We start from the raw sequence: 144,179 nt of genomic DNA, 5'->3' as shown, positions 1-144,179 counted from the left end.
GAGATGAGGTTTATTTTAGGAAATGTGTATGATAGTCCTAGGTATCACATTCAAAGACCGCGTCACAAACCAAGAGATTAGAGACAGGGTTACTGCAGCGATTGAGACCCAATGATGACCTGCTAACTATCGTAAAAAAAAAACAACCGCAAGCTAAAAATCAATGGCCATATTACGAGGTCTTCGGGCTAGCAAAGACCTTCCTTCAGGGAACAGTACCAGGAAAAAGAAGAAGAGGCAGACAGAGAAAGCGATGGAAAGACAACATCAAAGAATAAACGGGTCTGACATTTAAAAGCGTTCTAATGCAAAAGACAGAGAGGAATGGAGAAAGACGGTCGACAAATCTTGCATGGTGCCCTAACAGTCCAACAGACTAAGGGAGAGGTTATTCCTAAAACACAGATTTTAGAAAAAAAAGGGCTGATTGGTCGTGTAATTAAAACTTCGGACTGACTTCACGATGCCTCCGAGTTTGAACCCCACCCTCTGCCTTCCTGCAGTATGTTATTACTGGTGCCTTAGCCAGCCAGGAAAAACACCGGCTTAGCATAGTTAAAGTCAAAGATTAACATGCATGACTATTACTCACTGACTAGATTGACACATGAAATACATAGGGCATAATGATCTTTATTTTTGAAGCAACGTCTGCAATATACAAGATACAATAAGATAATAATCTTAAAACCTGAAGAAATGTTTAAAACGTGCGAAACCAAAAATAAAACAAAAAAAAAAACTAGATTAAATTCAAGTGTAAATTTTTTAAAATACAAACACAGAATGTACTGTTGAGTAGATGCTACAGAAAGATCCTAGGTATCACATTTAAAAAGACTGCATCAGACACGAAAAGATCAAGTGACAGAATTAGTACAGCGACGCCCTGCTAACTACAGTCAAGTAACGCAAATTTAAACTCTATGGCCATATTACAAGGTCCTCAGACCCTCTTACAGGGAACAGTACCAGGAAAAAGAAGAAGAGGCAGACAGAGAAAGCCATGGGATACAACATTAAGCAATGGGCGGGCCTGCCATTAAATGGGATTCTATCCAAGGCAAAAGACATAGAGAAATAGACCCTGCAGATCCAAATTGTACGTAAATGAATCACTTTTGTATTCTAATGGTATGTATTAAAATTATGCATAACCTACGTCAAACTTATCATATAAATTGCCCAAAAAAAAATATGTTTATATCTGTCAAGACAAAAAAAATATGGAAATCACATAATTGAGCTGATCAAAGTTAAAGTATATATATAGTGTGCATAAAGCTTACAGAGCTTAACTTTGAGATAGAAGGAGTATCATCGACACGGCCTGACAACTCACAAATCAGGTAAATTCTTCCACCTTATCTTAAATAATTCTTTTAATATCTTCAAACTTGTGTATATCTTCCAGCTTTTCTATTTACTGTCACGCTTTATTGCATATGTCATGACTATTTCGTAAGCATTCTGTTCAAATATATCACACCAACATGTCAGGCTTAGTTAATTGGAGGCCATTGGCTACGTGAATTGGGATACCCAAAATGAAATTGAACTATATTAAGGCCGAAAATACGCAATTACTTAAAATATATATTCTTCCTGTGTCTATACATAAATCAACAGATAATTTGAAGTCATAAAGCGCCGTCTAGAAATAAAGTTTCGACATTTTAACAAAAGGAAGAAAATGGTCTTCAAACATATTGTGGTTTTGCCTATCAGTCTTGTAGTTCATTGTTGCCTTTCTGATTACGACAGATTACTCTGCAGATGTCTGGGTTTCTTGTGCGGGTGTATTTCAATGCGATTAGCTCACAGGCAAACAAGCACATCAGTTTTAACTAGTTAAAAGACGAGTCCAAACACCGTTGAACATTTTCAATAAAGGTTTAATCCAACAAGAAGGCCACAGTCGATGTCTCTGTTAATATAAACATCTTACCCTTATGATATCCTATCACCAACTGATTTTCTGTCTCCGTGTAGCCTCTAACCCAGGGGTTCTCAACCTGTGGGTCGCGACCCCCTTAGGGGTCGATTGACGATTTGCCAGGGGTCGCCTAAGACCATCGAAAATATGGATTGTTATTATCTACTCTTCTATTTCTGTGTGTGTGTGTGTGTGTGGGGGGGGTCGCGCCAAAGTAGGGGATTGTAAAAAGGGGTCGCCGAGCTTAAAAGGTTGAGAACCGCTGCTCTAACCCAACTAAGTCCTAGCGTCACTAGTCACGTTCAAAATGAGTCAATTATGGTGTGTCTCTACATAAACTAAAAATACTAAGTTTCTAACAATATGTAGTCGAATAAGTAGACCTAACCATTTGTGAATAAAACCTTGAACTCTAGTAGAGACTTCAAGAGAGGCTAGCAGACATACACAGATACAGTTCTGCTATGCTTAAGATTTGATCCAGATGGAACACATCAATCGAAGACCCTCGGATGCGGCTGCCTAGTTTGCCTATATCTTGACACCAAACCTTTGCCATCATTCTAATAAAAATGGTGGGCATACTATTTAAATTGTTTTATTTTTTTGATTATCTTAACCTTGAGACTTGTATTGGTTACCATAGCAGCACATCCCAAAGATGAAGGTTCTGGTTCTGATGCTATGTCTGGCCTTGACCTATGGTGTTCTGGCACAGCTTCCGGTGGCTGGAGATGTAAGTATAGACTTATTGAGTAAATAATGACACATTGTTGAAAAAAAAAACACAAAATGGTGATAAAACGAAGTATGTCAGACATATTAATAAAATTTGGCTATGCAAATGTTTTTATTTTTTTTTATTTTAAAATCAAAAGAAATGTATTTCTACCACTTGGTTATGTCACTTTCTCTTCCCAATATACTACGAAGAAAAAGTCTGTGGTCTTTGAGTGGTAAAGAGCTTGGCTTCCGAGACCTCTTGGGTTCGAATCTCGTTGAAGAATGAGATTTTAAATTTCGGGATTTCGTTGTGCTGGACCTATGACCACCTCGTTAACTTGAGTGGTTAAGCTCTTGGCTTCCTGGGTTCGAATCTGGGTGAAGACTGGCATTTTGTGCTTCGGGATTTTTTAAGGCGCCCCTGAGTTTACCCAAATCGAATGGGTACTTTATTTTAGTTTGGGAAAGTTAAGGCGGTTAGTCATTGTGATGGCCACATGCCACACTGCTAGTTAACCGCTGGCCAAACTTAAAACCGTCATTCTTATAGATCGAAAGGTCTGAAAGGAGGAACTGAGCCAGTAATCATCTTGTAAATACTACACTTCTCATTTAGTCTATCTTTTAGTGTCAGTGTAGAAGTATATAGCTTTTTATATAGCGCTACTTTCATGCTTATAGCATGCTCAGAGCGCTTTTGGTCCAATCTCATTTGTGGACCAGTGTGGAGGGAAGGGGTATCTAGGAGCTGCCTTTAGGCGCTCAGTAAACACAACTCTGCCCGAGTCGGGATTCGAACCTCGAGCCCACTTCTAGTTAGCCAAGCCAAGCCAAGTTCAAGCGCACTTGGCCCCTCGACCACGCTTCCCACATTTATAAGTATAAAGATGTCTAATAATTTAAATAATTTAAATAATATCTCTCACTTCAATAACATTCTAATGCTTCCACCAACAAAAGTTAAAAATATTCCTGGGTCTGCCTTAGTCTTCACATTCTCGTTTGTCTATCTGTCAGGACCTTTTGCAAGAGAGGCCTTCAACCTTTCCAGCCCTCACACAGATGGAGCATGGTGATGGTGATGACCCTTCTATCCGCTTATCTCTATCCATTCTGCTAAAGGCTACATCAAACAATAGACAAACATATTCTTTATAACAAACGGATTTATATATTTCATAGCAAAGATAAGGGAAAGGATGAATGTGTTAATTACGTATTATTTTAGGTTAGCCTGGAATCTGCCAGTTCTGATGAATCGATTGAGACGGAGGATTTTGACTTGAAGCGGGACGCACCTTGGAAGAGACAAAAAAAGAGGATGATATGATTGGTACATAAATACAACATGTTCTGGACTCTGTGCAACTTTTACGTATGGAAAAAAAATTGTTTTGAATAGCGAAAGATTTCAAATAGCCACTTGTTTTGTTAATTATTAAACGTACACAAATATATGTTACAGAGACAAATAAAACTAATTGATGACACCAGAAGAAGTGTAGCTTGTTGTTTTTTTTTAATCGGTATTAAGATTTGTATTACAATAAGAACTAAGGTACCTAGCACACGATTTTATTTTTTTTTTTAATGTTATGAAGCTAATCTTATATAATATAATATAAACGTGCCTTCAAAAAAGAAGATGATTACGTCCTACGCGTCATGCATTTAGTCATGCATATTAACCAATGACTTAAATTCTGCCAAGTCACTGGTTTTCCTGGTTGGCTCAGGATACCCATTCCATGCTCTAATAGCACTAGGGAAGAAGGAGTATTTGTACAAATTTGTCCTAGCATATGGGACGATGAATGTGCCTTTAATTACAGTATTTATGATGGTGATTTTAAAAAAGCGCTTCCGAAACAAATTAATAACACATTAGTCACGTAGGTGTGACTGGCAACACAATTGCAGACTCTTTGGCCCACCACAGAGGGCAAATTCCACCCACTGATCAGGCTGTAAGCTTTCATCAAGCCCTGGCTATAATACAAAAAACAGAAATGGAAAAGTGGTTTGAGTGCTGGGACAAGTCCCAAAAGCCCGTGGAGGCGTGAGGCGCCCTGACAGCACTTCCCCGTGGTGGAGGCTGTCCAGGCCTGAGCAAGCTATTAGAGCACAGTGCTTATATTTCTCGCGGCTATGGCCAAATTTTGATTCACGGTGCCCTCGCTGCGGGGAAGAAGAGGAAACCGTGCCTCATGTTCTGTTTGACTGCCCCAGACTTGCTGATCTCCGTCTCAACAGGTCTGGGAAACCCAAAATTCTCGACCTGTATGGCGACATTTATGCACTACGCAAGACAGCAGGGTTTCTGTCCAGGACTTTTGCAAGAGAGGATTTGAGCCTCTCAAGCCCTCACTCTAATGGAGTTTGATGATGATGATGATGACCCGTAGACAAGATTTACGTTGTCTGATAGGAAAAGCTTGGCTTAAGAAACGAGGTGTTGGGGCTCAAATCCTGTACTGCGATTTTCATTTCGGGATCCACCCAGCTCTAATGTGTACCTGAAAATAATTAGGGGAAAAGGAGGTGGTCATTGTGCTGGCCACATAACACCCTCGTAAACAGTGGGCCACAAAAAAAAAACAGATGAACTTTTTAGAAACAGATGACTCTTACATCATCTGCCCTATAGATCGTAAGGTCTGAAAGGGTTACTTTATCAAACGTAACATAATAATTTAGAGGACAGGTTGAATTAGATACCTAGTATATACAAAAATAAGGGCCGGATAGTACAGAAATGCCCGGGCCTATTTTGACGCACATTCCACTGCTGTTTGGTATCCTTGACAAAATATTGAAGCACCACTGCGCAGGGCTTGTATTAATCGGAAGCCCTAAGCTTAGTTCAGAAATGTCATCTTTGTATAGATTGATTTTATACCTTTATAACGATGAATAGTTCTTTCTTAAGTGAGATAATTATTATCTTTCAAATGTCAATTTCATGCCACTTTCTTTTTTGACGGGTGTTAATTTAAGAAAATGTATCACTGACCGCTTTAAAATGACGCGAGATCAAGAAAAGGGAGATAATGCTATCTATGAAGAAAAAAAAATCTTTACAAAAAAAAAAAATTCGATTAAAAAATTAAAACGATTGCATTTATAGCGTAACAAGAAAAATTATTACTTTTTAAATCTGTTAATTATATAATATATAATAAATATAATTCAAATTCGCGTCCATTACATTGTCAACATCTTTGATTTCAACAAATTTCTCAAAGCTTCTATTTTATTCTAATATACTTAATTCCAAAACTCTCCCTGTAACATAGACAATCGTCTGATGCATTTCCATCTTCAGTTGGGTATTTAATTCAATAATTTAATAATTTAAAGAATGTAAACCAAATATATAATTAGGAAAATATTTTAAAAATCTTTCTGATTTCAATGAAAGGGCAAGGACGCCGTATTTACCACCAGATAAGATAGATTAGATCAGGGGTTCTCAACCTGTGGGTCGCGACCCCCTTGGAGGTCGATTGACGATTTGCCAGGGGTCGCCTAAGACCATCGAAAATATGGATTGTTATTGTCTATTCTTCTATTGCTGTGTGTGTGGGAGGAGGGGGGGTCGCGACAGAATGGGGGATTGTAAAAAGGGGTCGCCGAGCTTAAAAGGTTGAGAACCGCGAGATTAGATACTCTTTATCGGTCCAATTAAATAGAAATTCAGTTTGACTACAATTGACCACCTCAGCGTTAACTACTGGAGCAATAACACGCTCACAATAATGTAGAAGTTATTTCCCTTGTTAGATATAAAAAAAATATTTAATTACCAACCAAATTAATTAAATAATTGTACAAAGTTTGAACCCGAACTGAGAATGGGTGTGGGAGAAATAACATGTACAAACTTTGTACCAGACAGACGGGCAGACTGTAAAACTAAATATGTTTCTACTAGTTTTATTTATTTATTTATTTATTTTAGACGCAATCTTACTATACAATACGCCTATCGTTGTCCAATTTAAGCTTGAAACATTTGGCAATACTTGCTATTGAGCGTGATCTATGTAAGAAACAGAATTTATATGATATACTGTTTGACTTTGCTACACGCAAGGCTCGTAAAGTAATTCTGTATGTAGCAAAGAATGAATAAAATGCAATTTTTTTTTCTAATACAAACTCTTATTTTTTAATTATCATCCGTATCTCTACCCAAACTGGGCCCTGCGCAATTCGTTGCGCACAGGGCCCCGCAATGGTTAAGTTCAGCCCTGCTATTTAGTGACGGGTGAATACAGAGAAGATTACTTGTTCTCCCCCCCCCCCTTTTTTTTTTCGCCACAAACGTTACGTGAGATAACTCTAGTCCAACTTGAAGAAATAAAAGAGTTATCTTTCCATGTCTTTTGGTGGTGTTACTGTCAGGCATGGTTGGGCCATGAAGAGAATTATATATAAAGATTGTTATAACACCGCCATCTAAGCTAGTGCACTAAAGATTGTTATAACACCGCCATCTAAGCTAGTGCAATAAAGATTGTTATAACACCGCCATCCAAGCTAGTGCACTAAAGATTGTTATAACACCGCCATCTAAGCTAGTGCACTAAAGATTGTTATAACACCGCCATCCAAGCTAGTGCACTAAAGATTGTTATAACACTGCCATCTAAGCTAGTGCAATAAAGATTGTTATAACACTGCCATCCAAGCTAGTGCACTAAAGATTGTTATAACACTGCCATCTAAGCTAGTGCAATAAAGATTGTTATAACACCGCCATCTAAGCTAGTGCACTAAAGATTGTTATAACACCGCCATCCAAGCTAGTGCACTAAAGATTGTTATAACACTGCCATCTAAGCTAGTGCAATAAAGATTGTTATAACACTGCCATCCAAGCTAGTGCACTAAAGATTGTTATAACACTGCCATCTAAGCTAGTGCAATAAAGATTGTTATAACACTGCCATCCAAGCTAGTGCAATAAAGATTGTTATAACACCGCCATCCAAGCTAGTGCTATAAAGATTGTTATAACCTGCCATCCAAGCTAGTGCAATAAAGATTGTTATAACCTGCCATCTAAGCTAGTGCACTAAAGATTGTTATAACACCGCCATCTAAGCTAGTGCACTAAAGATTGTTATAACACCGCCATCTAAGCTAGTGCACTAAAGATTGTTATAACACCGCCATCCAAGCTTGTGCAATAAAGATTGTTATAACACCGCCATCCAAGCTAGTGCTATAAAGATTGTTATAACCTGCCATCCAAGCTAGTGCAATAAAGATTGTTATAACCTGCCATCCAAGCTTGTGCAATAAAGATTGTTATAACACCGCCATCCAAGCTAGTGCTATAAAGATTGTTATAACACCGCCATCCAAGCTAGTGCACTAAAGATTGTTATAACCTGCCATCCAAGCTAGTGCAATAAAGATTGTTATAACCTGCCATCCAAGCTAGTGCACTAAAGATTGTTATAACACTGCCATCCAAGCTAGTGCAATAAAGATTGTTATAACACCGCCATCTAAGCTAGTGCACTAAAGATTGTTATAACACCGCCATCCAAGCTAGTGCAATAAAGATTGTTATAACACCGCCATCTAAGCTAGTGCACTAAAGATTGTTATAACACCGCCATCTAAGCTAGTGCAATAAAGATTGTTATAACACCGCCATCTAAGCTAGTGCACTAAAGATTGTTATAACACCGCCATCTAAGCTAGTGCAATAAAGATTGTTATAACACCGCCATCTAAGCTAGTGCAATAAAGATTGTTATAACACCGCCATCCAAGCTAGTGCACTAAAGATTGTTATAACACCGCCATCTAAGCTAGTGCACTAAAGATTGTTATAACACCGCCATCTAAGCTAGTGCACTAAAGATTGTTATAACACCGCCATCTAAGCTAGTGCACTAAAGATTGTCATAACACCGCCATCTAAGCTAGTGCACTAAAGATTGTTATAACACCGCCATCTAAGCTAGTGCACTAAAGATTGTTATAACACTGCCATCCAAGCTAGTGCACTAAAGATTGTTATAACACTGCCATCCAAGCTAGTGCAATAAAGAATTGTTATAACACCGCCATCCAAGCTAGTGCACTAAAGATTGTTATAACCTGCCATCCAAGCTAGTGCACTAAAGATTGTTATAACACTGCCATCCAAGCTAGTGCACTAAAGATTGTTATAACACTGCCATCCAAGCTAGTGCACTAAAGATTGTTATAACACTGCCATCCAAGCTAGTGCACTAAAGATTGTTATAACACTGCCATCCAAGCTAGTGCAATAAAGAATTGTTATAACACCGCCATCCAAGCTAGTGCACTAAAGATTGTTATAACCTGCCATCCAAGCTAGTGCACTAAAGATTGTTATAACACTGCCATCCAAGCTAGTGCACTAAAGATTGTTATAACACTGCCATCCAAGCTAGTGCACTAAAGATTGTTATAACACTGCCATCCAAGCTAGTGCAATAAAGATTGTTATAACACCGCCATCCAAGCTAGTGCACTAAAGATTGTTATAACACCGCCATCCAAGCTAGTGCAATAAAGATTGTTATAACCTGCCATTCAAGCTAGTGCAATAAAGATTGTTATAACACCGCCATCCAAGCTAGTGCACTAAAGATTGTTATAACACCGCCATCCAAGCTAGTGCAATAAAGATTGTTATAACCTGCCATTCAAGCTAGTGCAATAAAGATTGTTATAACACCGCCATCCAAGCTAGTGCACTAAAGATTGTTATAACACCGCCATCCAAGCTAGTGCACTAAAGATTGTTATAACCTGCCATCCAAGCTAGTGCAATAAAGATTGTTATAACACTGCCATCCAAGCTAGTGCACTAAAGATTGTTATAACCTGCCATCCAAGCTAGTGCACTAAAGATTGTTATAACCTGCCATCCAAGCTAGTGCACTAAAGATTGTTATAACCTGCCATCCAAGCTAGTGCAATAAAGATTGTTATAACCTGCCATCCAAGCTAGTGCAATAAAGATTGTTATAACACCGCCATCCAAGCTAGTGCAATAAAGATTGTTATAACCTGCCATCCAAGCTAGTGCACTAAAGATTGTTATAACCTGCCATCCAAGCTAGTGCAATAAAGATTGTTATAACCTGCCATCCAAGCTAGTGCAATAAAGATTGTTATAACACCGCCATCCAAGCTAGTGCAATAAAGAATTGTTATAACACTGCCATCCAAGATAGTGCTATAAAGAATTGTTATAACACTGCTATCCAAGATAGTGCAATAAAGAATTGTTATAACACTGCCATCCAAGCTAGTGCAATAAAGATTGTTATAACACCGCCATCCAAGCTAGTGCAATAAAGATTGTTATAACACCGCCATCCAAGCTAGTGCAATAAAGATTGTTATAACACTGCCATCCAAGCTAGTGCAATAAAGATTGTTATAACACTGCCATCCAAGCTAGTGCAATAAAGAATTGTTATAACACCGCCATCCAAGCTAGTGCAATAAAGAATTGTTATAACACCGCCATCCAAGCTAGTGCAATAAAGATTGTTATAACACTGCCATCCAAGCTAGTGCAATAAAGAATTGTTATAACACCGCCATCCAAGCTAGTGCAATAAAGAATTGTTATAACACCGCCATCCAAGCTAGTGCAATAAAGAATTGTTATAACACCGCCATCCAAGCTAGTGCAATAAAGATTGTTATAACACTGCCATCCAAGCTAGTGCAATAAAGAATTGTTATAACACCGCCATCCAAGCTAGTGCAATAAAGAATCCTATACTCTTAAGCGAGCAATTCTTGTATGTATGTATGTATGTATATATATTTATATGTATATATATATATATATAAATTTTATTTCGAAAACGGCTCTAACGATTTTCTATTTTCTTTAAAATTTCAAGGTATGTGCATAATAGTGAGAAAAAAATTCTCAACTCATTGGCCACATCGGGAAAACTCGAGGTCGATCGTTATATCGGTTTGAAAATGCCTCATTATCGAAAAATTAATTTTGGCTGCAATGTTTTATGAATGAAAATTTTCCATGACGTAAACGGGAAAAATGCTGCTTACGTCACTAGGCTTACCGTAGTACACTAAAATATTTCTTTGCAAACAAGAACGAGTTTTAAAGAATCAATAGACCTAATTAAACATTTGCGCACCATCTTACTGTAGATTGATTTATTATAGAACTATGAAAGAAAAGTAATGAAATTAAATGTGCCGATATATGATTAGTTATTACGTTTTAAGTGCTTAATAAATTGTTTCACTTTCATTGCGTAGAGCGGTGTAGCTACCTTTTACTTTGTTGTTTATTTTGCTGGTGACCTCCAGCTGTCTCGTTCTGAGGTTGCATGCAACCATTTGCTCTCTTCTATGTCAGCTAAGTAAAGTTTGCGCCATAAGCTGGTCTTTTAAGGGTTTCGGTGTTACGTCGACCACTTTTTAGCTCACCAAAAAAGACTGCCTTTGGCATGCGTTCGTCTGAGATTCGTCTCCCATACAGGATACTGCTCTGTCCAGCGTAACTGTCGGACTTAAAGAATTCCCTCTATACAAAGGCCGCGGATACACATTTAAGACAAAAAAAAAATCTGCTGCCGAGGACAGACGAAGACGCTAAAAGAAAATCTTAATCGAACACCGCGGACAATGGTTATGCTTGCCCTGGATGTGGCAAGATATGTAGGTCACAGCTGCAATCCTCATTAATTTTCGGACTCTAAGACAAGCCTTATTATTATTATTATTTTGCTGGTGAATTATTACCATGTGTTCATGCTTCAGTGTCTACCTCTTCTGTACCAAAACAAAGGAAATGGTCATAACACAGCTTCTCTACGCCTTACTTGCTCACACTAAACATGATATCCATCTTGCGGTCAACGAGTTTGCGTACACTGCAGCCTCTTTTGATTTAACTATAAACCTCGGTAAAAAGCTTGGAGTTAGGGCCAGGAGAGATCTGAATGGATGGATGTGTAAAAGCAGGCCATAGCACCACAAGGATGGATGGATGGCAAAAGCCGGTATAAACTTCCTATAGTCCGACAGTCAGGCTGGGCAGGGCACGTATCCCGTATGGGTAACGAGCATATTGTTTGGCGTAACAGAGGTGCCCCACGGAAACGTTTCTTTAGAAAACTAATGCCATGATTTAAGTCTAATAAGAAAAAATGAGCCATTTTACTTTGTCACTAAGTGCATGTTTTACCCTATAACGTAGAGAAGTTACACTGCAAAGACTTCTTCCAAGCCAATAATAGTAAGCCTACAATAGTTTTACGCAAAAGATGGATTGCAAAACTTTAAGACGGACTTGAACTGTAGTTTGTCTAGAATGTAGGAGGACTTAAAAGACTTTAAATTTAATCGACATGTTCAATTAGGCCTACAATTAGAACTAACAGAACACTAAAACAACTCTTCAGATTAGTAGTCTTTATCCGATCGTTCATTTTCGTAATTACGAGAATATTCTCAAAATGACTTCGGGTATATATCCTTCCGAAATTATTTAACAGAGCGAGGTTCGGCCACCTGGTACAAAAATATTCTCAAAATGACTTTGGGTATATATCCTTCCTTAACAAATTATTAATCCGAGCGAGGCTCGGTCACCTGATATTTGTTATAACACCGCCATCCAAGCTAGTGCAATAAAGATTGTTATAACACTGCCATCCAAGCTAGTGCAATAAAGAATTGTTATAACACCGCCATCCAAGCTAGTGCAATAAAGAATTGTTATAACACCGCCATCCAAGCTAGTGCAATAAAGAATTGTTATAACACCGCCATCCAAGCTAGTGCAATAAAGAATTGTTATAACACCGCCATCCAAGCTAGTGCAATAAAGAATTGTTATAACACTGCCATCCAAGCTAGTGCAGAAGCAGCGGACTGTTTGAGACCAGACTAGGGAGGGTGTTGACATAAGGAAAGAGATAACAAAGTACCACCAAGTCAAGAGAACTTATGAGGAGACTGTGCTAAAGACGAACGCTGTGTTATGTATTTGACACGAACCGACTACATACAGGTGTCACTTAAGGGAGGTAACTCAAGGAAAGAAGAAGGCTAGTGAACTTTTGTTTACTTCAAAGCTTATTAATAACTTACTCTGTCGATCTGGTACAAACTTCAAAAACTCTATTTCTCATATTCTCGTTCTCGGATCAAGTAAAACATTTGCAAATTATTTATTGTCGAAGACAAAACATGAATGTATAAAAAATTTTCAAAATTGTCAAATAGTAGAAACTAAGTATTGCAGTTTGATATCAATATTAGGAGAATATTTTACAGTGATGAGATATATAGAGGTACAGGGGCTGAGTGGTAAAACGCTTGTGTCTTGGGTTCGAATACTGGTGAAGACTGGAATTTTCTGCTTTGTGGATCTTAAGGGCGCCTCTGAGTCCACCCAGCTCTAATAGGTACCTGACTCTAGTCTCTTTCTCTCTCTCTCTCTCTTTCTTTCTCTCAAACGCTCTCTTTGTTATATTTCTATTTTCTTTCTCTCGCGTATTTATTTGTTTCGGAACCGCTTTTTCCATTTTTAATATCTTTCATAAATGCTGTAAATAGTTTCATAACATAAAAAAAAAAAAATAAAAGCGTTTGCTAGCTTAGTTCTTATTGTAATACAAATCTTAATATCTATAAACAAAAAGTTACACTTGTTCTTGTGTCACCAATAAGTTTTATTTGTCTCTGTAACATAAATTTGTGTAGATTTAATAATTGACCAAACAAATAGAGATTCGAACTAACCAAAACCACATTTTCCTTTCCATACATAAAAGTGACCAGAGTCCAGAACATGTTTTTGTATCTCTCTACTAGACTATTATCTTCCTCTATTTCTCTCTTCCATGGTTTGTTCCGCTTCAAGTCAAAAACTTCCGACTCCATCGCTACATCAGAACAGCTAAGGCAAATAGAAAAGAAAACCATTACCAGCTTTTTTGTCATAGGCTAATCTTTTTTCTCCCTTCCGTGATTTGTCCCGCTTCAAGTCAAAGTCTTTAGTCTCAGTCGATACATCAGAACTGGCAGATTGCAGGCTAACCTAAAATAATATGTAATAGAGACACATAGACATCATTTTTTTCCCTTAACTTTACTATGAAATAAATCAATCCGTTTGTTATAAATGGTGTGTTTGTCTAGTGTTTGATGTAGCTTTTTAGCAGTGTTGAGACAGATGAGTGGATAGAAGGGGTCATCATAATCGAGAGGCCAAATGCGCTTGAACTTGGCTTGGCTACCTAGAAGGGGTCTCGAGGTTCGACACCCGACTCTGGTAGAGTTGTGTTTACTGAGCGCCTAAAGGCAGCACAGAAAACCAACTCCTAGATACCCCCTCCTCCCCCACTGGTCCACAAATGAGATAGGACCAAAAGTGCTCTGAGCATATGCTATAAGCATGAAAGTAGCGCTATATAAAAGCTATAATAATAATAATAATAATAATAATAAACTCCTTTTGAGAGAGCCATGATTGGTTGAAATCATCTCTTGCTAAAGGTCCTGACAGATAAATGACTGAGAAAGTCAAGACTATGGCTGTTTTTATATTTTGTTGGTGAAAGCATTACAATATTATTGACCTGAGAGATATTATGTAAATCAACTGACATCGTGAAATTTCTGGTGGAGTGGGTTCTTCTTCTTCTTCTTCTTCTTCTTAAACTGTCAGGTAGAGTTGAGCCCTCGGCTCTTGGAACTCTAGGCCAGCAAAAGTGAACAAGAGCTCCCTCTCACCGGCGTGAATGAGTAAAAATGTACACTGTTCTGTCTGACGGGTGGGTCAGACTTGCGGCAAGAGACTGCGTACACTAAGACCCCCGCCATTTTCCTTTTCTATACCAGGCCCACCTTGCGGGACACGCCATTTGTGTAACGGCCCCTATAGGAACAGCGCCTGGATTGTGACAAGGTTGTGGGAGCTTTTTTTACAACTCCGCGCAGTGCAATGAGGATGCTTTCGCACCCCTTTAGGCACCCCCACGGGAGTCTTGTTTTGCTACCGTTTACCTAATCGTTTCCTCTTACGATCGTTTCCACCCGGGCGCCACTATGAGGCAGGGTAGCATGCCCGTGGTGGAGGGAGTATACTACTACATTCAGACTAAAAGATAGACTTGTTTATTAATGATAAGTTTTGTATTTACAAGAAGATTTCTGGCTCACGTCGTCCTCGGATCGGAAGCTAATTGCTTTACAATTCAACTGCCAAGCCCCTTTATATTCTTGGTATACTGGGGAAAAAATGGGACAGTGACCTAGTGGTAGAAATGAATATCTTCCATTTGTAAGAGAAGAAGCAGATCTATCTGCAACTGACCGAAATCTACCCATGCCACGTATGCGGCCGGCTTTTTAAAGCGAGGATTGGACTTTACAGTCATCTTCGAGTCCATAGGAAATGAGAAATGTGATAATCTTCGACCACAAAGGAAGAGCTATATATATATAGAGATTTTTTTTTAATTTGCCTAACCAATGTTTATGAATAGGTCTGAAATACTTCGTTTTGTCATCATTTTGTAACTTTTTTCCCCATCAATTTGTCATTATTTGGTCAATATGTCTGTACTTACATCTCCAACCCCTGGAAGCTGTGCCAGAACACCATAGGTCAAGGCCAGACATAGCATCAGAACCAGAACCTTCATCTTTGGGATGTGCTGCTATGGTAACCATTTCAAAACTCAACAATAAAAGAATCAAGAATAAAACAATGCAGGGGCGTAACTAGGGTTTTGGGGGCCCGGGGGGATTGACCTCTTTGGGGGCCCCTTGCATTTTGACATTCGACATATGACATGAGATAATGTACGCAAAAATATATAAGCCCCAAATCAAATTGGTTCAGTATATGAGTAAACGTAACAAAAATTAATCATCAAGACTCTTTTAATAAATAATACCGTTGTTTATTAGTTAAATAATGCACAAGTGAAAAATCTAAATTAATATCGCTTCACGTCGTGCATTCTGTGCAGCAAAGACATCTATAACATTAACTACATCGATACTTTGAGCACACGTAATTCCCATATGAAGCCTGTTTCCTCAATATGTCTATTGGTGATTGTATTACTCGTTTGTTGATGAAAAGTGCTCGTGCATCAATGACATCATTGAAAAAGCGATTTTCCATTTATTTCATCATACAAACAGGAAAAATAGCACAGTTTGTCATAAGCGTGTCTTCATCTAACAGGTGTCTTGGTTCAAGAAGAAACCCAAAGGTATCCATTTTCTTTCCAGCCTTTGGAATCTGCCCTTCATCTCCATATGAAATCTGTTTAGCACTTCTGTCGCAACACGTTTGAATTGCAGTTCTATTGACAGTCCTACATTAGAACTCAACTTCCCATCAAGTCTTTTCTTTCTTCTGATTGTTTTGATTACAGGGAATCCATAGTATTCACTACCTTCTTTTGCTTTTTCGATGGATTGGGTTTTTGTCAGTTTCTCATCATTTTGCAGAAAGCATGAAAGGGTACTAATTTCTTAGCAGCTTCCCGTATATGCAGTCCAGACTTTTGTAGTTTCTTCTGAACTATATTAATTGGGCGCAGGAGCTTTGACCAGAATTTCAGATAGGCAAAACATTCTTAATTTTCCACTGCATGAAGAAGATTCTGTGCTAATATTATAATGGTATTACGTCATTGTTGGTTGTTTATGTTTTGTGCGAAAGCAAAAGTATTCAAAGCATACAAAAGTGGGAAAGATCCATATCTCGTTATGCTCGAGTATAGAAATACTCCGATAAGTGGACTGCCGTATTCACCATCACAACTGCTGACGAGTAGAAGACACAGGGAATCATTCCAACTGATCCCAAACTATTGAAACCATCGGTAGCTGAAAATGCAGAGACAGTACTCAACGAACGACAGATGAAAAGCAAAGTGAAATACGATGCAAAAGCAAGACCACCTAAAGATTATTCTGTCGGAGAGTTCGTCTAGGTCAAACATGGCAGAAAGCAGTTGTCATCTTACATCATAAAGACAAACGATGGAAAAACATACAGAAGAAATCAACGCTTTTTACATAAGAGTTTCGATGAAGTCATCTCTGGGTACTATGATACCGATGAAGACAATGAACTACAAACTGTTGGAGCAAACGAAACAGACAGTTATAGACCAACGTCTAGAGAACTTGTTGTGCCAGTCAAGACAACCAGAAGTGGACGAATTAAAGTTCCTAGTAGACAGGGCCGGCCTTAGGCCATGCAGCCTATGCGGTCTCAGTGGGCCCCGCGCTTTCATAGGCCCCGCGCTAATTCTAAGTGTACATTATTAAATTAAACCATTATAACGTATATAAAATAACAGGGTTTTCGCGACCTCCTGATTTTCCAGGGCCTCCAGGAAATCTCATGAAAAGCAAATTATACGATAACGTCCTGAACTTTTTTTGAATTTATTCAACTCTCCTAAAGAATAGACGAAATTGACATTTTGGGGTGCCAATAAATAAAAAGTAGCATTGCGAGCTTTCATTTGATAAAAATGTATTGCAAAGACAAAAGTAGGCCTATTTTCTAATTTAAAAAAATAATAATTTTGACATTATGCTTATCCCTACTCAGAATAGGCCCCGCGCGATCCGTTTCGCATAGGGCTCCGCAAATGCTAGGGCCGGCCCTGCTAGTAGATATCACTCTTAAGAACTTTAAAAGGAAGGGTGTGATAATAGCTTCAAAAGGAAGGATGTGTTAATATTATATGATATTACGTCATTGTTTTTTGTTTATGTTTTGTGCGAAAGCAAAAGGATTAGATGGAAATAAAAAGAGTTTCCATTGGATTGAGGAAAGATGAATAGAAGGGTAATAACTCGAGTGTGAAGTTTAATTCTGAAGTTATAGACGCCACACCCTATTAATGGACTATTCTAGCATTATTAAGAATAACTTTTAGATCTGTTATACTAGATTCTGTAAATTTTGCTTCAAGGTTAATTAGTGTAGCCATAAAATAGGCCCTACTCGCCATTTAGATCTATTATTAGTAAAGGTAACAAGATACCTGGAATTCGCTGTATATCATGCAGTTTTATTCGTGGCAACAAAGTTTAACTGTAAAACTAACTTTAAAAATAAATTTGATCTCTTTGGGAAAAAATATTTTTAAAATGTCAACAAAGTCAACGTACTGATAGATCTAGATTTAGGTTTAGTCTTTGTGATAAATTTAATCCATAAATGTTGAAAACAAAAAAATACACCCGTTGACACTATTTGTCAATCAAACATATTAATTTATGTATTTACAAATAAATTTCGGAAACCCATTAGGGGGCCCCCCCCAGGTGGGGGCCCGGGGGGATTTAAAAATTCTCCCCCCCCCCTTAGTTACGCCACTGAAACAATGGATACAGTTTCCAGTTACAGTTATTTATTAGAGTGAAAGCTAGCTTTTGGTGTCAGGACATAGGCAAACTTAGGCAGCCGTCTTGGGGCTTCGATTGGTGGGGTCTCGTAATGGACTCTAAAAGAATTTTTTTTAGATAAAAGTAACAAAATATGGATCAAATCTTAAACAGAGCCAAACTCTATAGCTCTGTGTCTACTAGCCCAGCTGTCCGTCTATACTAATATTTAAAGTTAATTCAGAAGTGTTTACATCTACTTGTTAGACTACATATGTTTCAAGGCCATTGTTTCTTTCTTTTGACGAAAGATAGAAACGTTATTTCTAGTCGACGTTTTATGAATTCAAATTATTTGTTGATCTGCGTATAGATAGAGGAAGAATTTAAATTCATTGTGTAGTTTTCGGCCTTAATGTTTTGTTATATTCTATTTCTTTGGGGCCTCCCCATTCACTATGCCTGCGGCCTTCAATTACCTCAGCCAGGCCCTTTGGTGCGAAATGTAGATTATAAGATTATACAATAGTCCTGACACACGATTTAATAAAATGTAACAGTAAATAGAAAAGCTGGACGCTATACACAAGCTTGAAGATATTAAAACAATTTCAAAATTTAATATAAGGTGGACAAATTTACCTGAATTTATCAGACCGTGGATGATACGTCTAGTATCTCAAAGTTAAAGCTCAGTAAGCTGGGTAGACTATATATAAATAAATAAATAAATAAATAATATATATATATATATATATATATATATATATATATATATATATATATATATATATATATATATATATATATATATATTTACTTTAACTTGATCTGCTCAATTAAGTTATTTCCATACTCACCGTCTTGACATATATAATTATGTTAATTGCACAAAGTATATGATATGTTTGACTTAGATATTCATAGTCTTATTACCAACCATTAGAATAGAAATGTGATTCACTTACCTACATTTTAATCTGCAGGTTAGAAGGAGAAGAATTTGACATGTAGGTGAAAGGTGAAAGTTCAGAGTTGGTCAATATTTCCATTGGTTCTCTAGAGGGAATTAGTTCAAAATTAAAGTTCGGGAGTAGGTGCCTCTGAAGACATACTTTAGCGTCTCCTTCAACTTCACCTATCACTTAGGCTGTTTGACCTTTGGGGCACCACACAAGATCTGTTTTTTGTGTTTATCCATTCCTCTCTGTCTTTTGCTTGGATAGAATCTTATTCAATGGCAGAACCATCTATTCATTTTTGTTGTCTTCCTATTGCTTTATCTGTTTGACGTTTCTTCTTTTTTCCAGTACTGAAGGAAGGTCTTTGTGAGCCCTGAGTTTCTTGTAATCAGAGGCGTAGTGAGAAAAACGTGCGCCCTGGGCAAGGTACATTATTGGCGCCCCCCCCCCACCCCATTTTTAGGACCATCACATAAAAATGTAAGCTTTGTGTGGCGCCCTCCTGAGGGTGGCGCCCATGACATTGTGCCCACAAGCCTCCCTGATTACGCCTCTGCTTGTAATATGGCCATAAAACTTTAGTTAGCCTTTTTTTTTCCAAGTAGTTAGCAGGTCATCGCTCTACTAAGTCTGTCTCTATATATCTTCGTTTTGACGTGGTCATCGTATGTGATTTCTAAGATATTTCCTAACCAGTATATATTTAGTATCTATTTGAAAAATATACCATTGTTTGTAATCCAGTTAGTTAGTTGTTTTTTTTAAACTGTCCTCAGATTTTCAGCTGTGTTCATATAGTTCGTCCATCATGGTTCGATGATGACCACTTTGTCATCCACGGGGCTGAGGGCTTTGCTTTGCACTGGGGCTCTATGTCTCCTAATGTGGCTGGTGAGACCTCTTTGAGTCCTGAAATGTTTCTGAGGCATAGAGCAATGTAGGGAGGATGACGGCTCGATGGATCCCTAGCTTTGTATTTGTGGTGATACCTCGTCTGTTCCAGACGTTTTTAGACAGTCTACCATAGGATGCACTGGCCTTGGCGATACGCAGGTCATTTTCATTATCTTTTCGTTTCTGGAGAGTGTTCTGCCACGATATTATTATCACTTCTTTTATATAGCGCTACTTTCATGCTTATAGCATGCTCAGAGCGCTTTGGTCCAATCTCATTTGTGGGCCAGTGGGGGGGAGGGGGTATCTAGGAGTTGGTTTACCTTTAGGCGCTCAGTAATCATAACTCTGCCCGAGTCGGGTGTCGAACCTCAGGACAAGCCAAGTTCAAGCGCACTTAGCCTCTCGACCACGCTTCCCACCACGATAGGTGAATCTTTCCACTCATGCGTTTATAGAGCACTCACATAGTACAGGAGGGAGGCAGTAAGCTGCGGGAAGAGTTTGAACTCACATCGTAAAGTCTTTCCGAAGCGCATATCACCCGATAGAGAGAGATGTTTCTTTTCTCTTTTCTTAGGCTTTCAAATAAATAAAAAAAAAAAACAGAAACAAGAAAATTATGAAAATACTTAAAAAATAAACAAGAAAAACAAACAGAAAACCTATCCAAGGAGAAGAACTCCATATTTATAGCAATATCTAGTCTCTCTGTCTCTCAATCTCTGTGTCTCTCTCTGTCTCTCTGTCTCTCAACATTGAAGAAGTTATTTCCCTTTTTGTATCAAATATTATACTGAGTCGCCAATAGTTGTTTGACTAATTGGTTAATTTTGTTTTCTTGATTCATGTTTTGTAAGGGACAATACATAATTAAAGTTTCAACAAGTTCCGAGAATGGATGTCGGATAAACAACGTGTTCTATTATCTAAGGGGACAGAACTTATAATATTTTGCCATATATCTGAATACTGAAGAATTAATTTACATTGTAGTATTAAAATTAATTAACTGGTCAAAGTGTGTACTTTTTTAAATTGATTTATGTAGTGCAGTGATTCCCAAAGCGGTCTATATAGACCCCAGGGGTCTACGAAAGTGAAAAAATAAATTAGGTTAGGGGTCTATGAGATGTCCACGGGGGTCTACAATAATGGATTACATTTAAGCAGGTCGTAACTTTAATTTTCACACCTCATTAATGTAATTATTTCATTTGTCAATATATGATTTGTACTTTAGTTAATCCTTTAAATATCCCAGGCAATCAAATGAAAAATTGGTGTATTTAATTACAGTACAGATTTAAATAGCTTAATTTTGTCTACATTTAAAACAAAACAAAAAAATAAAATTTATTGAAAATGGGGATGCATTCCTTCCTTGTCAAACAAGCGGTTGCCTAGGTGACTAAATAATTACGCTGGAGAATAATTTGAGACGTTGCCACCCTGATAAAAAGATAAAAAGATAAAGGTTTGAACAACTTTCGAGCTCTGAAAGATAAAGTTCACATTAAAAGCATATACAGTTTGGGATCAGCGAGGTCGCAGGCTCTGACAAGGCATAGCGCTGTGTGCTGCAAACTGCATAATGGTCGCCGTGTTTGAGTACAGTTGCAAGGCAGCTGAGGTTCGAATTCAGTTTTTCTTTTGCTTGGTGGGTTGCAAGCGAAGGCTAATGAGTCCCTTCTGCCCAAAGTTTAGTTATTTAGCCGCCAGTTACTCGCCTTCGCCCCTTCTCCTGTTAATGTGAACAGTTCCGTGGACCCAATATTTGAGCCAGACGTGAAAGATCAAGAAATGCACGAGAAACTGTTCTTTGCGAAAAAGTTTACAATGTTACTTAAGGCAAATTTTTCAATTAATTAATCATTTCACCTATCCCTAAGACCGTTGGGGCACCACGCAAGATTTGGTGAAGGTCGTTCTTCATTCCTCTCTGTCTTTTGGCTTGGATCTTGGATAGAACCTCCATCACAGGCAGGCCTGTCCATTCTTTTATGTTATCTTCCCATTGCTTTCTCTGTCTGCCTCTTCTTCTTTTTCCTGGTACTGTTCCCTGAAGGATGGTCTTTGCGAGCCCCGAAGACCTTGAAATATGGCCATAGAGCTTTTGTTTGCATTTTCGTTACAACAGCTAGCAGGTCAGTGTGGGTATCAATTGGTGGGGCCTTGCACAGGAGTATAACAATTTCTCAGCCATATTCATCAACTGTTAAATTTCTAGGAAAATCGTTAGAGCCCATTTTGAGTTCAGCATCCAGGTTCCACCCTCTATGAAGTTCTGACTTGAATTGAGATATTTAGACATAAAAAAAGCGAGTAGAAAATTATCAGCTCAGTAACAGACCAAGCCAACCCCGTTCCTTGTGTGTAGTCGGCTTTTGAAAGCACAATTTTGGACTTCATAGCCATCTTAGAGCCCATGGGAAATTAGAGTGTACTCATCTTCGAACGCGAAGGGGGAATAACTCATAAACTAAAAGGAAAATACAGGTTAGTTCCCCTTTTCTCCAACATGTCGCTATTGTAAGGTAATTCATACAGTTACCGCCCCCCCCCTTCCTTTTCATCTTCATATGACTTTTACATTTCATTTTCATTTTTACTGCCGACATGATCTCAAGTTATCAAATACAAAGCGATGTTACCCCTCTTGAGAGTTACTTCATTATACAGACGTGGTGACTCAAGTATCAGCACGAGAGACATTCGTCTTAATTCTATGCATCTATTACATACTGTGAATTCCCCCCCCCCCCCCAATTCTTATGCTGCTTAAAGCTTGCATTGGGAATTTTTAATTTAATTTTTTTTTAAATTAATTTCTAAAATACGAATTAATGAAATTCATTTCATTATATAATAATAATACAATTTAAATAGCAACACAGAGTTCATTATTTCTCCCTATCTCTTCTTCTTCCTTTCTCTCTCTCTCTCTTTCTCTCTCTCTCTCTCTCTCTTTCTCTCTCTCTCTCTCTCTCTGCATCTTTATATGTACATTAGGGAGTAGATGTAATATGACAACCTGGCCGCATTGAGCTTCGGGCTGTAGTCAAGATGTCTGCCATTTGTTACCACCACCGATAAAACCTACTGCAGCCCTGCATGAGATTTGCTCTGTGACGTAAAATTCTTCATTTAGAAATCTTAAGTCAGTTACTTTCTAAGACTTCGAGTTGTGCATTGAAGTTGTGGCACCTTCATGTAACGCCAACTTTATTTCTCTTTTCTAGAATGGTAAACAGCAAAATGAATCTTAATCTTCTGATACTATGTTTGAACTTGACATATTGTTTACTGGCGGAACCTTCAGACATGGACAAAGATGATGTAAGTATTTTAATTATTTTAATGTAGGCAACTCAACGAGGTCATCGGGAAAATATGAATATGCTAATAACATTAAGAGAGATGTGAGGGTCTTACAATAAACATAAGCAGCGTCCATCAAGCCGTGAGTTCACATACAGGCTGTTTCTAAGTCGCATCTTCCTGCCAGTGAACTCTTCAGGGAACCTCTTCCGTGGAGCGCCAACTCCAAACTCCTTCTTGTAGCTTCAGGCGGATGTAAACTCTATCTCTCTCAACAGCCATGTCTTCGGCCCGTGTTAAATAGTGCGCAGGTGCGTACCAATAGATCAGGTGCAGGGGCGTGGTTACACCATTATTAAAATGTCTATAGGAATAAATAAGCTACTTTTTTGTCAAATAGACTAGAGAAAATAAACTATGAAGTCAAACATTATACGCATCGTTACTTTGGATCACACCTTCGAGGTTTGAGATAGTGACTATGGCACATTGAAAACTCAAAATATCTTTATTTATTCCCAGTGTTGTATCGGGGTGTGATGGCTGAGAGTTGAAGCGCTTAACTTCAAAACAAAAGACTGGGATTTTGAATGTTGGGGTTTTAAGAACAGGTCTATGTTGTGCTGGCTACATGAAACCCTCGTTAGAAACAGCTGTCATTATTTTTATTATAGCTTTTATATAGAGCCACTTTCATGCTTATAGCATGCTCAGAGCGCTTTGGTCCAATCTCATTTGTGGACCAGTTGGGGGGGGGGGGGGTATCTAGGAGTTGGTTTTCCGTTCTGCCTTTAGGCGCTCAGTAAACACAACTCTGCCCGGGAGTCGAGCCTCGAGCCCCCTTCTAGGTAGCCAAGCCAAGTCCAAGCGCACTTGGCCTCTCGACCACGCATCAACCCTCTAGATATTTTTTAGTAACCCCACCACTCTCGAGTTCGTGGAAAGAAAACATATGATAGAAGTGACACGGTGTCTAAGTCGAGTCTATTACATTTTAGTGCTAGTAAACTTAATCACATTATACTGTAAGAAAAAAACAAAGCATTAACTAAAATTACATACGTCCATCGTTAAACTTTCAAAACTATAGCCTAGATTGACTGACCACGAAACCCACGAGGACTACTGAATTTTAATTATTAATCCACCACATCACAATTATATTTCCTATGAACTCGAAGATGGCAATTAAGTTCTATCTTTGCTTTGAAGAGTTGCCTGCACAAAAGGCATGGGACGTTGTAGAGTTGTCCCGCTTTGATTCTCAACTTATTTTTGTGGTCTTCGTTCTTTGCTGATGGCTGATCGCCCTTGCCTCTTACGAAAAGCTAACCTTTCCCTCTCTTTCTTTACAAAGCTTATAGTAGCTCACTCCGTCTGTCTGTCTGTCTGTCTGGGTAGAATCTTCTACACATTTTTCTTCTTCCACTTCCCATTCTCGAATTATTTTTTTTAACGTCGCAAAATTATTCATCGTCGATGACAATATATAAATCACTCAAACAATTAACCAATTAGTTAATGAATTAGTTGTAGTTTAATAACTTTAATACTATAGAGAAAGAGAGTTAAACCTTGCTGTATTGAGAAATGTGGCGGTGTTTTTGTGGACTGAAACATTTCCTAATTATGGTCCTAGAAATTAGATAGTACATGTATGTCACAGCTATGATATTTATAAGTTAAATAGTAAAAATAATTATATCTTTTACATAGCGCTTCTATCATGCTTATAGCATGCTCAGAGTGTTATGGTCCAATCTCTTGTGTGGACCAGTGGGGGAGGGGGTATCTGGGAGGTTTTCCGTGCTGACTTTAGGCGTTCAGTAAACACAACTCTGCTCCAGCCATTTGTCGAACCTCGAGCACCCTTCATAGATAGCCAAGCCAAGCCATCGACCACGCTTACGAGCAATCTTCTAGCTGACCCTCGGTTCTTGGTATAACTATAAAACTATCAAATAAATGGGTCATATCGCTAAACACAAACTTTAGTGTTCCTTAGTTTCATTAAACACTGTCAAGTGTTCCTCGAGGTAAACTTACACACTTCCGGTCATTCATTCAAACATTTTTTATGAATGGTACAAATATAACTTGATATATAAATAGACATAAATGAACATTAAGAAAAAAAGCTGAATATCTTCCACCTCCGATACTTCAGGCGGATTCTTTCGTTGTAGGAGTGCAGCGACAGTTCGTGCAGTCGAATCACACCACTCTTCGAATTCAGGAGTTATTCTTAACAGCATATCAAGAGAGATTATCTCCTTATCTTATCTTATCTTATCTTATACAATACATGCGTTTCCTCATGCTCCCTCCACTGCACCTTGAAGAATGAGTTTTGATAGTGAGTCATGACCAAACCAGCTCAGATAGTGAGTCATGACCAAACCAGCTCAGATAGTGAGTCATGACCAAACCAGCTCAGATAGTGAGTCATGACCAAACCAGCTCAGATAGTGAGTCATGACCAAACCAGCTCAGATAGTGAGTCATGACCAAACCAGCTCAGATAGTGAGTCATGACCAAACCAGCTCAGATAGTGAGTCATGACCAAACCAGCTCAGATAGTGAGTCATGACCAAACCAGCTCAGATAGTGAGTCATGACCAAACCAGCTCAGATAGTGAGTCATGACCAAACCAGCTCAGATAGTGAGTCATGACCAAACCAGCTCAGATAGTGAGTCATGACCAAACCAGCTCAGATAGTGAGTCATGACCAAACCAGCTCAACTTTTGTCTCTACATTGTATGTATAATTGATATTTTTTTTGCCAAGCAGATTGCACAGATTGGTGTGTCTTCTCTTCCAGTTAACCTATCTGGACATTCAACATTTTTATGTTGCATTGACTCTCAAAGAATTGAATTTTTAAAATAAGCACCGCAAGGCATACAATTATAGCAAATGTTTTTCAATGCAAAGATTTAAGTCATTTTGCTATTAATAGAAAAGAAATATAGAATTACTACATGCGTCATTATAAATGGCAATGTTAGCTATTTCTTTATAGTAAAAAGAAGGAAGATAACTCAGCACCCGCATGATTTTTTCTCTCACATATAAAACAGAATTTAGAAGTTCACTTTATCAGAAAGTATATCGAAATATCATAAACCATTTTTGGGAAAAAAGTAAACACATACATGTTATTGCGACATATTTTTATTTATTCAATTAGTTTCATACCTGAATAATGTCATAATTCATTCTGTAGATATGTTTATCTTTCTTCGCCTTTTTTTATTTGCAGTGCTGGAAGTACTATTAATGTTGTATCCCTTTTTTTAATGATCCACACACCAAGCCTATCTTATAGGTTTCATACGTTATTTCAAAAAGAAGATAATTGCGTCCTACGCATTTCATGTGTCAATCTAGTCATGCATGTCAATCAATGACTTAAACTCTGCTAAGTCCTTGGTTTTCCTGGCTGATTCAGGCAACCCATTCCATACTCTAATGTCACTAGGGAAGAAGGAGCATTTGTATGAATTCGTTCTAGTGTATGGAATAAGAAATGCGCCTCAATCTTTGTATCTTTTTGAGTATTTCATTGGGTTTGGTTTTTCTATTTGTAAATTTTGGTTCAATGTTTTATGTATTATAGCTACTTTACTTTTTATTATTCTGTCCTGAAGTGTCTGTAAGTTTAGTGATTTTACTAAAGGTGTTACTCTAATCAAATTTAAATATTTGTTTGTTATAAATCTCAATGCTCTATTTTGTATTTGTTCTAGTTTCTTTATGTTTCCCTGAGTCGAAGGTCCCAAACAGAGGATACATATTCTAATATTGGACTAACTAAAGTTAAACTTGTATATTTAAACAAAATATTACATTGACATTTTTTGCTTTCGTAAATGTTTAAAAGCATTAGGAATTCTAGCTGATTAAAAAGTTTGACCTTATAAAAATTAAACACACACACACAAACAATAAAAGCATTTAAAAAACACAATTATACAAAGACATTTAACAACTTAAAATAAAATAAAGTATCAAAAAATAAATTTAAAAAATATTTTTTGCTTAAACGGGTATCAAATTCAGCCTTTGAGATCAATGTCCCAACGACTCAAGTTACTGAACCAAAGCTACAATTGTGTAAATGTGTATTTATTGTTACTTTCCTTGTATAAAACAAGATCTAGATCTACCTTAACTTCTAATTTAGATTTTGAGATCCGTGTTCTGGCCTCATCATTCACCAAGGTTCCACGAGGTTGTGACATGAATAGAGGTATTGTAAAAAGGAAAAAGAAAAAAAAACTTGTTAAAGTTCACCCTAGCTACAAAACTGTTAAAAATCTAGTTTTATATTAATACCTTTGAATTTTAAAAGCAGAATGATAAATAAACATCTAAGATAAGAACTATCCTCAATGTCCCTCCCACTTTGAATTATCACGATGTGTCACTGCGAAAAAACAAATAGATGCCACTCTAATAACAATTCGTGATGCCTCAATCAGAAGAGTATTCTAGATGCCTCACTATTATGTATCCTAGATGTCAAAATATGATGTATCCTAGATGTCACAATATGATGTATCCTAGATTTCACAATATGATGTATCCTAGATGCCTCATTATGATGTATCCTAGATGTCACAGTATGATGTATCCTAAATGACTCACTTTGATGTATCCTAAATGACTCACTTTGATGTATCCTAGATGTCACAATATTATGTATCCTAAATGACTCACTATGATGTATCCTAGATGCCTCACTATGATGTATCCTAAATGACTCACTATGATGTATCCTAGATCCCTCACTATGATGTATCCTAGATGCCTCACTACGATGTATCCTAGATCCCTCACTATGATGTATCCTAGATGCCTCACTATGATGTATCCTAGATCCCTCACTACGATGTATCCTAGATCCCTCACTACGATGTATCCTAGATCCCTCACTACGATGTATCCTAGATTCCTCACTACAATGTATCCTAGATCCCTCACTACGATGTATCCTAGATCCCTCACTACGATGTATCCTAGATCCCTCACTACGATGTATCCTAGATCCCTCACTACGATGTATCCTAGATCCCTCACTACGATGTATCCTAGATCCCTCACTATGATGTATCCTAGATCCCTCACTATGATGTATCCTAGATCCCTCACTACGATGTATCCTAGATCCCTCACTATGATGTATCCTAGATCCCTCAATATGATGTATCCTAGATCCCTCACAATGATGTATCCTAGATCCCTCACAATGATGTATCCTAGATGCCTCACTACGATGTATCCTAGATCCCTCACTACGATGTATCCTAGATCCCTCACTGTGATGTATCCTAGATGCCTCACTGTGATGTATCCTAGATGCCTCATTGTGATGTATCCTAGATCCCTCACTACGATGTATCCTAGATCCCTCACTACGATGTATCCTAGATCCCTCACTACGATGTATCCTAGATCCCTCACTACGATGTATCCTAGATCCCTCACTACGATGTATCCTAGATCCCTCACTACGATGTATCCTAGATCCCTCACTATGATGTATCCTTTATGCCTTACTGAGAAATATTATCAAATCCCACTCAGTAATAGTCTCGTTACTACTCTTGAAGACAAAATGGTTCGACTGTAAAACATGAGTTATCTTCCACTTTCTTATCATACAGTTAATCAGGAAAGCGATAAATACCTACTAAGTTTCTATGGCCAACAGCGAGGTCTAGTGGAAATAATTTTCAGTATAAAAGTTCAGGCAATATAGTCATGTGGTGTAAAGTAAAGTTTCCTTTCAGACCTTGTGGTCTAATGGGCAGATGATGTAAAGGTCATCTGTTTCATCTGTGGCCTTTACTTTTTCCCCAAGTAATTTCAGGTACGCATTATAGCTCAGACTCAGAGACGCCCGAGGATCCCGAAATTAGAAATCCCAGTCTTCACCAGAATTCGAACCCGGGACCCCGCGCCTCCGGTCATGTGGTATGCACTTATAAAATATATTTTATGAACTAGTCTGCCGCCATCTCAAAACAAAGTTTACTTGTTTTGCAGTAGGAAACATAAAAAATGAAACATTTTATTATAAATAGTATCATTGTCTTTAAAACGACCAAATTATTCCATTTATCAAACTAAAAGCTAGATAACTTACTTACTTACTTACTTAGGTCCTCCCGCGCCGTTCGGCGCATTGGGCGGCAAGCTGTTTCCATAATGATCTGTCACTGGCAATGTCTGAAGCCTCCTCCCACCTGATGTCCACTGTTCTGAGGTCCTCCATGAAGGTGTGTCTCCAGGTAATACGAGGACGTCCCTGTTTGCGCTTTCCTCGTTTTGGCTTCCATGTTATCGCAACTCTTGGTGTGCGTAATTCATTTTGACGTAGAACATGTCCCGCAAACCTCATGCGACGCTCAGTCACAACCTCACCAAGTGTTCGACTCCCACCAGTTCGGCAAAGGATTTCCTTGTTTGAGATACATCATAGTGAAGGATCTAGGATACATCATAATGAAGGATCTAGGATACATCATAGTGAAGGATCTAGGATACATCGTAGTGAGGGATCTAGGATACATCGTAGTGAGGGATCTAGGATACATCGTAGTGAGGGATCTAGGATACATCGTAGTGAAAGCTAGATAAGTGATTGTAAAAAGAATATCGAATTCCAATAAAGATACTACAATCACTTGACCTAAAGCTGAAAAACGGGACTTGTGAAATAAGACCTTGAGGAGTGTCACCATAGAATACCGACCATATCCTCCTGAATACTCGAAAAACCCGAACAAGAGACTAGCCCCAAAATACATACTGAAGTAGAATAACTATACAGAGAGCTGCTTGATCTGGCAAACCACTTTGCAGATATGTCTGAAACATTGTACTAGTCGTCTAAATGATAATGATGAAGCATATGAAGAGGGTACAGTAATATGGTGGTATCCGCCTACAGAAGTCCTAAATCAATTAGCCATTGACATGCTGTTTCAAAATTATAGCCACGCCCGCATATAAGTAAAGCTTGTATATTACTCAGCTGTCCATGTCACTTCCTGTTACTGTCTCACCAAATCTACGATCTGATTGAAAAAGTAAAATAATAACTTATCTCCTACTTCGTCAGTGGGCAGATATAAATAGGTCAAGAAGGAAAACAGATTGCCACTTAATTTCTTTACGGAGAAAAATGTTTTCTTCAGTTTTGTTTTGTTGTACTGTGTTGGTCTTAGCCAATGAGGCTACACAAGAAAAGGAGGTGAGTAGGAAAGGTTTCATAACTCTGCAGAGCTTATAACAATAGTCTCTTACTTCCCTTTGATTGCTGCCTTGGGATGACTTTCTGCTACGCGAATCTGTCCGCAGTATTTTATGTAATTTTCTGTGTTCAATAATTAATAATTAATAATCGTTCTAATTATGGTAATTTCGAAGAGATGAATGTAGGGCAATGTAGGCTATTAGATGGAGGCTTGAGTTTTAGGAGACAACTCTTCTACTATCTCCGGTATCGTTAAAATTTTATATACAGAAAGATAGTGTGTAGCTAGGTTTACCAGACGTCCGGCATAAGGGAGGACATGTCTACATTTTTTTTCTCTCTGTCAATGTTTACGTCTCTCTTCCTCGCGTTTCTCTTTTTTTCTCTTCTGTCACAGGAAATCAAGACTAAAATCAGCTACTTCTCTTTTGCCCTACCATGCTATGTCATCAGTGCATTAACGAAAAAGAGAGAAGCCCTGGTACCTTACTGAACTGGTCACTTCCTATGTCACTGTACTTCATGAGCCCAAATATAATAATAGAAAACAGGGCCGCCCTTAGGCATAGGCAAGCTAGGCAACCACCCCTGGGCCTCCGATTGGTACTTAAGGAAACATTTTAAAGAGAAAAAAATGTGAAAGATAGATCAAATCTCAAACATAGCAGAACTATATAGCTCCTCCATCGTAGATGAAGATGAGCACATTTCTCATTTCCTATGGACTCGAAGATAACTGTAAAGTCCAATCCTTGCCTTAAAAAGACGTCCGCTCACGTGGCATGGGTAGGTTTGGTCCGTTGCAGATAGATTTTTTTTAGCCATAGCTAGCTGGTCATCGAGGCGTCTAATCGCTGTAGTAACCCTGTCTTTAATCTTTTCGTTTCTGATGCAGTCACTAAATGTGATACCTAGGATCCTTCTGCAAAAATCTCAAATCCATTTCTAGAATCCTCATTTCTAGCTCTGCAGCGTCATCTTTGCGAGACCTTGATTAAAAATACAGTAAATCTATATAAATTTTAAATCTGTATTCATATTACACTCTGTGAACTTCGGTCTTGTAGAGATTAAATAAAATAAAAGCCAACTATTATTCTCACATTTCATTTCAGATAATCTGTAACTTTAGATGAGATTATTATATTATATATATCACTAAGAGATCATAGTTGAAAAAGTATTGTTATTTTTGGAAAAAGTAATATTTCTACGTCTATCTATCTATCTATCTATCTATCTATCTATCATCTATCTATCTCTCTATCTATCTATCTATCTATCTATCTATCTATCTATCTATCTATATATCTATCTATCTATCTATCTATCTATCTATCTATCTGTCTGTCTATCTATCTATCTATCTATCTATACATATATTTATATTTATATTTTATTTCTAATCTCGTGAAGGCTGAACAGAGATACTGGGACGTTATTAAAAAAGACGTAAGTTTTCTTTCATTATTCATTTAATCATTACCTAACTCTAAACTTAAACTATAGACATAACTATCTAAGAACATTCAGCAAAAATAAGATGAAACCAGTACGAATTACTAGAATACTGAAAAAAATAGGCTAGTAGTTTCGTGAAAGAAATGGCTTAACATTTGTAACAGGCATATTTAATAAAAAAAATATCTAAAATATGAAGTATATCGTAAGGAGTATATATGTAATAATATGTATGTATGTATGCCCCGCATAGAAATTAAAAACGTTTGAAAAATCAGACCTTGCGATTTCTAGGGCAGATGATTTTAAGTTCATCTGTTTCTGTGGCCAACGGTTAACGAGGGTGTCATGTGTCCAGCACAACAACCGCCTTTACTTTTCCCAACAAAGTCAGGCAAACACAAGAGCTGGAAGGACTCAAAGGCGCCCAAAGATCCAGAGATTATAAATCCAAGCTTGCAAGAAGATATATATATATATATATATATATATATATAAGACGACCTTTTTGAGGCAATAATTGATATATGTCTTTAAAAATGTAAACATTTTTACACCCATTTATTATTACTGTCATAAAAGGATGTATTAGAAAGGGGCCATAAAGCATACTCCATTTATTGTATCTTAAGCTTTCTTGCAAATGGGAAAAGTGTTGGTACTATTCCAAAACGTAACAATTTCTTTAGAATATGAAAGTTTTGTCACTTGAGTAGTCTATATCTTTGTAAACCAATTTAGTTTGAATTTCTTTTACATAAAAGATTGATAAAAGCAATGCCTCCGATTCCGAAGAGTAAGGATGAGTGCAGTGTTTCACATGACCACGGTAAGCCCAGTGTGATATGCATATTTGTCGACACCCGATACAGGCCCTTAACCATCCTTTGTTTTCTGTCTTTCGTGGCCCGCTACAAAACAGTCCTAACGATGTTAACAAAAATATCCACTAATTAAATAAATGGTGGACACAATGGCTAAGTGATTAAGCCTGGGATCGAATGAGGGTGAAGACTGCGATTTTGAACTTCGGGATTTTATGGGCTCCCGTGAGTCCACCCAACTCTAATGAATACTTGAAAGAAGTGAGAGTTGGCCGTTGTGCTGACCACATGACATTATCCTGATTAACTTAACCGTTGGCCAAAGAAAAGATGAACTTAACATATATTGTAGTAACATAGTTTAGTTTAGAGATTATGTTGGTCTGTTTATAAATGTATTGTGTATTGTTTTTAGCGACGATAAAATGTAGATCTAGTGGCCAGACTGATTAATGACATTGGAGATTTTTTTGGGGTAGGCCTACATGATAAAAAAAGAAGAATATTTCTAGGGGTTGTTGCTATAGGCATGGGGAATAGACTACTAATTATTATTGACAAATTTATTTACCAAGACGACATCCCCATCTGTAAAATAAACATCAGTTGAAGTCTTTCAAGTTTTATTAAGTATATATATATAGTTAAGTGTTGTGCACAATTGGATGTGTTTGGAATCGCGTTTGATGCATGCTATATTCTCGTAGTGGAACTGTAGTATATATTTTTTTTTGAATTAATACCCACGTAAAACGTTTACTTTTTAGGTCGAAAGAGATCTGAATACAGAAAAAGTAAGTAAATGTAACTTGTAAAAAATAAAAAATATTATTACTAAAGTTTACTACAATTATTTCATTTTTGACAAATTGATTATGTTTATATTATAAATAAACTTCCATCTACCTATACGTACAAAAGGAAGTTATTCAAGTTATTTGAAATTTTATTAGTTAAAATATATTACGCCTACAAAGGTTTAGTTGTCTCCCCAGCAGTTTGGTGCTACAAGTCAACGACCGGTAACACCATCTTGTATGTTATTTAGAAACATAAACTCTGCTAAGTAGTTGTTTTTTTTCTGACTGATTCAGGCAACCCGTTTCTTGCTCTATAGCGTTAGGGAAAAAGAATCATATGATCTGATAAAGAAAAATACTCGTTATAACTAGTACCTCAAAACATTATTATGTGCAAATGTTCTCATTAAACATTAAAGAACTTTTTCAAAGAAATAAAACATCAATAATATAAATAACATACACAAAATATGCATATACTGAAAATATGTTTTTAGAACTCTTTTTTTCTTATAAGAACTTAACACTCAAATTAAGGTAAAACCGCAGGACTTGGCCATGGTTTCTCTTGGCTTGCTCTTTGCAAATGTCGATGTGACACCTACGCAGTGTGGTGGAGGTAAAGTAAATGAAGATGATTTCATGCACAGGTTAAATGTGGGAGCTACAGCTCCTCAGACGACGTTTCATTGTCAAGTGCTAGGGGCGCTGGATCGTTCCGGCAATCCTGGGATAGAGCTGAGGTAGCCGCAGTAGGCGTGCGTAGAGGCAGCTAAAGGAGCTTCTGCTGATCATTTTAGGCGTACGAAGAACAGTATTGTGCCTAGGAATTAGTATACACTACATTTGTTTATATACCGTTTAATAGTTATATATGTGTGTAAATATATATATATATATATATTTCATCTTTTGTAGGCTGAAAGGAATTTCTGGGACATAGTTAAAGAGCGGGTAAGTTTCATTATATCATATTAGCTGTACACACGGGCTACGCCAAATCAGCATAATATTTTCTTTTCTTAATGTTATTGTTTTTTGTGTTCGATTAATTTCCATGGGTACTTCCATGATGAAAATATTTCATTTTGAATAACATTTCAACGAGAACCTATTATTAACCCTTAAAACGCGTGTGGTAGTTTAGCCTCCAAACATCAGAATTGTAATTCCATTTTGTATTGTATGCACTCTTTTTAAAACAGCTCAGCGCTTTAAGGGTTAAATATAATCTCTTTTCACTTTTGTCATGGCGTCATCATAAAATAATAACTACGTCATATTAGCAGTGCCTACCTGCAACACCCGCTGACTTGTTTATCGCCTATATTGTTTATTATGGCCGGAGCACCCCCTTCTGTTCTTTTTTTAAATTCAAATACGCGGGCCACATTTTAAGGATCAACCTACCATACTTTTTTAGCCCCTGACTTAGTGTGTCTCTCACAATGAAATTGTACGTCTGGCTCTCTCTTTTCTGAACATTCTCTTTCTTGTCCAATCCTCGCTTATAAAAGCCGGCTCACACATAGGTAAGTTGGGTCTACTGCAGATAGGCCTGCTTCTTCTCTCAGCCTTTTGTTAGTTCTGCATTTTTTTTCATGCTGGCCTCTCTCCTTGCCTCGTATCTTAAAACTCCGACATTCACAACTTCATGATATGAGGAGTGATCGAGAGCTGGTGTTTCCCAGGCGTGAATGTCAATATCACACTCCTGGAGAGAGCTCTTCAAGTGTGCCTTTGTAACGCTTGTGTTGCTCCCCCTGAAAGAGCTTTCCTGCTCACTTCTATCCATAAAGAAGTCGTTTGGATTTTCTAACAAACAGACTCCATGCCCCAGCTATCGAAATTGCATGAGTGTCTCACTATCAGATCATGATTCAATATTATAGCTATGAATTGGTATATTCTACATTCATTTATATACAGTTTTATTGTTATCTCTATCTCTATGTATGTATGTATGTATGTATGTATGTACATATGTATGTATGTATGTATGTATGTATGTATGTATGTATGTATGTATGTATGTATGTATGTATGTATGTATGTATATATGTATGTATGTATGTATGTATGTATCTATCTATCTATCTATCTATCTATCTCTCTATCTATCTATCTATCTATCTATCTACCTATATCTATCTATCTATCAATCTATCTTATCTTATCTTATCTTATCTTATATAATACAGACGTTACTTCAAAAAGAAGATGATTACGTCCTACGCGTCATGCATTTAGTCATGCATATTAACCAATGACTTAAATTCTGCCAAGTCACTGGTTTTCCTGGCTAGCTCAGGCAACCCAGTCCATGCTCTAATAGCACTAGGGAAGAAGGAGTATTTGTACAAATTTGTCCTAGCAAATAGGACCAGGAATCTGCCTTTATCTTTGTGTCTTTCAGAGTATTTTATTAAACTTTGTTTTTGTATTTGAAGATCTATCTATCTAACTATCCATCTTTATCTATCTATCTATCTCTATCTATATATCTATCTATCTATATATATATATATTTTTATCTTTTGTAGGCTGAAAGAAATTTCTGGGACATCGTAAAAGAACGAGTAAGTTTCACTATATCAAATTAGAAATGAGCTGTACACACCGTGAATTAGTTTATCTCCACTACATTGATTCATGAACAGTTTTAAAGTTACGTAGATATATATATATATATATATATATATATATATATATATATATTTCTTATCTCTTGTAGACTGCGAGGAATTTTTGTAGGTTATCACCAGAAGAATTAAGTTTTGTTTATTAATACTTTCAATCCTATTGTGAACAGTTATTAGAAGACTTGACTATGTTAACTATTAAAAGATACATTATGTAACGTGACTCTTTATTCTTACTCCTTCCCATTGTTTTACTAGTAAGATACAATTGACGATAGTTAAGGCCGCATTTTTTTTCTTCTTTTTTTTTTCGACTAAAAACATGAACAAAAGTTATAAACAGATATGTTGTGTATGTTGCCTAACCTATGACCTATGACACTTTAGAAGGAATAGCTTTTACAAACTTTATGTGTTCTTTAAATAGCCTGGGATTTCAAATCCGTGTCATTGTTTATAAATCAAATTTTATTTATGCGTAAAAGAGATTTTGAAAACGATGCAAGTGCTAAAGTGACTTGTTTAGGACCTTTTAGACATACCTTTTGAATTGTAAATGTTTATTAATTAATCTTCATTCCTTAATTTATTTTACTAATATAATGTGTAGTTCACCTTTGAAATCACATTTCAATCTGTTATATTCCTCCCGAATGAGTTAACTATAATGTATATCAGTCAATACCTATTTTATTTCTAACAAACTCGATTTTAATGACTGTTACAACTATGAGTAAATTGACCATCCCGGCTTCGCACAATCAAACACTACTCTTAGTGATGCATCATCCAAGCCAAACAGGGGACACTATGATTGTTGAAACAGCAACACTTTACGTAGTAACGAAATCAAACTCATAGGACATAACCTCCAAAAGGCCTAAGTTAATCTCTAAACCAAATATGCAGAAATAATAATGCAGTATTCAACTGAAAGCTCTGCTTTATTTAGGTCAGTAAGATCTAGTCAATATTGAAATCTTCGAACGTCAGCGCGCGCGAAAAAACAACATCCGATGTCTCGCAGTAGATCTAATAAGAATAATCCATTTCCAGGCATTGACCCACTGATATATATATATATATATATATATATATATATATATATATATATATATATATATATATATATATATATATATACATATATATATATATATGATTAGCAAGAGCTACTTTATTTATTTAATTTTGTATTTATTTATTTTTGGCTTTCGATGGGGAAATGCGTATTTTTAGATGATAAATGTATTTTCGTATGCATTTGCGTACAAAATACGCAAGATGCGAACTTGTAGGCAACTCTGTAATTACGTACAAATTTTACCTTTTAGGTTGAAAGAGATCTGAATACAGAAAAAGTAAGTACTTAAAATACTTTTTCATGTTTCTTGTGCCAAAAAAAAAGTAAAAATTTATTTCTTCCATAAGCTAACCTGTTGTTTTTTTTTTAAATCTTTATTTGATAAATTGCAGAGGTTCTTTTCAACGAGAAGACGGTTACACATACATGTTTCCATGTGTTTATCTAGTCGTGTGTTGTAGAGTGTGTGTAGAGGTGACTGATTGGTTGTAAATCGGTTGTGAATGATGCAACATACTTGGCATTGTCGTCACTTGGTCTTAGGAGAGACGACTCCAGAACGTGAGACTGTTAGGTCGTGTTGTTGTAGTGACTTGAACTTATCAAAAAAAAATATTACTAAAGTTTATTACAATTATTTCATCTTTTACAAATTGATTATGTGTATATGATTAAAAAAAAATCCATCCGGATATATGCACAAAAGAAAGTTAAGATATATTACGCCTACAATGGTTTCATTGTCTCCCAGAAGTTAGGTGCTACAAGTCAACGACCGGTAACAACATCTTGTATGTTTATTAAAGACATAAACTCTGCTAAGTAGTTCCTTTTCCTGGCTGATTCAGGCAACCCGTTTCTCGCTTATATAGGGAAGAAGGATCATATGATCTGATGAAGAACCCTAACCCTAACCCTTACAAATTGTACCTTAAGACATTCTTAAGACATTAGAACATTAAAGAACTTGTTCAAGCATGTACATACAACATTAATAGTTTAAATAACATTCAAAAAATATGCATATACTGTAAATATATGTTTAGAACTCTTTTTCTTATAAGAACTTCACACTCGCATATAAGGTGCGATCGCCGTCTGTAGCATTTGTTTCTCTTGGCTTGCTCTCTGCAAATGCTGATGTGACACCTACGCAGTGAATGAAGATGATTTTATGCGCAGGTTAATGAGGAAGCTACAGCTCCTCAGACGACTTTGTCAAATGCTAGGGGCGCTGGGTCGTTCCGGCAATCTTGGGATAGAGATGAGGTAGCCGCAGTTGGCGTGCGTAGAGGCAGCTAAAGGAGCTTCTGCTGAACATTTGAAGCGCACGAAGAACAGTATTGTTCATTAGTATACACTACATTTATTTATATACAGTTGAATAGTTATATATATATCTATATATATGCACTAGCGGATCCAGAACTTTGGAGTGGGAGGGGCGATTTTTTTCCAAACCCTAACCCTAACGCCCAGTAAACCCTAACCCTATACATAAACGTGCGTACAGCATATATATATATATATATATATATATATATATATATATAAGAATAAATAAGCAGTATTTCTCAGTATTTTCATGCATTCTTCACTGCAGAAACGCATTCTCCTGACATCTACAGCTCTTTATCCATCAGTGGAGTACGGGGCGAAGCCCCGACGCCAAAAAGCGTTTTCTTGCATTTTTCACTGCGGAAACGCCTGCTCCTGACATCTACAGCTCACTATTCATCAGTGAGTTTCGGGGCGTAGCCCCGACGCATAGAGCGTTTTCATGCATTCTTCACTGAAGAAACGCATTCTCCTAACATCTACAGCTCATTATTAATCAGAATAAATAAGCAGTATTTCTCAGTATTTTCATGCATTCTTCACTGCAGAAACGCATTCTCCTGACATCTACAGCTCTTTATCCATCAGTGGAGTACGGGGCGAAGCCCCGACGCCAAAAAGCGTTTTCTTGCATTTTTCACTGCGGAAACGCCTGCTCCTGACATCTACAGCTCACTATTCATCAGTGAGTTTCGGGGCGTAGCCCCGACGCATAAAGCGTTTTCATGCATTCTTCACTGAAGAAACGCATTCTCCTAACATCTACAGCTCATTATTAATCAGAATAAATAAGCAGTATTTCTCAGTATTTTCATGCATTCTTCACTGCAGAAACGCATTCTCCTGACATCTACAGCTCTTTATCCATCAGTGGAGTACGGGGCGAAGCCCCGACGCCAAAAAGCGTTTTCTTGCATTTTTCACTGCGGAAACGCCTGCTCCTGACATCTACAGCTCACTATTCATCAGTGAGTTTCGGGGCGTAGCCCCGACGCATAAAGCGTTTTCATGCATTCTTCACTGAAGAAACGCATTCTCCTAACATCTACAGCTCATTATTAATCAGACGTCAAAAAGCGTTTTTCTTGCATTTTTCACTGCAGAAACGCCTGCTCCTGACATCTACAGCTCACTATTCATCAGTGAGTTTCGGGGCGAAGCCCCGACGCATAAAACGTTTTCATGCATTCTTCACTGAAGAAATGCGTTCTCCTGACATCTACAGCTCATTATTAATCAGTGGACTTCGGGGCGAACCCCGACGCCAAAAAGCGTTTTCTTGCATTTTTCACTGCAGAAACGCCTGCTTCTGACATCTACAGCTCTTTATCTATCATTGGAGTTCGGGGCGAAGCCCCGGCGCCAAAAAGCGTTTTCTTGCATTTTTCACAGCAGAAACGCCTGCTTCTGACATCTACAGCTCACTATTCATCAGTGAGTTTCGGGGCGAAGCCCCAACGCTTAAAGCGTTTTCATGCATTCTTCACTGAAGAAACGCATTCTCTTGACATCTATAGCTCATTATTAATCAGTTGAGTTCGGGACGCCAAAAGCGTTTTTCTTGCATTCTTCACTGCAGAAACGCATTCTCCTGACATCTACAGCTCTTTATCCATCAGTGGAGTTCGGGGCGAAGCCCCGACGCCAAAAGCGTTTTCTTGCATTTTTCACTGCAGAAACGCCTGCTTCTGACATCTACAGCTCACTATTCATCAGTGAGTTTCGGGGCGAAGCCCCAACGCTTAAAGCGTTTTCATGCATTCTTCACTGAAGAAACGCATTCTCCTGACATCTATAGCTCTTTATCCATCAGTGGAGTTCGGGACGCCAAAAGCGTTTTTCTTGCATTCTTCACTGCAGAAACGCATTCTCCTGACATCTACAGCTCTTTATCCATCAGTGGAGTTCGGGGCGAAGCCCCGACGCTAAAAGCGTTTTCTTGCATTCTTCGCTGAAGAAACGCATTCTCCTTACCTAAAGCTCATTATTCATCCTATTAAAAAAAGGAATGTTTAAATAATATTCTAATTTGAATTTATACGCCCTTAATACATTGCAAATAAAACCGATTTGTTCCTTGAAAAGATCAGATACCCCACATATTTAGATTAAGGCTTTGAGGATCGCCGCCGAAAAAAATTTTTTTATAAATAATATTCAATAAAATTCAAGCATAAATTGTGAGTTATAGTCCCAAATTTAACTAGAAAAAATATTAGATTAAGTAAAGGTTGGAAAAAAGGCTACTCATCTCAATCGTGACTCTTATACTGAAAATTTTTGTTTGAATTCTAACTTTTCCAAAGCAAAGTCTTTCTTAAAATAATTATGATAAATTCATGTGAAATTACATAAACTCTGTCTGGAAATGGGAGGGGCGGTAGAATGAAAACGATTTATCCTCGCTCCTTTTTATAATTTCTGCTAATGATTGCATTTGGCATTAAAGAATAAGGGTAGGGCCACTCGATGTGAGAATTTAATTTATAGCATATATAAATTATATTAGTGGCTAATTAATATTTTTACATTTTGTAATTTCTTAACTATAATACAAAAGAAAAATTATTGCTTTGTCCGATGAGGGAAAGGAGATGGCATGTATCGCCCCTCCCACCTTTTTCCTTTTATATTTACTAATAATAAAATTTGAGATTAGAGTGTGGTGCGACATAATATACAAATGGTTTCACATATCAATTATATAGAAATTCAACTATTTTTGTTCACAAACTATGATTCCTCCATAAAAATAGGACCACTCCCCACTCAGAGGGCTAGAGCGGGGAGGGCAGTACATGCAATCGCCCCCCCCCCGTACCCCACCGAATCGGCCAAGATACCAGAAGGGGAGCGACATAATATCAAATTTATATATCAATTCAACTAATCTTGCTCACAAACTACGATTTCTCCATAAAAGTAGGACCGCCCCCCCCCAACTCAAATGGTTTAGGTGGGAAGGGCAGTAGAGGTTTCGCCCCCCCCCCCACCAATCGGACAACAGGGGAACGACATAATATAAAGATCGGTTAAAATATCAATAACAAGTTTTAATCATATAGATATTTAATTGATTTTTTTGGCAAGCTGTGATTTCTTCAAATAAATTGGACCGCCCCCCCCCACTCAAAAGTTTATGGTTGGGGGGGGGGGGCGGATTGATGCTTTCGCCCCCTCCCGACCCCACCTAATCGGCCAACATACTAGAGAGGGGGGGCGAAATAATCTAAAAATAGTTTGAAATATAAATAATTTGTATATATTATTAACATAAGTAATAAATTCGTATACAAATTGTGTGACTTCTATACTAAAATTCGTCCGCCCCCCCCCCCCCCTGGGGGGGGGGGTCGGCCGAGTGGGGGGGGGCGATCGCCCCTACCGCCCCCCCCCTGGATCCGCCAGTGTATATATGTATATATCTCATCTTTTGTAGGCTGAAAGGAATTTCTGGGACATAGTGAAAGAACGGGTAAGTTTCTTTATATCATATTAGCTGTACACACGGGCTACTCCCATTGATTTGTTCCTAGGCTTTATATTGTTTATTATGGCCGGAACACACTTATTTTCTTTTAAAAAATTTAACACACGAGCCACAATTGAATGATCAACACAACATTCTTTCTATAGCCCCTGACTAACACCCGCTTTCTTGTCTTTTTCTAGCGGCTCCGGAAAGGGAAAAGACGCTGTTAGTTTTGTGTGGTCTGTCTGTCCGTCCGTGCGTCTGTCGCGTCTAGATTTAGTAAACTAGAAAAGATAGTGAAAATCCAACATCATATTATTTTAGACTTTAGACCATTGAAAGTTCTGATGGAACGGCTACGTTTTTCTTTTCTGAAAGCGATAAGTCCAATTTTTTAAATCAATTATGCAAGCAATTTCTTTCCAATAAAATTACACCATTTTTACACCTATTCACTATTAATAGTAACAAATACAGGAAGCTTTATAGTAAGGAAGACTACTATGTACAATTTTTTAAACACATTTATAAAATACAGTTGTAATGCATATCTAAATATATTCTGTTATACTAAATACTATATTTACAAAAAAAAATGTTTACTTTTTTTTTAAAGAAAAAAAATCTATATAGTGGAAGATAATTTAAAACAGCAATTACATAGTAGTTTTTCATTTTATTGCTTGACCATAGCCCAGGCGAAATGAAAATATGACACACTCAACGGATTTTTTTTTGTTGAGGCTTTGAATAAGAAAATAACCCTTTACAAAACAGTTAGATAAATTAGATACTCATTATAAGACATCAGTTAGGCCAGGTTCACATCTAACTTCACATTGACTTTCAAATATCCCTCTGTCTGCTGGACCGTTGGGGCACCACATAAGATCTGTCAACATTCTTTTTCCATTCTTTTCTGTCATTTATATTTTATAGAATTTCTTTCTGATATTCTTTCTAAAAATATCGAAACCTTCTTTTGTAGACTGCAAGGAATTTTTGGAGATTATCACCAGAAGAAGTAAGTTTTGTTTATTCACGCTATCAACCATACTGTAAACCTTTAATAGTACACTTGACTATATTAGCTATCAAAAGATACAAGATGCTAGATTACAACTTCTCTCTGTCGCTTCGAAAGTTACATGGGGTAACTCTAGTCCGAGCTGCAGAAATAAAAGAGTTATTTTTCCATGAGTTTTTCATCGAGGGCTAGAGAGTCGTCGTGCTTGCATCGTATCCTGCATGTTTGGGCGACGTAGAGAATTATACATAATTATTATAATACATAAATATATTCAAGGCCGGATTTAGTTTTTTTTAGAAACTGAAAAATTTATTTTTTTCTTGTTTTATTTATTTATTTTTTTTTTTGGACAAAGTGCTATAAACCAAAATTTTTTATATGTTGCTTGAACTATGGCCTGTGACACTTTAGAATGAATATCTTTTGCAAACTAAGGCGCACTTTAAATAGCCTGGGATTTTAATATGTACCATTGCTTATAAATATAATTTTATTTCAGCGTAAAAGGGATCTGGAAAACGAGGTGAGTACCAAAGTGTAACTAAAGTGACTTATTTAGGACCCTTTAATGCATACCTTTTATATTGTAAATGTTTATTAATTAATTTACCTGCATCCCTTAAATTAACAATGTAGGACCATATCTTTCAACACTACATTTAGTGATGTAACATTCAAGCCAAACCTGAGATCCTATGATTGCTGAAATAGCAACAAATGACCTACTTAAAATATATAGTAACAAAATCAAACTGAGAGAACAAATAAAGACAGAATCTGTCAAATGCACAAGTTAATTTCAAAACCAAATATGCAGAAATAACTCTTTCAATAATACGCGATGAGTATGAAGCGCTCAGATGTTTCTAGTTTTAGTCAGATAAACCAAAAATAAATACACAATTCTACGAGAAACAAAAAAATCTATATTTATTTCATTTTGATTTTTTGTTAATAATAAAATTCACTCATATTTTACTGTTTTCGACATAATAATAATTGGCCTCATTCGCCAATCGTAAACAAACAACATTTTGCCGCGTGGTTCTCTATATCTTCTATACAAATTACGCCATCCATAAAGGCTGTCACGTGATGCGTAATTTTCATTGTTTTATCAATATTATCACGTGGCTAAATGTTGTTTGTTTACGATTGGTGAATGGGGTCCATTAGTTCTGCAAACCTAAGTCCAGGTCTAATGAACTAAGCTAAATATTGATCTTTACATAAACTTCGACTGAGCTCAAACACTCATACAAAACATGTACAATTCTTTTCAAAAGGAAAAATAAGGATACACATTGTAACTTGTAACACCAGTAATTGTTTGTTGTACCTCTGTTGTCAAACTGAATTTCCATTTGATTGGATCAATAAAAATTATCTTATCTTATCTCATAATTAGATCACTATATGTTTCATATTTTATGTATGAGTGATGTAATAAATTCGTTTACTGCTTAAGCTTATACTCTTAAATATGTTATTTAAACACAGGACAACTTAGATCTAGAGGGATGGATTGTAGTCCCATATAGCGTCAGGGTATGTTAATCTTTATTTTCACACTAAAATCAACTTGGTTTAAATTTTGGTTTTTAATAATGGACCCTGGATGATATAATGGAGCCTGGATGACATAATGGAGCCTGGATGACATAATGGACCCTGGATGATATAATGGAGCCTGGATGATATAATGGAGCCTGGATAATATAATGGTACCTGGCCGATATAATGGAGCCTGGATGATATAATGGAGCCTGAACGTTATAATGGAGCCTGGACGATAAAATGAAACCTAATGTAACAATATGAAAAGAGAAGGAATAGAAGAGAATTATAAATTGATAAAACAAAAAGTTATTAGGACGCCATAATGAGCGAGCTCTTGAGAACTAATGAATATTTGTGTATGTGTGTGTGTGTGTGTGTGTTATAAAAAAAAAGAAATTAGAAACTGAAAAAAAGTTAAAATCAAAATATGTTATGTTTGGTTACATTAGATTTATTAATTCCATTCATTTATCAAAGCTTCCATCTTCTGTACCCCGTATACACGGAATGAGTATATGGTATATCTATTATATAGTGTATGTATTATCTAATCTTTTGTAGACTGAAAGGAATTTCTGGAGATTATCACCACAAGAAGTAAGTTCTGTTTGTTTATTATATCAACTGAAACTATCTGTCTGTCTCTCTGTCTGTCTGGTAAAATAATAGTACTCATTATTTTTCGCACAACAATTCTCCAAATTATCTATTGGTATAGACACTTTAAAAGAATAACTTTTACAAAGCGATGTGTTCTTTAAATAGACTGAGATCATAGTCTGTACCATTTTTAATAAATAACATTTTTCTTTCAGCGTAAAAGAGATCTCGAAAGGGAGGTAAATTGACTTACTTAGGACATTTTATTTACACACATTACACTGTAGCCAAATATTTAGTTTATTTTTACTATAGACAATAAGAAAATGTATGTTATGTGTTTCTTTGTCTAAATCGATCACCGCGCACAATGATGATGTCTGGGCTGGATGTGGCAATAAATGTAGATTGCAGCTGGAACTGGGTACCCACAGGAAATACTGCATTCCTAATTAACCTTTGGACTGGGAGGCCAAAAGTCCCGAACAAGACACTGGCCCGAAAACACCCCAATAGAAAGAAAACCATACGGAGAGCTCCCTGATTTGGAAACCACTGTGCAGTTCATCTCATGTATCGGTCTATCATCTGAACGCCCCAACAGTTCATCTCATATATTAGTCTAATCATCTGAACGTTCCAACAGTTCATCTCATATATTAGTCTAATCATCTGAACGCCCCACCAATTCATCTCATATATTGTTCTAGTCATCTTAACGCCCCAACAGTTCATCTCATATATTGTTCTAGTCATCTGAACGCCCCAACAGTTCATCTCATATATTAGTCTAATCATCTGAACGCCCCAAACGTTCATCTCATATATTAGTCTAATCATCTGAACGCCCCAACAGTTCATCTCATATATTAGTCTAATCATCTGAACGCCCCAACAGTTCATCTCATATATTAGTCTAATCATCTGAACGCCCCAACAGTTCATCTCATATATTGTTCTAGTCATCTGAACGCCCCAACAGTTCATCTCATATATTGTTCTAGTCATCTGAACGCCCCAACAGTTCATCTCATATATTGTTCTAGTCATCTGAACGCCCCAACAGTTCATCTCATATATTAGTCTAATCATCTGAACGCCCCAACAGTTCATCTCATATATTAGTCTAATCATCTGAACGCCCCAACAGTTCATCTCATATATTAGTCTAATCATCTGAACGCCCCAACAGTTCATCTCATATATTGTTCTAGTCATCTGAACGCCCCAACAGTTCATCTCATATATTAGTCTAATCATCTTAACGCCCCAACAGTTCATCTCATATATTAGTCTAATCATCTGAACGCCCCAACAGTTCATCTCATATATTAGTCTAATCATCTGAGCGCCCCAACAGTTCATCTCATATATTAGTCTAATCATCTGAACGCCCCAACAGTTCATCTCATATATTAGTCTAATCATCTGAACGCCCCAACAGTTCATCTCATATATTAGTCTAATCATCTGAGCGCCCCAACAGTTCATCTCATATATTAGTCTAATCATCTGAACGCCCCAACAGTTCATCTCATATATTGTTCTAGTCATCTGAACGCCCCAACAGTTCATCTCATATATTGTTCTAGTCATCTGAACGCCCTAACAGTTCATCTCATTTATTGTTCTAGTCATCTGAACGCCCCAACAGTTCATATCATTTATTGTTCTAGTCATCTGAACGCTCCAACAGTTCATCTCATATATTAGTCTAATCATCTGAACGCCCCAACAGTTCATCTCATACATTGGTCTAGTCATCTGAACGCTCCGACATAATACTGAGAACGAGGAAGAAGACAATCCATATTATTATAACCTTTTCAAAGAAAATTTATTTTCTCTCTGCTTGTCCAAATATGAATGAAACAATTGACATCTTTAAATAATTACAATAAAGTTACCAGATGTCCGGCAAAAGATGCCATGTCCTCCTTTTTTATTGGTCTTGTCCTCCTGCCGGCCGACATTAGCCAAAAGAGTAAAAATGTCCTGCTGACTTAGTGGAATTCATATTTTCTGGTTTAAATACTAAAATTCCAGTAAAATAGGAATATCAAATTAGTCAAGATGTTTGTTCATGGGTGTTGATTTGTATAACCTTTCTATAGAGTGGAATGATAAATGCACTTGATAGTAACCCATAATACATAGCATCAACCGATAAACTTTACGTTCTTGCTGTTGAAGAAATCCTCAAAATTTTTGAACTTTTCTTTTGTATTTCCGGGCATAATTCCATAATTACTGCACACAGGACACTAGAGAGAAATACTAACTTGGCATTGACTCAAGGGGAGCTATTCTGTACATCAAGTAAAATGAGAAGAAAATATCCTGAGAAAATGGCTATGTAGTAAAGCTACATTACAGCTTAGGATAAACTATGTGTTTTACATAGATGTCCGGCTTATAAAGTTTACTTGGTTGTTTTTCTTTTATCCTCCTTTGTAAGGCTTTGACCTTATTTTGTCCTCCTTTAGGCTGTACGTATGTAGGTGTCTGGAAACCCTATATAGATGATAATTGCGCACTACAATATTAAAAATAATGGGGGCAAGTTTATTTTTGTAGTTGAATTATTTTAAGTTCTTCACCGAAACGGCAAATTAGAAATCACCAACTCGCACTCACGTATACACTATTTGACCCTTGAATTATAGAAACTCTTAGGAATGAAATGTTTCAACTTTGTCTTTGTAGGAACCTTTCTCAAAGGGACTTACCTCTATCCGCGTTCAGAAGGAGTTATTCATTTTTCTCATTTATATTTCACTACCCTGCTAGGGTTAAATGTCAGTAACGTTTTTCTTTTAATTAGACAATGTTATAATTGGTAGAGATGAATGTATGCCCTTTATATATAACACCAATTAAAGTTTATGAAACCAAAAATTAACTTAATTTAATGGAGTCAAAGCAACGATGGTATTGTTAACCAGGACACTATTCTTTCGTTAACGAAAGTTAAATGCCCCTCCTTAATGTATTATGGTCCGTCATTTGCGATATCTATGTTGTTGCTATTCAAATTATAATTGTAATAATCAAAAGAGTTTGGTAACCTACTCTGTGTTTGTGGCAGCTGCGAGTGTCAAGTATGTGTGTGAGAGGTACATGCAATTGTCAAGTGTAAATGTTTTACATGTTTCGGATGTTCCTTTAGAGTTGAAGATAATTACTTCCTAGTCCAAACCTCCCGCAGGTCGACGGCGGATGGGAGCCGGCAGGGTTTGAACCCGGGACCATCGATAAATCTGAATGACAGTCCAACGTGCAAACCGCACGACCAGGCAGCCATCCGTATTGCATTACTTGTTACGTGTGTGTATGTGTCAGTCATGTGTAAGTGTCAATGGCTATGCACCATCTGTGCTTGAGTACCATGCGAATGTTATGTGTGTGTGTGTGTAACTGTGTAATATGTGACTTTCACGTCTACGTGGGTGTTACATGTGTGTGTCGTGCATCTGTAATTGCAACATCCAACTGTCACGTGAGGGTTCATTATGACTGTCACGTGTGTGTGATTTCTACTTTTGAGAGTCACGTTAGTTTCAGTGCTTCTAAAAATAGTAGAGTTCTTTAATTGTATCTCTTGTAGACCAGACTAAGATACATTTATTTTGTATATTAATATTTAACATTACCCTTCCCAGTGGCGCTACAGCCCATCGAGTGCTCTGGTCTGCTTTAACACACATCTCACCATTCTGATCTATTCTATGCTTTAAGACTCCCATGCCCGGACATTTAGCTGTTATAGATCTGCGTCTACGCCATCAAGCCACCGTACTCGTGGTCTGCCTTTGGGGCGCCTGCCTTTTGGTTTTTGCTGGGGGACATTCGTTGCTGCTCTCTTCTGTGGCATTCTTTCGAGGTGACCTGCCCAACGTCATCTGTTTCCTTTTATTTCCGCCGTTATGAAGAACTGTGTAATATTTCACTTTTGTGGTAGTGTTGCATTTAGGTGAGTCTCACACCTTTGACTGTGGGGTACTATGAAAGGGTTACAACGCATGTATTATGTATCTTAATCAATCTGTGGCATTTTATGTCTCGAGAGACGATCTTCTCCCTTTACAACTTCTTGTGTGACTAAAAAGGCCAATCCTTGATACAAAGCTGCGGTCAGCAGGCGCCGTTGCATATTCACCCTTCAATCTGTTGTGTATGCAATTCGGGACCCTTCCTTTAATCAATAATGTTAACATATCTTTGTATAATTGTATTTTCTTATCTTCTGCAGACTGAATGATCACCCTTCGACATAATGAACAGTAAGTATTGCCGTATCACCAAGATGTGTTCCGTAACACTTAAATAGTTTCGTACTACAAACATTATACCTACGATCACAATGTATCAATAAGAAGCTTTTGTTCAAGGCAGTAATGCCCAACCTTATTTGCTCAGCGGGCCATGCCTATTCTCCAACACTCGTTTGGCGGGCCATACCAACGAAAAGTTACACAAATGAAATGACATCGACCTGTAACTAGTTGATTGGAAACTTGCAGATATACCAATTACACTAATTGATTGGTTACATTATCAGAACTTATTACCAGTTATTAATTATTTTGTTAGATAAAAACAAGGGAAATAAATCCTTAAGTATTCACTGATATGGTTTAATATGACGAGTTGTGTCCTCTTAAATAATTTATTGCACTCGTCATTTCTCCCACAACCATTCTTAAATCTGGCTGAAACTTTGCACAATTATTTATTGACATAGACAAGACACGAATCAATAAAAAAGTAACCAATTAGTCAATGAGTAGTAATTTTTTTTCGCGTTTGATACCAACAAGGCAAACCATCTGTTCATTATTCACAGATTTACCTAAATTTGTTGGGTTCGATCCCCTTAAATAATTGTTCACTTAATTACGCCTTCTCCGATCAAGTTGATACTTTAAACAATTATTTATTGAACCCAAGAAAACTCATTTAAAGATTAAGTAATTAGTCAAATAATTATTCGTAACGAATTAATGTATTTGATATGGACTAAAGGAAATAACGTCTACAATATTGATACGGCTGTACGTGTGGAGTTGTTTCCCCCTTATATAATCTTTGTTGTTTTTTTACCTTTTTTAAAGTTTATTTAAATTTAAGCTGTTTTTACTGAAACAGTTTTGTTTTTATGCATCCCATAACGTGACAATTGACATGCAACGATTGTGACTTCCTCTATACTTCATGGCGTAGGAACAAGTCATGTATCTGTATACGTGGGGCGGACAGTGGGCTTCATAGGCAGCTGAGTAGACTAGACCGAACGGGTGCGTGGTAGCAACCTAATCGTGCGGAGCTGGCCGTCCTAGCCCAGGTCCGAGTCGGTCATTGTCTAAGTGGTACTTACTTTGGACGGTTTGGAGAATACGACGACACACGATGTCGCTACTTCTTAGAGGACGAAGAAACAGTTGATCACATTCTTTATGAATGTCGCGTTCTTCATGAAGGTCTATCGGGACAAGGATTTGATAGAGAAATACCTTTGTTCTTTGTACAGGGGCCAGGGGACTTTATAACTAACACTTCGCTTCCTTTCACGTGCTCTAAGGGAGTTATCTCATCATGGTTCGTTACTAATCAGGTTTCTGATTCGGTCAATGGGGAGACAACTATTTGCCAAATATCATAGAGACTGAAAGGGTAGGGGAGCATGAAGAGAGATGTCAAGGAGAGGTCAGTCAAAAGGCAAGCTGGGGTCAGGGAAAATAGAACTACGGGTGGCTTGTACAGTCCTTTTTCATTCTCGTTAACGAAAGTAGGGCAAGGTGTGTAATATATCTGTACAATTGGGCAAGGAGTGTAATATATCTGTACAATTGGGCAAGGAGTGTAATATATCTGTACGATTGGGCAAGGAGTGTAATATAGCTGTACAATTGGGCAAGGAGTGTAATATAGCTGTACAATTGGGCAAGGAGTGTAATATAGCTGTACAATTGGGCAAGGAGTGTAGTATATCTGTACAATTGGGCAAGGAGTGTAATATAGCTGTACAATTGGGCAAGGAGTGTAATATAGCTGTACTATTGGGCAAGGAGTGTAATATAGCTGTACAATTGGGCAAGGAGTGTAATATAGCTGTACAATTGGGCAAGGAGTGTAATATAGCTGTACAATTGGGCAAGGAGTGTAATATAGCTGTACAATTGGGCAAGGAGTGTAATATAGCTGTACAATTGGGCAAGGAGTGTAATATAGCTGTACTATTGGGCAAGGAGTGTAATATTGTCGTGCGCATCTGGTAGGGTATTTTTGTTTGAGCACCATAAGGTCTTATTAGTTCTGTTTCTAAGGATGCGCTATATTGGTGTCATTGTTCTCTTGTTGTGCCTTGAGATGAGTCTCTTTGTGTTCTCTTGGTGTGCCTTGAGATTGAGTGATCTGTGTGGTGTTATTCCCCAGTATTGGGTAAGTTAGTTTATTTTACTATCTTCTACATGTCCTAGCTTTACAATCGTTTCTTTAATAATCGTGAGAATGGCGGTATCAAAGGAGTGTGTATTTTTCTTATCTAGGGACGCAGGCTTGGGACTCCGCTGGAGTCAAGTCTGAGTTGTAGGCTTGGTAGTTGACTATTGCCCGTGGCGTTGGGTTGGCGTTGTGAGGCCGGATTGACCATGGCACCATGATTAAGGTGTGCTATAGCCCGTTGAATGTAATCTGTAATTGCCATTGATATTTATTCATAATGTATGCCTCATAATATCATATATATCATTAACTCATTAAACCTTTGTTGTTATATGCAATATTGTTATTCACTAGTATACGTTAATATTTTGGTTTATTCGTTCCTAGATATGTATTGCATAAATTGATTACTAGACTGTTAGGGGTGCCCAGGCAGACGAGCCAAGGCTAAATTATAACCCCGGCATAAAGCTAATAAACACTGCTCAGGTGGAGAGCCCGGCGGAGTACATCATACCCTAGATGAGCGCGAGGACAAAACCCACCTGACAGAAATGGGGGCTCTGGGAAACAATATGTAAATGTCAACTTTGTGACCTCTGTGTCCTTGATTTGACCGCTAGGGCCAGTATAAAATGCAGATACATAATGGATATGTTTTGTATATTTTAAAGTGATCAGTAAATACATTTATGATGTTAAAGCGGTCTGCTGTTGTGCAGCACTAAATAGATTAGACGGGCATCCCTTGTATTTTGTCTAATGGGATTAGTTCACAATATGTATCGAGAAACTTAGAGTGTAGTTACTCTTTGAAACTATTGTAACCTGTTCTTTTATTTATTGTCACCAACGCCTGAATCCTCTGACTCTGAGCGGCAACGTGTGAGTGGATCGAGTGCCTGTCGACGGGATCGACCTGAAACTGTGTGTCTTGCTGGCTGGTGTACCGGAACCGTCCTGAAGTTAGAACCGTTGGTCTGCTCCAGTGGCTTTGGTTGTCTGTGGCTTTTCTCTTCTGCGGAGCCTGGAGTGAGGCGATTTTCTTCCGACGCGGGATACTGAGCAGATAAGTCCTTGGCCCTGTTTTTGTCGATGCGCCCGTGATTTCAGTTAGCCCGTTGTAATTAAGAAATACTATATATATATTTTTCCTTTTTATCTCTATGATCTAACTTTGGTTTTTGTTAGCGCTAGTTAGCCTGTAATTAGAATTAAATAATCTGTGTGATGGAGACAAGGTTGACTCTAACCGCCCAGTTCATCAGTGACGGCCGTGCTCTCGGGTATGATGGTGAGAGGTTGGAGAGGTATGTGACAGAGCAGAAGGCTGACTATGAGAGAGCTAAGAAGGAGGAGTTTGAGCGAGAGGAGAGATTGAAGAAAGAGGCGAAGGCAGATGAGGCCGCCAGACATGAACGAGAGGAGAGGGCCAGGCGTGAGGAACACGAGAGGTGGAAGGAGAGAGATGCTAGAGAGGAGCTCAAGAGAAAAGATGAACTGGAGTTGGCACGGCTTAAAGAGAAGTCGGCGCCAGAGGCAGGTGCAGTGATAGGTCAGGCAGTTGAGGTGCGACAAAAGAGTGTCTTGGACAGGCTAGACAAGAACTTCCAAGGCATGAAGGAAGAGGACGATCTTCTGGCGTACCTGACGCACTTCGAGGCCGTGGCAGCAAGGTGTAAGATTGAGAGTAAAGAGTGGGCCCTACTGTTGTCCTACAAACTGACGACACCTCTCAAAAACTTTATGTTGAGGGACAGTCTGTTCCTTAGCGACAAGTATGAGGATGTCAAAACGGCACTTCTACGCCATGCAGACATCAATGCAGAGACATGCCGCAAAAGGTTCCACCGGGTCAAACCACGGCAGAATGACTTCCGTGGGTATGTGACTGAGCGGAGGACCGCGCTGGACAACTGGTGCAAAATGGCCGAGGTAGGAAAGACAGTAGATGAGATCAAAGATCTCTTGATTAAAGACGGGATACTTGAAAATGTTTCAGGGGAGGTCTATCGACAACTTGTTCTAAACAAGCAAAACACTGTGGAGAACATGTTAGACATTATAGAGGGGTTTAAAGTCGCGAATTCGGGGGCGTCGCTTGCTAAAGAAGAAAGTGTTTATGTGGCGGCGGCGTGTGGCGAAGCAGTGAATCGTGGCCCGGCCGTTGAAAGAAAAGTGATTGTTTGCTTCGGGTGTGGCATGAAGGGCCACAAGTCAGTTGAATGCCCTCAACGTTCGCCAGTAGCTAACTCCACCCCTGTTGCGGATGGAAGGTCTAAGAAAGCACCCGCAAACCCTGCAAACTCTCACCCAAATAGAAATGTTTCATTGGGGCGCTATCGGAGACAGTTTGACGGTAGTGGGCGCAGAATCCGCGGCACGAGCACGAGACGCCAAAGTTATGACGTGGAGGGGCGTCCTCCTGATAACGGATACGGAAGGTCAGGTGGTACAGGGGCATACGCACCAAGACCCAACTATAACAACAGAACCTTTGGCCCACCGATTAGATACAGGTGACTGAGTGGTCCACATGATGTGCAAAATTGTTGCAATTGTTCCCTAGGAAAGGGTCTTGATTGTTTTTCCCCTTGTAAAAAAGAAACATTATCTTATGTGGATAAATCGTTGCGTGACAGATCGGTAGGCAAGTTGAAGTTTGAAAGTGGTAGAGTAAATGGTAAAGTTGTGTCTGTGCTGAAAGATTCTGGTTCAAGCGTGATAGGTATTAGGAGGTCGTTAGTTGGAAAGAATGATATGATTCCTGGAACTTATAGGTTGAAACTTGTTGATGGGACAGTGAGAGATTACCCGTTGGCGTGCGTTTACATTGAGACTGAATATATTGTTGGTAAGTTTGTGGTAGCATGTTTTAGGGATCCAGTGGCAGACTTAATTATTGGGAATATAGATTTGAACGGTGGCAGTCAGCTTGGTTGTGCTGCTGTAACTAGGGCGATGAAAGAGAGAGAAAATGATGACAGTGTTATGAATGACAGTGGAGTGCTGGAAGATTGTCGTGATGTTCTAGGTACAAGTGATGACTTTTTACGTGAGCAATTGAGTGATCCGTCGTTGAAAGATCTCTGGGAGCGGCAGGTAGATAACTGTATGGATAATAAGAAGAATGGATGTGTAGAATTTAAAGTATTTGATAGATTGTTGTATAGAGTATTTAAGGGAGAATGTGGTGAGGAAGAGAGACAGTTAGTTGTACCGTCGTCCAAGAGGGAGCTTGTGTTAAGAACGGCGCATGAGAGTATGCTAGCGGGTCACTTTTCAATAAGGAAAACGAAAGGCAAAATTTATAAATATTTTTTTTGGCAAGGTTTAGACAGGGATGTGAAAGAGTTTGTGAAATCGTGTGATGTGTGTCAGAAAGCTAGAACACCACGTCGTTGTGACAGAGTGGAACTGGGTCGTATGAATGTGATATCCACCCCATTTTTTAAGGTGGCCATTGACATTGTTGGCCCATTGGAGCTATCAGAAAATAAAAACAGGTTTATTTTAACCTTGGTGGATATTGCTACAAGATGGCCGGAGGCTATTCCACTACGTAATATAAATACAGAGACGGTAATCGAGGCACTAACCACCATATTCAGCCGAATCGGACTGCCTTGTGAAATATTGTCGGATCAGGGGGGTCAGTTTACCTCCGAACTGTATAACCAGGTGTGTGAGTTCTTCTCAATTAAACCGGTGCACTCTACTGTGTTTCACCCTTCCTCGAATGGTCAAATTGAGAGGCTAAATGGGACTTTGAAGTCGTTCCTTAGGAAGGTCACCCAACATAGCCCACGGGACTGGGATAGAAAGATAACTGCCGCATTGTTTGCATTTAGGGAAGTTCCTAATGAGACAGCTGGTGTGTCTCCGTTTCAACTTGTCTATGGTAGACAAATGAGGGGTCCGTTGTCTATTTTAAAACGAGTTTTTACAAATAGGGAAGAAGAAACGGAGTATAAAAATGTATTTAGCTATCTATTGGACTTGAAAGAAAGGTTGTCTGTCGTTACCGCTATTGCTAGTGAAAATGACCAAGTAAATAAAAGAAAATATAAAGTCCAGTACGACAAGTATTCATCCAATCGGGACATAGAAGCGGGAGATTGTGTGTTGGTTTTAAAACCACAAAGAGAAAATAAGTTGTCTGTATTTTGGCAGGGCCCGTATAAGGTTGTCAAAAAAATGTCAAAGTTTAACTTTATTGTACAGAAGGACGAGAAGCTGAAAATGTACCATATTAATAGGCTTATGAAGTATCATTGTCGGGTAGGGAAAGTAGATGATGTAGTTAGTATTAATACTATTGGTGATGAAAATAAGTTTCTATCAGCCAATATGGTGTCTGTCGTGAGCGACGAAGACGCAGATACTGAAGGGTTGTCTAAGGAAGATGCGCTGCCTAACATTCCAACGTTGGAAGTTAGCCAGAAGTCAGACGGGAATATCTTGGCGCAGGTCAAAATAAACCCCGATCTTAGTTCTGTGCAGAGAAATCAGGTTGATGATGTTCTAAATGAGTTTAGGGATATCATTTCAGATTCGCCTGGTAGAGCAAAGGTAGAGAAATTCTCTATTACGTTAACAGATACAAAGCCTATTGCACTAAAGCCATACGCGGTTCCCATACATATGAGGGATAAAGTTAAGCAAGAAGTTGACAGTATGCTTGAGTTGGGAATAATTGGTCCCACGAACTCGCCATATGCAGCCCCGGTAGTCATTATTAAAAAGAAAGATGGGTCGTTAAGACCATGTATAGATTTTAGAAAACTTAATAATGTAACTCAAATCCCGGCTGAAGTGATACCTGAGCAGGAGGAGTTGTTTAACAAATTGTATAAGGCCAAATATTTTACTTTAGTTGATCTTACTAAAGGTTACTGGCAGATTCCCATTAGTGAGGAAAGTAAACCATACACAGCTTTTCGTGTATTGGGGGAACATTATATGTTTCACTATTTACCTTTTGGGTTAAGTGGGGCCCCAAATCATTTTAATAGGGTCGTTAAACGTATGCTGCAAGGTTTGCAAAACGTTTTATTTTACTTCGATGATATATGTATCTTCAGTGAAGATTGGGATACACATTTGAAAAGTGTCCGTAATGTTTTCGGCGCTCTTAGGGAAAATGGTTTTACGTTAAAGCCAGCCAAATTAGAAGTGGGGTTTACTAATGTTAAGTTTCTTGGACATAATGTAGGGCAGGGGGTTGTTAAGCCTGATCCTAGTAATGTTAAGAAAATTCTAGAGTTTAAAACGCCCACAACAAAAAAGGAGATTCGTAGCCTCATTGGGTTGGTGAATTATTACGGCAGGTTCATACCGAGATTCTCTGATCTAGTGTACCCTTTTACTGATCTATTGTGTCGGGGTCGGTCTGTTAAGGTGCACTGGAATCATGAGTGCGCGGAGGCTTTGAGCAGGGTGCAGGCGTATCTGTGTAGGTACCCCATTCTTCGTTTGCCTGATCCTTCATTGCCATTTTTTCTTCAGACCGATGCTTCGGACAAAGGAATCTCCGGTATACTGAGTCAGTGCGTGAAAGGTGTTCTGCATCCCGTCAAGTATGTGAGTCGCAAGTTGTTGCCTCGGGAGCAGAGGTATTCCATCATCGAGAGAGAAGGCTTGGCTATTGTATTTGCCATTAGAAAACTGGACAGATACCTTAGGGGAACGACGTTTCACCTTCAGACAGACCACAAGGCCTTGGCTTACCTCCGGAGCACGAACTTTACGAACCACCGTGTTACGAGGTGGGCGCTGATGCTCCAGGACTACAATTTCGACGTGTGTCACATAAAAGGAGAGGACAATATACTTGCAGACTTGTGCTCAAGACTGGTGTGATTCGCACAAGAAGACTATTTTATTATAGCTATTGCTTGATATGTATGAATATGTATGTAATATGTACTGCTTGCTTTTATTATGCATTGTAATGTTATAATAGTTTTATGATGGATGTTGTTCTTTGCGACATCATCTATGTGAATAATTATGTAATTTTGACTTTATGAAGGTTGTATTCTTCGGCTTCAATGTTGGGCAATGTTTCCTAATTCCTTTTGCTGTCTATATACTTCAGTTTTCAATTTCTTTTTTGAAGACTGGACTTGTTTTCGCAAGATCCAGTTAGAGGGAGAGGGGGGATGTCGTGCGCATCTGGTAGGGTATTTTTGTTTGAGCACCATAAGGTCTTATTAGTTCTGTTTCTAAGGATGCGCTATATTGGTGTCATTGTTCTCTTGTTGTGCCTTGAGATGAGTCTCTTTGTGTTCTCTTGGTGTGCCTTGAGATTGAGTGATCTGTGTGGTGTTATTCCCCAGTATTGGGTAAGTTAGTTTATTTTACTATCTTCTACATGTCCTAGCTTTACAATCGTTTCTTTAATAATCGTGAGAATGGCGGTATCAAAGGAGTGTGTATTTTTCTTATCTAGGGACGCAGGCTTGGGACTCCGCTGGAGTCAAGTCTGAGTTGTAGGCTTGGTAGTTGACTATTGCCCGTGGCGTTGGGTTGGCGTTGTGAGGCCGGATTGACCATGGCACCATGATTAAGGTGTGCTATAGCCCGTTGAATGTAATCTGTAATTGCCATTGATATTTATTCATAATGTATGCCTCATAATATCATATATATCATTAACTCATTAAACCTTTGTTGTTATATGCAATATTGTTATTCACTAGTATACGTTAATATTTTGGTTTATTCGTTCCTAGATATGTATTGCATAAATTGATTACTAGACTGTTAGGGGTGCCCAGGCAGACGAGCCAAGGCTAAATTATAACCCCGGCATAAAGCTAATAAACACTGCTCAGGTGGAGAGCCCGGCGGAGTACATCATACCCTAGATGAGCGCGAGGACAAAACCCACCTGACAAATATAGCTGTACAATTGGGCAAGGAGTGTAGTATATCTGTACAATTGGGCAAGGAGTGTAATATAGCTGTACAATTGGGCAAGGAGTGTAATATAGCTGTACTATTGGGCAAGGAGTGTAATATAGCTGTACAATTGGGCAAGGAGTGTAATATAGCTGTACAATTGGGCAAGGAGTGTAATATAGCTGTACTATTGGGCAAGGAGTGTAATATATCTGTACAATTGGGCAAGGAGTGTAATATAGCTGTACAATTGGGCAAGGAGTGTAGTATAGCTGTACAATTGGGCAAGGAGTGTAATATAGCTGTACTATTGGGCAAGGAGTGTAATATAGCTGTACAATTGGGCAAGGAGTGTAATATAGCTGTACTATTGGGCAAGGAGTGTAATATAGCTGTACTAAATCTAGTGGAGGCGCAATGGCTGAGTGGTAAGGCGCTTGGCCTCCGTACCGGAAGACTGGGATTTTTAATCTCGGGATCTTGGGGCGCCTCTGAGTCCACCCAGCTCTAATGGGTACATAACATTAGTTGGGGAAAAGTAAAAGCTGTTGGTCGTTGTGCTGGCCACATGACACCCTCGTTAACCGTAGGCCCCAGAAGCAGATGACCTTTACATCGTCTGCCCTATAGACCACAAGGTCTGAAAGGGACAACTTTACTTTCTTGTTACTAAAGCTAATATGTCAGCTTAGACAAAAAGTTATTCCAGCACCTTTACTAATAAATGTTAGAGACAAACTAGGTGACTCAGTAGTCCGATAATACATTTAGGTCAACAGAGGAGTGGACCGTTATAGTGGAATGTGTGGATATATGAAATAATATAAACAGTCTTTTACAAGTGAACACTCGTCAATGTTTAGCTTGTTGAAATTAACCAATTTAAAAAATACTTTAAAAGTATGCATATTATTGTATCTGTAATTTTATTAATTTATTTGTACTTTTATTCAATTTTTACAGTTTAGTACAACAGCCTGACTGGATATGCAGTGAGTACTAAAATTACTTAGTTAAGATCAATTAAAGAAATGTTAATTGTGTAATTTTATTACTTTAATTACGATTCATACGATATTTTATGAATATCACTAGTAAAATTATTATTTCTTACATTATAATATCATTAACTTATTGCTATAGATTAATTACCAATCTACATATTGCAGATATCAAGACCTAAAACAGAAAGTAAATCATTCTATTCTGGCAGTGATCGGACATTATAATTTACATTCGATAATAAACTAAAACAAAAACAAAAAAATATGCAACATAAAAATTATAGATAACTATTTTGTTTTTGGTTAATTAAATGTGTGATTTGTTTGTGTGTGCGTATTTGTACTAATGAGTGTTTATGTGGTTTGTTAGTGTGTGGATATTAGAATTAGAATTATAACTTTTTTTTTACAAAGATTATATCAACTCACTGTCTTACTGTCTGTCTGTCTGATATGATGTGTGAACATGTTAAAGTAAAAGTATTATGGATATAAATCTATAAGAATTTCGATTCTATACATTTTGAATCTAAATAAAATTGTAAAAATTGTATTTTTTTTCAACGTTTCAATATATAAAGCGCATTTCTTATTCCATACGCTAGAACAGTGTGGTACAAGTGTTTCTTCTTCCCAAGTGCCATTAGAGAATGGAATGGGTTGCCTGAATCAGCCAGACAAACAACCAATGATTTGTCAGAGTTTATGTCACTAATTAACATGTATAACCACATTGACACATGAAATGCGTGGGAAGTAATTATCTTTTGTTTTAAGTAACAACTTAAATCTATAGGCGCCTCTGAGTCCATCCAGCTCTAAAGTGTACCTGACATTAGTTGGGGAAAGTAAAGGCGGTTGTTCGTTGTGCTGGCCACATGACACCCTCGTTAACCATAGGCCACAGAATCAGATGACCTTTACATCATATGCCCTATAGACTAGTATAGGCATTAAGTATTATACTTTTTTTTTCACTTTTATGTGATTTATGCATATTGATAATTGCTATAACATTTATTCTTACCACAAAATGTGTTTCTACTTGTTTCACTTTTGTTTTTAAAGCGATGTACTACATAGTAGTGCATAGTGATTCTTAAGATAAAGTTTTAAAATAAATCGTTAGGAGCTTCCGATGTGTCTTGTGCAGATAAATCAAACGGAGGTATCTCTCGAATAGCGAAATTAAATAACACAAGCGAAATGCCAAGAATATAAGTTAGTCAACGCTGATAGCGAATGTTTAATTAGGAAAACCTTAGAATGTCGTGAAGCTAAACCTAATTAAAACTGCCCCTCTCTAAAGCTTTCAAACGTAGTCAGTTATTAAGGGTAACAAAAAAAAACTAAAACAAATTAATTCCACTTATTTTATCCATAGTAGACCAGTAACACAGACTAAAAACGCAAAATACCTAGGTGTTATAATAAATAAAAAACTGTCATGGAATCTCCATATTGAATAAACTATCAAAAAATCAAACAAAGCATTAGAGTTTGTTAAAAGAAATTTCTACAAATCAAATAAGAACATGAAACTAAAATGTTATCTAAACTTGGTTATGCCAATAATAGAATATGTATTCTCTGTTTGGGACCCCCCAACTCAAGAAAACATTAAGAAACTGGAACAGACACAAAATAGAGCAGTGAGATTCATAACAAACGAATATTCACATTTGATTAGAGTAACACCTTTAGTAAAATCACTAAATTTAGAAAGCCTTCAAAACAGAAAGACACAAAGATAAAGGCAAATTACTCGTTCCATGTGTTAGGACAAATCTGTACAAATACTCCTTCTTCCCTAGTGCTATTAGAGCATGGAATGGGTTGTATGAGCTAGCCAGGAAAACCAGTGACTTAGCAGAATTTAGGTCTTTGATTAATATGCATTACTAAATGCCTGACGCGTAGGACGTAATTATCTTTTTTTTTTTTTGAACTAACGTCTGTATTATATAAGATAGTCTGTTTACATTTCGCTCTTCTTCCTATTATCCTCGTCTTGTTACTACTAGTCGCGTCATTGTCTCAAAGTCAAAACTTTCCCTTCCTATGTAACAAATAACTAGCTTCCGATCGAGCAAGTCTTCAATGAAAAATGTAATTTTATTTTATTTATTAGGGTCCATTGAATAATCATGGAATTCTTTGTCAAACTGCCAATGATGGTGTCCAGCGCAACGACCAATCGCCTTTCCTGTCCCAACTAAATGTCGGTTCATTAGACTTTGATATATTTAGATGAATAAAAAGCTTAAACAATAGTCCTCAGTAAGTTTCGAACTTATTCTCTATCGACTTTCACGCAGCAAGAACTTACCAGCTAACTACTTTTTCCTTTTTGTAGAATTCATTACTTATAATCATATAATCTGTGTATGATTATAGTATAATCCATCGTACTACATTATTCTCTTATCATATTGTCTAGTTATTTGCAAAGTAAATGTAACTATTTGTGGTTTTTAATGGAAATGTTTGAATCTTGCAATCAACCGGATAGCATAATAACGACCAGTGTATGGACTCCATCGGAACGTTTACGAAATGTCTTATATCCTTGAAAATTAACTGTTAATATGTCTATCTGTCTTGATCTGTACCTTGACTTTCGCCGTAAGGGAGCTGTGGCATTCCCGAAACCAAATCCCCCCTACCCTCATTTTTCCCCAGTAAGCAGCTGTTCTTAGATATCACGACAGTAGCCTGTCCATTCTTACAAAGCTTTTTTCAACTCACTCTATCGGTCTGGCAAAAAAGTTTGTACACGTTATTTCTCCCACACCCAATCTCTGATCAAGCTAAAATTCGACACAATTATTTCTTTTAGATGACAATACAAGAATCAATATAAAAATATTGGTAATATTGGTAATATTGGTAATTTTTTGTTGCTTGGTATCTTAAACAAGGGAAAGAATTAGAACTTGACTGAAGTGGTGGTATAAGCTGAATTAGTCCCCTTTATAGCTCGTCGTTTGCGTCTTAATGAACACAACATGAAAAAAAAGGACGCGACATAGAAACAATAAATAACTCTACAATCTTCCATATCCATAGGCTCTCCACTAGCAGAGTGGTTATCGTGTTGGCTTTAGAAGCCTGATAAAGTAGTGTTTATTTAATGTTCTCCCACAGCCCCCCCCCTCCTAAACTATTAACAAATCAGGTACAATATTGTCACATAATTTTATATATTTGATTTAATTTCGTCGGTTTAACGGTTAAAATTACTTTCACAATCTACTTTTACATTCGTGGCGAAAGAAAAAACTTTGAAATGAATATTTGCCAAGTTTGACATAGATCAGATAGACCAGTAATACGGTAATACCCAGACAATAAGGCCCGCAGTTACTGTTAAGTATCTCAATTATTTTATTTTTGTACTAATTTAAATTTGTCCTGTGATTTCAAATATTTCCTTAACGGAAAACTTCACATATTCTGTGTAGTTAGCGGATTTAAATTTTCTTTTCGCCGTCTGCGTTTGTCCTCGGCAATAGATTTTCTTTTGGTCTCAAATGTGTATCCCGCGGCCTTCGTGAGTGACCTCCAGCTGTCTCGTTCTGAGGCCGCATGCAACGAGGTGCTCTCTTCTATGTGTCAGCCAAGGAAAGTTGACGCCTAAGCTGGTCTTTGGGCGCTTCTGTTACGTCGACCATCATTTAGTTCACCAAACAAAGACTGCTTTTGGCATATGTTCGTCTCCCATACGGAATACGTGCCCTGCCCAGCGCAACTGTTTGACCAAAAGAAGTCCCTCTATACTGTCCATACCGGCGTTCGCAATGACATCGCTGTTTGTAGTGCAGTCTTGCCACCGTATGTTTATGATGGAGCGCAAGCATCTTTGGTGGAAGTGCTCAAGAAGTCATAGATGTTTCCTGTATAGTGTCCATGTCTCAGAGCCATACAGAAGGGTTGAGAGAACCACCGCCTTGTAGTCACTGATTTTTGTAGGCAGGCGGAGCGATCAAACAGTTTAGATATTGCTGTCTCTATTTCCTCAGATGTCGGTGGGTCGTCGAGCGCCTCTCTTATAGTTTTCTGGGGGACATTTGCCAGCGATTCCTCCGATACGTGCATTTTATCACCAAACATATATATATATATATATATATTTGTACTAAATTGATATGTCAGCATTTAAATAAAAGTAATTCCAGTACCTTTAAGAACAAAGGCTAGTGACAAGCTATTTAACTCAGTAGTCTAATAACACATTTAGGTGAAAGGAAGAGTGGACAGTGATAATCATGAATATTCATTGGCCTCCTTCAATCGTAGAACGACTCTGGTTCATCTCAAAGCACACTTCCTCATGTGGCTGTGGAGCCCTATTTTGGAGAGACACTCCCGTCCACAGATAGCGCAGGTTAATGTGGCTTTTGCTTCGGTGGTAGAGGAGCTGGCCGTTTTCCGGATAGTACGTTTTTCTTCCTGAGCTGAGACCCGGATGGAGTACAAGCGCATCCCAAAAGTCATCCTCTATGGTCAACTCGCGACTGGCACAAGATAAACTGGTCGCCCCCACCTCCGTTACATAGATGTAATAAAACGTGACCTCAAATCAGTGAACATCAATACTGACAATTGGGAAGACATAGCTCTAGACCGCAACAGATGGAGAGAGACAGTGACCAAGAAAGCTATGGACAGTGAAAGTACATGTGTCTCAGCCCAGGAAGAAAAACGCACAATCCAAAAAAAAACGGCCAGCTCCTCTACCACCGAAGCAAAAGCCACCTTAACCTGCGCTATCTGTGGACGGGAGTGTCTCTCCAAAATAGGGCTCCACAGCCACATGAGGAAGTGTGCTTTGAGATGAACTATAGTCGTTCTACGACTGAAGGAGGCCAATGGAGATATATGGAATAATACAAACAATCTTAGACAAGGGAACACTCGTCAATGTTTAACTTGTGGAAATTAACCAATTTAAAAATACCATTAAAATTATGCATGTTGTTGTATTTGTAATTTTCAAAATGTTTATTTCATCTTATACAAAATTGTACAGTTTAGTGTAACAATCTGACTGAATAAGCAAAGTGAGTATTGAACTTACTTCATTAAGATCGTATAAAAAAATGCTAATTATATAATTTTATTACTTTAGTTACGTTATTATTATTATTACTACTAAAAATTATTATTTAACTAATTGCTATAGAATATTTACAGATCTACAGATTGCAGATATCAAGACCCAAAACAGAAAAGAAAAAGCATTCTATTGTGACAGTAAACCGTGATTATAATTTAAAGTCAATAATAAACTAAAACATAAAATATGCAGTATTAGAATGGTTGATTAATTGAGTTTTGATTTTGGATAATTGGGTATTTTATTTGTTTGTGTGTGTGGATTTGTAAGAATGAGTGTTTATATGGTTTGTTAGTGAGTGTAGCCTTAGAAATAGAACTTGTTTTTTATAAAGTTTATAATAACTCAGTCTGTCTTAAGGTCTGTATGTCTGTCTATCTGTCTGATTGTCTGATAAAATGTGTGACACGTTATTTCTCCGACACCCATTCTCGGATCAACTTTAAACTAAAACATATGGGGAGGGGGGGGGGTGAAATAAGGTCCAGAAAGGGGAAATAATTGGGATGAAATTAAATAAATCATAATTAATCCTGAGATAAAATTGAGTGACGCTGTCAGCAAGCTTTTGGGCTGTGGCACGCAGTTACATTAGCGCAGGACATTTTTTGGCCTAAAATGTTTTTAAAAGAATTGTACATGCATTGAGTGTTTGAGCTCAGTCGTAGTTTATGGAAAGAACAAGAGCTAACTTAAATCATTGGATCTGGACTTAGGTTTGTTGTTTATAATCCCCCGTCGTCCTGCGGGAGGTTTGGCCTAGGAAGTAAACTATCTTCAACTCTGAAGGAACATCCGAAACATGTCAAACAAACACGGCAATGCATCATCTAAACTTAGCAGAAGATATTAGAATTGTTGAAATAGCAACACATGACCTCCCAAAATATATAATTTTACTTACTCTCAAAATCAAGCTCGTAGAATCAATGGATACACAAACTCATGTTATGGAGTGTGTGTGCTTATTTTTTCATGGTGACGGTAAGAAGAAGTTAACGATTGGTTGGAGGCTATGCAGTGCAAATGATGCAAGATAAGCTGTACTTTCGTAAGCTGTCTTAATTAGGTCTAATGAATGCCAGTGAAAATAATTGTTTATGTAGCGAGTTAGATTTTATGCAAGAAACAAATCTGATATAAACTTTTCACATGTAAATTATGAGTGAGTCTGGTATGAATGTATTTTTTTTTATAGTTATAAGGTTTTGTTTGCTGTAACGCACAAATTGTAAGACAAATTTCACTACGGACAATAGCGGCATGATCATAAGTTTTAATCTTAATATTTTTTTTTAGTTTTTGTGTATTTTTTTTTTAAAGCTTCGCCTTTAAGCCCTAATTTCATCTAATGCGGGGTCTGCATTAAGTTCCATTGTATCTCTATGATTTAATGATGTCAATTTTATCCTGTGTATATAGTATGATTTAATGATCAAAGGCCAAGGTTTAAGGAAGTAGAGGAGCTACAAGTACTAGTACTGTGCGCTCATTACTTATCCTAAAACTCAAGGTGTGGTGCAAGTAATGAACATCTTTGCAGACATAAAAACAATGAGAATACTTCTGATCTTGCCGCTGAAAACGTATCTCCTGACGGCAAATCTTTCACTGTATTTGTCCATCGTTCTATCTTAAATAGGAGCGTGTCAGTTCAAACCATGAGATAATGTTTGGTTTATTTTAATAAAGTCTGACTGCAAGAAATACACGACACTGGCCAAGAAATTACAAATGATGTACAGCAATATTAGTCAATGGATCGCCTTCTGTACCTACTATCAACAGTAATGACTAATATTTGGCCCGCTTACCACATCCGGCCCTGTACGTGATTCCATCCGGCCCGAAAAAATGTCAATACGAAGTGTAGAAAATCACCCGCCAAAAAATAAAGTTCAAAAATTTGTCTTTACCTACATTTGTATCTTTATTGTATGGGACTCTGAATGTAGAATATGACAGGAAAAGTGAATGGATCTTTATTTTTTGTGTGTGTGGAGCATGATAATAGACCAGTATATTGTCTTTGGCTGACTTAAACAACACCAAATAAAAGTATTATAAAACAAATATGATGGCATTCTTGGTTACGTGTATTCTTTAAAGACTATCCCTCTATATATGAAGATGATGCTTTCAATATGACAACATTCAATAAAAGACAGTAGTCGAGACTAGACTACTCGATCCACATATAGGCCTCTGGTATTTGATGATAAGCCTATTGATCTAGAGGACTTAGAGGACGGTTGGCAAAATGTCCTTAACGTCTATAAATGTAATTCTTAATTGAAGACAACGGTAATACCCCCTTGGTGTATGTGTGTTAAAGATAGAGATTAAATTTCCCCTTTCAGGCCATTCTGTTTATTAGGCAGAGGATGTAATTGTCATCTGTTTCTGTTGCGGCCAAGGGTTTAAAGAGGTTGTCTTGTGGCCAGCACAATGACACATTTTTTTAAACCTAGAGTCAAGTACCCATTAGAGTTTGGTGGACTCTTAAGCTGTCTAAATTAAAAAACCCAGTCTTCACCAGGATTTAAACCCGCCACCCCGGTTCGGAAGTCAAGCGCTTTACCATTCAGCTACCGCTCCTCCCAAAACAAGATTATTAATTATAGTTTTTTTTTTCATTTTAACGGTCAAAGCAGTTTTCCCTTTCTGGTAAATTAACACGTACTTGTTTACCAAATGATTTATATAGCACCTGGTAGCGGCCCCGCATTAAAAAAAAATTAGCATATTTCCTTCAGTCATGTCTTTTGTCACAGGCCAAGATGAGGGTTATAATAGAGAAATATAGTTATATATCGTGCGACTGACGTAGCTTTATTAACCAACTGGCGCCTATTAAGCTTTGAGTTGTTTACTATGCTTGTTGTATATTACATGTTACATATTACAGCCCTGTCTGTGAAGTAGATACCCGAATGCTTGTGTTAAATATGTGATGATGCCCCATGCTCTTGATGATGCAGTGTATCAAATCCAAATCATATCAAATGCGTATCAATATATTAACGAAACGGGTATTTCAATGTGGGTACCATTTGAATTAGTCTATGTCACTCAACAACACCTATAATTTTAATTCTGAAAATATTTTTTTTCCTTTTAACGGAACTTTTATAATTCATTCTTGCTGTTTAAAACAAATCTATACTTAATGTATAAATAATTTTCTAAACGAAACATTCATATAGTGGTTTTCATTGAAGACAAAAAAAAAAGGGCAGGTCTCTGTGAAAATCGGGCCCATGATATTTGCGCTATTAACGTGTTTACTCTATCAAACTAAGGTAACCAACCATAGACGTAGGGCAACTTTTGAGCCTGACATAAATGAGAATATTGTTTACTTGAGTTCTCTGTTAACTTTGTGACCTAATTTTATGTTGTCTCCCCAACGCGTTGTCTGCTTCAAAATGTATACAAATATGTTCATGTGACAAGCATTTTTATCATGAATTTATTAAAAATTATTAATAATCATATCTTCTTATATTCTAATCTTATAAAATAGAGATTTATTACTTAAAAAAAAAGAGATGATTATGTCTTACGCGTACTTCTAGGTCAATCTAGTCATGCAAGTTAATCATGGATGGCTGCCTGGTCGTGCGGTTTGCGCGCTGGACTGTCGTTCGGATTTATCGACGGTCGAGGGTTCAAACCCTGCCCGGTCCCACCCCCCCGTCGTCCTGCGGGAGGTTTGGACTAGGAAGTAAACTATCTTCAACTCTGAACGAACATCCGAAACTTTTAAAACATTTTACAAACATTTTACAACCTTGCAATATATGGCATATTTATATACCAATGACTATAAAAGTAAATAAAGTATGGGAACTTCCGATTAAGGTGAAAATTCGCCCGATTATTACATTTTTTTTTACATGAAAGCTGATAATGTCTTTTTTTTTCTTTCATCGCGCATTGGATTAGCGTTTTCCGCAATGAATGACACCTACAAATGACATTTTGTCTATTTTTCAAGAGATTTTTATGAGTTTTCAGAAGTTTTTCGTATATAAGTTGCAACTTTATTACTACACCTAGAATTAGCGCGGGGCCTATAAAAGCGCGGGTTTCACTTCGATCGCATAGGTTGCAGTGGCCTACGACCGGGCCTGAGGGCGAGTTCCCGATCCACGCCGATTCCTCGGAGAATTCCGTCTTAATGAACGAAGATCTTATACGCTCGCTCAAAAACTATGACTTCGTTTCTTAAAATGTGCAGATTACCTCAGATAGGTATGTATTTCAACATACCCTTATTTTCTCGCTTGACTGCGTTGGCAGAGATTAACACAACGCAGAAAAACAATACGTATAGAAGCAACATTTTCTTGATGTCTGAAAAAAAAAAATTAAAAGTCAATCTCAAAGTGTCTCGTTTTCTTTAGTTACTCATCTAAAAAAAAAATTAGAAAAAAACAGCTTAAATTTGACCAAGTCTTTGTTTTTTCTGGTTGATTCAAGCAACCCATTCCATGCTCTAATAGCAATAGGAATGGAATTTATATCATAATATTATAATACATAAAATAACATTCATAACCGCAGTTATCAAAGTGTTAAAATTTTCATCAAATTGAAAATATTGCAATGGTTACGAGTAATGAACTATAACCGAAATAGCAACTATTTACATATTTCTGACGCAAAAAGAAGATATATTATAGTTCCCGCATATAAACACATTGCCACAAATGAACTCTATTACTGTACTTTGTAGTAGCATAAATTATCATCACTGGAATATTTAACCATAAATATGTTAATAAGACAAAAAATAATTTTTTATATTAATGTCATCTTAGAGAGAATTCAGTTCCACAGATCTGGTCTCAAACAAGGAAATCCTTTGCCGAACTGGGAGTCGAACACTTCTTAGTGAGGTTGTGACTGAGCGTCGCATGAGGTTTGCGGGACATGTTCTACGTCAAAATGAATTACGCACACACAGAGTTGCGATAACATGGAAGCCAAAACGAGGAAAGCGCAAACAGGGGCGTCCTCATATTACTTGGCGTCACACCTTCATGGAGGACCTCAGAACAGTGGACACCGCCCAATGTGCCGAACGGCGCGGGAGGACCTAGGTCTAAGTAAGTAAGTAAGTAAATAAGTAAGTAAGTAAGTAATTAGAGAGACTTCATTAATACATGACTCGAGAAGTTTTGTTTCTTTTTTTCTCATTTGTATTTCTTTTTAAATAGATATTAGCGTATTCAATGAGATAAGGCAATCATATTTTGAATAACATATTTTTAGTTCTAATAAGTTCAACTTAAAAAAAAAGATTCATTTTCTACATTTTTTAATTGTTTTGCAAGAATATAAAAGTCAAATAGCTGAGGCAGAAAGAGCTCCATTATGCCACACCAAAGATACATTCTTGGTAAAACACTAAAATATCCTTGATACTAAAATAAACATATTCTTGATGCCACACTAAAATATCATTGATATAACAATAACAATGTCCTTGATACCACAAATAAAAATAGACTAGAGATATCTTTGATTCTATACTAATTCATCCTTAATTCTACACTAAAAATATCCTTTATACTATACTAAAAAATACCCTTGACACCACTCTAAAATATCCTTGATGCCACCCAAAAAATATCACTAATACTGCACTAAAATGTCCTTGATACCACACAAAATCACCACATTGATAGAACAAAAAACAATATCTTAGATACCAAAATAGATTTGATACACTGAAAATATCCTTGGTATAGCAATAAAAATATCTTTGATACTATACCAATCTAGATGGAATGTAGACCTATTTATTTAAATAGAAAATAGATGTACATTTCACTAGTGCGAATTTATATTATTTCTCAATATTTAATTTTTTGTATGTGTTGGTGTAGATTGAGTTTGTTAAGGATACAATGTTTTTGTGTTCTATTGAATCTGACAAATTTTAAATTACAAATATAAAGATCGGTAGGCTTACTAGTGTTTTTTTTTTTTTTTTTTGGTTTTTGGTTTTCTTATGCATGTTCATTTTTAGCGGCCCCCGTAAGGGGAAAAAGCCGCTATTAGGTTTGTGCAAAATGTCCGTCTGTCCGTCTGTCGGTCTGTCCGTCTGTCACACTCAGATCTCGAAAACTAGAAGAGATATGAAAAATATTATTTCATCATTAAATGAGGCTTGAAAAGTTTAGGTGCAACGGCTACTTTTGGTTTTCTAAAAGCAAACCGTTTAATTTATAAAATTAATTATGCAAGCGATTTTTTCATAAAAATACACCAATTCTAAAACAATTACGTAAATGTAAGGGAGGCAATGTTACAATATACTAACAAAGATGGACAATCTTTGTGTATTTTCAGTATCACTTAGTCAAATATATTTTTAAAATGTACAGAAAATGTAAATATAAATAATAGTTAAAGAATGTTTTTTTCTGGTCAACTAGCTGCTAAAATTAAAAGAAAACATTTCTGTTTGTTTATAAAGGCTAATAATGCACTTTGTATGTAAATATCAAGCACATTTTTCTAAATGGTCTTTTTATGTAGCGATTTTCGTGAAGTAGCGTAACGTCGCAATATGATCAGGTGCTAAACCAATTCCTTAAACTTTTTTAAAAAATCAGATTTTATTTATTTTTTTGTTTAGTGCCCCCATCCGAATAAAAGAAGATTATTTTTGTGCGTTTTGTCTGTTGGTCGGTCTGTCCGTCACGATTAGATTAAAAAAACTAGAACTCTAAAAGCTATTGAAAATCTGATTTACCCTTTAATGTTCCTCCCGTAACATCTCAATAGTTTTAAGTATCTAAAAATTGATTGTTCCGGATTTTTTTGTGCAAAACTAATCAACCCAAACAAATGTTTGTTTGCTCTTCTAATTTATATTACATTCCATTTCCATGCTTAAACGTTGCAAAAACACATTATCAATAATATGTTGTTCCGTTTTTTATGTAAATAGCATATTAATGCTAAATCAAAATCTCTATACTGACTTATATTTCATTAAGTGTAAAAATGTTCCGGATATTGTTTTGTAAAACATGAATTATTCTAATGATTCTTTGAAAACGCATAATTTACTAATATTACACTTATATTATTTGACAATGCGTCACTATAATTTGGTTATCAATATCAAATTGTTCCGTATTTTCATCTTTAATTAAATTTTAAAAATATCGACAATAGGTTGTTCAGGGCTTAAAAAAAAGTAATTTACTAGAATTGATTACTGAACATTACTTTTTAGACATTAAATTTTCTTGCTGAAACATAACATAGAAGTTTTGTAATCGATAAAGAAAGTTCCGGATTTTGTTTCTTACAAATCGTCGCTAGAAATTTCCGAATTTATTTACTAACGCCAAATAATTTGAACTCCCTCTTCTAATTAATAAACAAATAATCTTCTCATTTAAGAAATAATGTTTTTACGGATTTTTATGAAAAATATTTTAACTCACTACTCTCTAACAGTACATTTAACTTTTTACCTAAAACATTAAAAAATCTAATTATCGTTAATATTATGTTCCGATTTTTAAGGAAAACAGAATCCAAACACCAAAGTAAGGTATGAAAATCTCTCCACATGGCTGTAGTACATCTAATTTTTATACGAGACCATCCAAAAAATTTAATTAACGGTATTACATTTATCTGAAATTCTCTTTTTCTTTTACTATTTATACAAACATCCGGAACAATCTATTATATAAACTTTTCAATTGTGTTCATACCTACAAATTATTGCGATGTTTTGAAACGTAAAATAAAGGTTAATCAATTTTTAATAACTTTTAGTTGTTTTTTTTAATATCAAGATGACGGACAGACCGACTGACAGACAAAATGCAAAAACAATGCGGCTTTGATCCTCTTTAAATAAATTGTATTAGAACTCAGTGCACCAATGTCTATAAACCCTCGTTAAATATCTCGTGTAAATAAAGACATTTTTTTATGGTACCGGTACTAGCCTATTGTGAGGTAATGGATTTTTTTTTCTTTGACGTCATATGAATGGACTCTTTTAATGCAATGTTAAAAGAACGCACTCGGTGCACCAATGTCTATTAACCCTCGAAAAATTGCACGTATTAATGAAAACATATTTTAGTCTAACTAAACCGTGTGACCTAGTGTTGTTTTTTTCCTTTGACGTCATAAGGAATGAATTCTTTTAAATGAAATGCTAAAAGAACGCACTCGGTGCACCAAAGTCTATGAACACTCGATAAATGGCTCGTAATGATGAAGGCGATTTTTATTCTAGCTAGGCCGTGTGACGTAGTGTTATATGGAATTAATTCTTCAAATTAAATGAAAAAAGAAATCGGTATAGTAATGTTTATTAAGCCTCGTTATTTGACTTGCGTTTAAAAAAGGAATGATATTGTGATTTAGATCTAATCTAGATTTTTTAAACTAGATCTAGATTTTTATTACAGTACATCTAGATCTGGATTTATATTCTAATTAAAATTATTTTAGAGTCTAGATCTAGAATTTCTAGATCTAGTTTAGACTAAAATAGACTAGATTAAGATGTAGAATTTCAATTTCTAAACTTAAAATGTAAAAAAAAAGTGTAGATTTTCATTTCCAAACGTTTTGATCAATATTGCAATGTTTTAATATACTAAAACTAATCATTTTTTTTTATTAAATTTAAATTTAAATTTACGGCAAATGAATCTTTGAAACATTATTACTTTTGACCATCAAAATTAAATCACCTCTTGAATATTATTTGCGAATATGCAGATCCGACAGGGATCCGACTTCGACGGGTTCCGCCTCTGAGTTTGTGTAACACAAACTCTCTTTGTAATCTTTTTTTTTTTAATTTGCTGATGCTTTATTTCATTGTGTGTGTGTGTGTGTGTGTGGTATGACTATATAAATGTGTAGTTTTTTTTTACAGAGTACCGGTACAGTATATTAAATATGTGTGTGTGTGTTGTTGTTGTTGTGTGTGTGTGTGTGTGTGTGTGCTCGTGCGTGTGTTTTATATGAAATTAAAGAGAGTTTTAAAAAATGGTGTAGATTGAGTTTGTTAAGGATACAATGTTTTTGTGTTCTATTAAATCTGACAATTTTTTTTATTCAAATAATAAAGATCGGTAGGCTTACTAGTGTTTTGTTTTTGTTTTTGTTTTTCTTATGCATGTTCATTTTTTTTTAAAATTTGCTGATGCTTTATTTCATTATGTGTGTGTATGTGTGTGTGTGTGGTATGACTATATAAATGTGTAGTTTTTTTTTACAGAGTACCGGTACAGTATATTACATATGTGTGTGTATGTGTGTGTGCTCGTGCGTGTGTTTTATATGAAATTAAAGAGAGTTAAAATAATACTTAGCCTACCAGGTATCTTATTAATGGTAAAACAATTAATGAGACATATTAATTCCACCACTTTTTCCTTTCTCATTCCAGACAGGGAACTAGATTAAGGTAGATTTACCAGTACCAGCATTTAAGTACATTTTAGTTTAGAAAACGATTTTAAGGCAATAGAGGAGACAAGTGCACAGATAGAGGAGACAAGTGCACTGATAGAGGAGACAAGTGCACTGATAGAGGAGACAAGTGCACTGATAGAGGAGACAAGTGCACTGATAGAGGAGACAAGTGCACTGATAGAGGAGACAAGTGCACTGATAGAGGAGACAAGTGCACTGATAGAGGAGACAAGTGCACTGATAGAGGAGACAAGTGCACTGATAGAGGAGTGCACTCTGATACAATTCCGCTAAAGCTTAAGATCTGTGAATGTGCACATTACTTAGCTAACCTTAGCTAAACATAAGAGTTGCATTAGATAATAATCCATTTTATTTATTGGCTTGGCCACATAGCAGGAGTTGTTACAGATAAACAATATCCATGCCACAGCAACAATTGCGTGGGAGGGTCAACACAAACGTTACAAAGACATCCTTAAGAGTTCTCTCATGGAGAGTGAGAACGTAGATCTAAGATTTAAAAAAAGGAAGGTGAGAAAAGAAGCAGGCATATCTGCAGCAGACCCAAGCAACCCATGCCATCGATGTGGTCGGCTTCTTTAAAGAAAAAATTGGACTTTATAGCCATCTTCAAATTCATAGAAAATGAGAAATAATCTCATCTTCAGGAACGAAGGAGGAGCTATATATTTAAGCTAGCTGATCTGCTCATTAACTGAATAGCTACCGGTTACATTAATGTGCCTCTAGATATAGGCTTAATGTTCATATTGACGGTTTAGATACCTTTCAGGTTAGGGTTAGAATAGAGTTAGGTTTATCTAGGTATGCAAGCTCCTGTGAATAACTATAAAATAAAAACTTAATTTATTAAGCGCTTTTAACAAAGCACTATAAACCCTTGCAGAGCTGACTATTTTGTGTGTCAAAAGAGTTGAGTCAAAGATAACTACAACATTACGTAGTACCTGGACAAGTGCTGATAAATACGAAATTAGGAGTCATATGTGGAAAATGAAAGAATGTCAAGACGAGGGGAGAGACGAGAAAGTGGAGAAATAAAACTAAGTCTTCCTGGGAGGGGGGGAAACACTAGTTAGCTAAGACGTCCAGGATGACATCACATCCAGACAATGGCGTTTTCGGCTAGCGACTCATAAGGGGAGGGAAGCTTAACGACCTCTGTGACACGAGGTTGAGTCTGCCTTGGTCCAATGAATGGAAAAGGGTGTGTGTGTTTACAGTAGGTGGACTGGGTGACAAACTCATGTCTGCCATTAGCATATGATTTTATTCATTCTTATCTTATCTTATATAATACAGACATTACTTCAAAAAAGAAGATGATTACGTCCTACGCGTCATGCATCTAGTCATGCATATTAAATTCTGCCAAGTCACTGGTTTTCCTGGCTAGCTCAGGTAACCCATTCCATGCTCTAATAGCACTAGGGAAGAAGGAGTATTTGTACAAATTTGTCAAAGCATATGGGACGAGGAATGTGCCTTTATCTTTGTGTCTTTCAGAGTATTTTATTAAATTTTGTTTTTGTATTTGTAGATTATGGTTCAGTGTTTTATGTATGATTGCTACTTTACTTTTGAGCCTTCTGTCCTGAAGGCTTTCTAAATTTAGTGATTTTATTTAAGGTGTTACTCTAGTCAAATGTGAATATTCGTTTGTTATGAATCGTCTTATCTTATCTTATATAATACAGACGTTACTTCAAAAAAGAAGATGATTACGTCCTACGCGTCATGCATTTAGTCATGCATATTAACCAATGACTTAAATTCAGCCAAGTCACTGGTTTTCCTGGCTAGCTCAGGCAACCCATTCCATGCTCTAATAGCACTAGGGAAGAAGGAGTGTTTGTACAAATTTGTCCTAGCATATGGGACGAGGAATGTGCCTTTATCTTTGTGTCTTTCAGAGTATTTTATTAAATTTTGTTTTTGTATTTGAAGATTATGGTTCAGTGTTTTATGTATGATTGCTACTTTACTTTTGAGCCTTCTGTTCTGAAGGCTTTCTAAATTTAGTGATTTTACTAAAGGTGTTACTCTAGTCAAATGTGAATATTCGTTTGTTATGAATCTCACTGCTCTATTTTGTGTCTGTTCCAGTTTTTTAATGTTTTCTTGAGTTGAGGGGTCCTAAACGGAGGATGCATATTCTATTATTGGCCTAACCAAGGTTAAATAACATTTTAGTTTTATGTTCTTATTTGATTTATAGAAATTTCTTTTAATAAATCCTAATGCTTTGTTTGATTTTTTTGTAGTTTCATCAATATGTGGATTCCATGACAGTTTTTCATTTATTATAACACCTAGGTATTTAGCGTTTTTAGTCTGTGTTACTGGTTTGCCATGAATAAGATAAGTGGAATTAATTAGTTTTAGTTTTTTTGTTACTCTTAACAACTGACATTTTTCTTGGTGGAAAGACATGCTCCAATTTGATTCCCATTTCTGTAATTCATCTAATTCTCTTTGTAAAATATCTGTGTCCTGTGTTGTTTTTATTGTTCTATATATTAGGCAATCGTCTGCAAATAATCTGACTTTCGTTCCTGAAGTAATGCAATTTGGTAAATCATTTATGTAAATTAAAAAAGTAGTGGACCCAATACTGTTCCTTGTGGTACACCTGAGTTTACTGTTATCGGTGTTGATTTAGAGCCATTTATTATTACAGTTTGTTCTCTCCCTATCAGAAAATCTATAATCCACTGATGCAGTGGACCATTAATGCTGAAATATTTTAATTTTTTAAGCAAACTATGGTTGTGAACTTTGTTAAAAGCCTTAGAAAAATCTAGTAAGATAGCATCTATTTGTTCACTATTATCTAAACCTTTTGAAAAATCATCAATTAGTCCTATTAGTTGTGTTTCATATGATCTATATTTCCTAAAGCCATGTTGGTATGGTGTGAGGACATTATGTTTGTCTAAGTGGTTTATGATGTTGCTACATATTATGTGTTCTAGGATTTTACATGTGATGCTGGTAAGGAATACTGGTCTGTAGTTTCCTGGGTCAGATTTTTCTCCTTTTTTAAATAGGGGGGTGACATTAGCTTCTTTCCAGTCCTTTGGTACTCTGCAGGGGTTAAGTGAAGCCTGAAAGAGTATTTTGAACACTGGGGCTAGCTCATTGCTTAGTTCTTTGAGTAATCTAGCTGGAATACCATCAGATCCAGACGCTTTATTTGGTTTGATGTTGGCTAATAGTTTTTGAATTCCATTTTCTTGTACTACTAACTCACAATCGACTGGTGTCTGGAAATCTTAGTTAGTCTGACATGAAGTTAATAACATACTTCTGAGCTACTTTGAAGAATCTCTAAAAGTTTGAGCCATCCTATGGTATAGAACTGGATTATTTTTCTACTACCACTTTGATGCTCATAGTGACGTGTATTCTTAATTGGATTACTTAAAGTTACATGGATTATTATTGAACTACTCAAGCTACAAGAGAGAAGAAGATTAATCTACACTAGTCTACAAGAGAAGAGTCTGGAAGTTATAATTAATAAATTGAATATATACATAGTATTATTAAGTACATTGATTTTCCTCTGTTAGAGCAGCAACTGAAGTTGATAATTAGACTTAGTGATTGATAACTCTTGGCAGTCTTGGAGCCATATTTTGATTGCATTTTTTCTAAGTGTTTTTTAAGGGTGGCTGGAGAGGGACTAATTTATGATCTATCATAATAATAGGATCTATTAGGGAACATCCTATCTGTTCTTTTACCTCCAATAAGACCCAACGCGTTTGAGGTCATCCTTGTTGGTAGGAAGGTACTAGATCATATTGGGAATTATTTATTAGTTGTTTTAGTCTTGTTTGTGTATTTTGTCATAGTATTCTACTTGTATTCATATTGTTGTTTGTGTAAAGTCTTGTATCTACATATTTGTAATTCTCCTGTCCCATTTCTTCTTTTTATTAATCTTTTTTATAGCAGACAGTGTCGTCATTCATATTGTTTCGGTGTTTGTCCTTTTTATAAATTTGTACATATATTTTTTACTTCTTATTAATTTAATTTTTTTTTCTATTATAACTGGCTTATATAATAGCCATACACACTTAACATTGAGAAATATTTTAGCTCAAAATAATGCTACATTGAAACATACTTGAGCTATTGCATTTGTTAATAATATTGATTTGATACATATACAATTATTTGAATATATGACTATTAAGATAGTTCATTGAACTTGTATTTATGTTGTAAAAATACACTTTAGATAATTCACACACATTCTTCCAGTGTAATATTTGTAACATATCTCTTTTTTTTTGCAACTATACACTTTGATTGATTTACTTCTTTAACTACTCATTGGACATTACCTCATACATTAATAATAACCATGGCATCATATGATAAAATTCTAGAGCTTGTCAAGTGATGGAACTAGAAGGGGATGAGAAAAAGGAATTTATTAAAAAAGAATTAGAAAAGGCAGAAAAGAAAGAAAGGGAAGAAAAAGATAGAATAGAAAAGAAAGAAAGGGAGGAAAGGGAAGAGAAGAAACAATTTAGAGATAGGGAAGAAAAGAAAGAAAAAGAAGATAAAGATAGGGAAGAAAGAGCTGCGGAAAGAGCTCATCAGAAAGAACTAAAAGAACTAGAGACTAAACAAAAAGAATTAGAGGCAAAACAAAAAGAACTAGAAACAAAACAAAAAGAAAGTCAGGACAAAGTAGAGCTAGCTAAATTGGAAGCAGCAAAAATCACCCCCAACATTATTACCCAGCAAACTAGTAACAAACCATTTCTTTCCAAATTTCATAAATTTAACATTAAGGCGGAAACATTGGAAAATTACCTAGTCCAGTTTGAACATATTTCATCCACTTACAATTTAAACAATGAGGATATGGCAAAACATCTGCTAGCAAATTTATCAGGAGAACCCCTAAACATAATAAGCACACTCACAACTGAACAAAATAAAGACTACATAGCTGTTAAAACTAGACTCTTGGAACATTTCGGGAAAAGCGAAGACTATTATAGAAAACTTTAAAAAAAAAAATTAAACTAAACAAGGATGGAGACTTCAATAGAATTATTTTTGACATGAAGGCAAATATGCTTAAATGGTTAGAGCTAGCTAAATGTGATATAAAAGATCCAATTCAAATTTTAGACATGATTCTCATTGATAACGTATTATCTAATGTTACAGATTTAGTGTTCACTTTTCTTAAAGAAAAGAAAGTAAAAACAGAAACTGATCTCATTACTAATCTAAACCTTTTTAAAGATAGCCATCCTGGTCACACTATGGACAAAAGAGAGCTACATAAATTGGCAGCCACAGTTAATACATCTAACAGTAATAGTAATGATAAATTCAAATTTTCTAATTCAAAAAATTGCTTAAATTGTGGGAAGAAGGGCCATGTTAAAAGCCAATGCAGACAAACTAGTACTAGCAACTTCAGATATAGAAGTTACACCAATTACCACAACCCTAGCAACTACAATCAAAATAATTACAACAATCCTAGTAACTATAACAACCAATATAAAAACTACAGATCAAACCAGAGTGCAAGCCCCAGAGAAAGAAGGAGCCTTAGGAATAACAACTTGTATTACAATAACTATAATACTAATAGACAATCAAGGAGGGACACATACAACCATCAGTCTAACTACAACAACTATTAAAACAGGAATAGAAATAGAGGCAATACCAATAACAATGTACAAAGAGAAGAGAATGTAGCCTACTTACAAACAGACCTGTCTAGGGTAAATGTTTTTCCCTCATATGTAAACTCAGTAGAACCTGACATTTTTTTCTTGCTATGATGTAACTAGGTCATGACACATTTTTGTTACACTTACTTGTATCATTTTATTGGGTCATGATGACATTTTATTTTCATTGATGCTATTGTACTATCATTTTTAATTAATTGTACATTATATGTTTGCTTGTCACAATTTGACAATAACATAGAATTTCATAATGACTACATGTGCTTGTAGTTTGTTATTGGTAAACACAGTAATGTAAACAAGCATATTGTAAACAACAGTGAACTACTTGACCTGTTGACCTAATTTTTTTTTTTCAAAAACAACTCACAAATGTAAATATTGTTGATTTTTTCCAAGTGGTACACACTTGATTATTGTCATTTTTTATACTACTGTACTTTAACCACAACATATGTGTGCTATTGATAACAATCATAGACAATGTCACTGTAACTTTGTATAATGGTGACAGAACTTAGAGTGATATAATGAATACTGAACACAAATTAGATGTATGTATACTCTATTGAGAACTACTTCAATAAATTTACTTAGTGTGTCAAATGATACACATTATTGGTGTTATATTATATAAATAATTGGATGTAAAATAACTTTAATTTTTTTTTCTTCTCAGAATTGAGATGTCAATGTATGTTAACAGAATGAGCAAATAGCTATTAAACATGCTCACGCAAAATATTTCAGTAGATTTGTAAATAAAGGATCTATTATTATTATTTAACTTTATTTCAGGAGACTAAATCTTCTAATTGTATTGATATTTTTTCAATAACATACTTGTATAATAGATGTAAGCAAACTAATGTATATTTTTCTAAGCAAACATTTTGAAAGTTGAACAATATATTTGTCAATTATGTGCAACTATTCATAGTTGAAATGAATTACATGACATCTATAATTATGTATGATAAATAAAGTACTATTAAGGTGATTAATTAGATCAAGCTTGACATGATTAATTACGCTACTAGACATATGCATAGGATATTACTATCATATGTGCTTTTGTCAAAGATTTTTTGTCAAAAATCTTTTCCAGGGGAAGAGGCGTATGTCATGTATCAGTTTTAGAACCCCTGTAATATTTGGTGACTAGTAGTCACTGAACTATTCCGTGCTAACTGCACGAGATCTTTCTCCTGGTCTGGGACTGACCACGAGGTGGACATGTCAGTTGTTCTAGACTCTCAGAGCGAGAGGAGTGCTATGGATATTTTTTGACAGCAGAGTTATGTATTAGTATTGAAGTATTGAAGTTATTATAATTGATTTGAATTCGGGAATTATTTCCTTGGATATGTGTGATGGCTGAAGTCGCCAATATCTTTTGTGATCTATATTTTATATGTAATAAAATTCATGTCTGCTACAAGAGCGTTTATTAATAATTCAGAATGTTTGTGGTTGGAGAGTTCAGTACGTTAGTGTTATCACGCACCTGCAAATCTAGTGCGAGTGAGAAAGTATTTAATTAAAGAACATAATAGTAATACCAGAAGAGGTATCTACAACACTCAGAGACATTCGCGTCATCACGCCTATAACAAGAACCAGGCCGTGACACTCATCTTCGATTATTTTATCTATGGTTCGCTGGAAACAAGCCACTCCATTTGTAACTCCAAATGGAATTCTTCGAAACTGGTAAAGTCTACCCCCAGCCTCGAAAGCTGTATATGGCCTTTCTTCTTCTTTAATCGGGATCTGATGATAAGCATTTTTGAGGTTCAGAGTGCTGAAGACAGAAAACTGTGATATCTTCTCCGCTAATTCATCCATTCTTGGCATGGGATAGGCGTCTAGCAGCGTAAATCTGTTGAACGTCTGGCTATAGTCAATAACCATACGTCTTTTGTGCCTCTCATTGGATGTTATTAGAACCTGTGCCCGCCAGGGGGACTTTGAGGGTTCTATTACTTCTTCTTTGAGTAGTCTCTGAATCTCATCATTAGTAAACTTAGAATCCTGTAGCGAGTGTTTGCGTGATTTAGTTGCAACTGGGGTGAAGTTTGGAGATAATTTACCAAAAAGACTTGGCGCCTCTACTTTAGCTGGTCTAAGGGTACTTACGCACAGAGGTGGTCTCTTTCCACTAAAAGGAATCTGTAGATTCTCGTGTAGGCTTATGAAATCCAAGCCTAGAATTACATCTGAACACAATCCATATAAAAGTGACAGTTTACTATTTTCATATGTTTCATCTTTAAGTTGAATGGTAGCAAAGATATGGCCTTCAGTAACTCAAGACAAGTGAGTAAAAGCCATAAATATTCTGTCCACGGAGGTTTTTATCGGCCATTTGTGACTCCTGGCAACTCGAGCTGATACGTAACTCTCACAACTTCCAGTGTCTATCAAGGATTTAAGTGGCACCTCATTGAGAAGAATCAAGGAGGTTGATTTTCCTAGTCCTAAAGAGGGCAACGTAGCGAGGGCAAATGCAGTAGATTTTCTTGATTTGCAAGATCTCTGAAAATGTCCCTTCTTGCCACATACAATACATGTGTGGGGCACTCATTACGAGGATGTCTTTCTCTGCCACAGAAGTAACACTTGATAGATATAGCGCTTACCTGTTGTTTTGTTTTAGTCGAATTAATCGAGCCTCGTAGATCAGGCAACTGGGGAGCGACAGGATAAGCAGAGTGTTCTCTTACAGCATTTGTAGTAGCCCCACTAGTGGTTTCTGACTTTGACTCGTACAACAACGAATGTTGATAGGCGTGTTCAACTTTAAATCTATTTTCTCTAGGAGGCGTTTTCTAATGCTGTTGGAGGCAATTCCTGTGATGAATGCATCGCGTATGGACTCGTCACGATGTTGCTCAGCTGTCACGGCTTTGAAGTTGCTCAGCTGTCACAGCTTTGAAGTTGCTCAGCCGTCACGGCTTTGAAATTGCAATTCTTGGATAGACTGCGGAGTTTTTGAAGAAAGGCGTCAACGCTTTGACCCTGTTCTTGTCTGCACGTGGCTAACTTGTGTCTTACAAATACCTCGTTATTGGGCTGCACATAGATGTTGTTTAGTGACTGGATCGCTTCCTCATATGTTTCCTTGTCACTAATCATCTGGTACACCGATGGCGAAATGTAGTTAATTAGTAGTTTCTTGTTATCTACATTTTCTATAGTAACTACAGACAGAAAGTCTTTAAATGTTTCGTACCAGTGCAGCCACTTTTCTTGTGCTTGAGGTGCGGTAGGTTCCACATCGAACCTCTCAGGCCGAAGTAGTCTATCCATGTTTAGACAGATTCAGTGAAATAAATTGTTGTACTTAATAATAACAATACCATGTTACATTCAAAGCTTTATTTCACTGAATGACAAACAACTACACACATAGTAGAGTTCACAACACGGACTACGAAATACGGTCAGTACACAGGTTAACAAATGTAAACAAACACTAAGGGGTGACAATCCAAATAATAAAATTCACGACAGATATGCTATTCGCGGACAACGCAGCGGTAGTGGCACACTCACAAGAGAAACTTCAGTCACATCCCGCTTCTCTCAGGCCTGTAAACAATATGACTTAACAATTAGCACGAAGAAAACAAATGTTATGGGACCACCTGCTACAGCACTCACCCTCCATCCTCATAGACGATAACAACCTGGATACCGTAAATGAATTCTGCTTTCTGGGATCCACAATTCAAGATGACCTGTCTCTAGAAGAGGAGATAAAAAAACGCATAGGGAAGGCACCTCTAAGAATTTGGGAAAACCTGAAGCTCACTACCGTGACCAAAATGGAAGTCTACAAGGCATGCGTTATGAGTACACTACTGTATGGCAGTGAATCATGGGATCTTCGGGACCTTTAGAGCATTTCTGAGTCCACCCAGCGTTAATGGGTACTAGACTTAACATGAGTTGGTAAAGGTGGTTGGTTGTTGTGCTGGCTACATGACACCCTCGTTGGCTACGAAAACAGATGACCTTCACATCATTTGCCCCATAGATGGCAAGGTTTAAAAGGGGAACAACGACAAAATGCCGAACCCTTTGAGTTTCTCATGCCTTCCTATATGTTACGAGGGGGGAACGTGGTGGTAGCATGGACTTAAACAGGGATCTGATCTTTCATACTTGGCGAGTTTGAAATGTTTTGAATTTTCTGTCATTATTTAAGATTATTATATCAGAGCCCGAACTCCCATGAGATGGCGGGGGGTTTAGGCCCGCAGAGTCTCAACCACTAATCATCGAGACGACATGACCACCCTACCAGGTAGACATTCATATTTCGATATACACATTCATAGTCAAAACTCTTTCAACTTTTTTAGGAAAGGTGGAGATGCCAATTCGTACTTTATCTTATCTTATCTTATATAATACAGACGTTACTTCAAAAAAAAAGATGATAACGTCCTACGTAAACTATTGTATAGTATAGTGAAAAACAATTTTTTTTAAAAAAAGGTTTGTTTCATAAAATATCATAATGTCATTGCTCCTAAAAGGATGCGGTAAAATGACAATCGCTACAAAATATCAGCGCCAAAACGTCACGGATCCGGTGATAATATAGCCTTTGAGACAGACGATATGGTGGCAGAAAAGAGACACTTTTGTTTTCAGATGTCTGATCTAAGACTTTGGTCACGTCCCTTAATAACGAGCTGCAGACAAGACGACTATATCTATATCTCAGACAAACAGCATGTTTCACTACATTCAAGAAAGTTAAGATGTATCCGTTCAGAAATTTTTGGAATATTTTGTGATTTTAGCTATCGAGTTTATTGTTGTGTTAATGATAATGTTGTGTTATCACAGCGCATTGAGCCTACATTATGTTTGGTAACAGCGCTATATAAATTAAAGTATTAATATTATGTACTGGATACCAAAAGTTTGAAGATAGTTGTGCACGAGAATGTTAAGTAAAATAATGAGTAAAACCACAAACAAATTTACTACATTCAGATCTTGTGATCTTTAGGTCATCTGATTATTGGTGGACGGTTCACAGGGGTGTCATGTGGCTAGCACATCGACAAACCGTCTTTGATAACCATAACTTTTAAGTCAGGTATAATTTAGAGCTATGTAGACTCATGGCGTCCTAAAAATCACGAAATTCTAAATCCAAGTTTTCAAAGAGATTTGACCTCTGGACCCATAGGTTGGGATGCCAAGAGCTGAACTACTCAGCCATCAGGTTCAAATTTATATTTTGTTACCTGATTCTCCAGGCCCAGTGACGTTTTGTTAATGAACACATTTTATTGAATTATGTATCTCTATATATTGCCTTATTAAATCTATAATAATAAGACTGTAACTAAGATTGCTTTATTAACCCTAATCTTAAAAAAAGCTAAATGAGCGATTGAAAGCAGATTCTGGTTTGTACTGAGACTTGTTATGGACTTTCGATACTAGGCCCGGGGTAGGCAACCTGCGGATCGCAAGCCACATGCGGATCTTTGAATGTGAAGCTGCGGCTCTTTAGTTCCATACGCAAATATTATTTATTTTATCGAAACATTTTTTAAAATAGTTCTGAATCGTTTAACGAAGATTAGGCGCCGAGTCTATCTCTCAGTCACTTGTACTTGCTTATCACCATACTCCTCCCCCATTACACGCGTCGTCACAGTTGTCAGACCGTTGGAAGCTTTCAGCCGTCGTCGGATGATTCTATGTAGGTTTAAATTCGCTTTCGACGCAAGACGAATTGGCATCTTCACCACTCGCTTTGGATATGACGTGTTTCAAGTAAGTGAGTTAGAAGCGATGATCTTCTAAACTTAGAAGCAATCTACAAGTAATGCTAATCTGACAAGCTAGTCGGTACCACTAGAAATTGCACAAGACGGAATATAATTTACAGATGATGAGTATGTCAAAGACAGCTTTATACGTGCGTCTGAAGAACTGTTTCGTGGTTTCAAAAACAAACCAGAAATCTTGAAAAAAAAAGTCAAAGATTTTCAACTATCCGCTAAAACAGTACAAGATAGAATAGCTAAAATGTCTTCAAATGAAACATATTTGCAGATGAAAGATATTCAATTTTCTTCTGTCTTATCACTTGCTATAGATGAGTATTGCGACATAAAGACACGGCATATGTATATGTCTTCCCAAGGTCCAAAAGAGGAGCTTCTAGGATTGCTACCGCTCTCAGGACAAACTAGAGGGGAAGATAGAGCGAATGCCGTGTAAAAATATCTTGAAGACATTAAGATCGATTTAAATAAAATCGTTTAAATAGCAATTTAGAAATATGTCCGGAAGAAATAAAGGGGCAACAAGGATTCTTCGGAGCAAAATAAACCTTGAAATTCTTACGTTTCACTGAATAATAAACCAAGAAGTGATTTGTGCCCAAAACGATGCATACAGAAATAGTTGAGATAATTAATTTGGTAATCAGGATTATTAACAGCATCTCTGAGAGTTGTAGATCACTATTTTCCTTAACCGTACATTCCGTGTTGTTTTTTTCATGATATTTTACTAATCTGTTAACATGAAGAATTTTTACTCGATTGCCTTTCTTTATTTTTACATTAAACTTATTAATTCTTTTTTCTACTTTATAAGCCCCCTCCCAGTGCAAGGCTAACTTATTCTGTCTCTGTGGTTTCAGTAAAAGCACCTGTTTGAATATCTTTTTCTTTGCTATTTCTATCATAATATCTTTTATAATTTACCTTACGTTTTGAGCTATTATTCTGAGCTATTTGACAAGCCACAGCCAGCCTACTTTTTAGGTCTAATAAATAGTCAAACACATTCTTTATTTCTGGTTCTACCTGTTGATTAGTTAAAAGATCTTTTAGAATTGACATAGGCCTCCTGACTTTCCTTCCATACAACATTTCATAAGGGGAAATGTTAGTAGACTCATTTGGTACCTCTCTGTACGCAAACAGAAGTGCGTTTATAGCTCTATCCCAATTCTTAGGTTCTGCTTCGGCCGTCTTTCTCAGCATGCACTTCAAGGTCCCGTTAAAGCGTTCTACGCCCCCATTTGACATGGCGTGAAATGGTGTTGATTTAAGAATCTTTATTTTAAAAAACTGACATATTTCTTTGTATAATTCGGATCTGAACTGAATTTCATTGTCAGAGAGTATCTGTTCCGGGAATCCTATTCTAGTAAAAATAGCACTTAGAGCTTCTATTACTACTGGTGTTGTTGTATTAGGTAGTGGTACAGCTTCCGGCCATCTTGTTGCCAAATCAACCAACGTTAAAATGAATCTATTATTCCGATCTGTCATTAGGAGTGGTCCTATGATATCAATAGCAACTTTAGCAAATGGAGTGGAAATAATATTCATGCGCCCTAGTTCTACCTTTCCAGTTTTTCCTGGGTGTCTACCTCTTTGACAAAGGTCACAACATTTAATGTATGTTTTTATATCTTTATCTACCCCAGGCCAAAAGAAATGCGAATATACCCGATATTATAGACATATGTCCAGCTAAAGGTGTAGAGTGTGCTATTTCCAATATTAGTTCACGTCTATTCGTAGGGATTACAAGTTGTCGTTCTATTACCCCAGGGCTATCTTTTCTCCCAAATTCTTTGTAAAGTAGACCTTCTTCCACTATAAATGATACCAATCCCTTTTTCTTATCTTCGACCGTTCCTGCTTTCGCCTTTTCCCATAATCTAACTAACGAACTATCATTTCTTTGATCCTCTCTAAAATCACTGTCCAATTCCATCCACTTACTTAAACCAATCCTGTCATTATCTTCCGATTTGACCCTATTGTCTTCTGCTTTCGCCATTGCCCTCGTAAAAGCATTCCCATATAAAAATGCTTTAGCCTGATCAACATTTCCAATAATAATATCTGCTATTGGGTCATTGAACATTGCCGCTACAAAGAGTCCTTTTAAAAATGGAGTATCAATGTCTATCCAAGCAAGTGGATACTGAAAAGTTTGTCCGTCTATTAATTTTAAAGTGAAAAACCCATCTATCTTCTGACTTTCTTCTATCAAACTTTCTCGGACCCCAATTATGCTCGCCCCTGTATCTCGTAGGACAGATACCCTTCGATCTCCTAAAAATCCCTCAACTATTTTCAATCCACCAACTGATTTATCTGTATAATCCAAAAAATTAAATGTATCAGTGTGACATGCAAACAATCCCACTTGTTGCCCCCTTTCTGGTAATACTCTTAGTCATTGCTGTGTTGGCCCTCTATTCTCATTTATCTTTACCCGACACCATCGAGCAATGTGTCCGCCCTTTCCACATCTATAGCATATCACTTGTGTACCCTCTGTGTTTATATTATTCGGGCGACGACTGTTAGATTGACCAGTGGCACCAAAAGCTACATATGGGATATCGTTACTAGTTACTTTGTTACTTCCCTTTACAATATGTGTGGAGCCTTTCGTGGCATCTCTAAATTGATCAATAGTCTAAGACCTCTTGGGCTGAAGTAGGCTTTCGTAGCAAAATATCTTTCAGGGCCTCAGAAGATAGCACACTGTAAAGTCTGTCTCTCATTATAAGGTCAATTATACCGTCTACTGTCATTGGGGTTTGTGATGTTTTAAGCCAGTTGTCAAATGTCCTTTTCAAATGGACATAAAAATCTTTCATATCGTTCGTCTTTGGGAAAAGTTCATGCCACAGTGTTCGGCAGGCTTCTTCTGTGAGTTGGGCTTGTTTTAGGAGCTCCCCCTTAACAAAATCATAGTCAGTGTTATGTATCATTTTTGTTTGTATCATAAACAATTTTAGTTTTTCATTTAACTTGTGAGTGAGGACAAGTGGCCATCTTGTCTTGGGTATGTCGTTAGCAGTAGCAGTCGTTTCGAACAGTTCTAAGTAGAATAACAAGTCCTCGTTGTCTGTCATGCATTTTAGTTTTTGTCTAACTGTTTATTCTGTTGGGGGTTGTCGTTAACTGTCATGTCTTTCTTATCCATTTCATGTTGTCTTGCTAGTTGTTTGTCCTCCATCTCTCTTATATGTCTTCTCTCCTCCGCTTCCCTTGTCAGTCTATCTAAGTCAATTTTCTGTTGGGCCTCTATAAATTTCTTTAACGTTTTGCCCTTAAACCCCAACATCTGAGCCTGGGCTACTATCTCCTCAAATGGACGATGTATAAACTCTGACATTTTCCTAGAGCAGTGTCCTTTATTACAATATTACCTCACAAAATGATATACATACAAAAACAATTAAAGCAAAATTAAAATAATACTAATACCTCTGCTCCTACTAATGTTGTTCACTGGTACTCCAACAGGTTAAAGACAATAGTCCAAGGTTATCCAATAATATAGTCCAAGGTTATCCAATAATGTGATTTCTCTTAGTCTATTTCAAATAGATAATCCAACAGGTAATCCCAACATGGCTTTATACCTACGCGCGGTACCGGTACTTGGAATGTATCACAAAAGTTAAATTCATATAAGTATTATATCCAGCAGTAGCTTCTTCAGTATAATCCAAATAGAATGTACCAAAAAAGTTAAATTCATATACGTAGATAATCCAACAGGTAATCACAACATGGCTTTATATCTACGCGCGGTACCGGTACTTGGAATGTATCACAAAAGTTAAATTCATATAAGTATTATATCCAGCAGTAGCTTCTTCTTCAGTATAATCCAAATAGAATGTACCACAAAAGTTAAATTCATATAAGTATGAGATCCAGCAGCAGCTTCTTCAGTATAATCCAAGGAATGAGTGTATTGGTAATCCAATTATGAGGAACGAAATTGGCCATGCATATACACTTATGTTTAGACGTACGAAGGGGTGCTACTATTACTTGCTAATAGTAAACACATTCGGCATGTTAAATCATTATTATTAGATAGTAACAGCCTAAAATGCAGATGACGAGTTTCCGCTCCATATGGACTTGACTCTTTCATTCACTCGGAGATATGCGCTGTCTGGGTGCAGCAGATACTTCAGGTTACTGTACTCAGATATGCGCTGTCCGGGTGCAGCAGATACTTCAGGTTACTGTACTTAGAGATATGTTCAAGTTACTGTACTTAGAGATATGCGTTGTCTGGGTGCAGCAGATACTTCAGGTTGCAGTACTCAGAGATATACGCTGTCTGGATACAGCAGATACTTCACTGGAGATTGATGCATCCATCGCATGTAGTTGTTTTGGACAGGCCCCCAAAATGTCAAAACTCATTTTCTCTCTAATATATATGTATGTGTCATGCTAAATGTACCCAAGTCCTGGGCAATACCATAATGACACATACAAGGACAAAATAAGATTCAGAATGCCACTTTACCGACATAGAACATGTTTAATTACATTATTTGCACTACAGAAAAATAGTTAGAGTCTACACTTAGACTATATATATCCAAAAAGTCCAACTGTCCTGGACTAGGAACAAAAACACACTCCTTTATCATCAGTTACATTATGTTCAACAAAACATCTCACCAAATAAAAACAACCCAAAACAATAGCAGTTTTGAAAACAACAACCTGAATTGCCCCCCTTCTCCTCTACAGTAAACAGGAGACCCAGGCTGACCAGAACTCAGTCCTGACATTTCTCAACAACAACCTGAATTGCCCCCCTTCTCCTCTACAGTAAACAGGAGACCCAGGCTGACCAGAACTCAGTCCTGACACATCGTCTGTTTGAAAGAATTCTTCAAAGAAATGGAGACTCAGTATTCTGACCTCTTTCTTCACAATAAAGGTTGAAACGTTTTACTTTGTGCTTGAATGAAATAAATACATTCCTAAATGAATTAGAGAACGACAAATAGTTGCAAAACGTTTACTTTATGGTGGATATAACAGAGAAGTTAAATGAATGGAACTCAAAACTGCAAGGAAAGGGAAACATAGCCTATGTTTTGGTAGAGGACTTGGTTAGTTTTGAAGAAAAATTAATTCTTTTGCAGAAGATATTCAGGGCGGTAAGTTACTTCATTTTCAATGTCTAAAACAGTAGCGCAATAAAATCAGTGCTACTTGTAACACTAATTACTTCAGCACAGTTATTTAAAAAATCAAAGATAAATTTCTGAAAAGATTTGAGCAGTTGAAAACCAAGAAAACCAAACTAGCATTCCTAGTGCACCATCTTAACAAAAATAATTGCGAAATTCACATTTATTCATTTCGTATTGTAATGGATTTCTAGAAAAGCAATTGGTCGATTTAAAAAATGTTTGTTTGTTTGTAAAATGTTTTACATGTTTCGGATGTTCCTTCAGAGTTGAAGATAGTTTACTTCCTAGTTCAAACCTCCCGAAGGACAAATGAGGGATGGGAGTGGGCAGGGTTTGAACCCTCGACCGTTGATAAATCCGAACGACAGTCCAGCGCGCAAACCGCACGACCAGGTAGCCATCCAGCTTTGGGGGGGTGGAAAATTTTCAGAGTTGAAAAGCAATTTGGAAGTGTTGAAGATCTAGAAATGTATGTACGTAACGCAACAAAAATGGACAGCTTTAAAAGGAATGCCGCGAGTTGATTCGGCGCATGAAATAATCTTCAATATTGCTTCAATGAGGTGGAGAAATTGGTATTTGAAGTGTTATCTTCGGATCGACACATTCGTGCGAGCAAACGTTCTCTTGCAGGATTATAATTTAAAGTAAAGGCAGAAGCTAACTAGTAAATTGAAAATCGTGTTTGAAACTAAAAACAACAAGTGATGAGTCAAATGTGTCCAAACTTTCTCAAACAAAAGCCATCGCTCCCACTGGATTCGTTTGCTCAATTGTTTGTTACTGAAGTGCAAGTTATTCTTGTAATTAAATGTTTAACTGCTTTTTGGTTACTATAGAAATAAAAAAATAATTATCTAATAATGCCATATATATATTTATAGTATCTAATTTTTGTGAAAATTACTACTTATATATGAATAAATAGATTTTTTTTTTATTTTTTATAAAAAAAATATTTGTGCGAGTACTATTTATTGTTGCAAGAAAACATATGTGGCTCTTTAAGACTTTAAAATTTTGTAAATTATAATTTTTGGCTATTTCGACTCAAAAGGTTGCCGACCCCTGTACTAGGCATACACAATTCGTATATCAGAAATCAAGTGACGTGTTTTCATCAATTGTCAATTTAACCCACTCGCGGATCCAGAACTTTGGAGAGGGGGGGGGGGGCGATTTTTTTCCAAACCCCAATCCTAACGCCAAGTAAACCCTAACCCTATGCATACACGTGCGTACAGCACACACACACACACACACACACATATATATATATATATATATATATATATATATATATGAGAATAAAAACATCAGCATTTCTCAACCTTCGGCGAAAAACAAAACTGAGGCAGCGCTATAAGGTTCCCAAGTGGGATTTGGGGCGAAGCCCCGACGCCAAAAACGTTTTCTTGCATTCTTTATTGTAGAAACGCATTCTCCTGACATCTACAGCTTATTATACATCAATGAAGTTCGGGGCGAAGCCCCGACGCCAAAAGCGTTTTATTGCATTCTTCACTGCATAAACGCATTCTCATGACAAGTATAGCTAATTATTTATCAATGGAGTTCGGGGCGAAGCCCCGACGCCAAAAACGTTTTCTTGCATTCTTCATTGCAGAAACGCATTCTCCTGACAAAGCCCCGATGCAAAAAGCGTTTTCTTGCATTCTTCACTGCAGAAACGCATTTTCCCGAGAAGTACAGCTAATTATTTATCAATGGAGTTCGGGGGGAAGGCCCGACGCCAAAAGCGTTATCTTGCTTTTTTCACTGCAGAAACGTATTCTCCTGACATCTACAGCTCATTATTCATACTATTAAAAAAGGACTTTTTGAATAATGTTGTGTTTGAAAAATATTCTAATATGAATTTATAGGCCCTAAATACATAATTTCTTCCTTGAAAAGATAAGATACCCCACATATTTAGATTTAGGCTTTGAGGATTGCCGCCGAAAAAAAAATATTCGATAAATAGTATAAATTTGTGAGTTATAGTCCCAAATTTATTCAACTAGAAAAAATATCAGATTGTGTAAAGTTTGGGAAAAAGCGAATATGAAAATAATATTTGAGATTAGAACTCATCTCAATCATGACTCTTATACTGAAAAATTTCATTTGAATTCTAACTTTTCCAATGCAAAGTATTTCTTAAAATAATTATGATAAATTTATGTGGAATTACATAAACTCTGTCTGGAAATGGGAGGGGCGGTAGAGTGAAAACGATTAATCCTCGCTCCTTTAATAATTTCTGCTAAAGATTGCGTATTGCATTAAAGAACAGGGGTGGGGCGACTCGATATAAGAATTTAATTCATAGCATATATAAATTATATTAGTGATATTTTTTTTTAAATTTTGTAATTTCTTAACTATAATACAAAAAGAAAAAGTATTGATTTGTCCGATGGGGCAAAGGCGTTGGCATGTATCGCCCCTCCCACCTGGTACAACCCTTTTTCATTTAAATTGACTAATGATACAATTTGAGATTAGAGTGTGGTACGACATAATATACAATGGGTCAAATATTAATACGTAGTTTATATTATATAGATATTCAACTAATGTTCACAAACTATGATTCTCCTCAAAAATAGGACCGCCCCCCCAGCACTCAGAGGGCTAGATTGGGGAGGGCAGTACATGTAATCGCCCACCCTCTTACCCCACTGAATCGGCCAAAATACCAGAAAGAGAGCGACATAATATAAAATGTATATATTAATTCAACTAATTTTGTTTACAAACTATGTTTTCTCCATAAAAACGGACCGCCCTAGCCCACTCAAAGGGTTTAGGTGGGAGTGGCAGTAAAGGTATTCGCCCCTCCCCCTCCAAACAATCGGCAAACAGGGAACGACATAACATAAAGTTCGGTTAACATATCAATAACAAGTTTTAGTCACGTGGAAATAATCTAAAAATAGGTTGAAATATAAATACCTATTATAACATAACATAAAAAAAATAATAAGTAATAACAAATTGTGTGAATTCTATAGTAAAATCCCCTACGGCCCCCACGGGATCCGCCAGTGATTTACCTGCGTATGCACCTTTTAATTCTCTATTTAAGCCCCTGTTCTTTTTGCATGACACTCTCAAAGAACATATTTTGATTTTTGAAATCGAAAAAGTAAGCAAATCAAAATAGCAGCATGATTTTCTTTTCCTAATTTATTTTAGATGAGTAACTAAAGAAAACGAGACACTTTGAGATTGACTTTTAATTATTTTTTTTTCAGACATCAAGAAAATGTTGCTTCTATACGTATTGTTTTTCTGCGTTGTGTTAATCTCTGCCAACGCAGTCAAGCGAGAAAATAAAGGTATGTTGAAATACATACCTATCTGAGGTAATCTGAACATTTTAAGAAACGCAGTCATCGTTTTTGAGCGAGCGTATAAGATCTTCGTCCATTGAGACGGAATTCTCCGAGGAATCGACGTGGATCGGGAACTCGCCCTCAGGCTCGGTCTTAGGCCACTGCTACCTATGCGGTCGCAGTGGGCCCCACGCTTTTATAGGCCCCTCGCTAATTCTAGGTGTAGTAATAAAGTTGCAACGTATATACGAAAAACTCCTGAAAACTCATAAAAATCTCTTGAAAAATAGACAAAATGTCATTTGTGGGTGTCATTCATTGCGGAAAACGCTAATCCTATCCGCGATAAAAGAAAAAAAAAGACATTGTCAGCTTTCATGTAAAAAAAATGTAATAATCGGGCGAATTTTCACCTTAATCGCAAGTTCCAATACTTTATTTACTTTTATAGTCATTGGTATATAAATATGCCATATATTGCAAGGTTCGTAAAGTAAAGTTAATTTGTTCGCAATATTGTACTTAGTAAAGAATGAATAAAATTGAAAGTAATTTTTTTTTAATACAAAATCTTAATTTTCACTTAATATCCGTATTCCTACCCAAAGAAGGCCCCGCGCAATAAGTTTCCCATAGTGCCCCGCAATTGTTAGGACCGGCCCTGCTCATCCCGTTCTGTCTAAAGGTTTCTCAATGTATAATACCATAACTTAGAATGATGTCACTTCTTTATGTGCATTGTGGACCTTAGGTATCTACCCCATTTTTAGCAACCGAATGCCGCAAATCAAAAAGAGTTTCTTGTTATTCCTGTCAAGGAAAACGCCGCTCCAGCTTACGTGACAACGATTTCCATGTGAAACAGAGTGGTGGCTGGTTTGGTCTGTGTTACTGGACCTAACTTGACCTCACCACGGATCTTGAACGAAATAAATGCGCTGGTTCTTTGGGGTCCTATTGCAGCTCACTTGTTGTTCGCCTGTTTCCACTAATTGTGTTTCCATTAAGCGCTATTTTGATCGCAATGGGTTGATATATATATATATATATATGCATACGAGGAGTCTATTGGTCACTCAGCTCTGCGACCATTACTGAGTAAAGAATTATATCCTTTCAAATTTCTGTTGATGTATATATGATTAGTAGACTCCAGAAATGTACGTTGCGCTCTGGCGTCAATGTCTATTAGTGTAATTTGTCTGAGCGTGGCGCCTCAATGGAAACGCCTAGTAGTGGGACTAGAGAGACTTAATACTGGAAGAGAACAATGCCTATTCCGGGTACCTTGGGTAAGCTTTTTTTTTTGTCTCATATGGGATAAGGATGGAACAAATAGCCCGGTGACCCAGTCTCAAAAGTCCGTCGCGCCGACATCAGTGTCCAGTTAGCTGGAGTGGCGGTCCTTACTCGAAACAGAAGCGGTTACAGTATATATATATATATATGGGGGAGATTTTCTTTTGGTTGAGTTAAGGCGGATCCAGAGGGGGGGCGGTAGGGGCGATCCCCCCCCCCCCACTAGGCCGACCCTGGGGGGGGCGGACGAATTATAGTATAGAATTCACACAATTTGTATGCGAATTTATTACTTATGTTAATAATATATACTAATTATTTATATTTCAACTTATTTTTAGATTATTTCGCCCCCCCCTTCTAGTATTTTGGCCGATTTGGTAGGGTCGGGAGGGGGCGATGGAATCAATACGCCCCCCTCCACCATAAGCTTTCGAGAGGAGGGGGGCGGTCTTATTTTTTTGTAGAAATCACAGCTTGCTAACAGAATCAATTAAATATCTATATGATTAAAACATGTTATTGGTATTTTAACCGGTCTTTATATTATGTCGTTCACCTGTTGGCCGATTGGAAGGGGAAGAGCGAATACCTCCACTGCCCTTCCCATCTAAACCCTTTGAGTGGGGGGGGGCGGTCATACTTTTATGGAGAAATCATAGTATGTGAACAAAATTAGTCGAATATCTATATAATATAAACAGGTGGAAGTGCGATACATGCAATCCCCTTCCCCCCATCGGACAAATCAATACTTTTTCTTTTTGTATTATAGTAAGAAATTACAAAATTTAAAAAATATGCCACTAATATAATTTATATATGCTATAAAGTAAATTCTTATATCGAGTCGCCCAACCCCTATTCTTTAATGCAAAATGCAATCATTAGCAGAAATTATAAACAGGAGCGAGGATTAATCGTTTTCATTTTACCGCCCTTCCCCTTTCCAGACAGAGTTTATGTAATTTCACATGAATTTATCATAACTATTTTAAGAAAGACTTTGCTTTGGAAAAGTTATAATTCAAACGAAATTTTTCAATATAACAGTCACGTTGAGATGAGTTCAAAAGCCAGATAAACTTTTCCTAGTCGACTTTTTCCAACCTTCACTCTATCTCATATTTTTCTAGTTAAATAAATTTAGGACTATAACTCACAATTTATGATAGAATTGTATTGAATATTATTAATCGAATTTTTTTTTTTCGGCGGCGATCCTGAAAACCTTAATCTAAATATGTGGGGTATCTAATCTTTTCAAAGAACAAATCGGTTTTATTTGCAATGTATTAAGGGACTATAAATTCATATTAGAATATTTTTCTATTTATTCAAAAGGCACTTTATAATAGAAGGAATAATGAGCTGTAGGTCAGGCGAATGCGTTACTGCGGTGAAGAATGCCAGAAAACGCTTTTAGCGTCGAGGCTTCGCCCCGAACCTCACTGATGAATAATAAGCTGTAGATGTCAGGAGAATGCGTTTCTGCATTGAAGAATGCAAGAAAACGCTTTTGGAGTCGGGGCTTCGCCCCAAACCCCCTTAATAAATAACGAGCTGTAGATGTCAGGAGGATGCGTTTCTGCAGTGAAAAATGCAAGACAACGCTTTTGGCGTCTGGGCTTCTCCCTGAACCCCACTGAAAAAACTTAAAGCGCTCTCTCAGTCCCCCAAGCTTGCAAGAGAAAGACTGTTTTTTTTTTTATGTTTTTTTCGCCGAAGATTGAGAAACAGTCTTATTTTATTCTCATATATCGAATATATATATATATATATATATATATATGCTGTACGCACGTTTATGCATAGGGTTAGGGTTTACTGGGCGTTAGGGTTTGGAAAAAAATCGCCCCCCCCCCACTCCAAAGTTCTGGATCCGCCAGTGGTTAAGGCATTCTATAGAATACCGGCGCTCGTAGTTTGCCGATAACCTATACGAATATTATGACCTTGTATATTCTGTTCAGCTTCTCCATTATGCACTAGCGGATCCAGAACTTTGGAGTGGGGGGGAGGCGATTTTTTTTCCAAACCCTAACCCTAAAGCCCAGTAACCCCTAAGCCTATGCATAAATGTGCGTACAGTAAACAAACACACACACACACACATATATATATATATATATATATATATATATATATATATATATATATCAAGGGCGTAGCCAGGTTTTTTTGGGGGGGTTCAACCCCCCCCCCGAAATGAAATTCCCCGGGGGGGGGGACGGAATTAAGTAACTGATTTGTGCTTTCATTTTGTTTATTTTAGGTGAGATTTTAATACTAAATCATCATTAAAACCAGGGGGTTTTGAGATCTAAAAAACACCTATGAGGGGGTTTTGAGATACAAATCCCTCTACCAGGGGGTTTTGAGTTTAAAACCCCCTACCAGGGGCTTTGAGTTAAAAAACCCTACAGATGTTTTGAATTTAAAACCCCTTACCAGGGGTTTTACAGTTAAATGCCCCTCTTCTATAAACAAAACTAAAAAAAATGCAAACAACAATCCCAAATTCCAAGAAAACAGCAAAGAAAGATTTTAACTTTAAAACCGCCTCCAAAAATTACGATAAACCCCTTCTCAATATAAAAAAAGCAAATTACACACTCACAATTCTATGAGCGTAGCCAAAGGGGTTTTGAGTTTAAAACCCCCTGCCAGCGGGGTTTGAAGCTGAAAACTACCTCTTCAATATTAAAAAAACGCAAATTACGCACTTAAAATGCTATGAGAGTAGCCAAAGGGGGTTTAGAGTTTAGATCCCCCTCCTCCAGATGGCTTTTACTTTAAAGTTTAAAACCCCTCCAGATTGTTTTGAGTTTAAAATTCCCTTACAGAGCGTTTAGAGTTGAAAACCTCTCTCTTCAATATTATTTTAAAGCAAACTTCAGTCACCATATTCTATGATCGTAGCTAAATGGGGTTTTGAATAAAAAAAAAAAACAACAACAAAAAAAAAACTCCAGAGATTTTTTAGTTTAAAACCCCTCAACAGATGATTTTGACGAAAATTTTTTTTTTTTCGATATAAAATCTAAAGCGAAATACAGACATGTAATTCCAAGAGCGTAGTCAAGAAAGTTTACAATTTTCTACCATTGGCTTGGGCTCCATTAATAAAGTGTGAATAGTCTTCTGCCGAAATTGAAAAAAAAAATAAATGTGGCTCAACAAAGATCTCTAAGATTTTAGGAGTCAGTTATAGAGGTCGGGTCTAAATCAAAGAAATCATATGCCGAACTGGGAGTCGAATCCTTATTAAGGTTGTGACAGAGCGTCACATGAGGTTTTGCGGGACATATTCTCCGACAAAATGAATTACGCATAATAAGAGTTGCGGAAACAACTTGCCGGAAATTGCGCCGAACGACGCAAGAGGGTCTAAGTTAGTAAGAATAACACATTTGGCTTTCAATAAAAGAAATAGTGCTCGGCGGTGCGCTGGGGGAGCGCTGCGAGCTCCCCCAGACCCCTTTGCTAGCAAGGGCGGGGAGTATACAAGTTTTCCACTAATTCCAGGAAGAACCTATTCTAGGGCACAATAAACGTCTTCCAAAAGGGTCATCATCATCATCATCATCAAACTCCATTAGAGTGATGGCTTGAGAGGCTCAAATCCTCTCTTGCAAAAGCCCTGGACTGAAACCCTGCTGTCTTGCGTAGTGCATAAATGTCGCCATACAGGTCGAGAATGTTTAGTTTCCCAGACCTGTCGAGACGGAGATCAGCAAGTCTGGGGCAGAAAAACAGAATATGAGGCACGGTTTCCTCTTCTTCCCCGCAGCGGGGGCACCGTGAATCAAAATTTGGCATAGCCGTGAGAAATATGAGCCAACAGGACAGTGGCCTGTCCTGCACTGTGCTATAATAGCTTGGTCAGGCCTGGACAGCCTCCACCATGGGGAAGTGCGGTCAAGGCGACTCATGCGCTCCCAGACTCCACGGGCTTTTTGGGACTTGTCCCAGCACTTAAACCACTTTTTCATTTCTGTTTTTTGTATTATAGCCAGGGCTTGATGAAAGCTTACAGCTTCATCAGTGGGTGGAATTTGCCCTCCCTGGTGGGCCAAAGAGTCTGCAATTGTGTTGCCAGTCACACCTATGTGACTCGGTACCCACTGCATAATTACAGGGGTGCCATAGCGTTGTTAAATGTTATGTGAAGCCATGATGACAGTGTTGATATTGGGGGGACATGGTTCGGGGCTTTGTACAGATTTTGAGTCAGTGACCACAACAATCTGTGTTGCCCTCAAATGTCCCTCTCGGAGTTGAGAGTCCATGACTTTTAAAGCTTCACAGACTGCCATGGTCTCCGCATCAAAACTGCAAACACTACCACATGATCCGAAGATTATGACTGTTTAAGAGCCAAGAAAGTCGATGTAGGCTCCATAGCCTGCTCTTCCAGAATCTATAGATGCCGATCCATCAGTGTATGCAAAAATAGCACTGGGCTTGAAAGTATTAATGGTCTCCAGAGCTAGGATTTGAAGGTCGTTAGATGAACGGCTTTGCTTAGTGGCATTAGGGTCTACTAATTTCAAGCGTATGTCTGGGGTCGTTGGGCGACCCCATGGGGGAAGGGGATGAAAGAGTTGAATGTTTTGTCGGTTGGTGGAGAAGCCAGCTTCATCAGATAGTCTAGTGGCATGATGCATAAAAGACTGCATCTGGATACGTCTTCTGCATCTCCAACCATCCACTAGTTTTCTAGCTGGGAGGTATTCATCCAGCCTTTTATACCGCTCATAGCAGGTCAGTACTGACCTTTCCCTCCTAATGTTTAGTAGACCTCTATTAGCCATTGTTTCAGCCTCATTTACTGGACTTGTCCTAAAGGTTCCACAGACAAGTCTTAGTGCTTGGGACTGTATTTTATCAAGTTGTTCAAGAGCAGTCCTAGAGCCATAAATTTGCAAGGTAGGCTGTAGTCTATCTGTGATCGAACTGCTCCTAAATACAGGGATCGGAGAATGTATGCTCGGGCTCCCCACTTCTTGGATGCCAGCTTCCGCACAATGCAAAGTTTCCTTGAGGCCTTTCCTACAACATCCAGGATGTGCTCACACATTTTTAGTTTGCGATCTAAAGTTACACCAAGGTACTTGGGTAGCTTTTCCATGCTGAGAGCCACTCCGTTGAGGGAGAGCTGGAAAGGTTGTCTGAGAATGCCAGTCACGAGCGTGAACAGAGAAAAGACCGTCTTGGAGGTGTTTATTTCTAGCCTCCATTTTTGTGTGTATGAGCAGAGCGTATGGAGATCTTTGTTGTAACACTTTTTGTATAGAGGTTGCGCTCCTTCCGGATTTCCAAAAGACAATATCATCAGCATATAGCAGCTTTTGGCATTTTAGCTGAGCCGGTAGGTCATTTATGAAGGCCGTGAAAAGGGCGCATGACAGGACGGAGCCCTGGGGGAGGCCGTGCTCGAGGGTCATTTCCCCTAAAACTTCTCCGTACATCCTTGTTCTTATTGTACGCTCTTGTAGGAAGTCTATAATCCAGTAATATATCCGTCCCCGCACCCCCACGGCTCTTATCTTATGAAGCAAACCAGGCCGCTATACTTTATCATATGCCTGTTTTAAGTCAATGAAGACTGCGTATGTGCTTTCGGTCCTTTGGAATCCATCTGTTACGCTCTGCACAAAGATGTTGACTTGGTCTATAGCGGACATTCCAGCCCTGAAAACAGCCTGTTCTGGAGCTATAAGACGGGCACTCTCAATGTACCAAACCAGACGCTCATTTACCATTTTTTCAGCCATCTTTCCCACACAAGATGTGAGAGAGATGGGCCTGTAGCCCTCAGCAGTGGAAGCACCTTTTTCCTTTTTTGGTATAGGAATAATGGTGGCACGTTGCCAGGTCCTGGGCAGATGACCCGACGCCAAGAGATTTTCCTTGCATTCTTCACTGCAGAAACGCATTCTCCTGACCTAAAGCTCATTATTCATACTATTATAAAAGGACCTTTTGAATACTGAATGTTGAATGTTTGAATGTTGTACTTGAAAAATATTGTAATATGAATTTATAAGCCCTTAATACAATGCAAATAAAACCGATTTCTTCCTTGAAAAGATAAGATACCCCACATATTTAGATTTTGGCTTTGAGGATCGCGGCCGAAAATAAAAAATATTCGATAAATAAAATTCAAGAAAATTTAGGTATAAATTGTGAGTTATAGTCCCAAATTTATTTAACTAGAAAAATATCAGATTAATTAAAGGTTGGGAAAAGGCGACTATGAAAATGCTATTTGAGTTTAAATCTCATCTTAATCATGACTGTTAGACTGAAAATTTTCGTTTGAATTCTAACTTTTCCAATGCAAAGTCTATCTTAAAATAATTATGATAAATTCATGTAAAATTACATAAATTCTGGAAATGGGAACGGCAGTAGAGTGAAAACGATTAATCCTCGCTCCTTTAATAATTTCTGGTAAAGATTGCGTATTGCATTAAAGGGGAAGAGCTCACTCCGTAAAATCATATCTACCATTAATGTGCAAGCTACTTCTCTTGTTCCATATCAAACAAAATAACCAATAATTGAGTACTTTTGTTAATTGATTTATGTACTGTTAGGCACTATAAATAATTGTTTAAAGTATCAACTTGATCGGAGGATGCGTGAAAAAGAAATTGTGTCAACAATTATTTGATGATTGAAAACAGACAAATATAAATATTCTGTAAATACTAGAGTATTAGTTTCCTTTGTTGCTACTGAACAAAATAATAAAGTACCAGATATTGTCTAATTGGTTTCTTTCTTTTTTTACTCATGTCTTGTCTATAATTGTGCAAAGTTTCAACTTGATCCGAGAATGGGAAGTGGGAGAAATAACGTGTACAAAATTTGTACCAGACAGACAGAGTGAGTTAATATAAGCTTCGTAACAAAACAAAGAGAACAAGCTTATTGGGAGGGTGGAGCTGCAGAAGGTGCTAGAAAAGGCGGGGCAGGTAAATTTGCAGAGGTAAAACCGCCTGCCTAGCCCATGTTTTAAAATCTAGGGTTTTAAAAGGATTTCTTTAGTATATGAGAGATATGTCGCAATCAAGAAATATCATAACTCGTGACTGGCGTAGCCTGAGGATCTACTTTTTATAAGTTTGTACGTTTCTCATGTTCTCAGTCATTTCTAGGATACTAACATATATCATTTACATTTTCAGATGATGCTATGGAAAACCGAAGGCAGTTACCAACATGGGATAACTCACAATTCGGTCGAGATGCAGGTAAAAAACAAATTTTTGTCTTGGTATACTTCTAAAATTTTTAATATATATATAAGATAATATAGGGTAGATAAGTTCATTCTTATCGGTTCAATCAAATGGAAATTCAGTTTGACTACAATTGATTTTGAAAATCTCATGGAAAGAAAAAGTGTGCACTACTGAGATCCTTGCGCGAGCTGTTGTTCCCAGCATCTTTACAGCCCTAAGAGAACGCCGCTTGCGCTGGCTTGGAATTGTTCGCTGAATGGAGGACAAGCGCATTCCAAATATCATCCTCTACGCACAACTCGCTACTGGCTCAAGAAAAACTGGTCGCCCCCACCTCCGTTAGCTAGATGTAATAAAACGGGACCTAAAATCAATTGATCATCAATACTGACAATTGGGAAGACATAGCTCTAGACCGCACCAGATGAAGAGAGATAGTGAACCAAAAATCTTTGGACAGTGAAAGTGTATGGGTCTCAGCTCAGGAAGAAAAACTATACAATACGAAAAATGGCCAGCTCCTCTACCACCGAAGCAAAAGCCACCTTAACCTGCTCTATTTGTGGACGGGAGTGTCTCTTGAAACTAGGGCTCCACAGCCACATGAGGAAGTGTGCGAGATGAACCATAGTCGTTCTACGACTGAATCAGGCCAAAATAATAATACAATATATATATATATATATATTGGTATGGCACTATCTGGACTGTAAAGAGACATTATGGGATCCCCAATAAAATAATAGGTGTTCATCACATGCTCCCTTTATTCTGTTTATTAGGATGAAAATCTTGCTTGGTACTTACAACAAAGTGATGCCTTGCCATTTCTCACATTGTGATAGATCTCCACTATTTGGTATTTTTATTTGCAAGCCCTTTTTCCACTCACCTGGAGGTGTTTCTGTTAACCAAATTTTGTTGAATAGTTTGTGCACTTGGTTAACTATTTCACTTCCTCCTTTTTTAAGAACTTCGGGTGATAAGTTGTCAATTCCAGCTGCTTTACCTGTCTTCATTTGTTTGAGTGCATTCCTTATTTCTTCTTTTGTTATTTTTTCCATGTTTTTGTCTAGTGTGGGTCCTGCATTTAGATCTGGTGGATTTCGTGGTTTGGGTCTATTGAGCACTTCTTGAAAATATTCTTTCCATCTTTCAAGTTGTTCATTTATTGAAGAAAGTAGTTTTCCGTATTTGTCTCGGACTGGAACATTGCAATTAACCTTTTAAGTACTGATATTGTACAGTTGTTTTAAATCTCCTTTACCTGCTGCTTCTTCTGCCTGTTTTGCCTGATTATTGTAAAATGATCGTTTGTCTTGTCTAAGCATTGTTGACTTTCTGTGAAACTGCTTGGTAGTCTTGTTTGGATTTTTGCTTGTAGTTTCTTGTTTTTGTTAGGTTAACTGCCTGTTTAGCGCATTTCCTCTCTTCAATTAATGTCCATGTCTCATCACTAATCCACTGTTTTTTCTTCTTAGGGTTAAGGCTTAGTACTTCATTGTTTCAGTAATAATTTCTTTGAAATTTGGCCAAGATTTATCAACGCTTTCTTCGGCCTCAACTAGTTGTAGCACAGGAAATCTATTTTGAAGGGATAGTTGGAATTCCTTTTTAATCTGGTATCTTTGGAATATAAATATTTAAGATTGTTTTGTGTAATTCACAATAGTAAGATAAATTTCTTATTATTTATTATTTATTTATTATTATTATTTGTATTATTATATTGGCTTACACGATTATGGTGCTTCTCTTTGGACGTTTTTCGTTATTACTGAAAAACTCTAATTTCTTGATCCATTGAACCAATTTAGATGATGCCACAGGAAACAAAAGACGGTTACTCCCATGGGGCTATTGGCTGACCGGTAGAAATGCTGATCAAGAATCGGAGAAAGAATTGGTAAGTTGCTCCCTTATTTTTGTTTTAATTGCCGGTAGACATGGGAAAGTTTTGTTTGAAAAGATTTAAAATGCACAAAATGTCCTGTGCAAGTAACCATGAAATTATGTAAATGTAAAACTTGAAGTCTGTTTTAGGCAGGAATGAAGACAGGTTTCAACATACAACCCTATCATCAATACTATAATCAAATCATTAAATAGAAACTATCTGATTTAAACTTTTGACATGTAAATTATGAGTGAGTCTGGTGTAAATGTAGGCTTACATTTTGGTTTTCTATAGGTCTAGATACAATGTTTTGTTTAGTACTATGCACAAGACTCATTTCCTTACGGATAATAGAGATTATTGTTATTATTATTATTGTAAAAGTCTATATTGAAAATATAAATATACAAAACTTACGGTCTTCTGTAAGTTATTATCTGAACTAGTCGACTACGTGTTAGTGAGACTTTTGATTTGGTATTACGCAAGTGTCTCACTATAGGATCAGTGATGTAGCTATGAATTAGTATATACTACATATTCATATATGTTGAATAATTATGTATATATATATTATCTTTTGTAGGCTGAAAGAAATTTCTGTGACATTGTAAAAGAACGTCTAAGTTTCATTATATCAAATTAACGGTACACACCGTGAATTAGTTTATCTCCACTACATTGATTCATGTGCAGTTTTAAAGTTACGAATATATATATATATATATATATATATATATATATATGGCTCCTTTTGTCTCGAAAGGCAATGGATGCGCCCAAATGAGTCACTGGTTTTGGCTAAATCTTTAGACGGAGCAGAATCTGGTGTGGCTAATCAAGCCAATTCTAGAACGGCAGACTTTGCCACAATTCATACATGTGTATGCCCAGGGCGGCCGCTACCTATTGTGCAATGTGTGCATCGCACGCAGGCGGCCAAATGTAAGGGGCGGCCAAATCATTATAGCAAGATTCCTTTTTTTTTAATTTTTGGTTTAATAATTTTAAAAAATTACTTAAATATTTTATTTAAATTCTAATGATTCTATTATCCTTTGAATAATGGGGGGTGGGGGGGGGGAGACGATATTCGTACAATAAAAAGTTATTTAAGAAACTGCGTGCGAGTTTATGGGTTTTTCCATAAGCGCCGCCCCAAGGGGTGGTGGCGAGCTCCTCGAATTGGGGGTGGGGGCGGCTAAACTTTCAAACAAAAAAGGGTGTTATACAGTGTGTGTGTGTGTTTTCTAGGCGGCGGTAAGAAGAGGTTAAGCGATTGATTGATGGTTATACATTGAGGATGATGAAATTAGCGTAATGCAAATGTGAAACGGCAGACAATCTTGAGACATGAAAGAGTAAAAACGTTGTTTTGTGGTCTTTAGGGCAGATCATCTCTTTCTTTGGCCTACGGTTAACAAGGGTGTCGTGGCCAGCACAACGACCAGCCGCCTTTACTTTCCGCAACTAATGTCAGGTACCCTTTAGAGCTCAGAGGTGCCAAAAGATCCCGAAATTGAAAATCCCAGGATTCGAACCCGGGACCTCCGGTTCAGAAGCCAAGCGCTTTATCGCTAAGCTTCCAAGCCTCATATCTTCTAATAAGACCTTGTTAAATGTAGACCGCTTTTTGCAACAATATGGGTCAAAACGTTTGAAGAAAACATTTTAAAACGTCTCCGCTAGGGTGATCTTCCGATGTCAGCTTTGTCCGTAACTCCGTTTATCTATTCTACTGCTCTACAAGAAGCGTCTTCTTTTTAGCGTCATTTAGAGTGTTCTTGTTTTTTAACCCACTTTACGTCATCGTCGCTATGTAAAACTTTACCCTAATCCCGAAACAAAAAACTACTTCCTAATCATGTCATAACAACTCCTCCCCCTCCCGCTAAAAACAAGTGTCTGTCAATTTTTTAATCTACTGTCTTAGTCTTACATTGTGCAAGGGCCAAAATGTAGGGAAACATAAAAGACAACACAACTTGAGTCTTGATTGTGATTTCAACTTCTCTTCCTGTGTCCTCAATCAAGTTCCTCTGAACAAATATTTCCCTCAAGTGTCATTAAGTAATACTGTCTAATGTGATGTGCCATAGGTGACCGCAGACATAGTTCGTTTACGCTGACTCTATAGGTGTGTCTATCTATACTTCATCACATCACGTTCCAGAGGTTACACCGCTTTCCCTCACACGTCAGGACAGACATTTTACCTAATATAACAAATTGACATTTATCAATACTCGTTCTCCCACTATACACCTAACGTTCTTTCGGGCATTTACAAGTGTATTTTATTTCCTCTCCCCACTTACTTGTCCCCACACGACCTAACTCTTGACTGATGTATGATCATGATCAACAACAAAGAATAAATTATAAATCTTACTTTTCCTTGATATCAATACATTGTTGCCTTATTACCTTTTGAGCGTAACATCGCTCCGCGGCTTCCTAATATCTCTTGATTCAAATGAATTAAATTCGTCACTCTACCCTCGGCGTCTAGACTACCAAATCCGACTTATAATAACTTCTGTACTTTCCAAATTACACTTAGTATCCTTGGTACCAGTGTGTAGGCTACCCTTTGACCCGACTGCATACGATGTGCGACACACGCACACTCAACAGACTACGTGTTACTCAACATGAGTCGCCGGTAAATAGACCAACCTGTTTATTTACAAATACTAAATATACAAATGGGCAATCAGGCTTCACCTCGATTGTTACCCAGATCTAGTCTAGATTACGCTAGATCTTAGTTACTTCTTACAAATACACTATGAAAATAAACCTAAATACGATAAACACCAAACTATAGATCTAGTTCTAATGAATGAGACTTTCGTCTGACAGTAAGAATTAGGACTGAAGTATGGCAAACAATTAATACACGACGTTACTAAAAAATGCTTACCTAAATGATTCACATTCACATACAGGACGAATTAACAGCTAAACGTGTATATATGGACCTCTTGCTAGATTACACCTAATTTTAAGGATATCCCCAATCCACCACGATTTAACCTGGTAGTGATAATCTAGCGAGTGGTCACTTCTCTACAGACTCTAATTATTCTAAGGAGAAAGTAGTTAAATAACACTTGACTTATCTGTCTCAGAAGCGGCGATAACTTCACAGTCAGTCTCGGGTCCACTCTTCCTACTCTAATGTCTGTCCCGGCGGCAAGGCTCACGGCGATGTCTTCCCTAGCGGTGAGATAAGGACAGCAAACGTTTCGGCTCTCCAAGGTCCGTCGGTACTAGTCTGCAACGGCTCCGGTTCTTTGGTGGTACGGCGTCTGGTTCTGGTTCACGGTGATCTGTCGTCTGATTCCGGTTTATCTATGTCGTAGAGTCTGGTTTTGGTTGCTGGTTTTGACGCAGGTACGGTGGTTCCAGGTGGTCGTCTGTACAAAGTAAAACTGGAACGGTCCAACAGTTGACACAGCGACAAAGTCAAAGTCCAGTGCTAAAATACTGGTTATCTTGCTATCTAACGTCTAGCACAGATTCAGCCGATTCAGCCGCAATATAGCACTACTGCCCTTAAGTGTCGTTGGCAGTACAATGGCTCCTACGTCAAAAGTTCTTTGGCGTGTCCTCAACGGTCGATATTGGCCTTGCCGGACAGGCGATATCTCTTCAGTACGAATTCGACATGACGGTTTTCTTCCATTCAACAACAGTAGCTTTCTTGATATCGAACTATAGGCTTCATTACGTTTTCAGTTTTGAGCGAATTAGATGAAACTCCCTCTGTAAAGGAACTGAGCACAGACATTTTTATGCTTGCACACGGGAAAGCACCCGGAGGAGATGGCATTCCTGCTGAAGTCATTCAGGCTGGAAAGCATGCCCTAATCAAGCAATTCCATGAACTGCTAAGTTTATGCTGGGAGCAAGGAATAGTCCCCAAAGAATTGAAGGATGCCAACATACTAACGATTTACTAAAATAAGGGTGACCGCATGGATTGTTACAGCTGTAGGGGCATTTCACTTCTTAGCATAGTTGGGAAGGCTTATGCCAGAGTAGTACTGAAGCGACTACAGATCTTGGCAGAACGAGTTTACCCAGAATCGCAGTGTGGCTTTAGGGAATGTAGATCCACAACAGATATGATGTTCTCCCTGCGACAGCTACAGGAGAAAAGCAGAGAAAATAGGCAGCCCCTCTTTATAGCTTTATTATACTTGAGCAAGGCGTTTGACTTTGTAAGTAGAACCAGTTTGCCGTATTAGAGAGAATCGGCTGTCCAAACAAACTACGGAAACTAGTGTCAGCTTTTCATGAAAACATGCAGGGCACCGTACAGTTTGACAGTTCCACCTCTAGGCCATTCTCCATCAAGAGAGGAGTAAAACAAGGATGTGTTCTGGCTCTAACACTATTCGGCATCTTTTTTTCAGTTGTACTCACCAGCGCTTTTAAATCCCTGGAAGATGGAGTATATATCCACAGTAGATCCGATGGAAAGCTATTTAACCTGGCACGCCTTAAAGCCTAAACAAAGAGACGGCGTATCTTGATTAGAGAACCGCTGTTCACAGACGATGCCACACTAATATCTCATTCACAAGAAGGATTACAGAGGCTTGTGAATGCACTGGCAGCTGCTTGTTAAGAGTTTGGCCTTACAATTAGCCTCTCCAAGACTGAAATCATGGCACAAGATATTGCAGAAATACCAGTGATACACATTGGAAATCACACACTTACGGTGGTGCAGGAATTCACATACTTGGGAACAACAATAGCCAGCAACTTAAACTTAGACACTGAGTTGACCAAAAGAATAGGGAAGGCTTTTGTAGCAATGACAAAACTCTCTAAGCGTGTGTGGGAAAATACCAAATTGACCACGGCAACAAAAATCCTTGTCTACAATGCCTGCATTCTGAGCACACTTCTCTATGGCAGTGAGAGCTGGGCAACGTACATGCGCCAAGAGCACAGATTAAATAGCTTCCACCTATGCTGCCTGCGACGCATAATGTACATCTCCTGGAGGGATCGTGTTACCAACCAGGACGTTTTGACACGGGCCAATATACACAGCATCTATGCTCTCCTTCAACAGAGAAGACTACGCTGGCTCGGTCATATCACTCGCATGCCAGATGGAAGAATCCCTAAAGACATCCTGTAAGCTGAGCTAGCAGAGGGAGCCAGACCCAAGGGCCGCCCAAGACTAACTTACAGAGATGTCTGCAAGCGAGACATGAGAACCATGGGCATCGACCAAAGTATGTGGGAGGATATAGCCCAAGACCGGACAGCATGGAGACAGAGTGTACGTGCTGGCACGAACTTTGCTGAATGCAAAAGAAATGAAGCTGCTTCGGTCAAGAGAAAGAAAAAGAAAGCTGCCCTGTCAGTGAGCCCTAGGACAGATGAATATAAATGCTCCAACTGTGGCAAACTCTGCCGATCCAGAATTGGCTTGATCAGCCACTCCAGATTCTGCCCCGTCTCAAGACGTAACCAAAGCCAGTGACTCATCTGGGCGCATCCATTGTCTTACGAGACAGAAGGAGCCTTATATATGTATATACTCTTGTAGACTGCAAGTTTTTTTTTTGAGATTATCAACAGAAGAATTAAGTTTTGTTTATGCATACTTTCGATATATGCTTTTAAACATTTATTAGCAATCTTTATCAAAAAACATATTTAAACTTTGGCAAAATATGTAAGTCACAGCTGTGGTGGCGTTCCTTATTAATCTTCGGACTCAAAGACAAACCTTAGGCCTATTTATTTTAACTTTGATTTCAACACTATTAAATCTATAAGATTTCTTTATCATTGTTTAACCTCAGTTAGGCCAGTTTTGCACTGAACCATATCTTCATGACAATCTTATCTTATCTTATATGATACAGACGTTACGTCAAAAAAGAAGATGATTACGTCCTACCCGTCATGCATGCAGTCATGCATATTAACCAATGACTTTTAGCTATGTGTTATAAACGAAAATGTATTGTAAGATACTTGACCCATTACACTTTGAAATAATTGCTTCTACAAACTGATGTGTTCTTTAAATAGACTTAATATAATCTGTACCATTGCTTTATAAATAACATTTTATTTCAGCGTAAAAGAGATCTAGAAAACGAGGTAAGTACCAAAGTGACTTATATTTAGAACTTTTATACATACATTTTTATTGTAAATGTTTATTGATCAAAATGCATCAATTAAGTTATTTGATTAATTAATTAATCTTTGACTTGTAGCGTCAAACAGCTGGTAGAAAGCTAAACCAGTGAAGTCGTAATATATTTTATCTACTTAAACTTGAAATAATTTTGTAGTCTTAACGTTATCAATATTCAAGTAAAAAAAGATAAAGTTAAATTTGGTCTAGAGACTAAATCTAGGTCTAGATCTAACATTAATTTTGAAAGAACTATGGCGTTCTTGAAAGGACTATCGCGTTTGGGAATTTTAAGAGTTAAATAAATTAATGTTCAAGACAATTTAGCGCACTGTCTTCTAAGTCTAGATCTAAATGCTTATCGCTGGAATAATGAAAGGTGTACTAGATCTAACTTTGATTCTTTCTCTGGGAGAAGCGGGAAGGGGCGGGGTGAAATCTAACATTCATTAATATTTAAGAGAAAAACAATCGCTCTATAAGTTATTAAAAAAACAGTATTTTAAACGTTTTTCTTGTTTTCCGTAGTTTTTGCGTTTCAAATGAGTTTACTCTTCTCATACACAACAAAAAAGTTAATAAAATTCCATGCCTACACTAAACATTCTTTCTGGAAGAGTCACAGCCAAAGAATCAAAGAGCCACTTACGGTTCGAGAGCCACAGTTTGCGACCACTGCCAGAGAAATAAGGATTCACTTTGTAATATGATCTGATCAGTAATCCTTTATTGTACCTCTGCTAATTGGGTCACTGAATGTTTCGTAAAGTAGATTTGCTTGTTTGCTTCTTAAGCGCTTATGCTCTTAAAAATGTTATTTAAACACAGGACTACATAGATCTAGGCAGATTGTCTGTAGCCGCCATCCGGCCTCAGGTATGTTAATTTTTATTTTCACACTAAAATCCATTTGGTTTAAATTTTGTTTTTTAACATCCCGTTTACGTTCTTTAAACAATAAAATGCATTAAAATAGGAACAAGTCGATAAAGCGATATAAAAAACAAACATAAGCGTCCTCTCATCTCTGCTTGTGGTCCTCCCGTCTGGTGCACAGACTGCCGGGGGCTTATTACTTATGTACGCAACAACCTGGTTGCTACACAAGTTCCTGGTCCACAAGTGCATTTGCGTACCGACGCCATCACCCTTGAAGTACATAAACTTGGGCTTAAACTTACGGTAACTAATCTGTACCCCCCCCCCAAGCAAGAAATTAGTCTCGAATATGACTGTACTAATATCAATACTCACAACGTCATCGCAGGAGACTTTAATTCTAAGTCTCAACAATGGGGCTATGATTCAACCGACTCATCGGGACATAAAATTTATGAACTTCTAAATAATTCTAATTTGTTCTGTCTGCAAAATTAAACATACTCCCCCAACTCTATACCATACCGGAAATGGCAGCCAATCTAGACCAGACCTTACTCTAATCACAGCTAATTTAGAATCCCATAATCAGTTTCAAGTCTTAGACGACATTGGAAGTGACCATAGACCAATTACTAGTCACAATTGCCCCTTTCAGAGGCCAGTGGTGTACCCCAAAAGCTCCGCGTAGGTGGAGTTACACCAAGGCGAACTGGCCAGCCTACGAGGCAGCAGTCACCACTGCCCTTATGAATCTAGCAGTGGAGGATAGGGACGTTGACATCATATACGGCGAAATAACAGCAGCTATGTTGGGTGCGGCTAAGAGGTTTGTCCCGCGGACTTATCCTGGCGTAAGGCAGAAACGCGTGTGGTCTCAGGAATTGAATAAGCTGGTCCTGAGACGTAAGCGAGCCTGGAGGCTTGCTGAACGGAAGGGTACCCCTGAAATCCGGCGGGAGTACAATCGGCTCTGCAGAGCCACGAGTGAACTGGCCCGTCGCGTCCGGTCGGACCATTGGAACGCTGCCTGCACCGGGATCGATCTTCGGGACTCCTCGAAAGCCTGGCGTCTTCTGCGAAACCTAGAGGCCAAAGACACAGCGCTAACGACTGACCCTCTATTGTCACCCAGAGGGCCGGTCTCTACGGTAACCACAATGGCCGGCTTGTTGAATCGACATTTTGCTAAAATCAGCAAGCCCGAAAAGAAGTCTGCCATGTCCAAGGCCCTCAACAAAGAACGTAAGAGGCTCGAGAGGGAGCCAGATGAGCCGGAAAGCCAAGCAACGTGCAACGCGCCCTTCTGTCGTGCTGAGCTGGACAGAGCGATAACTAAGTGCAAAAACCGAAATGCTCCGGAGCCAGACAAGGTTACCCCTGAGATGGTAAAACACCTTGGGGGCATTGCGAGAGGTAAACTCCTGGCGTTTATGAATCGAACCTGGGCAGAGTCCAGACAGCCCGGGGCCTGGGAGAGTGCTGTCATTGTGCCAGTCCTTAAGAAGGGAAAAGACGCGACTAACGTGGAGTCCTACAGACCCATTTCACTAACCTCAACTCTTGGCAAAGTTGCTGAGCGAATGGTTAACGAGCGGCTAGTTTGGTGCTTTGAGAGTGCCGGTATCCTGGCGCCAGAACAGGCCGGCTTTAGGGCAGGCTTGAGCCCGATCGACCAGGTCACAACATTCGCACAGGAGGTGGCCGACGGGTTCCAGAGGTCCGAGAGCACATACGCAGTGTTCATAGACCTAAAACAGGCTTAAGACCGTTTGTGGAAGCAAGGCCTCTATCTTAAGCTAAGAGCTATAGGTGTGCGGGACAAGATATACAATTGGATACAATCCTTTCTGTATGGGAGGAGCACACGTACAAAATACCAGCACTTCCTTAGCAAGCCAAAACAACAACTCAATGGCCTGCCTCAGGTCTCCGCCATGTCCTGTACACTTTTCATAGTCTTTCTTAACGATTTGCCCAGCTCACTACGATCCAAAAAACTGCTTTATGCTGATGATATTGTCCTCTGGTCAACCGGGAAGAAAGCCGACCAAATTCAGGCGGCACTTCAAGCATACCTCCAAACCATCTCCTCGTATTGCAACAAATGGAAGATTCAGATAAACGTTGCCAAAACGACCTGGTAAATGTTCAGCCTAGGGATCGACATTCTTAAGGCTCCATTCGAGCTTCAACTCGGTGGGCTGCAACTCCAGCGTGAAAATACGCCAAATTATCTAGGGGTGACCCTGGATAGAACTATAAATTTTTGGAGTGATAAAAATATACAAAATCACTATATGAAGTATATTTTCTTTACAAATAATTGCATTGTTTCTTTAAATTTTTATTGTACAGTTCGTTTTGGTTTGGTAAGTATTAAGAGTTATTTAATGTTAAGTATTATCAAATTTAAATTTCAGATTTAAATTAAAACAAAAAGAATATTACATCTTATTTCATTTTTAAAAATATGTATTGCTTATAGTATAATTTGGTGGCTTTGTGACATTGGTGGACGGTCTTTGCATGAAAATTGATTATAAATGTCTTTTTTTTTCTCATTAAATGGATGACTATGTAGGCCTATTGAGCGCTAGACGGAATCCATCACGTGATGTTTGATAAATTCTTTGCATTTCGTCATTTCCGTAACGAGGCTACATTGTGACGTCCCTAACACCATGGCCAACCCTTCTCCTTTCTCACCCGGGATCAAAACAAATCTTCCAAGAAAAAAAAAAGTGTAGCTTGGTTGATTTATACCTGACATTGTTCTTCGTAAAAAAAAAGGGAGCTAATTACCTCCTAAGCACGTTCACCTAGTCGTTCATATTACAGACTTAAACTCTGGGTTTTCCTGGCTGATTCAGGCATAGATTTTCAATGCTCTAACGGCATCATGGAAAAGGGAGCACTTGTACAAATGTGTCCTAGAATATGAAATAAGAAATGGGCATTAATCTCTATGTCTTTTAAAGCATTGTATTTTAAATAAATTTTTTTCAGTCTTCTGTCCCGAAATGTCTTTACGTTTGTTAGAAAAATGTTATTCTAGTCGAATGTACATTTTAGTTTGTTATAAAATTCAACGCTGAGTTTGTTTGCTGTTCTTGAGCTGTAGGATCCCAACCACTTATTAAAATTAAACCTACAAATAACTTTGTTCTATGCGTTACCATGTGAAAGAGATACATTTGTAAACAATGGTACATACATGGTTACATGGCATTACAAAAGTCAAAAACTAGAAAATAAACAAACAATGTTTTCGTACTTAAAGTTTATAATGTTCAATTAAAATAGCGAAACTTTGTTTTGATGATTTAGTTAAATTTAGTCCTAGACGACATTTAAACGAGACCGTGCCATGTAAAGGTCATCTGTTTCTGTGCCTCTACGGTAACGAGGATGTCATGTGGCTAGCACAACGACCAAACGGCTTTACCTATTTTTTTAGGTAGTGGGCTTAAAGATCTAGAAATATAAAAATCTAAGTCTTCACCAGGAATCGAATTCCAGACCCCGGTTTGAAGCCAAAAGTTTCACCACTCAGTCAGACCCCCAGAAACATTGACAGTTTACAGAAAACATGCAAAAAAAAAAAAAAAAAAAAAAAAAACAAGATTACAAAGACAGTTTGTGTGGAAACACAAACTCAAAATCGGCCCCCGAAGTTGTCCACCCAGGCAGGCTTCAATATTTTCAGAAAGAACATTCAAATGAAATTATATCATAGACAAATGAGAGATACAAATGGAAAAAGAAGGTTGACATCTTGTGTAGTGCCCCAACGGTACAGCAGATCAAAGGATAGGTGCAAGTGAATGCAAAGTTAGATGTGAACCTGGCCTAACTAGTTCCCCTTTCAGACCTTGTGGTCTATAGGGCAGATGAAGTAAAGGTCATCTGTTTTTGTGGCCTACGGTTAACGAGGGTTTCATGTAGCCAGCACAACGACCAACCGCCTTTACTTTTCCCCACCTAATATCAGGTACCCATTGGAGCTGGGTGGACTCAGAGGCGCCTAAGGATTCCGAAGTTGAAAATCCCAGTCTTCACCAGGATTCGAACCCGGGGACCCCGGTTCAGAAGCCAAGCGCTTTACCGCTCAGCTACCGCGCCTCTCCTGGCCTAACTGAAGTCTTATAATTAATGTAATTGTTTTGATAAGGTCCAATCTCTTATTCGAATGCTCAAAAAAAAAAAAAAAAAAAACACAATAAAGAAAAAGTTCACGAAAATGAAGTTTATAAGATTACTATTCGTTTTAATTTAGGTCTAACTTATAATGCATACTAATTAGCTTTTTCTTTAAAAAAAAACTGCTTGCATAACTAATTTTAAAAATTAGATTTTTCGCTTTCAGAAAAAAAAAAGTAGCCATTGCATCAGAACTTTGAATGGTCTAAAATATTGTGAGGTCGGATTTTCAATATATTTTCTAGTTTACGAGATCTAAACGGGACGGAAGGACAGACGGTCAGACGGACAGACGGACAGACATTTCGCACAAAACTAATAGCGTATTATCCCCTTTCGGGGGCCGCTAAAAAAACACTTCCACAAGACTTGTCTAAGAAAAATATTGAATGTCAATTGGCAAAAAAAAAAAAAACACAACAAAAAAAAAACACCACCACATACTGAAGTCACATACTGAAGACACCACGTCTCCAAGACGACATATGTGAAGATTTAATTTGTTCTTCTGTATTATTAATGTGACATATATCAGACTCATACTTCCAAATTAAAGTTTAGCCTCCATTGATATGTAGTTTCTTAAACCTTAAGGCGATGCCCGTACACAGCTTAGTTAGTGTACCCTGAAGAGGAAAAAAAAAACAATAAGTGATGACTGATACCAATCCCTGTCCCTAACTGTATTGGCTATTTACCGTTCTTGTGGAATTAATGGCTTTTTTTTTTTGGGGGGGGGGGGGGGGGGGGGGGAGGGGGGGGCAACTGATCTTTGAGCGACATCGTTCTGACCATAGCTAACGCCTAAGTTTTTCTCTTTGGCTCTGTTAGATACATTGTAGACTACTGGTGTTTACTATTTAGAGATTTTAAGAGACCAATCAAACTTAAAGTCATTTTTTAGCATTTATACATTTTTTTTTGGTCTAAGTAGCAGGAAATGTCAACAGTTGTTTTTTAATGTTTTGTAATACTTTATTATCTATTTAATTAAATTGTTTATTTTTTGTTTTTGTTTCCAGAGCAGAAAGTCTTTCTACACAGATGAATAACACCAACAGAAGGTCGTAATTTTCATAGCTTCCAAAAACTTTCAAAAATTTCTTCTATTTTTAATGTCTTCGGTCTCCGAAGTTCAATCTAAATAGAGATTAGATACAATTAGGCTTAGTAAACAAATATATTAAACGCATATAAAAATCTTGAATGTTTCTGCTTTTGAGGTTAAAGTTTAATAAAAATATATGTTTACGACCATGACGCATAGATCACCTTTGACCCCTTGATCAGTCCCTCCAGATTCTGCCTCGTCTTAAAGACGAGCCAGTGACTCATTTATTGTCTTCCGAGACAGAGGGAGACATATATTGTAACGATTGTCACTCTCCAGACTTCTGTAAACACTGCTCAACACATCTGACACGAGAATTTGACAACAAGAGTTAAAAAAAAATAATCTGATACATTAATAGCTAATTAATAACATCAAACACTAACTTTACATACTTCTCTGTACATTGCCGTACTGCTATACCCTTGATCCACTCCTGGACCCGCACTGCTGCATTCTCACTGTCTGAACGGAATTGCCTCTCTTACATCGAGACCAAGCGAATGGTTTTGCACATTGTCTCTGGTTCCTGAATGATTTCGATCACATGATAATATCACGGGTCATATATAAAGTTTATACTAGTGCTCTCCCCTTGTCCAAGCAAGCTGATCAGTATTATTGACCTGTGTTACACGTGTTAACTGATCGAATACAGTTAAACCTACAATGTCAACTGATCGAATACAGTTAAACCTACAGTGTCAACTGATCGAATACAGTTAAACCTACAGTGTCAACTGATCGAATATAGTTAAACCTACAGTGTCAACTGATCGAATACAGTTAAACCTACAGTGTCAACTGATCGAATATAGTTAAACCTATCATGTCGTCAATACAGTTACAAGAATATAATAAACTAACAGCCGACTTCTAATTATAAACATATACTTAGTAATACTTACATAAACTGTTACAATGATAGGAAGGGTAAGTATTTTGGTAAGTAAACAGATAAACATATTTCTATACTTTTTCAGATTTTAAGCTTTTTTACGCATTTTAATTTTTTTTTAAATTGTCTCTGTAGTATACAATATGGCTCCTTTTGTCTCGAAAGGCAATGGATGCGCCCAAGTGAGTCACTGGTTTTGGCTTAATCTTGAGACGGGGCAGAATCTGGTGTGGCTAATCAAGCCAATTCTAGAACGGCAGACTTTGCCACAATTCGTACATGTGTATGCCTCTGATTTAGGGCTAGCAGACAGGGCAGCTTTCTTTTTTCCCTCTTGATTAAAGCCGCTTCAATTCTTTTGTTCTCATCAAGGGTTGTCCCAGCACGCACAGTCTGTCTCCATGCACTCCGGTCTTTGGCTATGTTTTCCCACATACTTTCACTGATGCCTGAGGCTCTCATGTCTCGCTTGCAGACATCTCTATATGTTAGTCTTGGGCGGCCCTTGGGTCTGACTCCTTCCACAAGCTCAGCATATAAGATATCTTTCGGGATTCTACCATCTGGCATGCGGGTGACATGTCCGAGCCAGCGTAATCTTCTTTGTGTCAGGAGAGCATACATGCTGTTCATATTGGCCAATCTCAAAACTTCCTGATTGGAGACATGGTCCCTCCAAGAGATGCCCATTATGCGTCTGAGGCAGCGCAAGTGGAAACTATTCAATCTGTGCTCTTGGTACATGTATGTTGACCAGCTTTCACTGCCATAAAGGAGAGTGCTCACAACACAGGCATTGTAGACTAGGATTTTGGTCGCTGTGGTCAATTTACCATTTTCCCAGACGCGCTTGGAGAGTTTTGCCAATGCTGTGGTAGCTTTTCCTATCCTTTTTGTCAGCTCGATGTCTAAGTCTAGGTTACTGACAATTGTTGAACCCAAGTAGGTAAATTCCTGCACCACTGAAAGGGTGTATACACTATGTAGTATACACTAGTCAACAAAGTGACACAATTACATCTCAATGTTAATAATTTCTTCTAACAAGATTATAATCTCTATGTTTGATAATAAAACTGAGTATTTCAATACAATATTAAACACAGCTTCTTTATTACGAAGACTTAATGAGCATTGTAATTTATATATTTTGTAAAAAAAAAAATAAAAAAAAAATATATAAATTGTCTTTGGGATAAGAACCTTGATCCAAATTTTTATATTAATGTATCTTTTTTGCATTTACTTTTGTTCCGATAAAAAAAAAAGAATCATGATAATAGGCTATATACTTCCGAGCTGCTGATGCAGGCAAACACAATTCTGCTCGAGTCGAGATCGTATTTCAGACCTTGCGGTCTAATGGGCAGATGATGTAAAGGTCATCTGTGGCTATGGCCCACGGTTAACGAGGGTGTCTTGTGGTCAGGTTAACGATCAACCGCCTTTATCTATCTCAAGGTTTTCTAAAAAAATCCCCGAAACTCAAAATCTCAGTCTTCACCGCAATTTGAACCTGAGACTTCTCTGTACGGAAGCCACCACCCAGTTTTTGTTCATTACTATGCTACCAGACAGCTCCAAGCCCAAAAGAAGGACAAAAAGGAGGACAAAGAAGACAAAGTTAACTGGATATATGTATTTGATTAAAAATAAATCGTGATTTATGATTACACATTGATACATGATATATATAAGAAGAAGTTTTCAAAGAAGTTTTCTATATTACTAAAATATTACTAAATATAAATATTATTTGTAAAATCCGGTTTCGGATTAAGCGGACTTTCCGTCTTATTGAAGTTCAGATTATCGGAGCTACACTATAGATTTCGATCTGGACTAAATTTACAACTACAGAATTCTTATATCAATAAGCCATTAAAATGTTGTCAACAAATGTCAAAGTACCAGCATATGTCAAATATCGGTTTCTTTACTCTTCTATTTTAGTTCCTGTTTTCTATTCATTAAGCGCAGAGAGCTAATGGAGAGCTGTTCCTCACTTTACACATATTTTGAAAGTTATGTATATAAATAATAGTATTCATGATTAGTTATCTGTGGATGAATAGCTCAATGAAATTAGACACTTTATTGGTTTATCTTGACGTTTATCTTACGCAGACTTCTATAAACATGATGTTGATTTTGGTGTTGTCTTGCTGCTTAGTGTTGACTTATGCTGATGCAGTTCAACGAGACGATAACGGTTAGTACAATAAAATACCTATCTGATGTAAACTTTATCTTTCAAATGTCCTGTAATTGACGGCAGTCAATAGCAATAGCTCTATACTACGTCACAGGTCTGCCACGTCACAGGTAGCTTATATATTGTTACTGCACAGGTCTGCCACGTCACAGATAACTTATATAATGTTACGTCACAGGTCTGCCACGTCACAGGTCGAACAGGTCTGCCACGTCGAATATATGCCACGTCACAGGTAGCCCATAAGCTGCTACGTCGAAGATCTGCCACGTCACGGGTAGCCCATAAGCTGCTACGTCGCAGGTCTGCCACGTCACATGTAGCCAATAAGCTGTTACGTCAAAGGTCTGCCACGTCACAGGTAGCCCATAGGTTACTACGTCACAGATCTGCCACATCACAGGTAGCCCATAGGTTATAGGTCAGTGTTTAGTGTTACTATAACCAATGACACCCCTCCCCCAAATGTTCATAAACAAGTTTTAATATTAAAATTTTGTATTCCCCACTATCTGTGATACGTCATTCATGCTTTAGGGACACTAATAACAATCTCTATATAAAATAGTGCAACTGCTGGTTTAGTTTGTGTTAGTTCATATCAATCGGGCATCACCTTTGCCTGTTTTTACAGAACTTGAGCCTAAGGGTGGTAGAAATAACAGAGGTGCCCCATGGAATTACATTAAAGACCAACTTAGGCGCAAACTTTCCCTAGCTGGCATAGAAGAAAACACCTGATTGCACGCCAAGAATGGCAAAATATGTAGGTCACACCTGGGGCTGCGTAGCCACCGAAAACACTAGATTCCTCATTACTCATAGGAGTTGAAGACAAGCCTTATCATTATTATTATTATTATTATTATATCAACTTACTCTGTTTGTCTGGTACAATTCTTGTAAAAGTTAATTCTCCCACTTCATTTATTCAGATCGAATGGAAACTACACAATTATTCATAGTCCCTAACAAAATATGAGAAATTATTTAGTTAGATGTAAAATTTTGTCACTATTTTTCAATATTTACATATAAATTGTTTATCATTTCAGAAATAAACTTGAAAACTCGCATGCAAATTTTTATAAAATTAGTTCCTGCAAATCAAGGTAAAAGTGTGTTTTTGTTATTGCACAAACGTATAAACGTTTCATATAGCCTTGTTGAAACAAATTATATTTGAGCTTCTTACAGTTATTTAAAAATATCACTTCAGACACATACTTTATAAATTGGTCTCGAAGGGAACCAAATTAGATTTTGTATCTTTCTATCTCTTACTCATATAAAATGAAAGTAAAGTTCCCTTTCAGACCGTACGATCTCTAGAACAGATTATGTTAAGGTCATCTGTTTCTTTGGACAAAAGTCAACGAGCAGGATTTCATGTGGCCATCACAATGACCAACCGCCCCTACTTTCTCCAGCTTAAGTCAGTACCCATTAGACTTGGTTGGACTCAGCCTCACTCAGGGGCACCATAAAAATCCCTAAATTCAAAATCCTAGTCTTCACAAAATTCGAACGCAGTACCTCACGTTCGGAAACCAAGTGCTTAACTACTTAGCCACCGTACCCCTCTTTCTCTCTTATGGTTTTATTTAATGACTTATGACTTCAAAAATAAATAAATAAAAATCACGAGTAAATCTATTGGCCTAATTAAATCTGAGTTTCTAATGTTTTTGGTTCACAAAAGAAACGAATTTAACTCTTTCTCTCCGCAATTATGGTCCATGATCCGATGGAATTCTTCATTTTCTCATTAGTATTTTCTTGTACTCTGTTCTGACAAAACTTGAATAACTTTCTCGTTTGTTATAAAGTATTTTATTTGGTCTAGAACTAAAGGGGAATGCAGGCTCTTTTTATATAAAACAAAGTAAAGTTTTATACCATTAAACATTGATTTACTTTAATGAGGTCAAATCAACCATTGTATCGTCAATTTAGGAGAGAAAGAGTTAAATGCTCTATTTCGAGTTCCAGTTCATATAAGACGTACAGGGACAAAAGTTTTGTTTCTATAAATAACTAAAGTTACCAAACTTTCCCGCATAAGGGGACTACGATCTCCTTTTTGAGGCCCTGTCCTCCGTCGGGCAGGCATTGGCTTAAAGCAGTGGTTCCCAAAGTGGGGTTACCCATACTCACAGGGGTACGGGAAGACTTTGGAGAGGGTACGTGTTGCACCTCATAAACTATGCCGATTTTTTTTAATACTCATTTATTAAGCTCATTCTTCTCATAGACGCAAGGCGAGGGGTACTCAGCGTTACAAACATTATAAAAGGTTACACTTTAGTCAAAAGTTTGAGAATAGCTGGCCTAAAGTATAAAAACTTCCCGCTTTTTCTCAATAAATGAATGTTTTCGTGTTATTATTTCTATCTTCTGGATTAATGACACGGACTCACCAATCTGAAATTGTCATGTAGAGTTGTGTATCGCACTTGGAACTCTAAGGTCAGTAAAAGCGAACAAGAGCTCCCTTCTACCGGCCTGGGGTGAACGGTGTGTTCTTCTCCTTCACGCCACCCTGTCTGACCGGGGATTGAGACTCGGGGTTAAACTTAGAATTTGATTTTGCTTTCACTTCCGGTGGACACGGACACTCGGCAGAAAACCTGTTATTATATATAAAAGTTATACCTAGAGTTAGCGCGGGGCCTATGGAAGTGCGGGGCTCACTGCGACCGCATAGGTTGCAGTGGCCTGAAGCCGGCCCTGAGTTCCACAAGTACGTTTACACCAATAATGTACTACTGGATGACAAAAGTGGTCATTATCGAACCACGATGGACGAACAATATATATATATATATATATATAAATATACTACTTTGGAAAGATGTGTCAGAGACTTCGAAGTTTTACAGTCTTTGAGATGTTTTATTAAATACAGTGTGATCCTAGCTCTTGTTTTTAAAAGTTCACTTTGACTTTTTTTTTGTGTCCTCCCTTGTAAGGTCTTGTCCTCCTTTTTGTCCTCCTCTGAATGTTCTTGTGTCTGGTAACTCTATGCATAACGAGCGTCCCAGTAAAATAAGCTTTTGTTATATATAAGAGAGGAAGAATGAGAGAGAGAGAGAGAGAAAGAGACTAGATAAATAGTAATCACGTGCAGTGGCGTAGCTAAGCATTTGAGAGCCCAGAGAACTTAACCTCCTTAGGGGCCCCTGCATTTTGACATTCGACATCATGACATGAGATAATGACGTAATATTCAATGTAAAAACAAATTTTGGACACTCACTTGGGTCGTGGGGGAATTTTCAAATTGAATCCCCATCCCTACAACACTAGCTACGCCACTGCATTGATTGTATATGTTTATAGACATAATGTTAATCATTTCAGACGGTTACTTGGAGAAAAGAAGGCAGTTATCAACAAGGGATAGCTCATTAAATCCTGAAAATTCTGATAAAAATCTCTAGATTAAATGGTAAGAATATTTTTTTTTTACAAAAACAAACGTGAAAATGACAAACTACAGATCTATTTTACTGGTACAATGACTTGGACGTCTAAAATAGATCAGGATTTAAAATATTCACAACTTAATTACCGCGTTAATGAATTGCGAGTTTTTTTTCGACGAAAAGTTCTTGATGATTTAATGAAATTTAGCTCCCGGATAAAATCTCTTTTAATATTAAGCTGGGGCCCGATCCTTATAGTATGCCCGAAGAACCTGTTGGCGTTTTAGCCCAATAGCCCGTTGCCACTCCACCTGTCATGACGTCAGACCTGTGATATGGCAACGAGCTGTTGCTGCACTTGTTGTTTATATTTGGTTGCCTGGTCGTGTGGTATACGCGCTGGACTGTTGTCCCATAGTCCCTTGTTCAAACCCTGCCCGCTGCTATCTCATCGTCTTCCAGCGGGAGGTTTGGACCAGGAAATACATGATCTTCAACTCTGAAGGAACATCCGAAACACGTAACACATTTGACATTTTTTTTAGATAGTGACTTTGAGGTACTCTCTACTCTCTATGGCCTCCTTCAGTCGCGAAGCGACTATGGATCAAATCATGGAAATGAGATGAATGCCTGGGCATTAGCTGTGGTCGGAACGATGTCGCCCACACAACAATTCCCCCCTTTCCACGCAGCTGATGAATCCAAAGTGCCTATACAGTTTGGGGTCAGCGGCGTCGCAGGTTCTGCCAGGAGGTACTATAACTACTATAATGTGTAACTTACTAATTACAAATGGTGCTCTAGTAAATTATACATTGATTTCTTACTTCATTGAGTCTGAACGATTATATTTTTGTCATAACTCTTTGTAAGTAGAGACAAAGCACAGATACGTGATAGTAAACCTTACAAACTTTTAACTAACCGAGTAAAAATCTAGTACACATTATCAAACTTCACTCCCAGTTACCAATATCAAAGAGTATTATAAAGTACCGGAGTACCAATCTCTTGCTGTTGTTAAATTACGTCTATATTTTATAAGCTAATTATATTGAGTTTTTTGTTTTTTAATCTTGAGAATTAAGTATATTTATATATTTTATTATCTCTTGCGAAAAAAATGTCTATAACTTTTTAAAATGCATGACGATTGCACGTAAGAGATGTATGTTTTGGCCTAATTAGAACCAAAATGTAATTGTTTTTCCGTCATTTAGGGTCCATTGCGATAGTAAAAAAGTTTATGGGGTTGGCTTTTATTTCAATTAAGACGTTTCTCTTGCATTCTTTAATGTATTGTAATAACTTAAGTGAGGCAACTCAACGCGGACATTGACGTTTATTTACACTGAGACATGACAAACACAAAGGACATTTTCCTTGAGTACAGCATCTCCATATTGGCTCTCTCCTTGGGCGGAAATCGTTAGTCTCTTATGTCAACATCTGACTTGTCTGGTCACTGACAGTGCGCACCTTCTTTCTGCACTATCTTGGATGGCGGTGCGCATGGCAAAGTCATAACAGTATTATATTATATTATATTATATTATATTATATTATATTATATTATATTATATTATATTATATTATATTATATTATATTATATTATATTATATTATATTATATATGGCCTCCTTCAGTCGCGAAGCGACTATGGATCAAATCATGGAAATGAGATGAATGTCTGGGCATAAGTTGAGGTCAGAACGATGTCGCCCACACATCAGTTTCCCCCACTCCACTCAGCTGATGTATCCAAAGGAACGGCAGTGCCCATACTGTTTGGGGTGGCAGTTTCTACCAGGGTGTAGCACTGGGTGCTGCAAACTGCTTTACGGTCGCCAGCTCCTGATTTTTCTCAGGGTTGACTACCGAAGCCTTTCCCATGATTGGATATAGCTGCAAGGCAACAGAGGCTTGAATTCAGGGGTTTTCTTCTCTCAGGTGGGTAGCCAGCCCCTCCTGCCTAAGCTTACTGGTTAAAACGCCAGTTACTCGCCTTTGCCCCTTCTCCTGTTAGTGAGAATAGTTCCGCCGGACTCAATTCCTGAGCCACACGTGAAGGCCAGGAGTTGGACTGGTTGTCAGAGGCTATTTGAGACGCATGCCATTAGGAAGCATTTTATAGGTAGGGGAGTGCTTACATCCATTACCACTTCCGGCAATGACAACCTTGCGGAACCTCTTTTACGTAACAGTTTACATTATAACAATCTCATTACTGCCTCCAGTAGGCACCTATCAATCTGTCTTATAGTCTTAAACAGCCAGTGTTATATTAATATAATTAGCAGATGTAATGTAATTAAGTGAGCGATCGCACAATGATTAGAAGATTATGAAGGAATCATTTGATAATTCAGAATCTTGTACATATAGTCTATTTGCAAATATTTAAAACTTAGTTTATATTTTAATGTAACGAGAGATGGCTTAAGAAGTAAGTACTAAAATTACTTTTTTAAAATTATATTTAAAAATGTTATTCATTGTTTTATTATTTAAAAACTTTTCTAATATTTTATTATACAATTATTTGTTTGACCCTATTTCTAAGTAATAATAACAAACTTTCCCTTTCAAACCTTGTGGTCTATATGGCAGATGATGTACAGGTCATCTGTTTCTGCGTACTTAGTTGTAAAATATGATCTAACCAATCTACAGACTTCCGACAGACTTTCTATGGACTTCCTATCTCAAGACCTTAAAGAAACATTCTAGTTTTCATTCATTAACCTATGACCTATGGATGTAATTAATATTGCTAATAAAAAAAAACAATATACATACCATCAAACATAATTTGTTTTGTGTATTCCTCTAATGATTGGATATTTCAAATCTAACTATGTATCGTCGTTTAGTAAGTTTGTTTGTAGTATCGTGTGGTTATTAGATTCGCTAGAGTGGTTAAGTTTTAGTTTTAGCACTCAAATATTAGGTTGTGTTCAGTCTTCAAATATAAGGTGGTGTTTAGATTAAGTAGTGTTTAGTTTTCAAATATTACGTTGTGTTTAGGTTTAGGTTATGTTTAGTTTACAAATATTAGGTTGTGTTTAATGTTTAAATATTAGGTTGCTTTCAATGCTTAAATTTTACATTGTGTTTAATGTATAAATATTAGGTTGTGTTTAGATTTAGGTTGTATTTAGATTTAGGTTGTGTTTAGTTTTCAAATATTAGGTTGCTTTCAATGCTTAAATTTTAGATTGTGTTAAATGTTTAAAGTTTAGATTGTGTTTAATGTATAAATATTAGGTTGTGTTCAGTCTCAACTAAGACAGTGACTAAGTCAAAAGAGAACCAACACAACTCACAGAAAAGTGACTTGAGTGACTACAGACAGAAGTCTTCATTTCCTTACTGAATGTAATCAGAATATAACATATGGCCCCACTTTAGTAGCAAATTTTCATTACAACTTGCATTACAAGTTCCTAGATGTTTTATTTTCGTAAAATACGTAAGTTGACAACACAATTGATAGAACAAGATGTTCGGCTAAGTGTCCGTGCAATATCCAGACTACGGACTACAAGACTGATAAGGTTTATAGTTGTCTGTGGAACAGAAACAAAAAAGATAGGCCTACTAATATATCCGTTGTTACAAAAAAAAGAATGTGATTGCTATAAAATTATAGAGAGAAAACAAACAATGTTTAAAATAGAAATATCTATGTATTTATATATATATATATATTATTTTATGTAAATTTGCGAAAAGAAAAAAGAAAAAAATTCATGTAGTCACAAAACATCAAAGATCAGTGGCGTAGCTAGGGCTGTGAACCGGGGGGGGTCCGAATGTGAAAGTCCTCCCTGCCTCCCACATAAGGGCGGGGGGGGGGGGCACAAATGAGTGTCCGAAACTTGTTTTTACATTAAATATTACGCCATTATCTCATGTGATGTTGTCGATTGTCAAAATGCTGGGGTCCCTAAAAAGGTCAAGCACCCCGGGTCTCCAAATCCCTAGCTATCTCACGGCCAAAGTTTTAATGGAATAGAAAGAATAACTTTTGTTCAGAAACGTTTATCGGTAATTACAAATAATTAAATCTGCAAAGCTTTCTGTTAGAGATCACGTGAAGATATAGCCCCACGATAATGCATTCCGGCAGAGATTGAGGTTGTGGCATCTTTTCAAAAACAAATCTAATCAGAGTTGTATGTTTTAATCACCTTACAATGGGCTTATGCCTTTACACTAGTGGAAACTAAAGGTTCTTAATTCTAGATAAAACTCGTTTCGTATGTTTTTGATCTTCTTTAAACTTCATACAAATATCTTCCCAACTTAGTCACTGTTTGTGAATAGCACTATATAGTATATTAATATAATTAGAAAAACACATACACCCATAAAACCTTACAATTAAAATTAAACTAGGAGTGCACCGTAAAAGCACTTTTCGATATCCGGACTGAGCCGGATTATGGGGATAAACTTGCCGAATATCCGGATCCGGAGGAACAATCCGGTGCACCCCTAAATTAAACACATTCATTAAATACTAAAACTAAAATTTAACTTACCTATTAACCTCTTGAGCCAGCTAGGAAAATATCTAAATAGCTGAGACTCTGGTCTCCATTTCGGTCGAGATTCTGGAACGTCAGCAGCAAGGCGTTTTGAAAGACTTGATTCGGTTGAAATGGTGCCGTGTTTAAGAACACATTGAATTCCGCTAACGTGATGACGTAATCATTGCCGAGATCAGCGCCCATGATGAGAAAAGAGACATACGTGACCAGAACGCCTAGAGGTGAAACATCGGTGGCAGTCAGCTTGCCGTCCAGGTTCGTGTCAAACAGTGTGAAGTAGACTGGGAGAAGTGCCTGCAGCCACGGGTCGGCCACCGAGTTGAATGCGTTGAAACATTCCAGGGAAAGCGAGCCGGTTGAGAAGAAAGCCACGAACATTGGCTGGACAGTTTTGATGACGAGAAATAGAGTTTCCTTGTCGTAGAGTGACGGGGTAGCGGTGGTAGTGTTTAATGCTGAGACCTAGAAACGACATTTTAAAACAAATTATTTGAAAATTATCTGGACGAATTATTTTTTTTATATGACTAAGAACTTAACAAAATGCAGTGATGCCTAAATATTTTTGGCCATATAAATTTCCCGTGGCTTTATTTTACATAGTGGGTAAAAGTGTCGGCGTGCCGCATAGCACTATGTTACGGATAGGATATGACCCGCAGGCCTTAGTTTGGACATACATGATAAACATCTTAACTTTCAAAGGAAATGCTTTAGCTTGAGTAGCTGTTACATATAGACAGATAGATAGATATATAGATAGATAGATAGATAGATAGATAGATAGATAGATAGATAGATAGATAGATAGATAGATAGATAGATAGATAGATACATACATACATACATACATACATACATACATAGTCCATACATACATACATAGTGCATACATACATACATACATACATACATACATACATACATACATACATACATGCATACATACATATATACATACATACATACACTCTCACACATACATACATACATACACACATACATACATACATACATACATACATGCATACATACATATATACATACATATATACATACATTCATACATACATACACTCACACATACACACACACATACATACATACATACACACATACATACATACATACACTCACACATACACACACAAATACATACATACACTCATACATACATACACTTACACACATACATACATACATACATACATACATACATACATGCATACATACATACATACATACACTCACACACACACATACATACATACACACATACACACATACATACATACATAAATACATACATACATACATACATACATACATACATACATACATACATATATACATACATTCATACATACATACACTCACACACACACACACATACATACATACATACATACAATCACACATACACACACACAAATACATACATACATATATACATACATACATACACGCACATACATACATATATACATACATACATACATCCGTACATACATACACACATATATACATACATACGTACATACATACATACATACATACATACATACATACATACATACATTCATACATACACACACATACATACATATATATATATATATACATACATACATACATCCGTAAATACATACACACATATATACATACACACGTACATACATACACACATATATACATACATATACACATACATACATACATACATACATACATACATACATACATACATACATACATACATACACTCACATACACAGATACATACATACATACATACATACATACACTCACACACACACATATACATACATACATACATACATACACACGTACATACATACACACGTACATAGACACACACATACATTTCTACTTACATAAAAAGACGAAGTCAAAGTCATCCCTAGGATTCTAAGCCAAAACATTTCACTGTAAAGACAACACTGCGGATAGAGGAAAAGATAACTCTCATTTTGAAAAAACAAAACATTACTTATTTATCTTATACTATAACAGCAGACTAGGAAGTAAAGATGGTAGACTTGGACTGGACCCGGCTTTGGGGTACGGACCATAACAGAGTAAAATAACAAATTAACCTATATGCAACACAAGCTTCAACTTAGGGCCTCCAAGAAATATGTAACACTAACTTAGAAATTCTGGACTTATAAAGAGCCCCAAAAAAGGCCCAACTAAGGACTTTTTCACGTCCAAATACGGCTCTTGAGTCCAATAGGAGGCTACTGTTTCGACCCTACGCTCCATTTTAACCATAACCACTGGGAATCAAAAGAATTATTAGGTCAAGCTAATTTTACTTGTGTTGGTTTAAGTCGTAGGTCACGTGTATATCCCCTTCATAAATCTGGAATCTTGTTTTATGTAAATACAATTTTGAATGTACTTACCAAACTGAGATCCTTAGCTAATACCTTAGACTTATACGTTGATAAACAAGGTAGAACTATTTTTGATTTAGGGAAAGCAAATTTTACAAATAAAAAGTCTCCTCCCACAGCTGGTGTCTGTATCGTAATAATTCTGACCTGTTGCCCCATAAACTTATCTATAAATGTTTCTTTTTGTAATCTCGACTTTGTGAGACGTTCAACTTCTGCCAGTCGATCTACCAAAAGGTTTGATCATGGGAAGATATGAACTGGTTTGACAATTTTGTGACTTGGGCTGTAGTTAAGGTCTTCTCTGTAACAACTAAAACTGATTCTTGTTTTGGTTGGGGGGAGAGGTGAAAGGGTTGTTGACATTTGAGGAGACAAAGAGAGGTTGGAAGTTGAGATTTCTTTATTGTTTAGTGCACTTTGTTGTTTAGTGCACTTTGTTGTTTAGTGCGCTTTGTTGTTTAGTGCACTTTGCTGTTTAGTGCACTTTGCTGTTTAGTGCACTTTGCTGTTTAGTGCACTTTGTTGTTTAGTGCACTTTGCTGTTTAGTGCACTTTTTTGTTTAGTGCACTTTGTTGTTTATTGCACTTTGCTGTTTAGTGCACTTTGTTGTTTAGTGCACTTTGTTGTTTAGTGCACTTTGTTGTTTATTGCACTTTGTTGTTTAGTGCACTTTGTTGTTTAGTGCACTTTGTTGTTTAGTGCACTTTGCTGGTTTTTTTTATTAATGGGTCCAAACAAATGGAAATTCATTTTGACCACATTTGTCCACCTCAGCATTGCTACTAGAATAATAACAATATAGATGTAAATACAAACGAAATACACAAAAGGAAACATACATACACACACATACACACACACATACATACATACATACATACACACACACACACGTACATACATACATACATACACACACGTACATACATACACACACACACGTACATACATACATACACACACACACGTACATACATATATACATACACACACACATACATACACACACACGTATATACATACACACACACATATATAACTAGCGCCTTAAGAACTACGCTTCTGTGTACTTCTCGGTAAGGACAAATAATTTGAAACACCCAAAACTTCAATTGAAATAAAGGAGTTTTCAAATCTTTACATTCTAGTCTTATACGGAGAGGAGACGCCCACTGTGTCCAGATCTGATGTAACAGTGGTGCCGTCTTTAATGATTGAATGTGTTTTGGAGAGGCATGTCTTATGAAATATAAATCTCTAGAGACTAGAACCAAAAGCGAACGATGTGGTGACACCCATGCTTGACCCTTTGTTTCTTCTTGGTCCTTGTGTGAGACATATCTGGTTTTGTGAAAGTAGCTTCGTTAGAGGTCACTAACCTGTCTGAGAGAGAGAGCCAGAGTCAACTGAAAGCTGACAGGCCCATCGTCTCCGCCAAGACCATCACTACTATCACTACCATCAGTACCATCACTGCCATCAATACCATCACTACCCTCAGTACCATCACTACCATCACTACCATCACTACCATCACTGATATCACTACCATCACTGTCATCAGTAACATCAGTACGATCAGCAACATCAGTACCATCGCTGCCATCAATACTATCATTACCGTCAGTACCCTCAGTACCATCACTGCCATCAGTACCATCAGTACATCACTACCATCAGTACCATCACTAGTCTCAGTACCATCGCTACCATCAGTATCATCACTACCATCAGTATCATCACTGCCATTATTATCACTACCATCAGTATCATCACTACCATCAGTACCATCACTTCCATCAGTAACATCACTACCATCAGTACCTTCAGTACCATCACTGCGATCAGTACCATCAGTACCATCACTACTATCAGTACTATCACTAGTCTCAGTACCATCACTACCATCAGTATCATCACTACCATCAGTACCATCACTGCCATCAGTATCATCACTAACATCACTACCATCACTGACATAAGTACCACCACAGTCATCAGCAACATCAGTACGATCAGCAACATCAGTACCATCGCTGCCATCAATACTATCATTACCGTCAGTACCCTCAGTACCATCACTGCCATCAGTACCATCAGTACCATCACTACCATCACTACCATCAGTATCATCACTACCATCAGTATCATCACTACCATCAGTACCATCACTTCCATCAGTACTATCACTACCATCAGTACCATCACTGCCATCAGTATCATCACTACCATCAGTACCATCACTACCATCAGTAATGGAACATCAAACTAATGGGCAAGACGTGAGTAATGTTAGAGAGACTCACTCAGAACCGGGTCGCCTGGAGCGAGACCTCTCATCAAAGGCCTGAACACTGAACTTAAACGTCGCAACCTGTGGGAAATGGAGACCCACTGCATCGTTACCAATGAACAGATTTAGTCTCGCCTAGAGGAACCAAAGGATAAGACGAGATATTAAAATAAAAATAAAAATAAAAAAAATAAAATTGTAGAACTGTGAATTTGTGTCAGGTAATTATCAGCAGACTGCTATTTATCCCATTGGTATGTAGGCTTAAGCATTCACTTTGATTTCAAAAGATGATTTCCATTTTTTAAAAAAAGGGAGACAACCTGACATTCATTGCATTCTCTATTATCTCCCATATTCTTGCCTTGACAAACCAAACCAAGACTGACCAGTGTGTTATTGTTGTCTGAGTGCACAATAATGACTAGGGATTTACAAAAAAATATTAATAAAATGGATAACCTGTGGACACTGTTAAATAGACTACTATGAATTTTATTTCTCTCTAACCGGGCTCGATAATGGCGATGCCAGAGAATGACTGTTACTTTGTTTTTTAATATAATAATAATTATCTTTATTTTACTTCTAGTAATTTGTTTTACAATTGTACAGTACGCTAACAATACATCGTTAGTGTAATCAATTTGTAGGGTAGAATATCTAATATACTGTAAATAATTAGAGCTACGTTGATACTTCTTGGTGAAAGAAGTGTACATTCTCATTTCCAAGGAATTCAAATATCTGTAAAGTCCTTTCTTTTTTTTTTATGAATAATGAATGAATATCTTATACCAGACATAAGTACATTTGGCCATTGCACTGTCTTGTCTGCTTTTGCTCTTATTTATTTGGTGTGTGTGAGTGTGTGTGTGTGGGGGGTCGTTGATGGAATGTTATGCCCCTTTTAGTAACACACATAATATTGCATATTGTCCCCCTTTTAGGGATACTGTATAGAGTAGGAAGAGATGTGCCAATGCATAGGAAAGACTACTCTGGTAGTGAAGATGGCTGATTAAAGTTGTTATGATCTTAAAGTGTTCTTACTTCAAGTTTGTTTATATTCAAGTATCTATCGTAACAGGGGAATTAATCTTTTTTTTCTTTGCTAACAGCTATCCTCCTCGCCTACACTCACGGTTCCTTGCCATTAGGGGTGATCATGGGTTAGAATTTCATAGTCACCGGTGTTCATTCTGCATTGCATGAGATGGTTATTGAAATGATGTTTTGTAGTTCGTGTGTTGGTCATCTTGAGAATGATGACCATTTCCAGTAAAATTACCCTCGCTAATATTGAGAAGCACTTTTTGTTTACAGTTCTTTGTTTGTTGTAAAGTTTCTACTATCAGACCTTGCAGTCTTTAAGGCAGATGATATCAAAGTCATCAGTTTCTGCAGAAAAATACTTTGCAGCACAGTGACCAACCGCCTTTACTTTTCCCGAACTAATGTCAGAGCTGGGTGGACTCAGAGATCCCGATGGGTCAGGACTTAGTGATTTTACCATCACAAAAGAGATATAAGACACCGATAACAAAGACAAACAGGCACAAAAATTCTTTTGTCGCCTGGCGATCAAACCATTAAATACAATTGAACTATCTGATATAAACATTTCACATACAAATTATGAGTGAGCCAGGTGTTAATTTATATTATGGTTTTTCTATAGTTATAATGTTTTGTTTGGCGCAATGAACACATTGTAAGACACATTTCCTTGTGGATTAACAAGATTATTAGGCCTATTGTAAATAGTTTTAAATTAAAAGTCTTCTCCAGGATTCGATTCCGGCATTTCCAGTTCGGAAGCCAAGCGCTTTGCCGCTCAGCCACCCGCTTCCCGAATTAGTTGTAGAATTATTCAGATATGAATACGCATGACGCGTAGGACGTTATCATCTTCTTTTTTGAAGTTACGTCTGTATTATATAAGATAAGATAAGAAGATAGATATTACTTTTCATTAGAGACTTAAAACTGTTTTAACTGACATAGCAGAAGGCATCAAAGGCCGCCGGATACACATTTGAGAGCAAAAGAAAATCCACTGCCGAGGACAGACGTAGACAGTGAAAAGAAAATGTAAATCGAATAACGGCGTAGAATGGTTATGTCTGCACTGCAGGTCCAGCTTAGGCCAATTTTATCGATTGCTCCAAAATGGGGCCCAGCAAATTACATTCAATTACAAATTGCGCGTTGGCTGAGTGGTTAAGCGCTTGGCTTCCGAACCTGGGGTCCTGGGTTCGAATCTCGGTGAAGACTCATTTTGAATTCCGGGATTTTTAGGGCGCCCCTGAGTCCACCCAATACATTGAGTCCACTAATGGGTACCTGGCTTTAGTTGTGGAAAGTAAAGGCGGTTGGTCGTTGTGCTGTGCACATAACACCCTGTTCGTTAACCGCTGGCCTAATAAACATATGATCTTAACATCATCTGCCCTCTAGATTACAAGATCTGAAAGGGGTACATTACTTTATACTTTATAAATTGAATCAGTCAACTAACTATCCGTCATGGCTCTTGTCACAGGCTTTAAAGATGTAGGTTTTAGAGAGTTAACATATTTAGTGTATCGTACGATTGACGTAACTTTAATTTACCCACTGGCGCCCATTGCATTTAAATTGCTTCATATGCATGTTGTATAATAAATGTGGATATAATGGTTTAGTTCAAATTAATAGTTTTAACTGTAAAAAAAAACTTAGAAGAGGGACCTTGTAGGCATTCATTATATTGGACTCCGCAATTTGTAAGGCCGGCCCTGTTTTACTGGTGCACTGGATGTGGCGAAAAGTGTAGATTTTGGTTTGGGGGGGGGGGGCTTCTCATAAATCTTAGGACTCAAACCCAAACCTTATTAGTATACACTTCGTAGTGTACTTTGTTTCCATGTTGACAAGTGTATTATATTTAAAAAAAACACAAGTGTATCAGATTCAGTTAGTACAGTAAGTTCAATGTTAGTTTTCGTTCTAAAGAAAATCTGTTATTGTATGTTTTCCTTAGCACTTCTATTTTATTAATATGACATCTCCTAGAGCTCCTAACTGGAGTTAATAATGCCAATTTCTTGGTTTAACTTAAAACATAGGATATCTTATCTTATTAATTGCAGACTTTGTTTCAATACAAGATAATTGCACCGTCTCGTATCTATGTGTTTATCTAATTGAGCATGTCAAGAGAGAGAGAGAGAGAAATTAAAAACATCGCCAGAGGACAACAGCTTTGTCTGCACGAGATGAGAGAAAATATGTAGGTCTCAACTGGGTCTGCACTGCCTGCATAGTCATTTGATTCACTACACGCATCCTTAATATCGGGAATAGAAGACTTGCTATTATCATGTTAAAATGAGTTGTAGACTGTACATCCTAGCTGGTTCACACAATCTATTCCATTCTCTCTTGACACTTCGTAAGACTCACTTGCACGAATTTGTCTTAGCATATGGAATAAGAAATGTGAATCTATCTTTGTGTCTTTCTGGTAATTTTATGTATGTGTTTTTGTATTATAACTTTTGAGTTTTAACATCTAGTCTGATAGCGAGAATAATTTTTAGATGATTATAGCTTTCTCCAAGGTTACCGATGCGGACCTGTATTGTCTAAAAAAATCCAATATTTAAAATACACAAAAAAATACTTTAAAAAAAAAACAACAATGGTTATACTAAATGTTTCAATTAGTCATGTAATTAAATTTGTAATAAAGTCTCAGACGACAATCCTTTATTTTGAACAATAATTTATTAACTTAACTACATTGTATAATAGGTTACGCATTATATAATCCACACATATAACAATCTATTTAAGACAAAAACAGAATATTACTTTGAAACCTTATTTATTCTCTCCCTTTTATCACTTGGAAAACAAGAGAAATAAAAAAAGACGTTTTCTAATAAATATAAATTTGATTTGAAGGCGGTGAACCATGAAACCTGTAGATTGAAACAAAACAAAAAATAATTAGTTCAGGCAAAATAAAAGGATTGAGATATTACTAGATTGTACAACTTTATTTCACTAAGGTAATCTGACTTGTTTACAATGACAATAAAATCTGTAGACGAGTTTATGATAATCATATAAACATATGAACCCTTTCTGTTCGTAATTATTTTTTATGATCCGGTGGAATTATTTATTTGCTTATTTATATTGTTAATATTTGTATTAATTAAAATTTCATAATTTTGTTATTAAAAAATATTTTATGTTATAGAATTAAAGGTGAATGCATGCTCTTTAGAAAAAAAACAATTTAATGTTTATAAACCAAAAATTAATTTAATAGGGTCAAAGCAACAATGGCATATAGTGAATTAGGAGAAAAAGAGTTGATGTACTCAGCGAGAGAAAAGCAACATAAGTATGTCAAAGTACACACATACAAACGTACAGTACTTTCATACAAGTCTCTTACAACATTGATAATAGTCAAATTCCAGAAATTGAAACTAGGGCCACAATTTAGCATGAATTTTTACCTGTGTAGTCCAACATACAGTACACGAGTCTTTAGAAAGAAAAAAAAAACGCCAAATGTAAAAATTAATCCTTTTTAAAAAAATAACAAAACTTTTTTTAGGAGAATAACTCCGCACTTACAGCTATATCTCTAAATATTTTAAAATGTATTTCAATGATACGATAGCAAAAAAAAAATCGTTAATTACCTTAGATAAATTGACCACTTTTCAAAGTTCTCAATTGGGATATTGATTCATTATTTCTAAGCTATAATAACTAATTAGTTTTAAGTTTTATTTTCATTCAAAATAAGTGTGGAACAAATAATGTAATCAATTACATAATTGGACAAAACCCTACATATTAAGCCCTATTTGAAATACTAAAGGATTACTTCCCTTTGTTGGTATCAAACTAAATAATTAATAACTAGTAATTATTGACTAATTAATAATTATTTTACTGATTCATGTCTTGTTTATGCCAATAAATATTTATACAAATTTCAACTTCATCCGAAAACGATGTGGGAGAGAAAACGTGTACAATCTTTTCCCCAGACAGACAGACAGAGCGAGTTGATAGAAGCTTTGCAAAAACAACAACAACTAAACCATATATGGACACTCACGTCTGACATTTCAACCTAAGATGTTGACAGGAACGATATCAAAGAAGCTAAGTTTCTGGTCATGGTCAAGATCCAGAGCTGAGAACATCACCAGCAAAGCATTCTTGTAGACCTCGTTTGGCTGGAAGGGCGCCACGTTTAAAAACGACGTGAACTCGGCCAGAGATATAGAATAGTCATTCCCTGTATCTGCACCCAGAATGAGAAATTCAATGAAAACTATAAAAATTCCGAGTGGAGATGTATCCGCAGGGGTCAGAACACCATCGTGGTTAGTATCGACAAGGCTAAAGAAAAAGGTAAGAAACGCCTGCAGCCACGGATCAGCAGCGGCACCGATAATGCCGAAACATTGCTGAGAGATGGAGCCGCCGGTGAAAAAGGTGACCAACACCGGTGCGAAGATCTTGTAGAACTGGGTAATGGAATCCTTGTCGTAGATAGAGGGTGCTGTCGTTATTGTAGAGGTAATATTGAAGAGTGAAGAGATGGAACCAACTGCCTGGGTGCCGATGACACTCCATGACATGATCTGAAAAAAAAAAGTCAAAGTTTTACCGTGAAAGATTTTTATGTAAATTTAAAAAAAGCTTAATGAATTGTGAACTGTTTAAAAACAATATAAAGAAAGAAGAATTTTACGAAAACATTTTCTTTTATTTGTGTATCGACACATATTACTTTTTTAGCCTACTTGGTGCGCCTTTATCTCTGTGCTACTCTTACATGCATAGTGTGCAAACTTAAACTCTATGGCCATACTATAACGTCTTCAGGGCACGCGAAGACCTTCCTTCAGAGAACAGTAACAGGAGAAAAAAGAAGAGGCAGACAGAGAAAGCTATAGGAGGAAAACATTAAAGAATGGATAGCCATGTCATTGAAGGAAAGAATAATGAAGGTATTAGACGAGAGAGGAATGGAGAAAGACGATCAAAAGATCTAGTCTGGTGCCCCAACCACTTAACAGACTAAGGCAGGGGTTCTCAACCTGTGGGTCTCGACCCCCCATGGGGGTCAATGGAGGATTTTCCAGGGGTCGCCTAAGACCATCGAAAATATGGATTGTTATTGTCTACTCTTCTATTGCTGTATGTTTGTGTGGGGGGAAGGAGGTCGCGGCAGAGAGGGAATTGTAAAAAAAAAGGGTCGCCGATCTTAAAAGGTTGAGAACCGCTGGACTTAGGGATGGGTAAAGGTGAGGTGAGTGGTGAATCAGTCTATTTTATAAGGGAATTCAAGAGAACATTGCTGTGATGCATTTGGGCTTTGAGCAAATACCATTCAGTCTCCAGTTGCTCAATTAGGTTACAGCAGTAAATGAGTTAATAGCATGCATAAAATAGTACTACGATGATATTACAGCTTTAACAAATTAAACGTCAAGACAGACAACCCCACTAAATGTGAAGCTTTTGTAGAATTAAAAAAAAAATTGATAAAGTTCTTCTTTCAGACCTTGCGTTCTATATGGCGGATGTTTTAAAGGTCATCTGTTTCTGTGACCCACGCTTAACGAGGGTGTCATGTGGCCAGCACAACGACCAACCGCCTTTACTTTTCGCCATCTAGTTTCAGGTCCCCATTAGAGCTGGTTGGACTTAGAGGCGCCCAGAAATCCCGAAATTAAAAATACCATCCATCACCAGGATTCGAACCCGTGACACCCCGCTTCGTAAGCAAAGCACTTTACCACTCAGCCACCGCACCTCATTGTAGATTTAAAATGGGGCTAATCCAAGCTTTTTAATACGGAAGTAATGATGGTCTATAGAATGTTGAAACCTGTTATGATTTTTTACAGTCTTTGAACGCTTTAGAACCAACTGACAAATCAAATTAGCAGACCTATAAGAAGACTACAGTGAATAGACGTTACTTCTTAGATACCCAATTATTTCGATACATTGTCTACATATATAGAACTAGACATAGGAGAAGACTACAGTGAATAGCCGTTACTTCTTAGATACCCAATTATTTCGATACATTGTCTACATCTATAGAACTAGACATAGGAGAAGACTACAGTGAATAGCCGTTACTTAAATACCCAATTATTTCGATACATTGTCTACATCTATAGAACTAGACAAACTAGTCGGCTATAGAAGTCGTAAACTAATCACGATGACTAATTACGAGAAAGTTATTCGATAATATTTAGACATGCTTACTTCTTGCTAACTATACTATGAAATGAATTAATTTATTGATAGACAATAACTTATCTATACAGTTATTATAAAGTATTGACTTGAATCGCCCTCTTCCCCTAAACCGGAAAGCTATGTATTAGCCATGTTGTAGGGGTCCAAAGACACATTTATGTATTTTTTATTTATAACAGGGACGAAACAATTATGTTTTATTTATCTTTCAGTAATAATTCCATATTTTTGTTTACATCAAGTAAAAAAACAAATATGTCCAATGTTTAAAAAATTCAAATATTAATGACGGCGTCTCATCTTATCATAGGACATCTCGTTTTTTTTTTCATACGAGGCGTCTAGAACAAGATGGGTTGAGAAAGCGCTGTGACAAATTATCGTTTTATTACGTCCACGCCAGTGCGATTCTTCAACACTTTTTTTGTCTGTCAACATCTTGTGCGTCAACAGAGCCATCTTGCTGAACACGAAGAGAATCTAACGACTATCATAGCCGTTACAAACATATTTCTTCTACTGTCTTTTTTTGTTGTGGTCGGTCGTTAGCTTATGGCTTCAAACAGCTAATACAAAAGAATTAATGTAGGCATACTATATAGTTAATCAATAAGGTTATATAACTTGAACCTCTCTTGTGAACAGAAAATTCATTATTTATTTTTATTAAAATATTCACAGATTGAACTTGAGATGAGATACAGATCTAATAGTAATGAATAGAAATGATATTTCAATAAAATCTAACTCACAACAAAACACGTCTCTACTCTTTCATGTCTCAAAATTGTCTGCCAGTTAACATCTGCATTACGACAAATCAGCTCCTATTTCATCATTGTACACAGTACTGCAACCTAGCCTCTTATTATCGTCACCTAGGAAACACACACACACACACACACACACCATAACACTTGTATGTCTCTTACACGTCAGCACGTGTCGACACGTCCCGGCATGTCCCTACATGTCCCGGCACGTCCCGGCATGTCCCTAAATGTCCCGACACGTCCCTACATGTCCCTACATGTCCCGACACGTCCCTACATGTCCCGACTCGTCCCGGCATGTCCCAACTCGTCCATACATGTCCCGACACGTCCCGGCATGTCTCGACACGTCCCGGCATGTCCCGGCATGTCCCGCCACGTCCCTACATGTCCCGACACGTCCCTACATGTCCCGACTCGTCCCGGCATGTCCCGACACGTCCCTACATGTCCCGACTCGTCCCGGCATGTCCCGACACGTCCATACATGTCCCGACACGTCCCGGCATGTCCCTACATGTCCATACATGTCCCGACACGTCCCTACATGTCCCGACACGTCCCTACATGTCCCGACACGTCCCTACATGTCCCGACACGTCCCTACATGTCCCGACTCGTCCCGGCATGTCCCGACACGTCCCTACATGTCCCGACTCGTCCCGGCATGTCCCGACACGTCCATACATGTCCCGAAACGTCCCGGCATGTCCCGACACGTCCCGGCATGTCCCGACACGTCCCGGCACGTCCCGACATATCCCGACACGTCCCGCCATGTCTCGGCACTTCCCGGCATTTCTTTATTTAACTTAGGAGAAAGAATTTTTGGAAAATTACCTCGATCTGGTTGATGGAGTGAGAAAAATATAATGACTATGTCTTCAATTGCTCTTTTTAAATAAATGGGGATGTCACTAATAAAAGTTTGAAAAACACTTAAGTGGTGGCTAAGTGATAGAGTGATAGGCTTTCTAGCCCAGGGGTCTTGGGTTCGAGTCTCTTTAAATTTCGTGATATTTAGGACACCCCTAATTCTGCACCTGAGTCCACCAAACTCTTAAGTGAAGGTGGTTGGTGGTTGAGCTGGGCAGATGACTTCCTTGTTTTGTTAACCCTTCAGACGCGTGTGGTAGTTTAGCCTCTAAACAGTAGAATTGTAATTCCATTTTGTATGCACTCTTGTAAAAAAGCTCAGCACTTTAAGGGTTAACCGACGACCAAAAAAAAAACAACAAAAGACATTTTCATCCCCTGCCCTATAGATCGCAAGGTCCGACAGGGTCACTACTTTTACTAACAATGAACATAGATGGACACTATAAACGCATAGTCTACTACTTCTTGTGTTATCGAGGCAATGATCAAAGTAGGATACGTGATTAGTTACTTACAAAGCAAGCAGAAATCAAACACATCTGCAGGAGTCTACAACAATACATTCTTCTGTGGAGATAGATAAAGTATTTATCTTTACAAAGACACAAAACAACAGAAATTAATTTTAAAAAATAAGTGTAAACATATTCTTTACTAACAGAACCACACACATTTCCTAACAAGTTGTTTTTTTTTATCATAACTTTAAAGTTAAACTGTACTGAAGTTCCAAAGTATCTTTCTCGCACTTGTTTGTTGTATTATAAGTTTTCGACACCCCTTCAAAACTAAAGTTTATTACGCCCTTGCCTAGATTCCCTTGCCTAGACACTCTTGCCTTGACACCCTTGCCTAGATTCCCTTACCTAGACCCTCTTACCTTGACGCCCTTGCCTAGACTGCCCTAGACCATATTTTTAATTCACTAGAGAGCTGTCTTTGAAGTCAAAGCATTTACTGTACAGAAATTCCAATGAACCTTTCTCGCACTTGTTTGTTATATTATAAGTTTTCGACACCCCTTCAAAAATAAAGTTTATTACGCCCTTGCCTAGATTCCCTTGCCTAGATTCCCTTGCCTAGACACTCTTGCCTTGACCATATTTTCAATTCACTAGAGCGCTGTCTTTGAAGTCAAAGCAATAACTTATAGCATCAAACTAAGAAATGTAAAATTTGACATTTTTCTTTCACTGTGTTGAAAAATCTGAATTTTAAGAGACAATTGGATTGCCTCTTTGCGTGGTCGTGCGGTATGCGCGCTGGACTGTCGTTTGGTCGTCCTGGGTTCATACCCTGCCCGCTGCCATTCTTCGTAATAGATTATTTTCCCCTCTAAAGGAACATTCCACAAACATTTGTAGAGCTGATCATGTTTCTTATTTTATAAAATACAGATGATTAATTCCTATGATGGTCAATCTTGTCATAAATGTTAATCAAAATATAAACTCTGCTATGTCGTTGGTTTCCCTTGCTGATTCAGGCAACCGATTCCATGATCTGATAGCGTTACCATTGTACAAATGTAACTATAATTTAAATTGTAAGAATATAATGGATACTTCTATTTCACGCCTTTAACTAATACTTACATTTAAAATGGCTTTAATGCTGTGACTTGTAAACAATGTATAGATTACAGCAAACAGGACAGTTCTTGTTAACGTATCTATTCTTGCAGGTATAAGGTCAGTGTCAAAGTACTGTTATACTCTCAGTATTTTAGGTTCAATAAGTAGTGGTTTTTTTTTACGGTAGACATTCTTTTTTTTTCTATATGAATATTACAATATGTGTGAAGTCAGAGTCAAGTCTTTAATACTGCTTGTTTTTAACTTCAGTCAACTATCGACCCAGTTCAGTCTAAAGACTTTAAATGTTGAGAATAGAAATGTCTCAATAAAATAATATTTTGACTTTGACGACATAAAACTTTCTAGTCTTCTTGCAATAAAATCCCATCTCAGAACTTTAAAGAAAAAGAGACGTAAAGTGTGTACATAGCAACCTGCATGTCACGCCATCTGGCGGGGAAACAGAACAGGGAAAGAAGAAGAGCAATAATAAAAAGGAGATCAAAGTAGCTCAAACATAGTCTGCAATGGAGAAAGGCGCAAATTTTAAATATTTAATATACACCTTTGAAAAA

The 144,179-nt window shown here is 37.3% G+C and overlaps 2 protein-coding genes and 3 long non-coding RNA genes across 19 annotated transcripts; 3 read left to right on the top strand and 2 right to left on the bottom strand.

The window, feature by feature from the left end:
- The first annotated feature begins 1,226 nt into the window (after nt 1-1,226).
- LOC129922762 (uncharacterized) lies at nt 1,227-4,158 on the top strand. Its single transcript, XR_008774606.1, has 3 exons — nt 1,227-1,349; nt 2,583-2,672; nt 3,888-4,158. It is a non-coding gene; the product is annotated as an uncharacterized LOC129922762 (long non-coding RNA).
- Nucleotides 4,159-30,314: 26,156 nt separating this feature from the next.
- On the top strand, nt 30,315-111,962 carry LOC106063245 (uncharacterized). 12 transcript variants are annotated; one of them, XM_056009743.1, is made up of 13 exons: nt 30,343-30,521; nt 31,941-31,976; nt 33,577-33,603; nt 34,528-34,563; nt 42,113-42,148; nt 43,134-43,169; nt 43,675-43,698; nt 44,676-44,723; nt 45,297-45,332; nt 45,551-45,574; nt 49,588-49,618; nt 59,649-59,677; nt 59,855-60,240. In XM_056009743.1, exons 1-11 carry the CDS (start codon nt 30,453-30,455, stop codon nt 49,594-49,596), a joined length of 381 nt encoding a protein of 126 aa, XP_055865718.1. In that variant the 5' UTR covers nt 30,343-30,452; the 3' UTR covers nt 49,597-49,618; nt 59,649-59,677; nt 59,855-60,240. The 12 variants fall into 12 exon arrangements, with proteins under 12 accessions (XP_055865727.1, XP_055865720.1, XP_055865726.1 ...); XM_056009745.1 differs by lacking the exon at nt 33,577-33,603 and having other exon boundaries at nt 30,320-30,521; XM_056009747.1 differs by lacking the exon at nt 34,528-34,563 and having other exon boundaries at nt 30,326-30,521.
- Nucleotides 111,963-120,208: 8,246 nt separating this feature from the next.
- Nucleotides 120,209-136,562, top strand: LOC106063249 (uncharacterized). 2 transcript variants are annotated; one of them, XR_008774613.1, is made up of 4 exons: nt 120,209-120,365; nt 121,424-121,480; nt 123,732-123,819; nt 136,208-136,562. It is a non-coding gene; the product is annotated as an uncharacterized LOC106063249 (long non-coding RNA). The 2 variants fall into 2 exon arrangements; XR_008774612.1 differs by lacking the exon at nt 136,208-136,562 and adding an exon at nt 126,474-126,598.
- On the bottom strand, nt 127,161-130,950 carry LOC106069400 (uncharacterized). Of its 2 annotated transcripts, none has more exons than XR_008774605.1 (4): nt 130,786-130,916; nt 130,252-130,303; nt 128,348-128,818; nt 127,161-127,369 (listed from the first exon to the last, which is right to left on the bottom strand). XR_008774605.1 is itself a non-coding variant. In XM_056009741.1 (4 exons), the coding sequence occupies exons 1-3, from the start codon at nt 130,933-130,935 to the stop codon at nt 128,351-128,353; spliced, it is 684 nt and encodes a 227-aa protein (XP_055865716.1). In that variant the 5' UTR covers nt 130,936-130,950; the 3' UTR covers nt 127,161-127,369; nt 128,348-128,350. The 2 variants fall into 2 exon arrangements, 1 of the variants encoding a protein (XP_055865716.1); XM_056009741.1 differs by having other exon boundaries at nt 130,252-130,317; nt 130,786-130,950.
- A 249-nt stretch (nt 136,563-136,811) lies between the features above and the next one.
- On the bottom strand, nt 136,812-143,804 carry LOC106062234 (uncharacterized). 2 transcript variants are annotated; one of them, XR_008774611.1, is made up of 5 exons: nt 143,623-143,804; nt 142,543-142,594; nt 138,205-138,736; nt 137,591-137,619; nt 136,812-137,041 (listed from the first exon to the last, which is right to left on the bottom strand). It is a non-coding gene; the product is annotated as an uncharacterized LOC106062234 (long non-coding RNA). The 2 variants fall into 2 exon arrangements; XR_008774610.1 differs by lacking the exon at nt 137,591-137,619 and having other exon boundaries at nt 143,623-143,802.
- Between the last annotated feature and the right edge of the window lie 375 nt (nt 143,805-144,179).

This window comes from Biomphalaria glabrata, chromosome 14 (genome assembly GCF_947242115.1).
Source record: "Biomphalaria glabrata chromosome 14, xgBioGlab47.1, whole genome shotgun sequence".
NCBI lineage: Eukaryota > Metazoa > Mollusca > Gastropoda > Planorbidae > Biomphalaria > Biomphalaria glabrata.
Note: the sequence above shows the minus strand (reverse complement) of the source record. Positions and strands in the feature narration are given on the sequence as shown.

Coding starts and splice junctions, on each gene's coding strand:
- LOC106063245 (XM_056009743.1), top strand. CDS start 30,453: ATGTTTTCTTCAGTTTTGTTTTGTTGTACTGTGTTGGTCTTAGCCAAT. Junction 31,977..33,576: donor GGGACGTTATTAAAAAAGAC/GTAAGTTTTCTT, acceptor TTTACTTTTTAG/GTCGAAAGAGATCTGAATAC. Junction 42,149..43,133: donor GGGACATAGTGAAAGAACGG/GTAAGTTTCTTT, acceptor CTTCTTTTGTAG/ACTGCAAGGAATTTTTGGAG.
- LOC106069400 (XM_056009741.1), bottom strand. CDS start 130,935: ATGGGGCAACAGGTCAGAATTATTACGATACAGACACCAGCTGTGGGA. Junction 130,318..130,785: donor TAGCTAAGGATCTCAGTTTG/GTAAGTACATTC, acceptor CTCTATCCGCAG/TGTTGTCTTTACAGTGAAAT. Junction 128,819..130,251: donor CTTTGACTTCGTCTTTTTAT/GTAAGTAGAAAT, acceptor TGTCGTTTCTAG/GTCTCAGCATTAAACACTAC.